Below are 144,179 nucleotides of genomic sequence, written 5' to 3' on the forward strand. Positions count from 1 at the left end.
TGATTATTTTCTGAACAGCTCGTTATTTCCAATCGAGGAGATATCATCCTCCTTTAAATATATTTGGGCAGCTTGAGAGCCAGTGTGAAAAAATAAATGCGTTATCCACCCATTATTCATTACACACTCCCATTTCTAAAAGATTTTAATCCGCCCAAGTCTGTTTGCAAGATTTAGAAAACATTTCCTAAATTTATAAAAAGATTTCATCAGAAATTTTCGCTGATTTTTGACAATTCCAAAAGGCGAATTAATAAAGTTCGCACTTTTCTACTATAATAAACCATTCAGCTTTTGCGACATAGATCATCAAAGATAAAGAATTTTTACACTTTTTTTCAACATTAGAATACAATTTCATTAACTAACAAACGTCCCCTATTCTTAGAATTGTGACAAAATTTAAAAAGATTCTCTGATTTTTCATGAGCAGATTTGAAGCTGCTTCGATTTCTCCAAATTCCGTGATTTTGCTGAAACCCACAACTACATTTGCGAATTCTTTTTTTCGAAGAGAAATACAGGAAATGCAAACTTAAGTTGCACATCGAGGTTTTCTGTGGTCTCAAAATTCAAGCCTAAAAATTTTTAGCTCTGGATTCATATATATCACAAAGCATGCATTGTCTCATTTTAACCTACCCTCTCCCTACAATTTGTATCTCTCATCTAAGCCAAAAAATTTTGCTTCCCATTTCTGTAAAATTTGACATTTCAACATAATTTTTAAATGCAACATTAAAAGGAATTTATTTATTTTCAGATCACAAAGCTATAAAAAAATCTAAAAGGAAACTCGAACAGTATGTCTTCCGAATAATCGCGCCAGAGTGGTTATTCCATGTTTGTAGTAAGCGCAGTAAGTGCAATGAGATGTGACTAATAAGTGGGGGACTAACGGCGTTTTAAATGAACAAAATAAATAAATAAATAAATAAAAGCATCTTTTATAATCAGTAAGATATAGATACAAACCAGTTGTATCACGAAAAGTTTATAGTAAACTACGCCAACATGGATTCAACTGTAAGGACTATCAGATTTTTGTCTTGTTACTCTTCCGATAGGTAGTTTATTCTCTTCTTTAAACCGTCATTCTCTGATACATCTTGGCAGATGTTATGGTCCTAAATACAAGAGAGTCAATCAACTGTCAGGAAACGGTTTACTTAGTTTAGGGTCACAAGCTGTCGCAAAAACTTACCTAGTTTAAGAAAAAGTAGGCGCATACAGTAAAAAAAAAGTTCAAAGTTCTGAGCTTGTTGCTTCGTAAAACCTGAGTTTTCTTAGCCGTAAAATAAGTTTTCTGCTGGCATTGTATAAAACCTTTCTCAAACTTTATTTTTCATTGAGAAAGTACAAAAATAATTACTTTAGATCTATAACCATGCACGAAAGATAGTGGGGCAAGCTTGCAACAAATTATATAAAATGTTTCTATACAAGGTTGACGCAATTGAGTTTGCAGCGGCGAACTCAGGTCTTAGGATTTTAGGTTATTTGGTTAGATAATAACTCCTAAAATGTGCTAATTGTTGCCGACATATTTTTTCTTAAATTCCTGGGCCTTTGTGGACTGTGACAGAAAGTTTTTGTACGACAATCGTGTTAGAAAGAGCGACTTGCGTATTAAAAAAGGCTGCTTACGTAACCTACGCATGTGCAAAAGTAGCACTTCGACGACAGGATGCTTTTTTCAAGTTCGTGAAATGGCCGAAAAAAGTACCGTTGTTTTTATATTTTGTTGTTGTTTTTCAGGAGGGGGTGGAGGTTAGCTATGCCCTTGTGGAAATTTTTTTTTAGATTTGCAGAAGCCTGTCGTCTACGAAACCTTCTAGTTCAAAAAGGTGTTTTATTAAAATATTTGTACCTCTCCACTGGCGGTTTTTATCAGTAAGCGGAACGTAGATAACACCCATGAGAACTTGCTTTTTAATCGAACCGTCTGCTTGCTTGTCATACTGTACCAACTCTTGGTTTCCACCTTCTGGTCCAACAGGTATAATCAAACGTCCTCCTCTTTTCAATTGGTCTATTAACTACAGAAAAATATTGTCAGCAAATATAAAGAGTATACTGTATCTTACTGAGACTGTATTAAGACAAACTTATTCTATATAAACGTAGATCAGGTGCGTGCGCTGAAAACAGTAAATGCTACTTCTTAAAACTTAAAAGAAAATTTGTATTAAAAATGGTTGCCTTTAACAGTTTAGAGTCCTATCACCATGGTAATGAATAGCAATTTAAGTTATTCCATTATCTACTAAATTAAATTACGCCAAAATTTTCTTTCGGCCAAAAGCTTTTCATCTTAAAGTGATACAAGTCTTGAGACTCTCTTATTTTTTTGCATTATAAAGCCTAAAAAGTTCTTTAGGCCATACAAAAATGAATATAAACTCCAGAATATTTTCAACTCATTGAAAATTTATGCCCAATAAAAACCTTTTGAGCATAATGGATTATCAACTAACGGAAACTTTTAGTTCGTCATCAATGTTTTGTAATAAGAGAGCAACAATCAGTTATTGATTCGGGAATCAATATTTTGTTACTTCAACGAATTTTTCTTTTGTGGAAAACCACAATGAAAAATACACATTGAACTAGATATTGAAGAACAGGAAAGAGATTTAAAAACATACAGCTTGTGGAAGAGTAGGGGCAGCTGCTCCTACGTGTATTGCGTCATATGGTGCACCTGGTTCATACCCTTGTCGACCATCACCAGCTAAAAGATAGACAGGATGTATAGATTAGAAAATTCACAAAAAGCATAATGCATCTTCTAAAGATCCACAGAGCCTGCCTCTATGTTCAGGACACATTTTCAAATGGTGGTCGCTTTGTTAATATAATTTGATTTTTAATTTTTCAGCGATTAGGCCAGGAATTAATTTTCGAGAGAATTAATTGTCGCAGAGCTGGTAAGTTCTAATATTTGGTTAGAATATAGTTCGCAAATTTAGCGAGAGAAAAAAATTGATGACTACTTACTATGAAGCTTCACGATACCACTGGATAACAGATCTTTATTCCCTTTCTCGACATTAGCTATTGATTCTTCAACAAGTTCTGGAATATGATCAATTCCATGAACCTTCCCTGTTAAACCAACCTACAGATCGCATAACAAAAAACAATCTTTTTGCACTAAAGCAATTTTACTTTTTACTGAAATAATTCGTTTAGATCGACCATGAGTTAAAACTGCTACACAGAATTTACCTTACGTCACAAAAAACGCTGTTGCAGACCTCGCAGACACTACTAAAGACTGGCCAGGAAGATATATTCAAGGTGAATCCAAGAAGATTTGAGATGGAGAAATCTAACTACATTGCTAACGCCTTGGTTTGGGTTTTAATTCCCAGAAAAGTTGTCTGGAATTTTAAAAAATAGCAAAAATCATTTATTAAAAAATCTACGGTGCAATGCCAAAAATAATAGCGCAAAGTACATACCAATTTTTTAAAAATTAAAGGTTGATCCACAAATTTCAAGGAAGCTCAAGGAGATTTAAAAAGCAATTCAAATTCCAGGTAAATTTCAGGAGATTTTAAAAAGGCCGGTTAATTTGTTGCCAATACATTAATAGTATAGTTAATAGTTTTAAACATACCAACAAAAACGACTAAACAAATAACAAATAATTAACGTTTTTTGAGAAACCACTTTACCATATAACCCATACAAGCAGTAAGGTAACCGCTACCAGAACCAACATCCAACGCAGACATTCCTTCTTGTAGATGATTTTCCAAATGCTGCAGAGCATGAACATGCTAAAGACATTTGCAGTATTTCATTGGTAGTACTGACAGTGACATAACCACGAAAAATTTCAGATGTCTATCAACACCTCTTGAGACATAAATTGCTGGCACTCACTATTTAACAACAACAGCAATGATGAACACAATGAGAATCTTTTTGGCAAGAGCTTTAATTTAAACATCAAGAAATTGTAAAAAAAATGTAAGTAAAACTAAAAAAAACTGATAAAGTTAAAAAACTCAAAACTCTTACCATATGTGGAGCACTGATAGTCACAGAGTAACCTAAAATTGAGAAAGCGTTGTTTATAAGGCCTAGGGAAGTTGATATCTGTTTTGCATACAAACATAATGCGTTTTATTCTGCTTGACATTGCAAACACGCTCGTACTGTAAAAAGTAAAAAATCAAAGGTCATAGTCAATTTTTTTTTGTTTTAAAATGAGGCAGAAAAATAGCTACTTTAAATAAAACAAGAACGTTGAATGCGCACCATAAACAACAATAACTAAAATAATAAATCCAAACAAACAATTCAACTTAAAAATATTGCTAAATTTGTTATGGAGGGATTTACAAACAGTGAAGTATGCTTGAAAGATGAAATGGAATGGGAAATGATGGAAAATAACGAAATTAGGTTCCTCTGAGTATCAAATCAAGAAGTAAGGTAAAAAAAACGGTAGGGGGGTCAACCAAAACCGTTAATCAACTTTCTTTGGCCAACAGCTTGAACAAGGTCATAGCTACGATTTAAGCTACGAGGAGTAGGAAGGAATGTGATCCAGCCCCTTGACTCCATAGGGATACATACTGTTTATAAAGACCAAAAAATTTTGATTCTTGAAAATCGGAAGTTTTCTCTGAAAATTTAAAAACACAAAAAATTGTACATAATAAATATATGAGCCACTCACCTATTGGCTGTGGTGAGTCCACAAATGGATTTCGATGACTATAATGTTCCCGATTTACTTTTCTCATTGCATCCTCCACTCTCTTTGATGTCAACACGTCGTACTCTAGGTAATATAGATAATAAGCCATGACTTAGGTGCTCGGGATTTAAGTTGCCAAAGAAAGCTTGAAAAAGGCTCATTCAGTACCTATATAACATGGCAATCATTTTCCCTTAACTGAAAAAGTCTCCAAACTTTAAACTGTTTAACAATATCAGTGCAATGCAGAGAACAAGAAACAAGAAACTGAATTGAACCTTCATGATTGTTTTTTTATTTTTCATATTATTTATTGAGCTGTAAACGAACTAACCAAATTTCTGCAATTAATAAATACAATAAATATGCAAATCCCAACTTACTCCTCAATTGATTAATCAAGTCATTGTTGTCTCTTCCATGGGAACGCCAAGCCATTGTTCGAATGAAAACACAAAAAGCAAAGTAACTCTGGACTGCTTTCATGGAATAAATAATATAATTTATTCACTAAATGTCCATGTATATATATTTGACATTGTTAATATAAACTGAGGAATAACATTTTCTCATGTGCAATAATTACACCAGTGCTTTTAAGTTGATAGGGTAAAGAAAAAATCAAGCAAAAAATCATTTTATATCCGATTTTCAATCCTTCCCGAAGGTGTGGCAAAAGGAAGGTAATTTTTTATAAATTTCGGAACTGGACTTTTTATAATCCTTAAGATTAACTATAACACAAACCAATGTAACCACATATACATTTTTACACCCTAATGTTCCCAGTTTTTATTTGATAACTGTCATGAAAACAATTTTTCAGGTTGTTTTAACAACTTTTTGGCGCGGTCTCAAAAAAAATTTTAATTTTTAGCATTGTTTTAACTCTGTATTGCTTCAAAAGATAATATCATAAAGAGTAAATTATAAAATTAACCTTCAGTAAACAAAATTTACATGATAGTCACCAGTGAGAATACGTGTTCTTGGAATAACGATGGCATCATAACAACTGGCTGACGTCAGCAAACACACTAATCAATTTCTTTTATGGCAAGTTTCATTAATATGGCTTGAAAAACTCAAAAGTTGTATGAGGTGATTAAATCCATGGTACCAAGAATCCCAAAATAAATAAGGTAAAACGATAACATTTTAGCCTTGTTGGACATTTTAGCAGTTCTATAAAAAAAAGTGATTAAGTGGTGGAATACAGCACAGCCCACCCTACCCCCACCACACCCCCTAACAGAGTATCATTTCACAATAAATAGGGTTATATAATGTTCTTTGCTTCCATATTTAAAAGTAAATTACAAACTTAAATTTTTTTTTGATATTTTGTCTTAGTTCCAAAAATATCCCTTTGTTTGTTTGTTATTAACAGCATAATTGTAGATTATTCGAAACAGAACATTCATTTTTTCCTGTTAGCAATGTAATTTACAGTGTTGGCAGTGAAAGACAACTTAAATACACACTCGGATGGATGGACTAAAAAATCAAAAAAAAATTAAATCAGTACATAAATTTTCGTTTACATTTTTAACTAATTTTTGTACAATTTTATAAATTTGGAAGCATAATATATTAATGATTTATGTTACTCATATATCAAAACTGACTAAATAGGTACTAATGAACATATTTAATAAGATTTCTAAAAAGAATATAATATATAAACATAATTAATTAGGTTAAAAATTCAAGATTATAAATATTGCATAAATTATATGGTAAATAATTTATGCACATAAAAATGGTTAATGTTATTTCATTCAATATCACCCAGTATGAAAAATACAAATGTGAAAATATACAAAGATATTAAATATTTTTAGAAAATGCTGTCATATTTTTTTACATATCTCAGAGGTTTTCTTATTTTATTTTTTCTGAATATAATTAAAATGACCAGGTCAACTTTCCTATGAATAGCAAAATCAAAGGAATAATAAAAATTTAATGAGCAAAATAACACAAGAAAATTGAATAACATCTTTTTGCTAAAAAACATAAGTGCATCCCGAGTAAATTTATTTGCTTCAGTAGATATAATATTTTTTATAGAATGCTGATTGCTAAATATTGGGCTGGTTAAATCTTTTGGTAGCGAAGTTAAATATTATGCTAACAACTGCGATTTTTTTTTATTTATAAGCTATAAAATCACCCGCTTATACATATGCTATATGTCTCACTAAAATTGGGCTTGGTCATCAAAAAAGTTGTTGTTGACACTTGTAGTGAATTTCAAAGTTATCACTTGCACTATGCTTTGCCAAAAAAAAATAATAAAAAGTCAATAAATTTACACTTTAGTTAACAGCTAATTGATGGCTCCTTTGTATCAACAGCTGTACCTCGGATATTCTTGTCTCTATAATAAGTTTATGTATAAAAAACAAAAACATGTATTATATATAGGGACTTTTATTTAAAACATTACCATAGGAACAAATTATTACACAATTGTATTTTGTTTTTTAACACAGAATATTTATATAGGTAAAATAGTATAATCTCTATGTTATACTGTATATGAATAGGAAGGAATAAAGTCTACTTACAACTCTTGCATCCTGATCAACAGCTCCTTTATAAATTCCTGTAAAAATGTCAAACTTGATAAGAACTTTGATTTTAAAAAAATCAAAAGAAAAAAAAACAAATACTAACAATATAATCAATATATTAGTTAGCAATACCATCTAGTATAAAACCTTATATATTTTAATACTTTTAGCCTAAAGTCCTGCAAGATGTGTTTTCAAAAATGAATTAACGCAAAATAATTGAAGTCAATCAATTTGCAAAAATAAATCCTCATGAAATCCACAAAATTTCACAAACCACAAGCTTTGTGAAAATTTACATAATATGATAGCTTTATGTTACCATATTTACTATTATTTCCAGCAGCAGGTAAGGTTGGGTTTACTAGAGAGGCAGGTTTTTTTCTTACCAAAGCATAGAAATTTGGTTAATATTATTTCATTATTTCCGACAAAACATAAATCCGCAATTTTTTAAGTCACAGACTTCTGATGTGTGAAAAGCAAAAAGCACATACAAATTTAAGACAAATATGCTCCATGCAATAAAAAAACAACTTTTACATCCTTAACATTCAAAATTTAGGCCCATAGTGAAGTATATATGGTACAAACTCAACAGAAATTACAGCAATGCTGCATGCAGATTAACGGAGGGACAGGATTATTTTTTCAAACTATATATACATATATACCAAAAATGCGAGTTTTTTAAAGAGAGGGTAATAGTATAGATGCAGGAAAAACAGAGTAAATACGTATATAATAGAGTGAATACATTTTTTATGTAATAAAATTAACATACTTCTACTGGGTTTTTTGCATCCTTTAATAGCTTCTAAAGAAAGAAAAACAAGCCTGCACTATAACTGATTTAACTTACATATATAGTAAGGACATAAAGCAAGCCCATATTAGTTTAATACCTGCAGCATATTTGTACATGTTTCATTATCTTCTTGTTCTAACAGGATGTCAATGTCAATCTCTACATCATATGATTCATCATCCTAAACACATTGATATGTTATATTATTTCAGATCACCCTCTAAAAAAAGTTTCCTTTTCAATGATGGCAAAAAATATATATTGGAGACTGCAGTCATTTTTAGGCACCTTAAGCATCATAATGTTTTTTAAATCTATCAAAAAGCTCGAAGTCTAAATATTGACATATTTTATCGTCAGAGTATTTAAAGTAAAAATGACTTTGCTGGTTTCCAGTGCAGGAATGTTATAAAGATCAGGCAAAAAGAAAATTATTTGCATACCTACTGTAGCTATATCTATTAAGGTTTGCAGATTTTTGTACATGCAAACATATTCTTGAATGTATGAAAAAAGCAGCATATGGGCTGAAATGGCTATTATTGAAAGAAATTCATACATATTCTTTGGAAGCACAACATCTGAAACACACTGAAATTAATTTATTTTATGTATGCTCTTTTTCAAAAGAACATTTGCCAATCTTGATAACCAAATATATTTTTTTAAATTAATTTTTTATGGTCTGATTTTTATAATTTATCTTTACAGGAATAAGTGCACATGCCGATTGTTTAAAACAAAACTACATATCAAGTGCAAAAATATCTATAACTAAGCTTACTTTACAGTGAAAAAGTCTTCGTAACTCAGAGTCAATCCATCCTTCCAGGGAAATCCTTTTGTTTAAAGCTGTGCGGTTATATTTTCCAGTAAACTGATATTTTGCTTTGTTGGATGCTGTATGTGTTGGACTAGATGTATCAGCATTGAATCGTAGAATTTTTCCTTGAGAATTTTCTGCCTCGCTCATTTTTTTTATTGTTTTATATTTCAAAGCATGAATTGGTCCTAAATCATTACACTAAAACATAAAAGCATATGTAAAATTAGTTGGCTAGCTAATTTGACCAATATATACATAAATATTGACCAACAAACTGGCTTTAATGTTTAGAGGTAAACCTTGGTTGTCTAAAACGCAGTTATAACTAAGGCAGAAGGAAGTCACATATAAGTTTCCTGTTGAATGCCTGCATAGTATTGAAACATTGCTTTAAAATATTCATTATATATATACATATATATGCATTTTATAAAAATTCATTATTTTGTAAAAAAATCGAAACCTGGAGGAAACAGCATGCAATAAAGTGTTCTGTCTTGCATTATTTATGCAAAATACTAACACTCGAATAGTACCTGCTTAATCATACCACCACTGACCCTGAACATCTTTATACATCTGCCATTTTACTGATGACTTTGGCCTGTGCATCATGAACCAAAGAATAATCTTGTTCCTATAGGAATTATTGCCTTGTAAAAAAAGAGAGTGCTGGATTCCAATGAGTCATATTATAATTGTAAACTTGTTGATTTAAAACTTGATATATAATATAATAAAAATGTAAAATAGTTATATTTTTTATCTTATATATATATACTTTTTTATTGTTAATTATGTGTGCATGTTTTCTAACTTAAAACATTAAATAGTGTTATATTAAAAGTTTAGCATTTGTTACTTGGGGTTAAAGATGTACAGGTGTGTCTGTACTGACTCCCAGTATGAGATTAACCTGGTTCACTAGTCTTGTTTGGCATCCAACATTATTAGTTTTACTGATGTGATGGTGGCCTAACAACACTACACTGACTAAATCAAAACAATAGACTATAACTTAAGACCGTAGCTTTATAACAACAAGCATGGTGGGTATAAATAAGGAGTGGAACACAATAAACCTCTTGCTCTTGAACGGTTCACACATTTATTTGAAGCCGGCGTGACATATGGTATGCACATGCACTTATTAATCTGATATTATTTCTGTTTAGTTCGTGTGGTTTGGTTAGCTAAAGTATATATCTTCCTAGATTTAACCATATCAAATCTGATGTTTTATAGTTAGATTGGCTGAAACTTGGATCTACCTTGGTTCACATATATATATTTAAAATAGTCAACCAATACATTAAACTTGACAGAAATTTTGACGTTTGGGATACGTTGTTTTGCTTGTTAGCTATATGCAGATTATTTATTGTAACCAATGTTGGCTGTGGATTCTGAATACAAGAACTACAAGATATTTATGACAGGCGAGCTTAATTGAAACTGGTATATGTATAGCAGGAGCATTTCTTGATTGTGGTAAACAAATATGGTGGAATAAAATAATCCAAATCACAGAAGAATCCATTTTGTGTATGAATAGCTAGAGCAAGAAGCAGCAGACAAAAAGGGGCCTTGCTTTACCTATCTCTTATATCTTATTGCCTGCCTATAAAACCAAATGTGGTTAGATAATTAAATAATTAGATAACTCAAAACCTAAAAGATATTTTCATGCATGAAATAATAAAGTAGCTAGAACTAGCTAGATAAAGCTCCCTGCTAGAAAGCTTTAGTAGCTTAGCTCTATTCAAACTAGCAACATTATTTTGACCTTAAAATTTGTTTCAAGCTAAATAGTATATATGCATATAGCTAGACGAAGATAAAAAATGCGAATTCTGCAACAACGAAATAAAAATATCTTCATGCATAAAACAACGTATCCAATCCAAAACCACAGGACGTTTGTTTATTTTCTTTTTCTAATATTCTCGATTAATTTTTCAGCTAATCGAGGCGGTTATGGAAGGAAAGGGGGTCGAGTAAGAGGGGCGGAGTGTTTAAGGGGTAGGCTACACGTACTCAGATTTGCCAAATTCTGATAAAATTTTGTGTTCAAATGTAAGTTTAAGTTGAAATAAAACTTTGCTTCAATTAGATTCAAAGAGTTAACTGCGTTTAAAAGAGTTAAACCCTTTTACAGTTTTGAATAAATTATCAGGGATGACTCACAATTCAAAAAGTGTATGCAGTAACGTATCCGACGTTTATAGATTTCCATTTGACTGCATTTTCTTTAATAGCGCGAAAAACTTACAAGCTTTTTTGTTAATGCATGCGCACTTAGACTAAAACTTATAACACTTATTCTACCTTTCTTTTAAAACTAAAACAAGCTCAAGACTGGACAAAAAACATTGAGATATTGCTTGACTTTGCGAAGACAATTTAATACCTTCCACATCAATGACTTTTGAAATTACCCAAACTAGAGTTTCTTAATTTTGTTTCATTGAAAAATTTAGCAATTTTTCCACTCTAGAGAGATCAGTTCCAAGGTTAATTTCAGTTGGGACCTTGAAATGATGTCCGTTATATAGAGGTGTCCGGTATAAAGTGTCCGTTTTATCCGTTCCCAAGTAAAGTGCTCGTTGTGGAGAGGTGTCCACTGCAAAGGATGTCCACTATAAGGTGGTTCACTGTACTCACACACATGCGCTCCATTATTTCATGTGTACAGTGTCTATGCCTGGTATTGTAATTGACCATTTGTTGATAAAAAGATACAAACATATGGTTGAAACACTTTACATGGAACTGAGGAATTTTGACTTCCTATACTGGGAGTTTAAATAAAAAGACAACCTCTGAAATGTTTTTTAAAATTAATCTTGCTGAACAAATTATGGAAACAATCTTCCTGAAAAACATAAAAATAACTACTTCTTCGGTGAACATTTGTATTTTGCACTGTCAGAAATCAGAAGTCCTGATATCCGTAATGTACAAGTACGAGTAATACAAGTAAAGTTTACAACGAGAACATCGACGTGATGTCATTGCACAAAGAATATTACTTTTATTGTAATCGCCTCCTACTCTAGGATAACAACCACCGTATTCTGTAATAGCCAAACTAATAGCTCTGATGCTTTTTTCGGTTGGGAAAGCTTTTAAGATTGTTTTTCAATGACGACGTAAGAAATTACTAACATAATTCCTTATTTAATAATGTTTAGACAGATTAATAAATATTAAACTATCGTTGATAGTTGCATCATTCTTTATCTCCAAGGTTTATTTTGGGAGATGTTTCATGCTTTTGAATTGATTGGGGCTTCTTGCTTTCGTCGAGGTCGACATAATATAAAAAAGAAAGAAAACAGCTGTTAAGTACGTCTTATTTATAAAGTTAACGATAACAGCTTGTTGTGAGAGGGAAAGAACAGTATTGAACCATTGAATTTATATTAGACGCGCTTTTAACAGCGCATGCGCGAAATTTACGCACTGATTGCAGCGCAAAATCCGAAAAGAACCCTTGTTTCCCGAAATCTTCGAAATCGGGAAACATCGCTTGCTGATGGAGTTTGGCATTGATAACACTATCATTCCGTACTTGAATAGTTGCACTGTGTAAATTTAGCGTCATCCTAAAATTGCTTCCTTGACATGTTATGCATTGTTTTTGAGAAATGTAAGAAAGGCTTACCTAGAAATAAATATTATTTCGCCTCGGTATTTACTTATTGTCAACTCCTTCTGCTTAGTGTACAGCCCTTCAACCCTGTGTGAGAAAGGAAAACTATGACATGTGACAGCAAATACAACATATTTGTACTTTGCAAGTTGAATATAACATAATGCTCTCATATTGCATGATAATCGCAAAATGTTGTAGTAGATTATTTGCTCGTTAAGCGATTATGGCTATGCTTTACATGGATTTTGTTCTACCTGGATTTTTTTCTTAACTTATATAGATTTTTGTAAAATTGGTGGATCCTAAACCCTGTTTCATATAACTTCAAAATGCCTTTAACAAGAGCCATTTCAATAAAATAATTTAACCCCAAATCTATATTATAATACCCGTATACGTCCGTCCGTCCGTCCGTCCGTCCGTCCGTCCGTCCGTCCGTCCGTCTGTCTGTCACGCAAAATGGTAGCTAAGCTGCGCAGGTAGCGAGACGCACGCAATGCGGTATAAAAAGGACGGGCGAACTCTTGGATTTTCCCACGGACTAACGACTAGTTTTAACGACAAATTTGACAAGTTTGGAGTTTGAATTATCTATAATCTGGCCCACCTGCCTTTTTCAAGACATTTGTTAGAACTGTAAATTTTTTTAAAAATTTTAAAAAAGGCCTTTCTTTTTTTAAAATTCCTGAAATTTTATTTTAAATTAACAGACGCAACCCCAGCGTTCAATGGTATTGCGTCCCATTCTAACCGTCCCAATTTCTTATATCGCATAGTCTCTTATATTGCGAATATCACAAAAAATAAAGAGCTCTTTATCAACTGAGATTTGGTTAATGTCTTCGTGCATCTTGTAAATATTTCCTATTAATCATTGGATACAAAGTCGTTCCTTGATCCTGATATTTTTTGCATTCATTACTTCGGCACCTCAGTTTTTAGCCAATGAAATTGTTTTTCTCTTTAGATCAAAAGATATTGGACGACAAGACATGCGCAGATGAATAATTGTAGCACTTGATAAAGAGATTACTTTAGATAGATTTGATTGTTTGTAAAAAAATATGAAGAAAGTAAAGTTATATATAGGTCAGTTCTTTAATACTTCACATTCGTGAAATGTGCAATGATAACAAATGACCTATATATAAGCTATCCCGATAAAATATCTACATGCATCACTAACATATTGCAGCACGTAGTATAGTGGGTTCATCTGCGGCTCCCAGTTCTGGGTACCGTGTAAGTTGAAATACAAGGTGCTACAAGACGAATTTAAAAACAGAAAAACTTAATTGTGTTGAAAACGCAAGAAAAGATTGCGCATCTTATGTCAATTATGATCAAAAAGAAATTTGCTGAATGTTCCATGATGAAATTGCACACACTTATAACTGCCTGATTTAAGTTTTTCAAACGACTAACTAACTAACTAGCTAGCTAGCTAGCTAGCTAACTAACTAACTAACTAACTAACTAACTAACTTACTAACTAACTAACTAACTAACTAACTAACTAACTAACTAACTAACTAACTTTTCTACAAAGTGGCGAATTTGTTACCCAAAAACATTTCTCTGCCATGTCTTGTGTCTCCCAAAAATGCAGTGTAACTTGAACACACACAGTTCTGGAATTGGAGAGGCATTAGCGGCGGCATCCTGCGGCATACCCGTAACGGCTATGAAAATTCTAGGAAGTTGGTCTAGCGACTGTTATCGCAAATTTATTCACTTAAGTGACAATGTTTTAAAAAACTTGTGTAGTAACATTGCTGATGTTAATAAAAGTCACTATGCTATGGGATGTGTTGGCTCTGTAGTGTAATATATTGGGTGTAATTTGTTGGAACATCTCATTTGTCTTGACTCTCCTTCGCCAGCTGTTTAGGAAAGTAATCTGTAGATACAAGTCATTATAGTCATGGTAACGTACCTGACTCTCAGTTCATCACAATCAGCAGCACTATTATAGAAAACATGCGCCTTACCCTCAGGGCATGTCGATTCGCTGACGCTCAGAGCATGTCGATACGCGTAAGGCTCACAGCATCTGAATTGTCTCATACACCTGACTCTTAGGGTATGAATGAAAGTACCAGTAATTAGCATGTGCCTGACGCTCAAGGAATGTTGATGTGCCTGACGCTCAAGACATCTCATCTGTCCCAAATGCATGATGCTCAAAATATGAATTATATTTGGGTGCATGTGTGTGAAGGAGGCAGTGGAAGCAGAACATGTTGTATCGATTTTTTCTAATTCCAATACATTGTTTTAGATCAATTTTATGTCATTACTCAGGAACCCAAACCAATTAAATGGAGTGCAACTGCAAGTTGTGCTTAGGTTAATTGTGGTGACAGGGAGGATAATAAGCACTGTGGTCAGTATACATTTGGTTTACCGTGGCTATTGATAATGCCCAGTAGAGCCTTGTGGAGGTGGTTTCTAGCTATATACAAGGTCTTAAAAGTTACAAGGACTATCAGTCCCACTTGCCTGCAGAAGACATGAACCATACTCAGGTCTTCAGGAATAATTTGCATTACGCAGATGTATCTTGAGCTGAACATTTACATTTCGCAGCAAATTTCAAAATGTTTTAACGATCACCTGCCTGTTGCTTCTTGATTTGTAAAAATGTTCTTGATTTGTAAAAATGTTCGTGTTCGTGTTTTTGTATAACACGGGATGGTTTCTGGATAACTAGGTGGTATTCTGTATTTTGCAGACCAGAATTTATGAAAATTAACTCCGTTCGATAATTCGAAAGTCACTTTTTCAAAAAACTACTTGTACCAAATTTGCTTCTTGCGTTATAGAGTTATGGTTTGGTAAGTGTCAAAAACTCTAAATTATCTTTTTTGCTGATGTCAGCAATTCTGTGTTACGTTTTTTAACTAAATGGAATCATTGGAAAGAGAAAGTGTTTTGAAAAAGTATGGCTTTATCTATCACGATTGGTCGTTGAGTCAATGTCTTACTTGGCCAGGATAGTTTTCTGAATTTAATTTTTTTTTTCCAAAATTTCCTTGAACACTCTGAAATTTCCGAAATGTATAACACATTTAGAACAAGGTCAAGTATGAGAAACAAGAAACACACATATACGGATATATGATCATAAAAAATAATTTATTTTACAATAAAAATATATAAAATTACTTAAAATATACAAATAAATAGAGTTTATTTTCAGCATGTACAAAGATGGAACTGTAAAGATTTATTGACAATTGATTGATTTATTTACTTTTGTCTTGCCCTAATTTCCAGCTCTCTTCTTTGATGAAGCTCCTAAGAGTGGAAGCTTTGCAAACTTGACATATAAAGTGTGGATTGTTGCAATTTTTCGGTTTGTGTCCACAGTGAATATGTGTTATGATGGGCATAAACCTAACAGTTAAGAAAAGGAAAAGTTACAACGGATTACATTTGCTTCCTTGTTGATTCTTGCTTAAGATAATGCTCGTTTTTTAAGTTTTTTGCTACAACCCGTAGTAATTTTCAGAGATGCTTTGATGAAATGTCAAATATTAACATTTACTGTATGGCATCTAAATTTTATATTCAGATCCTCCTATCTCAGGAACAAAACTAGGAAAAACAATTGGCTGGGGAAACAATTAGTGGAATAACCTAAGAAATCTGTAGCGAGAAGTACCTTTTGAACCCGATTTACTGACCGCTTTAGATGTCAAACGCATCCATGCCTTGGCTTACAAATCAGCTTCACTGAACCAAACCTTCGTCGGTCAAATTTTAATCAACGCCTTTTTCGTCACCTCTTCATAATTTAGTAATTTAAGGACGACGGAATTTGGTATTTCTAGTATCTTATTAGGAAAAAAGGAACAGTTCATTCTCTTCCCCTGAGCTCCTTGAGATTGGAAACCTCGAAAGTGGATTTATCTCAAAGAGCTCTGTGGTCGAGAATGGGAACAGCTCTTTATATACCTCATATCGGATGCTTGCGCAATCTGCGAAATCTTTTTGCAGTAAACTTGCAACTTCTTTAATTGTTGCTCCATTATAAGTATGCGATTTTTATCATTGATTTCACTGAATCGAGGATGATCTTGCAAGCCATTTAAAGCTTTGTCAGAAAGTTGCTTCAAGCATTTATCTTTAAGAAGCGGCAAGTCGTACTCTTGTGCTATAATGAGTTGATCAATCGTGGGTACTTTTCGAAGTAAGTACGCTTCACACAGGTCTTTGATTTTCTTTATTTGGTATTCTCTGGATAAGTTTAACAAGCTTTCAACATCGGTGTTTTCTGAAATTAAAATAAAAACATTGAATCTCGGGCCTTGCGACTGTTTTAAATAATTAAATGTATCTTATCAATTTGTTTGGAACGCTTTCACTAATTAACTAACTAGTGACTAACTAACAAAAATTAGTACAGCTTTGTACTGTTTTTTTTACATGCGAGGCTACGCTCGCTCGCTGTGACAAAATGGTAAACACTTTTACAAAAAAAAAATGTTCATTCAAAGTCTACGCTTATGATATTCTGACGGGACTGCCGTCATAAAAGAGTCCTGGGGACGAGGTTGATGTGCTTCTAAGCCAAAACTCGCTCTATTGACAAGTTCCCTATCGCAGGAGGGATTTGATGGTGCATATAAGGATCACAGTAATTCGGTTAACGGTTTAAGACTAAAAATTGAAAGCAAGAATAATCATCAACCAGAACGACACAACACCTTGTCCCTAGGGCATTTTGTATCTTCTGACAGTGGACGGCGATACGTCTCGCCGTACCGGTTATAGAAAAGAGAAAACAGACGCTGGGGACGAGTGCGAACTAGTGGAAAACCTGAATGAGTTCTATAACAGCTAAAATATTATTTATGTGTTTTATGTTATAAAATTACTACCGTTGATGAAATAATTTTTTGCGGTTATTTTGCACAAGCTTAAAGCGCTAAGCAAAAAATATTAAAGTTTACCATTGCCCAGGGTAGTTTCGGGTAATGGCCAAAATCTAAGGCTCCGAAAAGTACAGGACCCTAAACATTTAGCAAGCGCATGGATAAATATTAAAACTCAGCAACTATGATAGCTAACTATTATTAGAAAATCTAGCAAGAGAAGGATGAAACAGCGCCCCTTGATTGAACAGAGTTAGACAACCTCATGACAAGAATTGCTTTATAAACCATTGTTGGGCCTGTTAAAAAGGTAAGGGGGGGGGGTCGTTTTCGATTTTGAGAAAAGTGTCAGATCTGCAAAAAAGAGACTTTACATGAAAGTGGTACCTGTAATTTGATGACCAAAAGGATAAATGAAGTTGAGCAGCTGTTGAATATCTGCAGAGCTTTTGTCAGGAAACGTTATACTTGTTTGGTGTTTCTCGATGAAGTGGTCCGATTCTAACATCACTTGAAACACAGGTGAGCAGTGAGACAAGATGGAACGGTGAACATAAAATTTCCTTCCTTCTACCTGCAAAACCAAATCTGCGGACTGAGTGAAATCCCAAAATTGTCTGTTGGTTTTGTACGGTGAACGAAATACACTCATGTTTCTAAAACAAAAAACAAATATGGGGTAATTCACGTTTGTTACTGCGGTTTCTTGTGACACTTTCTTCCCATTTAAATGTTTTTATAGCTACAAAAAAGTTTATCCCCTCACCAATTTTATTGAGAATTCACTGCTGCTGCAACTTTCTCAGCACTCAAGATGACGCGAACCACTTACAAAACGTGGAAAGTAAATTTATCGGTTAACCTTCGTCCCTCGGGTAAAATTTTACTTTTTATTTTACTTAGTGGTAATTTTGGGATTACTGAACCGTATCTTAAGGCTGGTTTCCATCAGCGCTTTCATATGCAGCTTCCAGCGTTTGGGTGTCCACGCTTAAGATGTTTGATTTCTATCATCTAAAAAAATGACGGCGTTTTCTGATTTTATTTATTGCTTAAAAAAATTTCTGCTATAAAAGTGTTGGGAAATGACTCGTCTCAACTTCCAAAGTCTCTAAAATACATGCGCCATAGCCGGAAAATGCACATGCACGGAACACTAAGTTGCACGAAAATGGTTGGTCAAAAAATGGTGTTACAAAATTAAGAACGTAAATAAACTTTGTGGCATCTCAGAGCAACGACGTCCAGAAACAGCTGACAAGCTGTTCTGTTGGAACATAAAGGTGCAGAAATAAGCCTACAACTTCAAGACACTCCTAACCGACAATCTAGGACTGTGTAAACTGGGATATTGGTCTTTTGCAACACAAATCTTATTCTGTCACAGTTTTTGTCCCCCCGAAACAGTTTTAGAAGGCCCCGATGTCGTGCTCAATCAACACTGTTCGTGGGGAAAGGGGGGATTAATAGGGGGGGAGGCCGTAATTATTTTAAATCCCATTTACACTGTCCGAGATAGCCATTTCCAACTGTGTAAAGAAAAAGGGGGATGAGAAGACTTTTTTCTTCTTCTCACTTAAATTGTAGTTGGGCGTGTCGTTTTCTCTAACTCTTGGGTGTCTTGGGGTCTGACAATTTTGCTTTCATCAACAAAAAGCTTCTTTGATGTTGTATCTTTTTTCGCCCGCCATTTCTAAACTAGCTAAGGCGAGCACGAAATTTGCATCTCATTATCTTTGGAATTTCAAAAATGCTCAGTATAACTGGGCATTTTTGTATCAAGTGACCATCCTGTTCCAGGGTCATTGTTGCCCACTCCGTAATAGCGACTTAAACCACAAGACCCTTGGGACGAGGTTGTTTCCGAAGTGCTATGGTTTTCACGGTACATTTTGCTGCATTTCGCTGATTTTGTTGCTCTCGATTCCTTTGTTTTCTGCTTAAAACATTTGACTTCGGCTGCCGCCAAAGTGTGGACTTTTGGACCCTCTTAAAACAAAAGAATTATGGTGTCAAGAACAATCCCGCCGAAGTTAGGACTTTTGGACTCCCTTAAAACAAAAGAATTTGTGACGTCAAGAAGAATCTCGCCGAAGTCGTCGAAATTTACGGTAAAAGAATGATTGATATTACGGGATGGGTGCCAGGAAAAAATTTAATCTTCCTATTGCTTCTGACTTGCGGTAGCCGGTCTGTTTGATGGGTTCGGCCAACTTCGGCGAGCTGCAATTCCGAAGTTTCCTTCCAGTTCTACATGTCTACTAAAAGGAATCGTTTTGTATTGACTTGTAGCAAGTAAATGGAAGTTTTGAATATATGATTGCGGAATGAAAATTGAGCAATGGTGCAAAAACGGAACATTACTGGAAAACATTTATTCTCTGTGCCGCTTGTGATTGCAGAAGGAAACAGTTTCGCAGAAAAGCAGGTTTTCACTTAACAAAAAATCATAGCTTCAACTCAATGACTTCGCTTTCAGGTACATCTGTTTACTTTTAATTCCATTGATCTTAGAGAAAGATACACAATTGCTTATCATTTCTGTGTCAGCAAGTGTGAACATAAAACTGTTTCTAGTTTTACTTTCAACAAGTTTGAAAAAGCGGAGCGAGTTTAGAATACTCCCTGCAATATTTAAGAATTCTAAACAACGCGACCAACGCGTGCTATGTATTGTTAACATGGAATTCCTGCAAAAGTAACCAACGTGACGAACGCGTGCTATGTATTGTGACGATGGAATTCCTACAAAAGTAAACTACGTGACCAACTCGTGCTGTGTATTGCAACCATGGAATTCCTACAAAAGTAAACTACGTGACCAACGCGTGCTATGTATTGTGACGATATGGAATTTTTACAAAAGTAAACTACGTGACCAACGCGTGCTATGTATTGTGAAGATAGAATTTTTACAATAGTAACCAACGTGACTAACGCATGCTATGTATTGTGACGGTGAAGTTCCTACAAAAGTAACCAACGTGACGAACGCGTGCTATGTATTGCCACCATGGAATTCCTACAAAAGTAACCAACGTGACCATGGCGTGCTATGTTTTGTGACGGTGGAATTCCTACAAAAGCAACCAACGTGACCATGGCGTGCTATGTTTTGTGACGGTGGAATTCCTACAAAAGCAACCAACGTGACCATGGCGTGCTATGTATTGTGACGGTGGAATTCCTACAAAAGCAACCAACGTGACCAACACGTGCTATGTATTGCAACCATGGAATTCCTACAAAAGTAAACTACGCGACCAACGCGTGCTATGTTTTGTGACGGTGGAATTCCTACAAAAGTAACCAACGTGACCAACGCTTTATATTCGTATCGGGAATTGCTACAAAGGTACCCTAACCCTAACAGACGTGATTGCAATGCATTTCTTTTATGCGCGACTTACGTAGGTTCATTTTATTGTAAAGTTAACATTAGAGGTGGTATTCTTAAGTCATGCCGAAATAATTTTGTGTCGAATTCAAAAGAGCTTTGTGTTGTCTTGGGTTTCATTTTTAGTTAATAACAAGACATTTTATAACAGCACAAACCGAATAGCTGGCCAGCTGGTTATTTTTTGTAGCTGGTAAATGTGTAAGGTATAACAATTTGTTGACTTCATAATAACTTTGTATGTCAACTTTTGTAGATTCAAAACTTCTGGCAGTAGACACTTTACAAACGATTTTTTCACATGCCACAAGGCCAATAAAGGAGGAAGACTTTGACAAGACTAGGTGATGTTTTGGTTTAAAATCTCTGGCATCATATCAAAAGAATTCCTGGAAATAGTGCTAATTACATACATTTGGAAGAAGATGGGCATAGAAATGTGTAATAATGTAGTTAACGTTAATAACGAATAATGTAGTTTCTTGAATAATTTTGTTTTGTTAAAAAATTTCAAGTATTTATAGTAATTATCGCATTTATGCGATAATTACTATAACTTGACAGCTACAAGGTATTTTCAGCTACAAGGTATTTTCAAGTTTGATTCCACATTCTAAAGGTTTGTGCCAGAAACGCTTGCTGAAAAAAAAAGAAGTCTTTTTCTTGTTATTAGGCTAATAGGGCTAAATATTTTATGATTGAATGTTGTGCTGAATTAGTGTTCATTCTTTCGTTTTTGTAGGTTGTTGTGTTGTAAACTTGTTTCTATTTTTACTTAAAAACTAACTTTCAAGTAGCTGTCTTTACCTATAGAAAATCCTGACATAATCTTGTCATTTTTAATTTATTGTATTTATCTGTTGTTGTTTATGTTGTTGTTGCTATGATCTAATAAAACAAACAAAGCCTATTCACATAAGTATTTTTGTGTTGTTGTTTTTTGCTTATTTTTCTCTCAGGCCTCCTTTTTCATGTTATTAAATGTTTTGAATGGATTAAATGTCAAATGCATTACTTAATTATAAGAATTTTGTACGTCTTTTTACTGAAACTAGTTTCCGAGATCTTATAGCCTCAAGATTAGCTATTATATTCACCCATAACCTGCAAAAACGAAGTTTACCTTTTGCAAAAATTATTAGAAGAGAATGGTGTTTACTTTCAGAGTGTTTGGTAATAATGTTACTTTCAGAGTGTTTGGTAATAATGTAGCAATGTAAAAACTTTCTATTTGGATATGTTGTCATCTAATCTTAAACAAAATGATTTTTCGCAATGTTGCAATGTAAAATCCAATTTTTTTTCTTCATTGAATGACTTTTTTTTGGAAAATACTGTTTTCGTCATACGGCAACTCACATCAAATTTAGCAATGCAACAAGCCAGGGATTGCACTAAGATAAAGAAAATTTTTAGTTTTTCTTTACGAAGAATTAACAACATATAAATTCAACACAAATTACAAAATAATTTATTCTTACAAAATAACTATTTCTAAAAAATTCTTGTATTAACAACATCTGAGTGCAAAAAAAAAAGAATAGAAAATAAAATCGAACTAAAAATTTATTATTGAAGGGAAGAACAATGTAAAGGAACAAATATATTTGTAAGTATGAGTTGGGGAGGGTACGACCAGTTTTAATTAAATTCATTAAAAATGTTGAAATTTTACTAGAATTTTTAAATACGTTTTAAAATGCATCTTTGTGCTTATTGCTAGTCTTGTTAATAAAAATCTACCTTGAAAAGAAACGAATAAATTTATAGGTATGAGTTGGGGAGGGTACGACCAGTTTTAATTAAATTCATTAAAAATGTTGAAATTTTACTAGAATTTTTAAATACGTTTTAAAATGCATCTTTGTGCTTATTGCTAGTCTTGTTAATAAAAATCTACCTTGAAAAGAAACGAATAAATTTATAGGTATGAGTTGGGGAGGGTACGACCAGTTTTAATTAAATTCATTAAAAATGTTAAAATTTTACCTTAAAATTCCCTAAACTGATGATTCCCTAAAATGACTGATTTTACGCCTCTTATTTATAAACCCATTAAAAAAATCATTTCTAATAAACGCCCCTTTTAAACAACCCCAAAATTTATCAGCTAAATAAGATAAACGCCCAAATTTATCACCTAAACAAGATAAACGCCCATTCATTGTTACTTGTGACACAGAAGAACTACAATGGTTTTTCTACTTCTTAAAATATTTTTTTATCGCAATTTCGTATTATTGTACCTCCAAAGTAGATATCCAGAGACGCCCAATTTTAGCGCCTAGTTTTTTTGAGGATCATTTACATTATCAAATTTTTTCCTCCGATTATTCACCTATTTTGGAAAAGCGAATTTCAAGTTTATTTTCAGAGTTTTCTTACCTTTTCCTAGAAGTAAGCTGGTTTGAAACAAACAGAAATTTCATTGAGAAAAAAACTTTACAATTCCCATGTTTAAAAAAAAAAACAAGTTAACCAAAACATATGCAGAAAAATTATTTAAAATTGTTTCCAACTTTCAAGGACCTTTTTTAATAAGCATATTCAATTTCCAGGTGTTTCCAGTTGCGGTGACTCCCCTGACTTGAGAAAATATAGACTGCACGTGACAATGCATGAAAAAGTACGATAGACTCTGTAAGCAAAATTTATAACAACAAAATGCTATAAAAATATTAAAGATTAGATAATGCGTTAACAAAACTGAATTGTTCAAGACATTTGAACTAATAAATTAAACCTTCTATACATAAAATTGCATATTATCCTGAACGATGTCGAAATTCCTCACAGAAGTAAGCTGAAGCATAGAGATATAGTCCATTCAAGTGCAGAGATGGAGAGCGTTGAAATTTTGACTATGGTGCACTTTCCTCTTTGGCTAACGAACGGCTTTTTCTCTAAAAACAAACATGTGAATAAGACCGTGGACATTCTTTACACCTAAGGCGGAGAAAAATTTTAAAAGAACTTCTAAGCAAAACATGAATTTTCTTAGTGAACGAAAATATTTTCTGATCGTTGCAAAAGATATAGAGGTGATGGTTATTGGTTTTGCAGTTACTAAGGGACGATTCACAAATCAAAAATTGAACGTTTAACGCCAGTTAGGGTCGGAGCGGGTAAATCGGTTGACGATTGATTTATTTGTCTACGCGTCGTAAAGCGTATAATCGACTGTGCGCTTAATTTGAGAGATCGATGATCTCGATTACTACATCTTTTTTATTCTGACGATCAGGGCAGGGTGGGCGTCAACTCTAAACTTCGGGTTGACGTCCAATATAAGCTTTTGGGTCATTTCTAAAACAACTGAAAAACCATTTTCAGGCTTTAAATTATAGAAAAAGTAACAAAGCCCTAAAGCATTTCTGAAACTCCTTGCAATGTGTACAAAACCGTGCATGGACCAGATGTTTTGTGAATGCTACATGAAGGTATGTGCATGCTGGGTACGACATAAACAAAAAAAACAAACGTGACGGCTTACTTGTATGTGCGTTAGTTGGTTTTCTAAATATATACCTTTGGAGCCTGTAGAACAAAATAAAACTCCATCAACTAACCCAGCCGAAACCAACCATTAATAACGACGGTATAAAATCCATCGGTTAAAAATGACGATTTTTTTGTTAGGTAACGAAAATTTTTTTACCGACAAAATTAGTGACCGACGAATATTACTGGCAGACGAACATTTTTATCCGACGAATTTAATCCTCAAAGAAGGAAATCAAAACTTATTAAGTTATATCCGAGTTCTGGTTCTGAAAAAAAATGACTAGCCTTCATACCGAAGAAAAACGGCGAAATCTTTTTCGGAATATATTGTTATTATCTTCTTCCACGACATGATGCAACGTCAGTTTCATTTTGCCGCCTAAACGAAAAAAATAAACAAAATAAAAATAGCATACGTATACAAACTCAATGATTTATACTTTCTACTGCAGGCCTTTTATAAGAATACGAGAGGTAGATTTTTGCAGTGAAAATATTATTGCAAATTTCAAAGCAGTGGTTCGGAATACAGCACAGGCGTGTTTACCAAGTGATGTTACGAAAGCTACATGTCCCGTAAAAATGAGAAATGAAAAACTGTTAGACCGTGGAAAGATGTGTTCGTCTTTCAGTAAAAAATTTACTTTGTGGAAGGTCCGTATAAAGCTACGATTTTGAATATACAGTATAGGTATATTATTATAAATCTGTTTCGTAAAAAACACACTATAATGGCTTGATGAAGTGCATGGTACTAGACTGGTCGCTTCTTAAGGGGATGGGGAGGGGGCTTTTTATTTTTCCTACTAAACTTGATTAAGTGTTAAGTCGCAGTATTCAGGAGGGAAGGGCGTATTTTAAATTTTGAGCCAAGAACAGGCGTAAATTCCTGCTCCAGGCACCTCTTCAAGTGTTTACTCGAGGTTAATAGTATGTGATTTTGACACAGTATATCATTTGGCATAATGACAAAATTTTTAAAAAGTCAGCGAATTTTAAAAAGATCAAGTAAGTCATTAAAAATGGCCTGGTAATAAATTTTATTGCAGACCATTTTGAAAACATGTAACATGTGACATTGCCAAAATGTCAATTTTTATTGGCAAATGATTCTAAACCAATTCGTCCTTCCTGAGCTTAATTCATATCATTTAAAGTAACGAACATTCTCCAGAATAGTATTTTTAACAACTGTTTATGATTTCGTAGAAATTCGTCATACCGTTATCCAATTCAACAACCCTTGTCACTGGGTTTTGTCCTAAAAATAAAAATAATAAGCGTCAAGATAGTTACGTGGGTCTGCTATTCTAATGTGCTGAAAAGATGTCATGATTTTGTCGTATAGGTTTCAAATTTATAATACGTTGGAACAGTGTAGTAAACTATTATCTTTTCGTCAACCTTTTTTGTCAACTTTTTGATTTACGGGGACAGGATTTCCTTAGTTCGACGACGAGAAAAAACTGATAAATGCTAATTTAAACTATGCTAGGCATTCATTTTTAGTTATCCATGAAGTTCGTCCCTGATTTATGCAAACATAAACGGTGATGTGAACGTGGAATCACACATACCTCTGAAGAAGTTTCGTAGTAACATAGAACGTGAATCAATCACATCTTTTCCTTTCTTATCGCTTTTGACTTCCAACACTAAGTACAAACACGGGGAAACACCGACGTCGCTTTTCGTCTGCAAAGAAAAATGGTGACACAAATTGCAAAGATTAATCACTAATGCGATTTTAATACCACCGACTTGCAAACATCGCTAAGGTAACGATGGCAACGCTGATGTAACGATGGCAACGCCGACGTAAACAATAACATCTCTGATACAACACAGCTGACGAAACGACAACACAACGACATTACAAAGCTTTACTGTAAACACAACAAACCTGAAAAGATTCGTCGACGATTATTTTTTTCCCAACTTTTAAATTTGTAGTTCGACATAACATTCGATCGCTTCGATTCAATATGCTTCTCCTTGCTGGTTGCTCAAATTTTGCATGCCTAAAAAAGGTAATAAAGAAGTTTAAACAGATCCTACATTAACAGGGAATGGTGCTTTGAGTTTCAACGGTGGTGGTGGTGAGGGAAGGGCAATTTTCAATTGTTTATGATAGATTTGGTTCGAATCAAGCATTACAGAAACCGCCCTTAGATAACACCTTATTTTAAATCAGCATTGTAATTCATACAACGTTTTTTCGAGGAAGGTACAGAAATGTAGTGTGGTGTTATCGAATAACCACAGAAAGTTTTTACAGAAAAATAAAGAATTATACCGATCTAATTTTACTTTGACGTATACTTCATCAATGTCTAAAAAATAGAAAGTAAAATTTCTGTTGAGAATGAAATACGGATGTACTATGATAAATATTCACCTATAAGTAAAATTTTTGTTTATAACATCAATTAAAAATAACCACAATAAAAATAATATGAATGTTTAATAAGACTGACTCTTGTGATCATTATAAATATATGAGACTTTGAGTAGAAACCTAAATTTTGGAAAAATGATTTTAGTCCTCAACTCGAGCACTTTCTGTAATAAATACAAATCTGTCATTCTTGAGAATTGCAACTTATTTATGATTATATGCTATTTTATACTTAGATTATATGATATTTTATACTTAGAATTTATGATATTTTATACTTAGATTATATGATATTTTATACTTAGATTATATGATATTTTATACTTAGATTATATGATATTTTATACTTAGATTATATGATATTTTATACTTAGATTATATGCTATTTTATACTTAGATTATATGATATTTTATACTTAGATTGTATGATATTTTATACTTAGATTGTATGATATTTTATACTTGGATTAGATGATATTATATACTTAGATTACATGCTATTTTATACTTAGATTGTATGATATTTTATACTTGGATTATATGATATTATATACTTAGATTATATGCTATTTTATACTTAGATTATATGCTATTTTATACTTAGATTGTATGATATTTTATACTTAGATTATATGATATTTTATACTTAGATTATATGCTATTTTATACTTAGATTATATGATATTTTATACTTAGATTATATGGTATTTTATACTTAGATTATATGCTATTTTATACTTAGATTATATGATATTTTATACTTAGATTATATGATATTTTATACTTAGATTATATGCTATTTTATACTTAGATTATATGATATTTTATACTTAGATTATATGGTATTTTATACTTAGATTATATGATATTTTATACTTAGATTATATGATATTTTATACTTAGATTATATGATATTTTATACTTAGATTATATGCTATTTTATACTTAGATTATATGATATTTTATACTTAGATTGTATGATATTTTATACTTAGATTGTATGATATTTTATACTTGGATTAGATGATATTATATACTTAGATTACATGCTATTTTATACTTAGATTGTATGATATTTTATACTTGGATTATATGATATTATATACTTAGATTATATGCTATTTTATACTTAGATTATATGCTATTTTATACTTAGATTGTATGATATTTTATACTTAGATTATATGATATTTTATACTTAGATTATATGCTATTTTATACTTAGATTATATGATATTTTATACTTAGATTATATGGTATTTTATACTTAGATTATATGATATTTTATACTTAGATTATATGATATTTTATACTTAGATTGTATGATATTTTATACTTAGATTATATGCTATTTTATACTTAGATTATATGATATTTTATACTTAGATTGTATGATATTTTATACTTAGATTGTATGATATTTTATACTTGGATTAGATGATATTATATACTTAGATTACATGCTATTTTATACTTAGATTGTATGATATTTTATACTTGGATTATATGATATTATATACTTAGATTATATGCTATTTTATACTTAGATTATATGCTATTTTATACTTAGATTGTATGATATTTTATACTTAGATTATATGATATTTTATACTTAGATTATATGCTATTTTATACTTAGATTATATGATATTTTATACTTAGATTATATGGTATTTTATACTTAGATTATATGATATTTTATACTTAGATTATATGATATTTTATACTTAGATTGTATGATATTTTATACTTAGATTATATGATATTTTATACTTAGATTATATGATATTTTATACTTAGATTATATGCTATTTTATACTTAGATTATATGATATTTTATACTTAGATTATATGATATTTTATACTTAGATTATATGCTATTTTATACTTAGATTATATGCTATTTTATACTTAGATTATATGATATTTTATACTTAGATTATATGCTATTTTATACTTAGATTATATGATATTTTATACTTAGATTATATGGTATTTTATACTTAGATTATATGATATTTTATACTTAGATTATATGATATTTTATACTTAGATTATATGCTATTTTATACTTAGATTATATGCTATTTTATGCTTCAGAGCTAATCGAAGATAACAATTTCCAACACAAATTTAGAATTATGGAGAAAAAGGTGACTCTCTAAGCGGTGAAGCCAACTCAAAATTAACAACAGGGAACCTGGATAAAAATATCAATCAGTTTTTATATCGAAAAATAAAACAATAATAAACTTGGTTAGAAATTTCATGATATTTTATGATTTTGACCTAGTATCTGGAACCGTTATCCTTTTTTAAAATTGTATATAGATAGAGAATCTTAGAAAATATTTGCTTGTTTTTGCGAGATTAAAACTGCTTGTCCAGTCGGTTCGCACAAACAAATAATACACGCTAAAAGCAAGTAAAGCGGATCCAGTTCTTTACTGTGAGAATATGCTCAGAATCTCTTCATCAATGAAATAAAAAGAATGAGAAAATACCTTCGTGTACGTACAAGCCAGTTACTTCAATGATTTTTCCATTGATTCCAAAATATTTGGACGGTTCACCAGAGAAGTCTACATGATCATCTGCTTGTTCCGTACTTACTGAAAAATAAGTTGCATACAAAGTATAAGTACCCCAGAGCACCGATTACCTCCCCCACATACTTTTTTATTTACAAACCCAAAATGATATTTTTTTTCACCCATCCTGTAGGCTATTAATAATCCTCCATACATTTTTTAATTTTCCATTTCTCCGTTACTCGAGAGATTGTGTAGACAGAATCAGACAGAATAATTTATCCTGAGCTAAAGCAAAATCTTGGAGCCAATAAGTTATTGTTGCAACAAGAACTAAACCAGACCATAACAAATTAAATATCGCTTCACCTGCCAATTCTTCGTTTTCTTCGCTTAGTGAAGCTAAATCTACGGATTTTGATTTTTGCGGCGGTTGATATTCCGGCGATAGTGATGCATGATCGACTTGCATTGACTGTGTTTTCAACAACTTGTTTCTATTTCCGACACTTGATTTTTTATTTCTTTTGTCAATAGTGTCAACAGGACTTTCATTTAGGACCAAATATTCTTAAAAAAAATAAAAAATAAACATGATTAAAATACATTTATACATTTTTTAACCTTAATAATTTTTCGGGAGCCATCTTTGCAAAGGGTGGCTACATATTTAAAAATTTATAATTTTAGGAGATTCAAAGAATCTTAGAAAGTAGAAAAAACTAAAAAGTGGAAAAATAATAAGCAAGCCTTTCCTTGTTCGAATAACAGAGAGGCTGTTGATTTCAAATAGAGGTAATACGTATCATTTATCAGTTCTATTACAAGATAATGCTCAATTTTCTGTAAGATAAAACGGAACAGCAAAAACTTAATTTTTAAAGGAAAATGGAGTCGGTATAAACAGTGTTAGGAGATTTGAGGCTAATCATTTTAAGATTTGAAAATGCGCACAAGATTTTTTATAGATACCAAAACAATTTCATAATGCTTACACATACCTTCGCTATTATCACTACCATAAGAAAATGAATTGACCAGCTCTCCACCCTCTGTAACAACTTGTAAACCTTGGCTCTTATCCTGCAACAACAACAAAAAACAACGGTAACCACAGAAAACACACAAGTTTCGTCCCTAACCGCAGAGCTAAAGTTATTCAAAATACAACAGTGACATAAAAAGGACACAAGTGACTGAAGATGACCTTTGCTTGACATTAGACGGCACGTAATGTATTATATTATATTCTTGTAATGATTTTAAAGGCTAAATTTACTTTTTCTGTTCTGGTACACGTTTTCTGTTAAAGTTGTAATTCAAAGACCAAATACAGATACCTCATCTGGTAGGACAGTTTTAAAAGCCAACTGCAATTCACCAGACTTGGCTTGTTCCAAATCAAACCAATGCTTGTCGGTAAGCCCACCTTCACCAAGACTGATCAAGTCATCAAAATGAAATCTAACCACGCCCATTTTCTCTTGACGAAAAGGATCCTTGTCCCAGACCTCGATGGATATTCGCTGATGTTTCTGTGGCATGGCTAAAGTGACTTGCTCGTTCCAGACAGGGTTTAAAGTTCGATATACTATTTTCGTTTTATATTTTTCTTGTTTCGCATCTCCAACACGCACGATAACAAATGGATCGCTCCTTCCTGTAAGCAGAAATGTAAAGATAACTATTAAAACCTTATTTGTATTCAGTTTTAATGAAGAAAATGTCTGTTCAAGGACATTCAATAACAGTGCTTATCGCAGTGACGTCACTATACATGTGCTAAGAACAGGTCAATTTTATGTCCAACTGTTTCCCAAATCTTTGTCCTTTTTAAGTCTTTTTAAGCCACTGTTAGGCATGCTTCCCTTAAACACAAGGACAAAAGAAAAGTCAAAATCATGGCAAATGTAAGAAGCACCTAAAAATGATAGAACAATTTGATTTAACGGAGAGCAACGTAATTAACTGGGTGTTTGCCGTTTTCCCCAGTGAAATGATTGATAAAGGGACCTGATTGAAATAGTTTTGAACTTCCGCGTAATAATTGTGATAAACTGCAAACACAAATAAACATCTTTGTCAAATTTGGGACAGAGACAGCAAAATAGACTAATAGTTCTTCGCTATATTCAACCTATGCCTTGGTAATTTTTGATTTTCCTGATTGAGGAAAAAAAAGTGATTTCTCTTAAGCTAAAGAAAAATGCCAGCAAATGAAACTAGAGTTTGATATTCCCTTACCATTCAAATCGCAGGCAACAAGATTTCTTGCACGAAGAATGCAGATAGTCAGGCTTCCTCTTTCTACAAAAAAATACAATGGAGGAAAGGTATGACTGCAAAAAAATAACATGTTTCCAACATATCCTTTCTTTATAAGTCTCGGCAATTACCTGATTGTAATATAGCCTCCATGGTTACCGAATCTATCTTGTTTCGTTTCTAAACAAAAAACACAGAATAGCAATAATAAAGTACAGAATCGAGCGCAAGGGTGCATGTCCCAGGTGTTCTATTCATTGGCAAGGAACACTATTTACACTGACGATGTGTATAAAAACCTGTATTTGGACAATCTTAACAGCCAAACAAAGAAAATGTAGAATTTTATCAAGAAATACATTGAATACAAAATTAATAATGTGTCAAACATTTTACCTGGTGCAGTGGTTCTCCTTCATTCATACCTTGGTTTATGGTCGGTCGCACTAAATTAAAATAAAAAATGATTTAAACATTAATGAAAATTGCCACTAATATGGAAATTTTGCATCAACATTTTTCATTTTTTGAATCATAGATTTCCACTCGTAATAATTTTAGAAGTAATATTTTCTAGGCAATAGCAGCTGCTCTAACAGCTTGTTCTATTAAGACAAATCTTTTCAGTAGTAAATTAGTCACTTAACAAAGGTCAGAATAAAAGAAAAACAGATCCAATCAATTTACTTTTTTCAAAACGTGAATTTCAAAACGAAAACATGACATACCAGATGCTTTAATTGACGAGATTGGTCTGAAGATCACTGACACAACTATTTTGCCCACTTTTTTCAAGCATTCTTGTCTCCCTTTCTTCAAATCACCTTTAAATTTGAAAAATAGATCCAATTCTTTTTTAAATGTACACCAATCCGGCTAAAAAATTGAAAGTCTGGAAATTTGCACTAAATTTCTAACACAGTTAACATGTACACCAATCTGGCTAAAAAATTGAAAGTCTGGAAATTTGCACTAAATTTCTAATACGGTTAACAGTATATATAACACTAGGTGAAATGATATCCTACCTTGGATAAGGGAAAATTACAGGAGCCCATAAAATCATCATTATCATCAGCCAATAGTACATTGGGTAAAACCATTGGATTTCTGTCATGGACAATGAATGATAATGTTGTCTGGAATATTAAAATAATTATTAACAATGTCCCAGAAAAAGTTGTGGTGTAAAGACATACGCCATAACCAAAACTGGTAAATAATTTTCTTTTTAGCATTTTAAGTATCTTTAGAAGCTTACTTGGGTGTAATCCAGTGTAAAAAATTCAATCATGGTATCCCACTCTGGATTCAAACTTTCCTCAACTACTTGTCCAACTTGAACCTAAAACAAACAAAATTGATATATGCAATTTTTAGACAATAAATTTACCCGCAGGCCATCACCAAAAAAGGTAAATAAATAGTTAATTCTAAATGGCTGATAAAAAGTGCAAAATACGCACGATTTATGAATATGGTCTAATAATTGTAATGTAGGCCAAGCACAGTCAACATTTTCAAAGCAAGAAGAGTGTCAAAAAATGATTTAACAAAACATTATGCATCTTATGTATAGCAAAAATGATAAATAACTTACCAGTTCTTTGTTTGAAAATATCATCACATATGGATCACTTGTACCGCTACTATCCATTGGGATTAAATTAATACCTTTGTGCACACGGACATATAACATACCACATACTAATAAAATGAAAATACAATCAAGATTAAGAAACCACCAGTAAGAATTGAGCCTTAGACTTACAATAAACCATTGACAATACACTAAGTTTAACACAGATAACATAAGCCTTATTGTATACATAACTTTGTAGCTATGTTCACATAGAATTAGTAAAAGTTATCCCAGGGGACGAATACACCCACTACTTCCATTAAGTCTGAAGATTTTCACTTTTATTTGCAAGCACTATACAAACCACACATACACTCATCTGGTTCTTCTTGTGCGTTTTTCTCAAGGTATTGTGCATGAAATGTTTCTTCATCTGTTTCATTTGAAACATCGAGTAAAGGAAGTTCTGAATAGTTCAACAACAATTGCAAGGTGGATCCTTCAATATTGTCATCTTGCAGGTCCAACTTTCTAAAAAATCACAGTGAATAAAAAGTGAGAACATTTTACGATACAGTCTAAAAGCAACTGTCATGCAGGTTGGGTTTTTCACTTACTGTTCACTGTTTTGTTCTAGATTCATTCGGACTAGTGGTAAAACATATTCCACCACGGTATAATTTGGACCAAATCGTCTTTTACCTTTGATTTTAATTCGCAACTAAAATTGAAGGTTCTTAAATTAAGAAGTTAATAATGCCAATGTCTTTATACTCAGATAACAGTGATAAAGAAAAGGCCTGTAGGTAAATAAAATGAGTAATTCCAATTTCAAATAATTTGTGCAAAAAAATTGCCTACCGCAGAATATTATCAACAATTAAAATCAGAGCAGAGAGATATATATCCAAAACAAATTTCGCAGATAGTCAGGTGCTTTAAATGCAAGAGCTCTGAACAGTGTATAATTTTCATACGCATCATTGCTAACCTTATCAAACTGAAGACTTCGAACAACTAATGATACTTGTTCTTGCCAAAGCACATCTGAAGTTATTTCTTTCGTTCGAATCTTTTGTTTATCAAGTGTCACAGTACACCACTGCTCATCAGCTATTTATAAAAAAAGCAATACAAATATAAAACTTGATAAAATTTAGGTTAATCTATCTTAGCTGGTATGTAATCTAGAATACCCAGCTGTTTTAAACCTCAATTTTATTTTACATCTACAAAAAACTGTTGAAGTGAAATGCTGTTTACAACCACTTCAGCAAACTGTTTCATGTCCGCAATTTATAATTTGTTTCATAAATGCATGCTTCCATAAACGAACAACAGGTAAATTTCTAAAACAAGGCTTTGTAAATCAAAGTTATATCTGGCATAAAAAAATCACGTTGGCAACAAAATTTTGAATATCCAGGTAAAAAAGAGGCTGAATATCCTAGCTCTAGAATTTTTAATTTAATTGAAGTTTTTAATTTAAGTGTTGTTATCCCCGACTAACTCAAGACTACCTGAGATCAACACTGAAAACATCTATTTGGGGGGGCAAACCAGTTTGTGGCCAATAAATTTTTAACACCAACATCTCCTTTTATTGAAAAAGCATAACCCTATACATTATTTTGATCAGGGTTTTTAAAGCTCTGTACAGTAGAGATATCTTTTTTTATATATGGATACTCACAAGTAGCTTTTCCATGCATTCCTCCCTTTAATGTTATTGTCAAAACACCAGCAGCTAAAGATAAAAGTTTCATGTTGGTTATGTGACCTCACATTTTTCCACTACGATGGGGAATCCTCACAGAGTAACAAACTTTCCTATGTTTGTTAACTTTTTAAGCCCATGCAGACCCTTTATCACATCAAAGTATATGATTAAGACTTTTGAATTAAAAATTATATAGTTATATAAATTATTTAAAAACATTCTAACATACCATATCCACTTTGCCTTCCCATCAACTCAGGGTCATTGCATAGAGGAACAGTGACGTGACCAGGATCAACAAGACCTAGAAAAAGAATTATCAAATAGTAATTAATTCAAATACTTATAATAACTAATACAACATACATTCTCCATTAAATAAGAGAGTGTGTCACGCCAGGGTGTTCAGAAAAAAGAGTTGACAACTTAATCAAAGTAATAATAATAAGACATCTTCGTGCTTGAAAAACAAATAATTTGCCAAATGGAATTAACAGCAAGAACAGCTATATTAAACCACAACATCTGCACAATGTTGATAAAAACTTTGAAATTCATTAAAAATTATATTTCAGTTAAACATGCAAGTAAATCTGAGATATAGTTTGACATAACAATTTATTTAATTTGATGCTTTAGTTGTCAGCTATATGACTAGGCTTTAAAAATAACGTTTTTCCTTAACTATCCTCTAATGCAAAACATGATACGAAAAAGTAAGAAAAAGTAAGAAAAAGTAAAGCACTCACAGACAACATCGAAAATCGTTTGGCAAGAAGATAAAAAAATTTGTCTGCAAGGATTGAGAAAAGTAAATGTGCCTTAAGTGAATAAAAAGGAATCTACAGTAGTTTCTACAGTACTAAGAAGAAATTCATAGAAAGTTACCGACATTAATGTGCGAAAACAACATGATTCATTAGTTCTGGATTAATTAACCATTAAAAATAACTCTATAAAATAAACTAAATGCATTTTTTCAGCTCTTTTATTATGAAGTTAATTTCCGGTTAAAAGGTAATCATAAATACATATAAATAAGTAAGTATCGTAAACTTACTTATTTTTAAAGAATCATTAACAAGTTCTGCAATCCATTCACGAATGAGAGGAAACTCCATCAACTGAATTTTTTTTAACAAACGAATCTCAAAATCAACTTTTGGTCTAAATAAAATATATTTTGTGAATTATATTAAATTATCAATTAAAAAAAACAAATTATGTCACGATTTGGATTATCCGATTACAATTTGCAAGTCACTTAAATGTTTTTTGCAGAGTGAACCTACTTGTACTAAACATAAAATTTCAGAATGTAAGATAATACACCACTATTGCAGATTCTTTGTAAAAACAAACAATTTTATAACAACATGGGGCAATGTTTGAGCTGTGTAGAAGAGCTCTATGTGACCACGTTTAAACTTAGTTAAAAGATATTCGCAACAATTAAGCCTTTGCTCATTCTTCTAGCTTTAGAAGAAGAAAAAGTAGAAATTTTTGGTTTTATATTTGCAGATAACTTTTAACATTTCCTTTAAATGAAATACTTACGGACTTAAAAAGCTGATTGAAAATGCTGCCAAATGTGGGAATGGTATATTTTGATTAAACATGAGGACAAGTTGTATCTGTCCACGAATCTTAAACTTCTCAATCACAACATCAGTGTCCCCCCTAAGAAAAAAAGAGGATTAACCGATATGAATTTTTGTCATTGCTAGGTTAGGATTACTGGAACATGAAAAAAAAATTAAAAAGGTTTTTATAATTTTGAAGTTTCTTAGACCTAGCAGAATTCGGCAGATGGGGTAAAGCTTCAGAACTAAAAACTGTGTAGCTTTAGCAGAATTAAAGTATTTTTTTTTTATGTTTCTCATGTATATTCTTCATTTTAAAAATATTGTAAAAGTGCAAATGCAAACTTAAAATTACAAGGGGCTCATCTGAACCTACAACAACAGTTGTTAAATGCTTTCCAACTGAAATTAGAAAGGCTGCTTTCAAAATACATACATTCTACTATTTAGCTTTAGCTGAATGATCATCTGTGACTCTGGAGCATCGAGGCCCATATCAGCTTCTAGTACAACTTGATACTTTGGCCTGACAGGAAGGTCTTTTGGTGGATTACGATAAGTCACTTCAGATGCTAGGAGCTTTCTTAAATCATCTGACATGTCAAAGACGCGTAGGTATTTCAGATAAGGTGTACGATGACCCAATGTGAACTTGGCAAGTTCAATGTTATCTATAATGAAATTGAAAAACATTTTTTTTTTATTTACAAGTTACAAACAGAAATAAATTATTGAAAAGGAACCGAGAATGGTTTTTCTTATCTCTTTTTAAAAACAGCTTTTAATTATTTCAGTGCAGGTTGTTGTTTTTAGCTTGATTTATTTGATTGTTCAGTCTGTTATTTTGCCTGTCTATGTACACATGTTCATTGTTCTTGACACTATTAGAACATCACGTCAGGTTGAAACTTGTCTATACATGTACCTACCTCCCTGATTAAAAAATCTAGAAATAGATTTCTTGAATTTCAACTATGGCATATATATAACAATTATTACCTATAATCTTTGGCTTGCAAGATTCTAATACTGGATCTAACGAACGCTTTAAAATGTCATTAATAGTCTGATCGCTAAAGTACCACCTAAATATAAATCGATAAAGCGAAAAGTTTAGTTTAGGTTAAAAAATATTTAACATAAAAAAATTTGTTAAACTATATACAGAAAAAAACTTTACCATCGATTCAAAAGATAGTTTAGCCATTCAACTGTTTCAGATTGATTTAAAGCTCTTCTCCGATGCTCTCTCATTTCGTGTTCATTGAAAAACCAATCATGAATGCGATTTGTTTTTATTTTCCATACCCATAAGGCATAACCACAGAGAACGATTGGCACAAGACATGATGTTTGAAAGTAGCCTAATACATACGAAATCACAATAAGAATGCATATGGTTACTGTCAACCTGTAGAGCTCTTTTTCTGCATACTTTTTAACAATTTTATCATCAACATCAATTGTTTTCTCTTCCTCTGTGTTCATAGATTTCTTTGTTTTCGTATCCATGTTTTATAGAAATTGTTTTTTACCAGGTTTGTGTCATAGACAATTAACTGTATAAGCATCGCGCTTTTGGCAATTTTGGATAGGATTCATCAGGAGTTGTAAGAAAATAGAAATACACTTCCAGCATCCAAATAATATGCTCTTTTTGCTTTCTTAGCCTAAAGAAAAGCATAAATTATGAATCTCCTTGTTCAACTTTGTTACCAATGTTTGTTACCATCACTAAAAATAAAGCATATAAAGTATTGTATATATATATATATATATATATAGTTCCAAAACTTCGTAGCAACACAAGATTGCAAAGTATTTTCATAAAAATTACGACACGTTTTATTTTTAACATGTTTCGACTTTACCAAAGTCATCTTCAGAATATTATACAAAAGTTGATACATACACTCTTTATACAAAAATTTTTTCGAAAGTTATTTAAATATTTCCCAAAAGTACAATTTTATATGAATTATACACAAGCTAATCCATGTTGACAAAATAATATTAGATAAACTAACAAAAGTTAGTTAAATAAAATTTATATACACAATTTGTTTAAGACAATTAAATATTTCCCAAAAGTACAATTTTTTAATTTTATTAAATGAATTTACACATGCTAAATCAATATCTAAGTAACAAAAACGATATTGAACAAGCGGCTAATACAAAACATAAAATTAAACGGATAAATTGATGATGCAATGCTTAACTTGTTTATTGAGGTCTGGTTTCAACCAAGAAATATGCATACCCTCTTTGAGTTTCCTCTGCCAATCCGTGTCTGCATGATCCAAAATAGAAAAACAATTTTTGTTACATAGTAATTTACAGTTAAGATTTGACTGCATATGCTTAAATATTTGTGAGTTTTTATCAGTTTTCAAATGTTCTTTAACTCTACTAGAAATGTGTCTGGTGGTTTCACCCACATAGCTAGCATTACAACTAGCACAAACAAATTTATACACAAGTCCAGATTTAAAAGATTCAGGAACTCGGTCCTTGCAAGAAAAATAATCTTTAATTTTACACGACTTAAAAACGAGGCACACATTGATTTCTTTACACATCTTATTGACAAGTTGATTGACTTTTTCTTTGGCAGTATTAGAGTACTTGCCAATAAAAGGCAATTTAAAATACCTTTTTTCTAATACATTAGTTGTCTCTGTACTGACAGCTGTAGAAAAATTCTTATCAAGGTAATTTGAAATATGGCGGTTTACTAGTTTTGTAGGAAAAAAGTTTTTTCTCAAAATTTCAGTCAGAGCCTTAATATTAATGTCAAAGTGTTTCCAACTGTTGTTAATTTTGAAAGTCCTGTCAATTTTATTTAACTAACTTTTGTTAGTTTATCTAATATTATTTTGTCAACATGGATTAGCTTGTGTATAATTCATATAAAATTGTACTTTTGGGAAATATTTAAATAACTTTCGAAAAAATTTTTGTATAAAGAGTGTATGTATCAACTTTTGTATAATATTCTGAAGATGACTTTGGTAAAGTCGAAACATGTTAAAAATAAAACGTGTCGTAATTTTTATGAAAATATATATATAGATATTTAAAGCATAAAATAAAGGTAATGTGTAATATATTCATAACTTTATAAAAATTTTAAGCATTTGACGCAAGCTAATTCTACTAAAAGAAACAAAAATAAATTTCGAAATTGCACACGACACAACAATTCTGCAATATCCTCATAGCCATTCATTAATTTTCAAGCAATTAAGACAGGTCTACTCATTCAGGAAGTAAAAATTTAGTTAAGGTCAATTGCAATTAATTAAAGAAATTTAAGTAAAACCACTATACAAGAGAGTTTAAACTTTCCTGTTTTAATGTGAATACAATACTTTTAAAGAGAGTTAGTTGCAAAAAAAAAACAATAATTGTGCTTGTACTGACAAGTAAAACCAAATAACATGTAAAAACATAAGTTAATAATGTCATAAGATCTTTGGATATGAAAAGCTTAGTTAAGAATAAAAAAGTGTTCTCTTTTGTAAAAAATGTTGTTGTTTTTTCATAAAGGCATTCTGTTTCATTTCAGGTTTTCTATGAAAACAAAATATGAAACTGTAGTATTGCTCACACATAAAAAAAGATAAAAATATTTCATTCTAGAAGTAGTTATAAATTAACATACATGTAATGAATAAGCTGACTTAAAAATATAAAAACTGTAAAATAAATCAATTTTAAATTTTTTTTTACTAAAAGTTTGTTTTCATGCCATTGTGTACTGTTAAAAACAACACACACAGCAACGTCCATCACAGCATATCTAACTGGTGCAACTTGTTTCATCCGTACCACATCTTTATACTTGCATTTCTTCTTCTGAAACTTTCTGATACATTGATCTGATACAACAAGAGTGTGAATTACTTAACATTGTTTCAATGACCCATTCATAAAGGCTAAATGCATTATTATACAATCTATGTCATTGAGCTTATTATACATAATAAATTATTTTAAGAAGAATCTATCTGCAAAGATACAAGTAAAAATATTTCACAAAGAAGGAACAGATAGCCCACAAACAAAGATTTCAATTATGATATTATTTTTATGGTAAATAAAAAGAGGAAGAAATAAACTCTAACGTACATTTGACCCACTTAGGAAGAAAAATAAATTCTAGACAAGAGATTATTAAGCAAAAACACACAAATACACTAACACTAATTGTTATTTGTATATAACTGTAAAACCTCCTCCTTTGTGTTCTTTTAAGAAACAATTTTTTTATAACCAAACCTTAAATGGAAGAAAAATTGGCTCCAGACATGGTAAATTTAACAAGTTCAGACAGTTACGAGTTTTAATTATTTATTTAAACAAAATTGTTTCTATGAATCTTGAATTGACCTGCATCACAGGCTTATACATTTAAAATTTATTGTTTATTGTGTGTTTCACACTATGATTTTTTATATATTCCACATGTTTTAATTAGTTTATTCTAAACAAAGATGATAGGTTGTAACTCTCAATGTGTTGACTATATCTTGCAGTAAAGTGAACTCCACCTTTTATTATATTTTCACTATCATGTTTTATCTTCCTAAATCCCTTTTTATATTATATTTACTTCGATTATGTAAGTAAATTTTAAACGTTTGAAGAAAGAATTAAAACACAATTAAATCTTGGCTATACAAGTCAAAATGGTTCAAACTCAGTCCTACCTAGAAATGAAAAAAAATTTTTTTAGCAGAATTACAGATCAAAACAATTGCAATAACATAAAATTCTTAAATTATATTTAATAAAAACTACACTCCATTTGCAAAAAAAGTTATAAAGACGTTCTCATATTCCCATTAAATAGGCGTTCCTTTGAAGGGTAAAAATGGCCCTACTATCAAAGACCGAAGCTATCAATGGCCTAAGCTATCAATGGTCTAAGTTATGTGGAAAACATCCAACTTTAGAAAGGCCCAACAGGGCTAGGATTTTGCTAACCAAATAGTTATCCTTAACATGCTTAGATATATCACAATGGCAATTTTTGCAAGCCCTTATTTATGTGGTGGAACTTTGCTGGGAAAATGGTCTCTTGATTTTTGTTGGGAAAATGGTCCTTTGATTCAGTAAAATTTTAGAGAAAATCAGATTTACATTTCAGATTGCCTATTATTAAATATGAGATCATTGCATATACCATAACTTCTGTGATACATTGTAGAAATCTGCAGAAAATGCAATTACCTTTGCCTGTCACAGACATATGCACTCGGAAATAAATTATTATATTAGATAGAGTGTAAATTTTAGAAGAGATAAGGTAAAAACCCTAATAAAAATAAACTATATAATGCAAAACAAAGATAAAAATATGTATTTTTTGTGTTCATTGATAGTATAATAGTGATAACATCAAAATTGCTTCTGTTCAGATTAAGAAAGAATGAAAATGCTTGGATGCAACTAAAATTAAGTTCAACAAAGTGAATCTCAAAAAATTTAAGCACCCCTTAATGCAAGCTAATGCTTTAGCTGCATATGTGTGTCTATAACATCATAAAAAAAGACAAAATGTTTTTGTTTTGTTTTCTTTCACCAACACACTCAGAACAAAAAAGAATACATCACACAGATTTTAATATACAAATAATCTAAGATACACATGTAATAATTGTTATTTTAATGAAGGTTTCCATGCTTCAATTTTTGGTTTTGTTGTTGAATAAGGTACATAAGCATCTTTAGAGCCAGATAAATTCCTCTCATGGTCTAGAAAAAACTTCCTTGGAGTTGGTGGGTGTGTTGAGGGTGGCTGATCTGTAGAGTGTTGCATCCAACGATGCCATTCAGGAGGAATCTGGGAACCATCATATTCCATTCTTCCCTCATATGGAAAAACAACAAATCTGTTTCTTCCAACAATATAGCTATCATTTTCATAGTATTTATTTCCATATTTGTCCTCTCCAACTAGAGTGCCTACCCTTACATTACATTCTCGTAGCAAACGACGAAATGCATTTGAGTATCCACCAACATGCTTCAACACATTTTGCTGCTCTCTTATCCACTGTACAAGTTTAGACATTGTATCTTTAATAACAAGAGAAGGAAGTTATATAAGAGATGCAATGTGTTATTAAATGTACACACAGTACCTACAACCCATTTCAAGATTTTAGGTAGGCGTGTAATGAATCGCACATCTCGTGTGTGGTGTGCATGCAATGTTAAACAAATAAAATTTCAAGATGCAAAAGTAAGAACAAAACAGGGCTATTGTTTGGACGTGAGGAGCACATACGCAAAGTAAGTTCCATTAAGTTCACGACTAGGAATTTAAATCCATGTACCAAAAATAACTAGTGAAGTCATTGATTAAACTTTGTAAATACTTGTGAAATAAACAATATTTTATTGTAAATTAAAGCATGGAAAGTTCAACAGCAGCTCATAAGGATATTATTACAATGCTAAGAACGCTAAACGATGGATCCTTACTTACTTACTTAAAATAATATTCCGTTATTGTCAAAAAAAATTTTTTATTTCTTAATTCCATCTGTGTGAAACGCAGTATGGTTTTATCTGAGCTCTCGATCTCATCGTACGATTTTGATTTCTTTTCAGTCCCGTAAAGTTGGATTTCAATTTGGCCGGGGCATCCACGCGATCCGCCAACTAAATTTTGTTAGCTGCACAGGGTAATGTTGGCTGTTTCCTGTGTTTTTATTTAAACCGTTGTGATAAAGTTTTATGAAAAGTGGTATTACCTCTATCACTCAGGTGTGACACGGTTTACCTGTAATAAACGTTCAACCTGGTGTTAACAACGGGCTGTTTTGTGTATATTTTATTTAAGCTGTGATAAGTTTTTTTATGAAAAGGCCATTACGCCTATAGACATGTGTGGCACAGTTTAGCTGTAGTAAATGCTCAGTCCAGTGTCATGAATAATTTGATATTTACTAAAACTTATTATGCAAAATAAAATAATATTGACTCCTTTTTTTGCTATGACGGGGTAACAACAGGTTGTAAAATGTGCTAAAAGGGTATTAAGCATAAACCGTGTGCAACTCCGTTTATTGTACCAAGAGCTCAGTGCAGTGTTAACGACAGGCAGTTTCCTGTGTTTCTGTTTAACCAAAGTTGCGTTAAAGCTTTCCAAAAAGGTTATTACACCTATATGGATGTGCAACATTGTTTATTTAAACTAAGCGCTCAGCCTGAAGTAAAATTCATTATTGAATTTTAATGGGGAACATTCTTTGAAAAATAAAAAAGAATGGTGGACTGTTTGTGCTGTGACGGGGTATCAATGAGTTGTAAACTGTGTTTTTATTTCAGCTTAAGTTATATTTTAAAAAATACATTAACACTAAATGAATGTGTGACACTGGTTGAGGTTCTTATTAGGCGCTGCACTGGGTGTTAAATTTTGTTAAATTTGTTTATTAGGTGCAAATGGTAACTTTGAAAAATTGGACAATCAGATAAGCTGGCCTGTCCATGATATTTCTATGTAGATTTTTATAGTTGTTCCTTTTTGACTATTGTTATTAGGCCTACACAATACAAGGGAGAGAATAACATATCTCTGGCTATGTGCTTTAAAAAGTTTGACGTTCATCATTTTTGTTATATAATTGTACTAATATTTTTTTATTCTATAATGTTTTCATTGTTAATAAACAATAAACTATTTTTAGCCTATGTTTAAAAATTATTACTCCCACAATATAATGATATTGAAATCGTCAGTGGCCCCCAGCGCAAAGAAGTAATTGCTGCCTAAAAGTAAAGTGATTTTTCTGGGCATGCCACTAAAAATATTCGTTATTATTATTATTATTATTATTATTATTATTATTATTATTATTATTATTATTATTATTATTATTATTATTATTATTATTATTATTATTATTATTATTATTATTATTATTATTATTATTATTATTATTATTATTATTATTATTATTATTATTATTATTATTATTATTATTATTATTATTATTATTATTATTATGATTATTATTACCTGCAACTGATGTACTTGGACCCACACACTACCGTCTACTACGAAAGTTTATAGTCCATGAGAAGTCGCAGAGAAATATTTATGGATAGGCTATGTTGTTTTATTTTATTACATGGGGCATGCATGTGAGTTTGAGTGTCAACACTGCTCATTTCAAGAACAGAAGATCGCCAAAAAGCGGGAAAAATTCTATATTTGTTGCAATGCAAAAGATGAAAGAAAAGCTTGTTCAGACGAAGCCAAATGGAAGCTAACGGGGGAGGGGGAGACGAAATGTAGACATTATTTATGTGTGTTTTTGCTGAAGAACAAAGACAATGAACTAACTATACCTATATAAGAATACGATAGGGATCATTTAGGGTAGTGTGCTTGAGTCACTTCTAGTTGTGTGTTTAGTTCCTCACAACAACAAAAATGCAGTCCTAGTATGGGCAGAAATTTTAGAGATTTCTGTATAATTAGCTATTCCCCGATGCAGGTTAAAATGCCTTACAAGGAACCTGAGGTGTGATGTTGAACTTGCATTATAGAGCTTAAAAAGTGGACTAACAAGTCTTAAATTTTCTAAAAATCTTTATTCGTTCTTAAGGTATTCATATTTAAAGTATTTCAGTTTTAATTATAATTAATTACTAGTTGGTAGCCCGCAGAAAAATCCACGGGCTAACCCATCCTTTTTATACCGCATTAAATGTGTCTCGCTACTTGCTGTATATACTATTTTGAATGACAGACAGACGAATACAGGTATTATAATATAGATTTTAAAAAGCTATTTTTGTTCTCAAGATATTGACATTGCAATCTCACAATATAAGGGTCAGTCAGGTGACTCCAACACAATATATTTGCGACATCTGCCAAAATTCTCTTCTAATAATTATATGGAATTCCATGTTTCCCGTCATATATAATTGTTGCTGATAAATCCAAATATGCCACTCAAATTCCTCAAAAGTTCTTTCTCTCTTTAAAAATTTGATGATGTTAACCTTGATCCAAGAGAATAGCATAAACAGTTATAGGCTCAACCTACAAACGAAAGATCCTGTGGTCCAGGCATCAGATGCACCGAACCATGTTTCTTGATTAGAGGTAGTTTGTTGTATAGTTTGAATCAGCTATAAAGTATCTATGCAGATTTAACCTTAGCCTAATCAGTTGTTCTGCAGTCAGATTGGCTGAAACTAGCATTCACTTTGGTTGACATGTATTTGAAATAATTAACAAAAACATTTAGCTTGACAAACATTATGTCACACAGAATTCATTGTTTTGTTTGCCAATTATTGTTTTGTTAGGCCAATTATTTATTGTAATCAATGCTGGCTGTGCATTCCAAATACCAGAACATATATACTCATTCTCTGGGTCGGAATGTCTTTCCATTGAGAAAAAAACAGGGACATTTCATGATCGAACTCTCACAAAAGAAGCTTGGATTTAAACAAGAACTACAAGTACCTAAATTAAACTAAAGCTAAACAGGTATATAAAAACTCTCTGAAACCTCCACAATGTCAGGTTTAGAGTTAGATTGGATAAAAGAAAACATCCCCTTTTAAATGAAGAGGCAACCAGGGGTGAATTGTGCATTCCCTCAAATTATAATGGCTACCATGAAAAATACCAACCTGTAATTGGTTTAAAAGTATCATGTACTATTTGTCAACCCGGAAAATGACGAATAAGCTTGGTTTGAGCTGGTATATTATAGCACAAGCATCACTTAATTGTAGTAAACAAATATGACAGAACAAAAAATCCCTAGAACACAGGATTGTTTGTAAGTTGAGCCTAACTCAAAACTGCTTATGATCCCTTCCAGAAAAAATTGACGGGTATTTTCCTCAAAATTAGTAAGGTTAACAACATTAAATATAAATCACTACTACTGCGCACCAGATAGCCACAAAAACCTGCAAAGTTCCATAAACTTTTGTAAACATTGCTGGCAACAAGTAATCTAATAATTAGCTTATAGCTAGCTAGCTAGCTAGCTAGCTAGCTATACACAACATCTTCAGATGACAGGGAGTGAAGCTATTTGTTCCAAAATTCAAAATATAGACTGTGGCTAAACATTAGGAAACATAAAGCAGATAAAAAAATAAAACTTTGAGGAAGAGAGGAGGATAGGTTAAATTGTGCTACTTCTGTCGCCATTATTGTTTTAATTTTTTATAAATACAGGACCCAGGACCCCAAAAAACATTTCTAGTCTATTTATATGGCGTAAATAAAACGCATTGCTTATAGATACTAATAGGTTTATGCGATTCACCTAGATTGGATGTGTGCAATTTAAAAGTATTAATATCGTTAAAGGAGTCATAAACACTTATGGGTATTTGCGCTAAAGGACAACGTTACACCCACAATTCTTTTAGAACACATTACATTTGCACGTGTTAGTTAAATTTATTAGGAATTCCAGAGCAAAGAAAGATAGCAATAAAATCGCAGACCAATCTCGTTCCTCAGGATGTTTGCTTCTGGGATTCACATTAAAAGTTCTAAGTTAATCGCAAAAACAAAAATAATTAACAGAGAGTTAATCATGTATAACGTAAAAAAATTATTTGAAATTCCTTCACACTGTCTACAGTGTGCTTGGTGCAACCTCGATCCCAGGGCTCTTTGTCTGTTTTTATAACGGGTCTCACCGCCCCGTTATAAAAGAGACAAAGAGACCTGGTATCAAAGTTGTGCTGGGTATACAACTTTTAAAGAAGTGAAAAACACTACTATTTTTGTGTTTTCAACGCAAAAACTTCATCTCCATTTATCGCAAATAGCTCTCAGTAGAAGAATGGCAAACTATTCGAGCAACCGTCCTAAAATCTACAAAATGCGACTTTGGCATAAGAAATATTGAATATATACGGCAAAAATAGCATCGATAGGAGTATATATGTTTTGCAAAGGTGATTTAAAGAATTCATTATATCAAAGCAATGACAAAAGTGCTCAAATGTTCCGTTTTTTTCACGAAAAATTTACAGGCTTGTATTAAACACTTCTTTTCCATTTTCTGCCTTAAAACTGGATTATCATTTGCAAATTTTCTGTATCGAAACCTAATTTATAAGACCTATGAAACTTGGATTTTTCCAAAGAAAAAAGAACCTTATTAAGAACGTACTGCATTCTCTGGTAGATTATTAAAAAAAATAATGAGAGTCTAAAATTAATATGTAACATTCTTTCTTCTATTTTACTGTTATGTTAGTAACTTTAACATATGAATTTCTTTTAATCCTTAATCTGACATTTATATTTCCCTATCTTTGGAAAGAACACAAAGAACACAGGTTGAAAAAGCTTTATAAATGAGCACATCCATCATCAGTAAAAAACGTATAGAGTGATTTAATGTATGCAAAAATTTTAGTAATCTAGCCTCCCCTAAACTTTATTTGTCATATTTCCCTAAGATTAGTCACCTATAGGAAAGTAGGTAGTATGTTGTAGAAGCGTGTATAGTGGGGGAGAGAGTATAGTCAATTGTTGGCAGCAGTCTGGTATTATTTTTGTTCTTTTCCAACCTCGTCCCCAAGGTATTTTTTTCTTTTTGATTAATTTGATCGCTCCGTAATAACGGCTCAGGAGCGACAAGGCTCTAAGTATGGGGTTAGTTCTTTTCCTGGTTTTAAGAGTAGCGTTTAGCAGATGTTGAAACTTATAAACTCTATTCTGCAGTTTATAATTTAATGAGAAAAATATTATCTTAATAAGACAATATTATCTTCCCGGGCTTATCGTGCCTATCTCACAATCCGGTAATTTTAAAAGGGTTTGAAAGTTTTTAATGGATTTTTATTGAGACAAAAACTAGGAATTTTCAAAATTTGACAAATGAACGTTTACATTTAGGGTCTGAAATACCCCCAATTCCCGTCACCGCAAGGCCGAAACACCGACATGCAATCTAAGTATAAGCTTTTTCTCTGATAAGAATATGCTTTATAAGAATATCAGGCTGGGATTTCAGTTTAAAAACAATAAGCCTATTGCTAAGAACAATACTGAAATAAGAATATTGATCAGTTTGGTTATAATATTGATATGCTTATAAAAGTGTGTATCAATTAACTCAATGATTCAAGAACTAAATACTCGAGTTTCAGACCTTTTAAATTTATTGCGAAGTAAATAAACGTCTAATTCGTCATCTAAATAACAAAGTTTATATTCTGTGAATTAACAATTCATTCTTTTATAATTAATTCGTTAGTAGGGTATCTATAGCAACCATTTTCAACTTTAAAAATGGTAGCAGATAATAACAGATCTTTTTTATGAATGTAAACATTAATTTCTCTTGGAGCAATTAAAACGTAATGAAAGTAAAGTAGAAGTTGCCATGGGGGAAATAAATGTTAGTAAAATGGTAGCGCTGTGGCAAAACAACATGTTTGTTATCTGTTATGTGAAAGTAGGTAAGGTAGAGAAAAGTTGCCAAAAGTTTCAGTTCTAGAGATATTGTGGCTACCAACGATAAAGCCGCGTTCATTGTTTAAGTGTATAGTTAATAAAACCTTAAGCAAACACTTCTAAATTCAACCAGTGGTTGCGCAAAGTGTCTCTTCCACAAATTTATTAGCAAAGCACATATAGTAAAAATGGGATGTGGAGCAAGTCGGGTGAAATGTCCGAAGTGTGAAAAATTTGAATCAAAAGACGGAGAAAGTTTGTTAAATCACGTCGAAAAAGAACATACTATAATATGTAGCACTTGTGGACTCAAAGGATTCTCGTCAATGGATGCGCTGTCGAACCATTTCCAAAAATTACACATCGGTATTGACGATTCTTATGAAGACGGAGATATAAATACGGATGTCGTCGACGTAGTTAATGGTTCTTATAATGAAGCATCAATAATGTGCCCTAAATGCAACGATGTTAGTTTTAATGATGGTGAAACGTTTTTGGAACATTTGCAAACTAGCCATGAGCTTGCATTACATTCTGTTTGCGAAATTGCTAACAACAACAATAACAACAACAACAACAACAACAACATGTCGGCACCGAAACTTAATAAAAACTTAAAAGTCGGCGACAAAATTCTTGCTATGTGGTCTCGGTCGAAGTGGCAATATTTTCACGCTACAATAGTCAGATGCATTCCAAGTGAATTGAAATATGAGATTGACTGGGATGATGGAGATACCACAGGTGTGTGTAAATCTTTGTGTATTTTTTTCGTTAAGTAAAAACATAAGAAGAGGGGGTCGATTTAAATAATCACACGTACGTCCAAGGATAATGTCTATTAGGCGCTTGGACTCATCTTTTTTCTTAAAACTGTCTGTGCAAAATAAAAATCGGATTCCTGTTACTTTCTAATCGTAATGGTGCACAACCTCGCACCCAGAGATTCTTGCTTTTTTAATATCGAGGCCTTTTCAGGCCGGGATTTGTGGGGCTCTAAAAAGCCGGGGGCGGGGGCTTAAAAAAACCTTGTTTCCAAAAGCGATGGAGAAAAGTTAAAATAAAATTGGGTAACATTATCCAGAATGTCTAGAATGACGTCATCATAAGTTACTATGACAACAACCGTGGTTTTACACGAAAATATTTATATCATATTTTAATCCAGAAGCTAAGTAAGTATGATGAAAAGTCACCCCATTTCAACCCCTGATACAGTATGCTTCCGCAGTTGTTACATCATATTATTAAATTTTCTTTCGTAGGTCGCATTGTAGACTATTATAACGTAGCCGTTGATAAAGTCCCAGATGTAAAAAATGTGGGCATTGGAAGTATCATTCTGTTCCCACAAGGACAATACCAAGCGAGCGGCACTCAATTAACCGGCGGTAAGAGATGGCACCAGGGAAAGATAACCAACATATACAAACGAGACAACACAACGTACTATGATGGCGTACATACGAAAGGTACCGAAGATGGAAAATGGGTGACGCATAAAGGATTTTCAAAACATTTTACAAGATACCAACTAGAGGATTTCCGAGTGGGTCCAAATGTTTTTGATATAATAGAAGACACGAGTGATGCTACTAAAACTGAAGATATTGATATCTATTTTTCATTTTCTGGTAGCGACGGCGGATTTACGAAGGTTGATAGCAATATTTGCGATCCGGCTGATATTGTTGCTGATTTGAAAGTAAAAGGGTTGAATGTAGTGAATGGTTCTAAGGATAATAAAAATGAGGAGTTGAAAGTAAAACTGCAGAAAATGAAAAATTCTAAGGTTTTTGTAGCGTGCATTACAGACGAGTACGCTTTAAACGATGATTGTCGAATGGAGTTTCAATATGCTAAATCAACGTTGAAAAAACCGGTTGTGCCTTTAGTTTTCGGCGACGGAATGGAATGGATGATGACCGTAGTAGGTAGAGAGTCAGTTTTTTGTTAATAATACGTGCACTGTTTTTTTACTGCTTATGTGAATTGTTTATGGTCTTAAGAAAGAACTGAGCTTTTAGTAATGAAAAGCTTATTTGGGTTTTTTTTAAATGCCATACAAGTTTAGTGTCTCACTTCTCCAATTGCTTACAAAATAAACAAAGAAATCCATAATGGCTGCAGAAACCAAGTTGTCAATGAAACAACTTTTTTCATTGTTATTATAAAACTTCTTTATATAAAGTTTTTACATTCCTACAAACCTCCTCTCCGCGGTATTCAATCTGTTCAAAATAAAACCACTGCTGAGTAATTTATTGCTGCTTGCAGACGGAATCGTGGGTTTACCACAGATTAAGAACTAGTTTAACTTTAATGCTCCTTGCTGTTTTTAAACTGGTACCGAAGAATTGTGTTTAAATGATGATAAATTGGAACCATGTTTTTAATCCATTCTTTTTTGTAACCTATCAACATTTCAATTCTTACTACTAGTGTTTATCCTGTAAAAAAACAGCGGGTATTCACAACAACTGGGTTCGATGTTGAGGTATTCATTCACCCGCTGTATATATATGACTATGTATAGGACTACTTCGTGCAGTTTTAGCAAAGAGTGGCGTTTTAGCACAATCTCGTCCCCAGGGACTATTTTGCGCCAGAATGCATACTAGAAAGCAACAAAGCAGCTCTGGAGACGAGGTTGTGATTTATCAGTCATTTCAGACAGGGAACGTGTATTAGTATAACAGATTATACTTTTTATAACTATGATTATTCTTTAGGTATGTTGTTGGCAGGAGAACTGTACATACATTTTAAGGACAAGAGTGTTCAAAAGCTAAAATTTGAGGAAATGCTAAAGTCACTGTCACAGCATATATCGAAAAATATTGATTCGACTGTTGACGAAGACGAAAAGCATTCAAATCTGCCCCCGGGTATGTACTTCATAACATAATGATTAGCTGAAGTTTATATATGAAATCACATAGGGTTCTTTTTAATATCGAAACGGCGAATTGTTTAGTTAATTTTAAAAAATGACGTAATTCTCCATTAGTATTCCGCCAACAAATTTTAACTCGCTGGTAAAAGCCGGAAATGCAAACATTGCGCAATAATATAACTGCGCATGTGCATTTGCTGAATTTTGTTGCGTCTTGCTTTTATGGAAATTCGCTTCTAGAGTGAAATGAATTGATTATATAAATTTATCTGCTATTATCTTCCCCAGGGGTTCTTGCCTCTTTTAGTATTCAGACCGGCGGCAAGGTAAGCGCTGGCGGCTTTAACATCAGGCAACAAAGCCTGTAGACGAGGATGCTATTATTTGCTTGATATATACAAGATAAAGGTATATGCGCGGAAGTGGCTTAATTTGTGTATATAAGTGTACCTTGCTGGACATATTTTGTGATTTAGTGAAAAATGTTTTACGCTTTGAGGGATTTATTTTTTGCGAGCACGCCAGAAATATATTTGCAGATTCGTATTTTTGCAAATTCGAGGCCTTCAATATTTCTGATATGTCTAATTTTTCAACCTCGACTTCCGGGATCTTTGTCTCGTTTTTATAACGGGAAGGCGAGACGGAATAGACCTTAAAGCCTGATTATATAAGGCGAGTTGGCTCGGTGTTGAATCGCCGCGTGCTAAGCATGATAAAATTAAACAGCTCCGCATAATGGCAGATTGCTACTAAAAAAGATTTGAAATTATATGAGGTGAGTCAACCTGCCTAGGCGGACTGGCTCGTTTTTTTAACCCGGAACGGGTTGATTAGGCGCGTTGACTTGGTTCATATAATATCACTTTGCCGAGCCAGGGCCGGGTTAAAAAGAAGAGCATGCGCATTGTGATTTAAAACAGAAAAAGCACGATAATGGCGAGCGAAGCAGCAGACAAGAAGCTTAAGTGGACTTCAGAACTTGTGGAGCAGCTTACGCGGATTTTCTTGTTTGTGCTGTAAACGTTTTAAAAGTTCGTCTTGTTAAAAAATATGTCAATGACAAATACAGAACACCTTGGATTTGGAATAACAAACTATTGGCGGCCCAAATACTTAATGGTAACTTCCCTTGTTTGTTTACATCTTGCATCCGCCATCTTCAAAAAAATACGCACATTTTTTTTTTAACCCGGCAGCAGTGTAGGCTTGACCCGGGTTTTTCAAACGGGCTGGCCCGCCAACCGGGTCAACACCTAGCCAACTCGCCTCATATAATCAGGCTTTTAAATAAAAAAAATTTTCTTGACGTCCCTTATATTAAAAAGAGAAAAAAAAGAAACCCTAGGATCGAGGTTGCTAATTTTTATTAATTTGTTTTATATTTTTGCATAGGTGACGTTTTTATATCATACTGCTGGTCAAATTCGTACCTAGCCCAGCAAAACAAACAAATAAATACATTCTCAGGTACAGAATTTTCAGATCCGAGGTTGATATCATCTCATCTAAATGAAGAAGGTATAGTCACGTGGCTTGATATTGAACGCTTAAAATCAGCGGACAAAAATGCAGGTCTATTTGAACAACTGACAAAAGCCTTAAGAGAGGCTAAAGTTTTCGTGCCGTTTATTAGTGACGAATACGCGAAAAGCGCGAATTGTAGGATGGAATTGCAATTTTCTTTGAAATATCTTGGCAAAAGAGTTATTCCAGTTGTTGTTGGGAAAGGAAGTATGTGGAAAGAAACAGCAGTTGGAATGCTTCTGGAATCGAACGATGTGAAAATCATAAACTTGCAAAATGAGGATAATGAAACAAGCTTCAGGATAAAATTAAAAGAAATAATCAAAGCAATAAAGAAGAATTTAAATGTCAAAACAAGTCCAAGAAAACAAAAGCTTTCTCGCGCTCCGACAATGGGTGATCATGTTATATGCCATCACGTTAATTATTGCTATTACACTGCTACTGTGATCGGTTATAATATCTCCACGATGGAGTACACTGTCAACTGGGATGATGGAGATCCTTCAGGAAGAGTACAAATGTATAATCAAGTAAGCTAAGATATTATCTCCCAACTTCGACCACAGGCCTTTTTTCTCCTTTCGTCCCGTTATAAAAAAAATAAAAAAACCGTGTGGTCAAGGTTGCTTATTTCTTTTGTCAAACTCCTTCTCAGATCCCAAAGATATTTATCTTTGCGAATCTGATGTCAAAGCTGATCTTATTTTTTTGCAAAGTTGCAGTTTTCTGGAGAAGCATTTGCAAGGAATAAAGCTTCTGTTCATACTTCGCAGTATTTATTTTTGCATGTTGGGTCACAAAGAGAAACCTTTGTGTATATACTGCCCAAAATCGCAAAGATAAACCTAGGATAACATCAGCAAAATTAACCCCTGTTGATACATCAATTTTGGATTTTTTAACAACCTTATTCCTAAAGCCCTTTATTGCTTATTTGGAGCCTAAGAGCATAATGGTAAAAGTTTAATCGAGATCATTTCCATCGCCTGCTCTTTTTTCTTTATTAGGACAGCGCCGATGTCAAAATACATTCAAGATGCCCTGGGGACAAGGTTGTGCAACATATTTTTAATATAATTTTTATAATACCTTTTTTCAATTTTAGGTGGCACTAGATGTTGTACCAGATCCAGATGACGTGGGAGTTGACTCAATTATATTCTTTCCGCAAGGTTCTTATGGTGCAACCGTTGGCAACAATGATGGGGGTATCCGTTACCATGAAGGGATTATCACCAAGGTGACCAAAACAGCAAATGATATATTATTTAACGGACATCACACACGTGGCGTAGAAGATGGTAAGTCCTGTAGGTATAGAGGATACGAATATGAATTTTTAAATATTAGCATTCAAGAAATCAGAATAGCGCCATCTGCATTAGACGCCGTTACAAGATAGTTGGAATTTTGTGAGAAATAACGACAATAAAGATCCTACAAAACAAGTCAACTACATGGTGGATGCCATAAAGAGAGAAAATGGATCGAAGCTGTCTTATTAGAATAGGAAAATATTTTTTCAAACATAGCTATAGGAAACTTGGGACAAATCCGTTCATGCAAAGAGAACCCTATAAAACAAAGAAAAATCCAATGCAGAATTTTAAAGCTCATATGGATTGCGGTATTCCAAACCATTCGCTCTGCTCAAAAGATTATGACATGTGCTATGAACTGTGTGTATTCTAAAATTGTAGTGGTAGATACTTATTACAAGTCATATTAGGTAACTTGTAGTTTGCATCTTATGAATATTAATATAACCAATTAACAGAATATACACAATCTATATACACAAGAAATCCATTTTGCTATCATATTTGTTTTCCATTGTAGTATGTGTTCAATGCTTAAGACTTTATTTTAATACACACACTGCGCAAGTTTATTTGTTTTTGTTTCATATCTTTTAAAAAAAGTTTTTTACCTTTAGTGAAGATCTAGTCTCTCATCTTCAAGAACAGCTTGGTCATTATGAAAATAAAATAGATTTTTTATATGAACAGGTGTGATCTATATAGTACTTCTTCATACATCGTTCCTTAAAAATTTAAAGCAGGGTAAAAATTTTTTCTAAGGTAACCCCAATCAAAATGGCGTCTCCTAGATGAACATTTATTGCTCTCTTAACTGTCAAAACCAAATCGTTGACAGTGTTTAGTTATCTGCACACATTTTTTATTAGTTATTTAGCTGGGGGATAGGGATTTGTGTCTGGGGGATAGGTCTTTCCTTTTGGTGTCGGACGGCCTATAGAGACGAAAATTATTAAAATAAATCACGACGCCCAGGCACTTCAAGATTTTCGCCATGAAGTTTTATCATTTCTATGACAATTGCATAAAACACAAGCAAATAAATTAAATAATAAATATATTTTCTAAAAGAGTTTAAAAATTTACTACACAATAGCACTCTGAGTACTCCTTCAATTAAGATAACAGAGTTTCTTGGCTCAGCCAGGATGTTTCTTACCTTAAGGGAGATTTTCTGAACATTTGTGGAGTCAGACCTCTTTACTCTTAAAATTCATTTCAGCAAGATCTCTGACAATCTATTTGCGATTTAGTAGTGACTACCTATAATCACAGCCTTATGTTAATAACTGTGTTTTTTATAAAAAAAAAAGACGTGCATTATTAGCATTTATAAAGCAGACAAATCCGTTAACATAAATTTTATTCAAAAAGTCGCCTAAATTCACTTAGATACTCGGATTCTCCCTTCCTTAGGGTTAGAACCAATCTCGTTCCCAGGACTTTTTGTCTCTCATCAGCGTTGCGCTTATTGATAGGTCTGACTTCGTCTGATATCCAAAAAGAGACAACGTGTCCTGGGATCGTGGTTGGGCTAAAAATTTATTGGGGGAGTGGGGATAACTTACAAATACCCAATCTTATAATATGAATATTTCACAAAATTGTAAGTTAAGAAAAATTCTTATAATCCAAGATTTGTGAGTTCTGTTGGCTACTCGCTACAACAAAAAACTTTAACCTGACAAGTCTAGGTTGAATTAGTTTCACTTTTGTTTCATTGGATTGGTTGAAAATGAAACGATGGCAATTACCATGGCCTATGTTTAGCCTAGGTAACACTAATTTTGCGGTGTTCGGGTTCCCATTGTCCTCCTTCTTTTCATTTATCGTCCATAGGCACATTTAGTTGCGCAACGGAAAGTTTTATACGGAACTAAACGAAAATGAAAATTTTCTGTGGAAAAAAATCTTGTACGAAAAAAAAAGCATAAAAATAAAAGTGAGTAAATAAGAATAAACAGACTTGGCTTCCTTGGGGATGTGCAAGCGTTGATTTTGACTTTAAGTCAAAGTGCGCGTATGTTTTATTTGCCTAGAAAATTCCCTAAGATGAAAGTCCTTAATCCGCCCCTGTTGACAACTATATACTCCAAAAGACGCAATAAAAATAACGATAGTAGCTAATAATTAAATGAAACAAAAAGCATCCAGTCCAGGATGCGTGAAAGGCGAATTTTATCTAGCTATTAATTGATGATTTTAAAACTTTGACGGCCAATACTTTTTCAAGCATTCCCGAATGCTGCTACTACCAATCTTATTCTATCCTCTAGCACCAACTGAAGAAAAATGAAATTAAATAGCTCTGGAGTACGAGGATAAATGAAATTTTCCCTGATATATGTAGTATCAAGGATATATCATCTTGATATAATCAGGGAGGTTTGTACAATAGATGGAAACATGTGGTGATTCGGGCTCCATCTCGATTTGGTTCTTCTTTGTCTTCAACTGCTATAACTGAACTGCAAGAATACAGGTTTTGATGGCAATTTGTGAGATTTGAACTATTTATTTTCTTCAATTAGGATGGTTAAGCGAATTTTAATTTTGGATGCGCCATTTAAATGACAAATCCGCGAAATTTATCTAAATTATTTATTTATTTATTTAAAAAAAAAAACGAAATTGAAAAAATACATTTTGAGGATAAAACTTTTTACACTTTCAAATAGGTAGAAAATACTAAAAAATAAGAACAAGTTCTGTCGGAGCATGCCTAATCAGAAGAAAACCTCTCTGGAAGCATTTTTTATGGTTGCGACTAGAAGTTTCAAGATATGCCTATATAAGCAAACCGGAAAATCAACATTAGCCAAGATACTTTAGTTAAATTTTTACGTCATGGCAAGTCCAACGTAGCCTTGTTAACTAAGCTTTCTTCCAGGATATCATATTCAGGTTTTAACCGAAAGCTTAGACGCAAACAAATGTCAGAGCAAATCCCTAAAATTTAAATCCACCTCATAGAACCCCGAATTACAATCAATCGATCAGCACAAAATTGGCGTGACCACGTCTTACCCTCTTAAACAATTCAAGAATTCAATATATTTATGCGGGTGAGCGAGGCCATTTCCGCTCTAAACAAATGATTTCCTGATAGTGAGCAAAGAATAATAGCATTAACCAATCAGGAAGTGCGGTCAGTTTTCTGGCCGCAAAAAAATCGTTTGAGAAACTCAGCATAATTTTTCTAACCTTTAACTATTCTGATTTTCTGTTGGTAAGAAAAAATTATGTTTTTGGCTAAGTCGAACGTGTCTTCGGTGGCTAATCTAATATTAGTAACAGGTGTTTGCAACTGTTTAGCGTGAATTCGACATTATATAAGTTAAATTACATGATGGTTAATACGATGGACCCTCTGGCTCACGTTTCTTCTTAAAAAAAACACTTCTCTTTTTTTCTCTGCAATCTTCTCTTCTGTTCGAAACACTTCTCTTCCAAAGTGAAAAAAAAACACATCTCTTTCAAATATATTGATTAGGCTAGATTTATGATAACTCACGTTCTTAAATAAATAACCACCCTCGTCCCCAGGAATTTTTGCCTTTTTAAAATATAAAGAGATGACGGCGAAAATTCCTGGGGTAAATGACATCCGGTCCCCAGACAAGAAAAAGATCAAGTGTTCTTACTAATTAGTGAATCTCCAAAAATTTTATGTGTAGTGGACTATTCACCTTAGATAAAAATGTGGTATTGCATTGGAGACATTTTTTTTCAATACACACTTTTTTTCTAGGAATAAATTGCTGGTCATTATTCTATTTTTTTATTGCTCTATACAAAATAACTTTTGTTTTTAACCTAAAATTAACATTCATTATAAAGAAAAAGCATGTGATTTGCTTGGTGGACATTACCATGATTTTGAGGACTATGGACAGCCATTTAATTTATTTTGTCATTTATTGTGTGTCTATTAATATAAATTCGGCCACTGATCTGATTTGATTCGTGATATTATTTTATTTATGTTCATTTTAAAAGACCTGCTACAATAAGCTGTTGGGAAATAGAGCACGTGTTAACAAAGTATAGTTCTTGCGAAAAGTGACAAAAGTAAATGTCAGGAAGTTTCGCGGATTGAAAAAACCGCTAAATTTTTGCATTTCGCGGGAAAAAACTTTCGCGGGTGGCCTATTTTCAGATATTTCCCGGGAAAAAAGTTTCGCGGAGAGAGAGAAAAATCAAGACAACTCTTTGATTTATATATCCATTTTTTTTCTTCATTTTTTAATCAATTTTTACAAGTTCTTTTTTTTTCTTCTTGTCGTTTGTTTCTTGAGACATTTCGTTATTTCTAGCGACAGGATTAAAAAATTACAAATTTATTTTTATAGAAAAATTTCGCAGGAAAAAGCTTTTGCGGTTGAACCATTTTGAAATATTTCGCGGGAAAAAACTTTTGCAAAAAGGCCGCAAAACCGCGAAACTTTCCTCTCGCAAAAATTGCGGACCAGATTTTAAATTTGGTTGCGAAGAGAAAGTTTGGAGCCACATGCAGAGAAGTGTTAAGTGCAAAAGAGAAGTGTCAAAAAGCAGAAAAGGAGTGTGAGAATACGGAAGAGGACTGGGCATCGTAGCTTATGAGTTAGTTTTCAAGAGAGGGTAACTATACGGAAACTTGAGTGATTTTTGTAACTTATCTACTGAAGTCACCCTCATATTTTAGATTAGTTAAAATTAGTAGTTAATCTATTCGTTCAACTTAATTAGAATAGCTGACGTTATAATAACAAATCTGAAAGTAAATAATGAAGTATACCGAAATCACACATGGAGCAGTTAATTTATGACGCAGAGACTTTAAACAACTATTTAGTTTTACCTAATCAAAACTAATCTCAGTGGGACTTCGGCTGTTATTAAAAAATCATATACAAGCATTTTTTCACCTGTAGTCTTATTAACGTCCGCAGACCAAAATCATAACAGGGTCTGGGAACTAAGTTGGAAGGCATCACGATTCACCGTTTTGAGTTATTTAATTATAACGGGAATTGAAAAACAACATAAAAGGACAAAATAAGGTATAGAAATCAGATATAATCTATTTTTTACAATGCAAAGATAACAGCACGATGCTAAATACTTTATGAAAACGATTTTTACTTCAATATATCCCTTTGACAACGAGTTTATTGAAGCCATACCATTGCATTTATGAATTCTCATGGGAGCCTATTATGATGAAAACATCAGCCATCGAATACGTGAAAGAAATGTTTTATTTATAAGTTTTCTGTATTGAAATGTGCAGGCTATGAGTAGCGTTCAAAACATCTGGCGGTTCAAAAACAAGCAGAGGAGAGCAAGATAAAAGTTTATAAATAAAGTTTCTCGTTTTTAATTTAATTTATTTCAAGAGACATTTAAACACGTATTATATTTAGGACGCAAATAAATTGACAGAGAAATGGATTCGATGACTCAACGCGATCGCGATTTATTGGAGGAATCGTTTAGCCTTTACGACACTGTTGGCGATTCTAAAATCGACATAGGAATTTTGGGTGAAGCACTTCGAGGACTCGGTTTAAACCCTACAGAGGGAGATGTACAAAAAATCGTAAAAGAATTAGATTCTACTGGTTCACGACGTGTCAGTTTCGAAGAGTTTTTACCAATGTACCTGTCGTTATCAGCGAAAGCTAGCGACCGACACAAGAAAAATGTAACCGATTTTATTGAGTGCTTTCGTGTTTTTGACAAGGAACAGAATGGCACGGTATCAGCGGGAGAGTTACAACATGTCATGACCACTTTAGGCGAGCCGCTTACTCCAGCCCAAGTTGATTTGCTCACAAGTGGAATTGAAGATAAAAATGGCATGGTTAACATTGAAGAATTTGTTGCCATCGTGATGCAGGGTTGAATCTTCATCGTGGATGATTCGTAAATAGTGTAGATATTGTCAATTTCGTACGGTTTTAGTTTTTTTTTGTGTGTATTTTTTAATTTATAGCTAGCTACAATAGCTATTGTACGTGTTTTAGCTGCATACGCTGTTCAACTTGTCCTTTTATTGTTCTAAAATGTTCTATCCAAATTTCACTTCCTGTGTGTGTTGTTAGATAATACTGAAGGCTTAAAGTCATACATCACAACAACCTGATAAAGTTTTCAAACTTCCTGTTCGCGCTCACAACGCTTTTAAGGAACAATATTGTAAATATTCGAGGATAAGCCTAACCAGCCGTTAGCCCTATCTGCGGTTAAACTCACTCTGCACTGGTAGGCAAGGGGCGGAGGGATCAAACTTCAAAATTCTCACAATCTTTCGGGGGTGCCGGTAAAAAATTACAGAAACGTCGTATGGGGCGCGGATAATATTTTTTTCGTACGTAGACACAGGGTTTTTGTTTTTCATTTATTTTATTTATCTAACTTTTAGTTGTAGAGTAATGTCAATCGAGGGTTCTTGTCTTTTTTTACATTTGGGACCGTCGGCTAAGAAACTTGTTAGCTTTCAAGTAAGCGCTAGCGGCGTTAATATTAAGCAAGAGGGAACAAGTTCTGATTGTTGTCTATCGTTATCAACAGAAAGAGCAAAGTGTATTGCAAGTGAAAGCAACATTTGTTGCATCAACCTTTAATGCAGTTGCAAGATACCTTGGCTATGGTACCACAAAAAATCCAATATGCACATGGCAAAATGCTGAAAGCAGAATATTATTATTATGTACAAACGGAAGCGTAATATTTCTAAAATTTTCCTGTTTTAACATAGAAAAACAGAACAACAAAGACTGTGACCTATGTGCCTTCGTCCCGAGGCTCTTCAAGTTTTCTAACCACACACAAAACAAGTTGCATCCTCCCTGAAGTTCAATGTTTTGCGGAAAAGCAAGACTGCATATAATAAGATCCGTTAATTACGTAATGCCAGTTAATAATTTTCTAACTTTTAGCAAACTAATTGCATCTACCTAAGTTTGCGCCATGACATATGACATTCTTCCTTAACCGTGAACATGACAAGTGAGAACGGAAGTGAGGGCTTTTACAAAAGACATTGTTTTGATTTTTCCTGAAAAAAACAATTAGAGAGTGCCACTAAACCTAACCTCCTGAAAATGGTAGCTCAAGATGTCATTGCATTCTATGTCATGAAGAAATATATTACAGATTCAATAAATACCAAACAATGTTAGATGGCAGTGCAAAACGAAAGTCGCGTATCAAACATGGTGAAAAAAAGAATGGATTAATACAGTTTATCCATCCAAATAAACAACTTGATTTATTCTTAGACTTCTTGTGTCATAAATTTCTTACAATGCAACTCATTTCAACTCTTTTACAAACATTATTCTTTCTCTTGTTAGGCTGGTTAACTAACCTTTGTCTGAGGCTACTAAAATTGAGTTCAACACCGTATTATTCCGATTTCCGATGGTAAGTGTAATCTGGGAACTCATGGCCTAAAAAACTCCGCTCTAACCATTTTATTGGAATGAAGTCGTCACATGAACAGGATAAAATGCATTTAATTGTAGTATTGGTCGCTATGCAAGGTTAAAGCCCGTAACTATGGATACACGCCCCAAATAGAACAACTGGTCTTGCCATTCTCGTATCGCAAAATATTATTCTGGTCTTGGATAAATTTAGGTACATTGCAGTATGGGTACATTTTATCAATTTGAGCACCTTAATAAAGTTATTCCACATTGTAAGGATGTAACAAGCAACAACGGATCACATAAGAAAAATGATGTTTCCTCATTCATTTTCTGTTGTAATTCCCTTTATTCGTAATGAAAGATGAGAAAGGTATAAATACCAATGTAATGTTCTCAAGTTAAACATATGTTTTTGTCATTAGAATAATTTACAACGTTGAAAATCTATTTTTTTACACAGTAGAAATAAATAACATTTGATATGAAAATCTAATATACTCTAACTATATGATAACTGAATAATTTGATTTTCAGAACCTTTTTTTGTAGATCTACAAACCTTGTAGATCTACAAACCTAAGTATAGATCTTCTATTTGGAGTTAGAAAATCAACTTTGTCAGATTTTCGACAGGGGCTTCAAGAAAGAAAGTGGAATAACATTTATATCGCAACCATGTAAACTCCTTGGGCAACTTTGATCCCATTTTTGCCTGGTCCACAAGATATTGAACCGAAAAGAGACCTGGGAAATAAATGTGAAATAGTACTACTACCTCATAAATAAAATGCTACATATATTATTATATACATTTAAATAGTAACCCGATGGTATATTTAAGAGGACCTACTAAGAATAGTTATAGAGTATTGAAGTGACCAGATCATTTTTTTCATATTTCACATATTTTAATGACACAAAAACGTAAAGCCTGGTAACAAGGTTGGCGTGTCAAAATAATTTAAATATGCGTAAAAATAAATTAATTGTATAAATTAAAATTTGTCTATTATTTTTATATATATATATAATTATAATAATCCTTTAAAGAAATTTTTTATGTACGAATCTGAATCGAGCTCCCCAATAACTCTTTCTAACGTGAAAAATTTTGGAAAAAATTAAAAGAGAGAATTTTGAAACAAAGCGCATATATAATACGGCTAAGAGGCCGTTTACACGAAACCAAAGTGAAATTAAGGCGAAGTATAATTGGACACCGCAGTAAAAAGTACGACTGTGTTTACATGTTTCACTTCTGGTTGCATTTAATTTCGGTTACCCGTGAGTGCCGAATTTTTTTGTGACTTTCAAGCATGCGCACTGAAGGAAAACCGCTTTTCACTCCTGGATAGTGCTAACATGGACCTCGCACTGGTTTAAAATTTCACTTGGCTCAATATAAAAAGTAATGTCACAATAAACTATAGTGACCTAGTAGGCGAGGTTTCTACTTCCATATTGTGTTGTTGTCTCTGCTCCTCCTCTTCTTCCATTTGTTCTAACCTCCTCTGGTTTCGCGTTCTAGATCGACTACATCGTAACGTCCCGCCACGCCTTTTGGGCGCGCGAGGAGAACGGCCCGCGCGTGGCGATTTGGATTTTGTTATTTGTCCAATCGTGTCGTTTGACGAAGTGAGCTTGCAAGGATTTGAGGTCGTACCTGCTCCACAGTCGCAAAAGAATCTAAATAAACAATAAACTTTGATTTATTCTGTGGAAAAATATTAAATCTACAAAGAACAATTGAAAGAAGAATAGGTTTTTTATAAGCACCAATTTTTAGACGCAAACTATTCAAAAAACAAAACAACAAAAAAGAAATATGAGCCTTGGCTAAAGTTGCGTATAAAAAAGTTGATGTACAGCCGTTTGCAGCAAATTTTTCATTTCTTAAGGGCTTTTAGAATTATTGTATAAATTCTTGTATAAATACTTTTTAATAAGCCACAGGTTAATTTTTTACTAGTGCCACGTTGAAATATAATATTTAAATAAAGTTTTGAAAACTAACCAAACAACAATAAAAAAAAAAAACGGCAGACGAATCTTAAAGCATGACAGACGAATCTTAAAAGCTGACAAACCTGTCATGTCGGACAAATTCAACGTCGTGGCCTCCATGACAATTCTTGATGCAGTTTACACAAATGGCGAAATTTTCGGTTGAGGAACACGTTATACATCGATAGAAATCATGCATAGGATAGCACACACTCCCAGAGACTTGATACAAACATTTGCCAGCTTCAATCGCCTCGCTAAGTGCTCTTTTGTTGTCATGGCAATTATTGTCTAAAAAAATAAACATAAAAATACTTTCAAATGGTGCGGATTTGGCGAAATCGTACGCGAAATATGGGAGAAGCTACTCATATATGTATAAATTCCAGATTTTTTTATTTCCAAATCTACTGGATTACTAAGCGATTGTATGTATCTACCCGTACGACCCTAAAGTTTCATTGTGCCGGTACGACTTTACGCTAAAAGAAGCCTTATTTGCAGGCTGCGGTAATGGAAGAGTGAAATCATAAGTTTGGAATTGCTTTAATTTCATCCATATAAAAAAGATATTGAATAGTAAATTATGGTGAGATTATTCTATTATTACTTTACTCAGAGTGCGTTTAAAACAACCTCATTGTTATTCTTAAACACGTTTTAACTTTTGCAGTAATAACACCAGCAGAAAATGTGAAGCAAGCTGCAGATTTGTATAAAAAAAAGTAAAAATGAATGTTTGTAAATAAAGTAACAGGACACGTGTTTGGTACCTATTCATAACACTTTTATGTAGTCGATGTAACAATAAATATTTAAAGTTATTATTAAAAAGGGTTATTTTTTACGCCTAACAACACATGGCGGTGAACAACAAAGAAATAAAAACCAGTTTGTTATTACAAGTTACAATCACTCTCTCTACGTGTCTTTACATTCATTCTTACTATTCTATACACACTGGCATATTGCTTCATATTTTCTGGTGGTGGTATTGTTGATAAAGTTAAAGGGTGTTTAAGAATAACCACGAGGTTATTTTTAAATACAGTTTAAAACAAACGGGTGCCGAAAATGATCAAGTGAAATTATCACAAGATATATATTACCCATGCATGGCAGCGGGTTATTTATTTGCAGTGTGATTTTAAATTTTAACCAATAATCAAGATTTGCTAAAATCAATTCCAATAGCAGTTTAAAAAGAACTCTTCACTTTCAGAATAATTTCAAAAAAATGAGATAACATTTTTTAATTATAGTATTTGAAATAATGTAAACCAATTAACTCGAAATAGCGTGGCAGCCGCAACATTTGCCCATGTTGTTATACTCTGATGGCTAGCCAGCCATTTCTAACCATCAAAACAACAATACGTATCATAATTTAAAAGAAAACGAAACTTATTTAAGGCTTGGTGGTGTCAACCGTATGCCATGTCGACCGCAAAATCTGCCCACACTTTGAAGTACAATAAAAAAAGTTTTAGTAAGCCGCAGAATTAGGTACCAAAATGGCCCTATGTCCCAGCTTTTACTCATAATTATGTGATATGAACGACAGTGTAAACCACATTTTGGTACTAAGCGATTTCACAATTAAGTGTTTAATTTTTGAACGCGACCACAAATATATCCATCTTTACTAATTTTTTTGTCAAAGTTGCGGCAAATTAAAGAAAAATGGTACGGTTTATTCGCCTCTGTTAAGGAAATTTTTATAACTCACCTAACATCTTGGGATTAACACCAGTGGCAAGACATATCCCATCAAAACGATTGTTGAACACTTCATTGCGTTCGAAGATGCCTCCTATAAAGAACATTAAGAATTAAATTTGAATAAACATGTTAAACTTTATAAAAAGAGGTGTCGACAACCAAAAGACAACATTTTATTGGGCGACATAATAACTTATTTTATTAAAAACAATGGCAAATTTGGACAATCACTGCCAAAATTTTAAACAAATAAAACGAAAAAATGACAAATAATAGTATAACTGACATAAAAAAATAAATGCTTTAAAAATAAACAATCTACCCCGTATAATCTTACACAGGTAAGCAATGACTAAACAATTTTTTTGGCCATATTTCCTAAGCACCTAAACAATGTTTGGGATGGAGTGTAAAAATAATTTTTTTATAAAATGGGTGTAACATAAAGCAGAAGAAACATTGCACATCCTTACCTGCTCCGTTCGTTATTTCGATGCCAGCAGCTCCTCCTTCAAAGATACGATTTCTCCGAAGCACCGGCACACTTGAAGTACTTATTAAAACACCTGTGAGTGAGTTTCTAAATATATCATTTTCCTCTAGTAAACCTTTTCCATTGTTAAAAATACACACTCCTCCTTCGTGTCCATCGTGGATTTTATTACGTCGCAATATTGGATTACTTTCAGTTTTAATCCATACACCAGCCATAGCGTTATCAAATATTTCGTTGTCCTCCAATATACCTTGTCCACCATTATAAATTAAAACACCGCCATTCTTACCGCCCCAAATCTTGTTTTGGCGTATGACAGGATTACTGCCACTTCTGGAAAATGAAATTAAAAAAAATAGTCTTTAGACTTGTGTTCGAATCGAACACAAGTGCACAAAATTAGTTGTGCGCAAATTTAAGATTGTTGTGTCTTTTAAGTGCAAAAAACCCTTTATGTAAAATAAAAGATTATATTAACATTTTAATTCAAAATTGAGCGATACATTGTGTTCACGAAGTTCCTTTTTTGTAATTATCGTTAAGAAGTTCGCAAAAATCAAGCGTGCGCTCAATCTCAGAGCGCGAAAATTAAATGAACGCTAAAAAAAGATGCGCGAAAATTTCATGAATTAAGCTATTCCAGATATTTCAACGCGGACGTACATCAATCAGCTGTAAGGTTCAGTTAAGAAAGATGTTCTACATGAATGCACACACTGCATTCCACCCTATAGAAATCAACAAGGTTGTCAACAAATCTAAACTACATACCTTATTTGAATTCCTGAATATTTATGGTTGTAAATTTCATTATTCTCCAGGGTACCACAACCTTTATCATAAAAATACACTCCGACCTATACAGTATAAAGAAGAAATAATATCTTTATTAAAACTAACTTCAATAGTATATCATATACAAGTCATTTGAGTTACAATGGAAACAGTGGAGATTGACTAATGGTACGGTTACTTTTTTGACGGTTAGTCGCTAATGGTTAGTCAACTAAAAATAATTTTATGAAATATAATTGTACCTGTTTTCCACTGTGTATGCGATTGTGTCTTAAAATTGGCGCACTTCCTGTGGTTATCCATATCCCAGCTAGAGTGTTTGCATAGATTTCATTATCTTCAATAAGTCCCATTCCACCTTCATGAATGTATATGCCACCATGTAAACCATGATGGATTCTATTCTTACGAACAATTGGATTACTGTTTGAACGAATTTGTATGCCAGCCAAAGCATTGCCGTGAATGTCGTTGTTTTCAACTAAACCACGACCGTCACCGAATACGTAAATTCCACCTTGTTGGCCATGATATATTTCGTTATCTCTATAAAAGGAAAACATAATGCTTGTAAGGCAAGAAAAATACACTATCGGGGCACAGCTAAGAAAAATATGCTGACTTGCGGAATATCGCCCGGGTGTGTAAATGCGAATCTCCACGGGACGATTTTTACGACGATCGTCATCAATACTCGAATTTGGTCGCAATTTTCGCCACGACGAAAAGTTAAATTGGTTTCTACTTTTCATCACAAAAATCGTCCCGAATATCGTCCAGTGAAGATTCAGCTTAAAGGCCGTCTTAACTTAATGAAATGTAGTAAGTTTAATCAAAACCAATAGTTTTACTAACTTGGGTATCAAGGAACAGACTTACTTAATTGTTGGGTTACTTCCCGATGTAACCCACACACCAGCAAAAGTGTTAGTATGAATTCGATTGCACATAAATTCCCCTCGTCCATCGTCGTGGACATAGATACCACCGGTAAAGCCATGATGGATGTGACATCGAACAACAGTTGGGTTCGCTCCAGAACGAACTTCGATTCCTGCAATTCTATTACTATGGACATCATTTTCTTCGTAATAACCCTAAATATAGATACCAAGACATTTTAAATTGAGTTAGGACGAACAGCAGCAAATGACATTGACAAGTAACAACAATAAAAAAAAAAACATTCAGATAAACACTGCTTACCATTCCGCCATCAAAGATAAAAAATCCTGCATCTTTCCCATGATGAACTTCATTTCTTTTCATAATTGGATTTGCTCCCGACTTCACCCAGATACCAGCTAGTCTATTCGCACATATGTCATTGTCTTCATAGGTACCTTGGGCACCTTCGCTGATAAACAAACCCACATTTTCACATTCAGTTATTTTACAGCGCAAAATTTTTGGCGAACTTCCAGCACCATGAATGTGCACTGCCGCAGCACCTAAAGTAACCAGTGAATAATTTAGAACTCCCATTTTTTTGACATATTCAAGTAATTATTTTATAATCTAACGCATCTTACAGCTGCTTTTTGATGTGATGTGACAATCTTGAATAGTTGGTGAGCTATCATTACAAATTTCGATACAGTTACATCTTGCTGAAGTATTTGGCTCAGTTCGTTGTATAGAGAACCTTACAAAGGCAATATGACTTTTCGAACCACCTTGAGAAAATTTCATTATTGTTTCATTGGTATGTGTGAGATGAACTTCATGTTTACCACCTGGTACTCCTAAAAAAATAATAATATTACTTCACACTTTTGACAAGATATGATTTGTAACTTTACACAAGGACAACAAGAAAGCTACGTTTACCTGCACCAAGTAAGGTAACGGGTTTATTAATTTCCAAACTTTCCTTGTAAGTTCCTGAATGAATGATAACAAGCCCACTTGAATTGTCCACAGCTTCTTGTATGGTTTGATAACACTGTAAAGGAAACACTTATTGGATCACCCATTAACCGAAAACATGCAAATATTCCTATTTCCACAGGCCTCGAAGCTACCGAGTACTACTACTTTCTAATAAACTGTACCTTTCGTCCTAAATTTTGCAAGCAAAGTACCAGCCTTTCATCTTGACAAACATGTTCAGCTTTATTGAGAAGAGGATAGTATTTTCTCCAAGAAATCTCTGGCCTACCAGGGCCACTAATTATATTAACTAGTTCATATAAATTATTTGTAGGGGATTTTTGTAAAGGATATTCAAGTTGATATGATAAGTGATATAACCTCTTCCTAAGAATAAAAAAATAAATATTTTTACAAAAAAAATATATTGGAAGGAAGAAGCATGATAAAAATATGTTGCAAAACACAAAATCTGGTGCAGGGCCTATACATGGTGATGCATATTTTTAATTTAAGCTTTAACATTTGTCTTCTTAAAGAATTTTAATAATTTACTGTATAAAAACTTTGGTTAACTTCTACATACCATAATGATTCATCGCGACACAATTCTTGGAAACGTTTACATGTGCATGCCAGATGAGCAAGATCTTTAGCAGCAGAAAATGAACAAATTTTTAATAGCACTTCATCTGGTATAAGTCTTTGCATATAGCCAGTTGAATCCTTGGGTTTAACCAAAGACTTTGACTGTGTAATTGAATCTGAAAATAAATTAAGTATCTAGCTATATATTTAAAATAGTAAAAAAAAATTGACCAAAAAATAATAAACTAAATTCTTACAAAAGATTATTGGATGATTCATCTTACAAAATACACACAACTCAAATAATCAATTTTTTTAAAGTTCCCACCATTTTGAAACATTTTTAGCACCATCATCATTTGAGCCATGATTACATTCAGAAGTTAGTATGTTGTATACAGGTATGACACCCAGTGTTGTATGCAGAATACAGGTCCTGTTTCACATACACAACTGTTCCTTCACTTTGTGTATTGTAGAAAACATACAGTATGAAATTTTTATAAAACGTATGAAGAAAAATTCTTCTTTTTCCTCATTCTTCTAAGCATAAATAAATAAATAGTCAAACTGAAGACTAGTATAAAAAACTATATACTTATTTTAAATGTATAATATAAAATCAAGTTGCTTTGTAGATGTTTACCAACAGCCATATGTTTCAGGTAGAAATAGAACTTTTTGACACTTTCATCTGTATAAAAACTGTTTTGAATAACAGGGAAAAGAATATCACAAGAGAACAGCATAAAGAAATAAAATGCTGTAAAATTTTAAAACCATTTAAATTTTCAAATTCATAATATCATTGTGATTTTAGTATTAGCCCACACTATAGAAACAATGTGAAGCTTCAAAAAGTGAAATTATTTTATTTTTAATTTCACAGCAATATTGTTTTCTTAGCTTAGTCTCAATATGCCTAACAAGAATTTATTTCATAAGCTGAAACAAATAACATCCTTAACATATATAAACTTTCATGCAATTTATTTGTGCTTTCTTCAAGTATAACACCAAACTAGCTAATAACTAGTTTTTGTAATATATAAACCTTCAAGAATTATTTTAAGTATAATTTAGGGCTAAGGATATGTTTAAATTATCTCGAAAAAAAATTCAATGTTCAACTATATACGTAAGTATTTTGTTATATCCTAAAAATATTTATTCCTTTGTCCCTGAAAAAAAAGCCTCTCTGGGTTTTATTTACATCTATCCTATTATTTTGCAGATCACATTGATTTTTACATATAATGACTCTCCTTGTATTTTGTTGCTGTAGTCAAGAAAAAAGCGAACAAAAGATTGATGAAATAAATTACTTACTTCTGCTTAATCTGCCCTTTTTCATATCGAAGGCCAATTTATATAAATAATTGCCAATCCCTTATCCCCTTTATCATGAGCTTTTTATGCAAGCATTTCACAAAGAACTTTTATATATAAAAAAGTTTGAAGTTTAAATTTATTCACAAAATATTTCCTTGGTTAAAGAACTAATTGGTGTTCATTGATCTCCAGCACCATAACTCATATTGGGCATGCTTTTCAATAAGCAGGTAAGAAAATTCACTGAACTTAATGCCATAGACTTATATAGGCTAGATGTTTAGTTAACAATCACAGCCTTGTGTTAGATCACATAGAAAAAAAAGCAATTAAGTCAATCATTCAACTGTAAAAATGCATTTCATATCTGAAGCATAACACTAAAAAGGTATACCAATTTGAGTAGAGAAACACATATGTCACCTGCATAAAGTTTTTTACATGCAACATACAAGGTGTTTGAATAAAAGGTTTATATCTTTAAGGACGGTTTATTTTCGACAGACTTACTATATTCACTTTGTTTCTTGTGGCTTTTATATTCTATTTCAAAATACAAATTACTAAAATATGAACTAACCTATATTTGACGTATTATTTTTCACATTACATGGTGGTTTACTGTAAAGCTTATTACAGTTAACAGCAAGGACCTAAATGAGTAGAAGTGTTGTACAAAAACAATATAAGTATTAAAAAGTATTAAATACAAATAGAAGTGTTTACTGACCTCTTGTGTCTTTAAAAGTGTAAATGAGAAGCAATGTGCTGTAGTAAATGATGAAGTTGATGCTTCTTTAGAAAAAAATTTGCTAGCAGGTGAAGTTGACTCTACACATACTTCCATGTCCATTTCTAGGAGTAATCACAGAAAGAAAATAAATTAATGAAGATCGTAATAACAGTTTTTAGATGTTGAACGATATTTCATATAAACATTGTCATGACAGTACTGTGAAGAAGTGTGATGACAAAAAGCCAATATAGTTTCATCGTAGTTCAGAAGCTAATAATATTATAATATAATAAAATTTTTGAACAACAGTTATTTGCCATGGATTCTCTTGGATGAGTTTTCACATGATACTGTTTAAGGCAATCAAGGGTCAGTATACAGATTATTTGTTATTGCAGCTGCAATTATGACCTGGGGTAAGCATGTCGTAAGCATGCTGTTTATATAGTAAATCCTTCTTAAATTCAAGACTGGATGATTCAAAAATATCTTATACTGTATATAATACTGTTTATTCTTTACCAATTGGCTACATTTTAAAGTGCATTTTCCTGTAATTTTCTTTTTAATTAATTTTTTAACTGTAAAGATTTGACCATGAAAAGTCCTTGTTTTACCCCATCTAGAACATCATGTGACTATGTGTCTGCAAGAATTAGAAATAAAAAATATCCAAATCATTTTTGATAAATCTCTTTCCAAGTATAATCGTTATTTGATCCAAACCAGGTAAAAGTATTATGTCACCAGTTGGCAAAAATTTCTTGTCGTAGTCCCACCTTAGCGCCCAAAGTATTTGCATCAAGTCATTGGTTTTATATTTAACTTTTTAGTTGCTTATTTCTTACAGGGAACCCGAGGTATAAAATGATGTTGAACTTATATATAGAGCTTAAAAAATTGATTAACAAGTCTTTAAAAATTTTTTAAAAAGCTCTTTTCGTTATCAAGATATTTACATTTAAAGAATTTCAGATTTAATTATGGTGCATAAATTATAACGTCATATTTAAGTAATAGCAAACTTTGACATTTTCTGTCATTAGAAATTTTAGACCTGTTAAGAAATGTGCATTCAAACTTATTAATGAATACATAATATATGGGTGAATTGACTGACATAAAAATTTTTTTTGCCAAAGTGACACTCGTTTGCGTCTCACATCCAACATCATTTTATACCTCAGGTTTCCTTTAACTTAAACTTGGTCAGCAGTCACGTAATCAGTTGCTCAAACAAGTCCAATAAAAAAATCTTACACATAACAAGCAATTGCACTTAAAATACTGAACGAGAAGTCTTTTTCATTGTTAAAACAAATTAATGACACTAAAGGCACATTTCACATTTCATGTGGCGTAGTAGTTTAAATTTTTGTGTGTATTAAGTATTTTTGGTAAATTTAGAACGGTTGCAAATTCATGCCATAAAAAATTACATTGCACAGAGAATTAAAGAAGTGCATTAAAAAATTCCATATGATAAAAAATATCACTTTCATTGCAGGAAGTTTTGTTACTCTTAGGAAAATATTGCTGGTTTATTGCTCTAAGTACAAAGTTAACTTCAGACATAGGCAAATGTGCCATAACATAAAAGGTGCAGTAGATTTAGACTAGATCGAGTAGCCCAGCCAACCCGCTATCAGGAATAGGGTGCTGATAAACCGTAAACGCCTGCATATACAGGGGCAAGTTAAGGTGCCTTTTTGAATTAAATTGGTGGTTGTCCTCTGAAACCGCCCTCACTATCCCGAATTTGCCTGGAGCATTCCCGAAAAGCAATTTGTTGTGCCATACCATGCGGACAGTTGGAAAAAGGCACTTGAAGAAAAAGGAGTAAAAAAAGTTATATATACATAAGTTTTTTATAAGTACATTGTATCAAAGTTATTTTAAGAACTTCACTACAACATGGGAAGTTTATTTTAATTTTTTACCTGTGAGGAATCTTTGAGTGATTTTTGTGGTGAATCTCTAAGTGTTTTATTGGAGCCATCTTTATTTTTGTTGCTTGTTATAACTATCGACTAAAGCTAGCAAACTATCAAGTTAAATATTACCTTTTTCAGGGATTGATCTGGGTCTATGCTGGTTTTTCAGTAATGTAATGCTTACACTTTTTATGGTGTATGACCTTATCAGCCCTCCGTACTTTCACATAAATTCTGCAAGGTCAAATTATACCCTCCACTCTAATTTGACGGTCAATAATATAGGCTGTAACTACAATAGGAACGCACTTCTTTAATTCAGAATTTAGCTTCAGTAATTCAGAATTTAGCTCAGCATTCTCAATGGCAAAAGATAAAAAAAGGTAAAAAATAATAAAAATAGTTTTTTAAAACAGCAATTTTGGTCTCAATTAGCCATAATATTTAGTGATTTTTCACATGGTCATTAAAAATTGTGGTGATGTTTTTACAACCAAAACAGCATTCTTGAGTGCTGCAACGTGTTTTCAAACGAATTATTTACAAATATAATTGACGACGAAAACTTATTATGTTGAAACAAACACAAACTAAGCATGAATACAAAATATTATATATTTGATATATATACATGGTCAGCTCATATAAAGACACCCATTCCATACTTAAATACTTAATTCATGCCTATCTCTAGTTAGGTATTGTTGTAAAAAATACGTAGCTAAATTGTAACAAGCTAGCTAGGTAGATATGTAACCTCAGACAGCTTTGTTTGGTTTGGCATTTGGTGCAGCCACAAATTATTAAAACTTTGAAATAAAATAAAAAATAAACCATGTACCATCACTTTTAAAACGATTTCTTTCCACTAAGTCTTTTATTTGACATGCTGTTAAATCAACGATATTTCTTCGATCCCACATTTCATAGTAATATAAAAAAAATACTGCTTTTTGAAGTATGGCCAAACTGGTTGTTTTTGTTTATACTTCGCTTCTCAGCTGTCCTGTTCGATTACGATAGACCATCTTTGTTTACAAATGTTATGATCTTTTGACCAATCATATTCATTTGCATAATTTACTATTTGATCAGCAAACCAATCAAAACAATGAAATTAGTTTGGTCACGGCTATTGAGCAGGATCTAAAGAAACAAACACCTGAGCACATTGACAACAAAATATCGCAAGTACTTTTATTATGACGACAACACGCTGCTATAATAATTTCAATCGACCACGCGCGCACCTGAATTCGGCTACCTAATTTACAAAAAAATAATTCTATGCCCTGTCCACGCGCCAATTTTTCCCTTTAATTGTCATAAAATGTCACCAGGTTACGGTACCTGTCTATTAAGAATTAGAAAGGAACCAGACACATTGTTTTTCATTTAAAAATATAACGAAAACCAGTATACTTGACACCATATTCACAAGAAAGAGATAATACACTTTGTTTTGAGCCTCAGGAGTGGTTATTTACAACAAGACAAAAAATGATCTGAGAGACGAAAAGTATAAAGCGGCAGGAGCGTCAAAAACAATCCGTGCCACTTTGAACCGACGCTTAACTTTTTGCCCGTGACACAAAAAATCCCTGGAAACCAAAATTTATCCATGATTCCGTAGTTTTTCGAATGTTGGAAGTAGCATAGTAAGGCCATGGCTTAATTAAAAGTAATCATCATAAAATTTTGGGCACGTCCTTACCTATAATATATTGGTTTTCTCAGCAGTAACTTTTATGAAAACACTTCGAGTAATGTTTTATTGGTATTTTTATTAGTTTTAACGATACTTGGTCATTATGTTTTCACAACTGGTCTGTAAAATACAAATTTTAACACGTGATAATCTTTCAGAAAAATTTTGGACACATCTTTTATTTACTATATTGGTTTTCTAAGCAGCAATTTTTTTGAAAACGCATTGGTATTTTTGTGAGTTTAACCATATTTGGTCAGTTCCATAATGGAAGAGTTGTGACGTCATATTTTAATTATTAAAAATGATGATAAAAAATATAAGTGTTTATTAAATTTAAAGTTATTCCTAATTTTAAAACAAAAGATATAAGAATTTCAGTTCAGGCGATTTTGTCGTTAAAACGGGCTTATTTTACCCTGTGTATTGTGCCATTTTGTTTCCGCTTTTCCTGCAGAATAATATTTTCGCAAGATTCAAAGAGTAAATTTACGATAACTAGTTTTGTACAAATTCCAGCGCATTAGATTTGGCAAAATTAGTGCCTCATTAGGTCCATGCAAATAATTACAAATCTGATCATTTTATCATCAAATTACCTACGCCAAATTAAGTTTGATAATTTGATTCAAAGCAAACTTTCTTTTAAAATTTTATTTTTCACTCAAACTAAGATAACCACGGGTTGTCTTTTCTGCCCTATCCCCTGATAAAATTTCTGTCAGTCTATTTTTAGCCTAGAAATCTCAGAAAATCACATGTGAAAAAAAAGGAGCTCTGCCAAATTAAATTCACAACAAATTTAATTTTTTTTCCTCCATCGCAAAATTAAATTCACACTAAAAAAAACATTTTACCCTATCGCAAAATCAAATCCGCGCCAAAAATTGTACGAATGAGCCTGAGGAGCATCATCAACTATGATTTTATAAGATGAGATGGAAATCTTTAGAACTAAATACCTCAAAAACAAAGAAATTTTTTAAAAAAGAATTATCAACTTTTTATCCTCTGTAGCATAAAAATCATTTTTCGTTGTCAAAGCAAGGTCAGTGCAATAAATAAACGGCGTAACGTACGGAAAAACAAGTTATTGTTACCAAAATTTATTCCACCCAATAAGTTACAACTGGTCTAATAAAAATATTTTTATATACATTTTTCAGCTATTAATAAAAATTCATTAAAAAAAAGAATGTTAGTTTTGTTTTTTGGTACAGATATGGTCAATAATTTGAAGTTATACACGGCTTTAAGCAACTTTTTTAAATCTCACCCAAGTCTGAAGATAGAAATTATCCGGGAGATAAAACACTCCGTAATGTGCACAGGTTAACCAAAAGCACCAACTATTATGTCCAGCTTCTTCATCAAGTGAAAAAACAACTCTGGTTTACCTAGGTTTTTTCGTTGCAGCATGGAGCAAAATCATTCTACACATCGGAACGAAACAATTTCGTTTTGTAAAACAGATGGGTTTGGTTTGGTATGAACAGACACCAGATCTGGTATATCATTTTGGAACGATCCCTATCCGCAACAAGTAAACGTGGTTGGTAAAATGTTGCTTATAGTCAAATGTTAAGATATACATTACATTACAATACAATGTTTTCTTTCTCTTTTCTGTTTACAAGTATTCCTAATGCATTATTAGAAATTACACCCGTCTTCATGCACATCATCAGCTAAAAAAGTAAGCAATTCTTAACACGTACGGGTGTTATAATTTACATGGGCATTACTGTTTAAGTGTTAACGATCTGATAGTTACACTATATACGTTGTGTTTTAAAGAGTAGGGGGAATGAATCTGCGTTCTTAACAATAGAGGAATCCAGGACAGGGGGTATAAAAAATCGATCATGTTATTTTGGCGGGTATATACTTCGCCGTCCTGATTTTAGATTTGCGGGAGTTCAGAAATTTGGTTTTGGAAGGGCATTAGGTGTGTTGGCCACAAATTAAAAGACATACGTGTAAAAATTCATTAAATTCTATCGTTGAGCTTGCATCTAGATCAATTTCTTTTAGGATTCTTTCTACTTCCGTGTCTGATACTTTGGTTTTACCAAGACGTTTGAGTATCGTCGACAATTCTGATCGTGTAATATGTCCTATGTAAAACACATGAAAAGAATTTCAAGTTAACGTTGCACAGAGACAAATTCGAACAAAGGGCAATTAAAGTAACTTGTATGTATAGAAATTGTATAGGATAAAAACTTTGGTAAGATTTTTTGTCAAATTCGAAGAGTATCATTTCGCGACAGTTAATATTCGCGACAAAAAAGATCACTCAAGTCATGGCCAAGAATGGCCCATATAGCAGTTATTTTATACTTTGATATTAAATAAATACCACGAATATCGCGAAACATAATTTCTGGAATTTTCCCATTGGCGAAGAGTTTCTACACTTAAGGTGTATAACAACCATTCGTTAACATACCGTTTAGCTTAAAGGATAAAAAAAAGAGAAGCAAATGTTAAGACAACCCTGACCAAATTTTTCTTAACATTGTCAAAGAAGTCGAGAAAGGTCCAGACATATTGTGTACATTTGATATTTGCTTTCCTGATATGTAAACTACAAATATATTGAAAGTAGTTTATATGAAAAAAGTTTCACCTTTTTTCCTAGAATCAAAGTCCTGAAACACTTTAGCATATTTCTCCATGTCTTCTTTATCTACGTTATAGACAGCAGTTTGAGCTGGATGGTGGTTAGAAGCCATGGTTAACAAAAATTCGTTCGCTTCTTCTATTTCTTTCTAAAAAAAATAGCTAAAATCTATCGAGAGCTACTCATTTTTCGTTTAACCTAATGGTTACTTTGGTGTTTTTGATGCTTACGTTATTGCTGACTGTCATAATCTAAATCAATAACAGAATCTGTTCCACAGAAAGGAGAGGGTGGGGTCCCACCCACTACCCCTTCCTTCCCTACCCCACCCTTTCCTATTTTTCACCAAATAAATACTTTGCGATGAGAAAAAGAGAATTTTGCTCACGATTTAACATTAACAGACGTACCTTTCTTCTTTTGTTATCCCACTTGAGTTCATCACCCATTATCTGCACAATAGTGGGAAGGATGCTCTCAGCTGCTTTCGTGTCCAAAAAAGCAACACGTAAACGCCTAGCAATCATATCAGTCGCGGTACAAGCGTATTCCTAGCAAGTAAATTAAAAAAGTAAAAACAATGTACATGAAGCGTACATACAGCGGTCGGATGCAGACAATACTCCAACTGGGTATTGTCTCTTAGTGGATTTTAAATTCCATGGAAAATGTAAAAATTTTCTCAGAGAATTCTTTCTAACTCGTTAATATCATAAATTAAAGTAGCTGAGCTACCTTTCGTTGACTAGCATTGGCAAACACACAATCCATTTAGCAAATTTCGAAAAAGGTTAGGAGTTCAAATAACCTAAAAAGGAATCCGAGGTATAAAATGATGTCTTGGTTTGCAATAAAAATTTCTTGGTACACATATAGATCCTACATGTTTACTCACAAAATTTGATTGTAAACCGACATGCAGAACCCAAGTTATGGGATCATCAGCAAAAAAATAAGAAGCCTGGGGCGAGCAAACGAGTCTCACTTTGACAAAAAAATTTATGTTAATTAATTCACCTTTACAATATCAATGCATTGATGAAGTTTGAATGTCTATCCCTTATCAGGTCGAAAATTACTGAGGACAGAAAATGTCAAAATTTGCTATCACTTAAATGACATAATAATTTTGCACCATATTTAAATCTGAAATTAAGATTGAAAATGTGAATATCTTAAGAACGAAAAGGGTATTTTACAAAATTTAAAAAGACTTTGAGCTCTATAATATAAGTCCAACATCATTTTATATCTCGGATTCCCTTTAAGCTATGCACGCTGTACAATATTACAAACATTCAAATACATACCCGTCGAACACTATGCAGAACTTCTGCTTCTATGTAAGGATGATCGTCACATAATTTCCTACCAATCACAGGCCAGCGATTTCCAGTTAAGGCAGCGACTCTTGCCACTTGTGGCGCATTCATGCCATATGCATGCGACAAATGAATCGCAACCTAAAAAGAGAATCTAGATGAGTTGGAGTTATCTTTTTCACGATCTACATACTTTATGATCTTAAAAGCGTTAATTGCAGCCTCCTAAATTTCCCACGACGGCATTGCTGGGCATTGTTGGGCGTAATGCAAACAATCTGCTTTTATCAGGTTAGTTATTTTAAATGGTGACCACCACTTTTTTATGGTTAACACACTGATTGGATGTGAGCATAAAACAATTCATTACTGATACTTTTAAAGATGAAACTTTCTAACTGTTTCATAGTTCTTGCAGTCATCAAAATTTAGAAAACATTTAGAAGATTTGGCATTTCCAATTAATTTTACCTCAGGATCGAATCCATAATCTTGGACCAGTCGCAAATAATACGTCGGTGTCCAGCCTTCGGCACCTTCGAGTAAAGCACCATCAGTGGCGCTTTCTCCACTTGGATTTAAATTACAAGCTTTCACTGCGGTATCAACCGTGTCTTGAGCCATTGATCGGTAAGTTGTCCATTTACCACCGGCAATTGTTACTAATTTGCTGTCACTCACATTGATCATATGATTACGAGATATTGACTGTGTATCAGCAGATGATGGATCTACAACTAAAGGTCGGATACCACTCCAAGCTGACAAAACGTCACCACGACGAACTGAAGTGAATGAAAGAAACGCTGCTTAAACGCGGTGGACGGAAGTAAAGAAACGCTAATTTTAAATTTATTTCACACGAAAATAAAAAAATGACTGAATGAAAAGTTGTCATAACATCTGAAAGCAACTAACAATAGGGTTATCGAGTTTCACGAAAATTGAGTTTTACCATTATCGAACTTTTAAGTTTATTAAGATTTAAGGTTATAGACTTTTAGGTTTATCGTGTTTTAAGTATGGAATTTTTAGGTGTATCGAGTTTTAAAGATCATCAAATTTCTAAACTTATCGAGTTTTTGAGTTTTTAATTTTATCGCGATCTAAGGTGATCGAAATTTAAGGTGATTGAGTTTACGTGGAAGCTTACGAAGCAACAACAATTTTATACCTTGTATATCAGGATTGACATATCGTTTGACTTCATTCAAAATGAACTGTATTTCTTCTTCAGACGGTTCTGGATTATACGTGACGTCACATTTTTTGTCAGTGGTTCCAACAATGGTTTTACCTTCCCATGGCAAAAAAAATATAACACGCCCATCGCTTGTTGATGGGTCAAGCAATCCCATGTCTTTTGGGCTAAATAAAATATATTTGCAATACACATAAAACGAAATCTTCAGCGACTTTTAAGATTATTATGCGATTTTTAAGTGTTATAAATTACCCAGGAATGAACGTTACGTTTGTATAATCGCTCACCCTTTTACCATAAGCTTTCAATGAGCACCCATTAATCAATCAGGGAGTCGACTTAAGCGCTTACTTCAAAAGCGCCAAACAAAAACACGTTATTTTCAAATATTATGTCACAACATAGCATTTTGTTAGTGTTTGTAATGACTCATTAATTGTTGTCTTATTTAATAACAATGACGTTTTTCAAGCTACACCGGGCTCATGGTATAATCTGACGATGTCGAAGGCGTTTGTATGTTTTGTGTTTTCTATTATTATAGTCGGTGGCCCGTAGAAAAATCGCCTGTCCTTTTTATACCGCATTACGCGCGTCTCGTTACTTGAGATAACAATTTTAGTGACAGATAGACGTATGGGTATTATAATATAGACTCTTACGTTATAACTATTAATTTGTTACCATTTGTGTTACTTTTAATCTCGGAAGTTGTTGTTAAGCACTCAGAGACAAAATAAGAAGCCAGTTAGAGTCCCTGGTACATTGATCGAAAATTTCATAAGTGCACAGGGCGATTAATTACTGTTAAGTTATATTTAACTTTTTATTCTTGCTTAACTAACTTATTACACCGAAAATAATTAGTGAACTTAATAAGCGGGATTAATTATGATACATGAAATTAACAAAAAATTATAAATTTCGCTATTTAGGTGTGTGGTAATTAACACTAATTTTAAAAAACAAATATTTAAACCGCATTATATAACGCGAATTTTTAGCCATTAAAAAATTCCTTTTCTTAAGATTAAATTAATTTATTCATTGAAATAGAGCTATGCCGTATCCATTTGTTCAAGGTGGATTAGAAATCCCAATTAGGGTCACAGTAACCTGGAGTGACCCTGAAAAACTGTCAATTTTAGCTGACTGGGAATATGTAGATGACTCTAAAAAAATCTTGCAAATGTTAGGGATGGAAAAAGACGAGGATGACGAAAATGACGATGAAGAAGATGAGATTGAAGATGTGGAATTTTTATCTTAATATACTTGAAGTATCACTTGTAAGGACTTTTGTTAGAAATAAGAAAAGAACACTCCATCTCTCTGTTTTATATTTTTTTGACCACTTTCTAGATTAAAAAAATGATCTTGAAATCATATATTTTTGAAAGGTATTTTGCAAAATATACATATAAAAAAGATGCGTTGGAACATACAAATGTTTTTTTTTAACGCGAACCATTAATTAACGGAGAACAAATATATGTAGGTATTAAATTAACATGCTTTTAACTAACTCGAAATTTTCAAATTAGCGTCAATTAGTTGACTAGTTATTTTCGTGTGATAAGGTATGATGTTAAAAATTAAGTTCTTCCAATGACATCCTCTTGTTATTCCCTTTCAGAATTTACATTTCTCAGGGTCAAAAAAAAGAAGTACTAGCTAACAAAAACTGTCACCACTCAAACGATGGTTGACCAAGACTTACCAATAGTAATCTGGTAAGACAACATGCACACCAGAAGCAGGCTGACAAATATTCATCGATTCTTTGTTATCTAATTTTCTGATAGCGTCGGTGAAAGGTCCAGTAGCGTTCACAACACATTTTGCTTTCACATCCCATTCCTCACCAGTAAGCGTATCTCGTATATGCGCACCACAAACCGTTTCTGTATGATCTACATAAGCAAAAGGTAAAACAACCTAGCAATTTCTAAAGAGCTAGGTAATTATTCATTTTTTGGAACGATATTAAAACCAACATCCTGTAACTCTTCTTTAGGCTATTTTTAAAAGTGACAATTTTGGCTTTTTTTAAAAACTGATTAAAACCGATGGTCTTATAACAACTGCAGTTTAGCAAAAGATAAGATCTAAAGTTTCACTGCTTTTTTACTAAAAACATACATTGACTAAACTTTTAAGATTAATTAAAAATTAACTTAAGCAAAATCATACTGTTATCATCTTTCTTGAATAGTAATCTTGTTACTTCAACATGATTGACGCAAGTTGCACCTTTTCGAATTGCAGTCATTGCAATCGCTAAATTCATTCTTGAATCATCTTGTTGACCTAAAAAAAACCCACAAACAGTGATTGCTTTTCTACAGTTGCAACAGTACATAATGTTATATATTAATTCCCTTGCGTGAGTAAAACTGTGAGTCCACGACACGGAAATCACGGGTCACTTTCTTATGACGTGGCTGTACGCTAAAATTTAACTAAAAAGATTAGGGATGTACTTCATAGAAATCGAACATAAACATACAAAAAACTCTATGTTAGCATATATATATAGGTATCGCTACATATGAAACGGTATTAGATATTCACAAAGCATACGGACTGTTAAATGAAGTTCTAAATGAAGTTCCTAGCATAAAACGGAAATTGTGTTTACGAAAAAGATGGCTGTTCTTTTTGAGTATTCTCTACTCTTTCATTCAAAATAAATCTTCAAAAAAACATTTGAAGAAGAGCATGGTTTTATAAATTAATCATAGCAAGGTTCTGTAAGGTTTTTTCATGTTTTATTTTCAGTTTTGATTATATTATTGTTGCCAGACATGTTTTATAGCTAGCATCATAAAAAGCCAACCACCACCAACAACTAGCTAGCTAGCTAGGAATATATATATATATATATGTAGCCATGTTCTTTATACCTAGCTAAGTCTCCAGTTTATATTTAAGTGACTAGCTATTAGCTGCTGTAGCTAGCTAATGCTAGCTTTAAACTAAAGATTCCCAGTATATATATTCCCACAAAACACATCAAACGTTATTAACCCTGAAAATTTTATACATTTTCCTGGGTTTTTTTTGGTTTGCGAAGTTCTTTTCCTCCAAATATTCTGAAAATAAAGTTCAGAAATTACTTATTTTTAAAATGTAAATTTAATTTGTTTCAAATTGTGGGCAAAAACCTTAATCAGCATGCTAAAAGAACTGACTTTTCTTAATTTAAAATTACTAAACACAACCATTTTCTTACATTTAGTGTAAACTTTTGCGCGTATGGCTTATATTTAATACACCAAAAGAGCTACTTTGTTGATTTCAATTTTATACTCTTTGTAAGCTATTTTTTTCTTCTTTTTGACATTTCTGTTTTACCACTCAATTTTTACATTTTATAAGTTATTTGGAACAGAATGGTATGAAATAGACCAAAATACCTGATCTTAGTTGTTTTTAATTTACAGGCTGTGTCTGTGAAACTTTAAGGGGAACATTTGGTGGAAGACAATGGCATGACATATACTGATAGAACTGATTTGTGTTGTGTTAGATGTTATATCTGAACCTTTTTGACATTTTATGTTAATTTTGCGAGGAAGGACCATATATATATACACAGAAGAAGAATTCAATTTTACACCTTGCAAGCTTTGTTTTTTTATATTTTGTATAAATTTTTACTGGGGAGGACTCCGTGCAATATATCGAAATGACTGATCCTTCTCGATTTAAATTTGATGTGTTCTAAATCGTATATAGTTTTGGAAATTTTGTGTAAGATTTAATGGGTAAGGGCTAGATGCAATATGTCAAAAAAACTTTTTTTGTTGAATCAGAAGCACTCCCTACAACCATTCTTTTTTTTACAGTTTGTGAAGCTTTTGTGAGGAAAGAGTGTATGCAATATTATCGAAATAACTGATTTTTGTTGCAAACTGTTTTTCTTTGGCATTTTGGATTAAAATATTGTTTTAGAGGGCATATGCAGTAGATATATGTACTGAAATAGTTAAATTTTGCAAACTTTGATTTTGTCGTTACCTCTCATTTTCTACATTTTGATTAAACTTTTGTGGGAGACCGTCGGTATGCGAAGGACCAAAATAAGAGATTTTAGTATTATTTAGAATTTGTATTTTGTGTTGCAAAATTGGTGCAAAAATTGACATAAAATGAACTTATATACAGATTGATTGCTGTTGTTTAACATGACTCATTATGACTTATATATATATTTTATGAAAATTTGTGACAGAATACTATGTGAGATTTGAAATTTTGTTTACTTTATTGATGGTAAAACAGCATGCAAATTGCTAAAAGGACTTTATTAATTTTAGATTTAAAAACCGTTATTTTGTTGGCATTTTGTCTAAAGTTTGGTGAGGAAGGACTGTATGCAATATATCAAATAATGTTTTATTGCATTATAATTTGTCCTTGCAAATCCCTTTTTTTACACCTTAGATAAAAAATTCTGTCAGAGGCACAATTTATTGTTTATTTTTCACATTGTGTGTCAACCTTTGGCAGGGTTTGCAATAAACTAACTGATTTTAACATATACAATGAGAGAGATTTGTGTTTGACATTGATCAGCTTTTTTGTATATATGTGGCGTTTTGAGTGATTTAAATTTTATGGGTGAGATGTATGTTGAAATGCTTTTGGAAACTTCTTTCCGAATAATTTTCGCATTTGTCAGATGGTCAGAGCAAGTAATTTTAGTAGATTTAGATTTTAAATGTCACATAAATACTGCAGTTGTTGAAAACCTTTAATTGTTTTGGTCATTTATATAATAATGCAGATGTAAGATGCGCACTGCTGTATTGTTTGTTTTTTGATGGACATATATCTGCTACATAAATTAAATGGAATACAGTGGATTCTTCCACCGGAAACAGCTAGTATATGTATTAAATAAATTAAATTGTATGAATTAAATTTTGTAGTCTTCGTTTTTAAAATATTTTTTCACTAATTATTAAAACTAATTTATTAAATTCACACGGAATAAAATTATAATAATTTGTTAATTTCATTTAAAAAGCAGTAATAGAACAGGCAACAGTATACAAAAAAAAAATTAGAAAAAGAAACAAGTTATCGTCTACTGATTGTGTTCTTACTTGTTATATGAAAAAAAGAGCACTTTGTGGTGAAAATTTACAATTCGAATTTTTTTATTAGTGGAACTTTTTCCTAGCAAAAACTCTTCAATTACAATATTAGTCATGGAATTAGTGCTTCAAAGCATAAAGTGATAGCTTTTATCACTCACCGTCATAATAAATTATAGCCCCACACAGATTTTCTGATTTTAACATTGGAAAACTTTCAAGAGCTTTTCTTTTTCCCATAAAGTAACTGCTTTTGACCTGCTGTCTTCCCGCTACAAGATCATACATTTTTATACCAACCCAAAAGTAAGGAACTTGCCACCACCTACACAGATGTTAAATAAAAACAAATATAAAAATACCACGAATAACAGATGGGCTTGTTGCTCGTTGTTCCAAAAAAGTCTTCAAAAAATGCTGACTTCTACATTTTTTATGGCAGCAAAAAACTGTTGGCAAGAAATTGTGAAAACTGAATTCACATAGCCAAAGTATTAAATCCCAGCAACAATTTTTTTTTCTGCCTTTTATTAACTTTACTTGTACGCTAATTAAATCTCTATATACAATAGAGATTTAATTAGCATACACCACATAAAGAACATCAATGAACACAAAAGACCTTTCAATGTTATGTAGACAGGTGGAGAATAAAACGACATTCGTTTTGACGCATTTAGGGTGTCAACACCTAACTATTTTGGCTCACGGGAATAAACCTTTTGACCTGGAATTAAAAGAAAGCCTTCTCATTATGCGTGATATAAACATTTTTAAAACATACGTTCTATGACGCTACTGTTTTTCGACATAACATAACTTGCAATTAATACTTTCACGCTTTATTGAAGGTCATACTATATAACTTTCAAATTGTAATCATTAGTTATTCTTGATAATGGGTGTTGACAGCCGAAAGGCATCAATAATCTATGTTAAAAAGTTAATATAGATTGTTGATCACAATTTGCTATTCATATGGTTTCAGTTAATAAATTCATCTCTGAAACAGTTACACCAACACAGAAATAAATGCCTACTTGTATACTGGCAACATGATTGGAAGAGGGGTTGCTATGTGTGGTGCGATAGCCAGTAAATTTGCTCTCTCGTGTAAAGCTTCTTTCACCATACGGTACTAAACAAAAGTGATATGATAAAGTTTTAGAACAATCCTTACAATGATAAAGATTCTTGTCTTCAGAGCAAAATTTGCAGGACATAATCTTCCACAAAAAATTCGGCCAGGACATTGTGAGGATATAGTAACATTCCATAGCCAGTCTTTAGTATAAGTAAAATATCTAAGGCCAGAAAAATTATCAACACTAATATAAACTTGATTTTCATTTTTCGTATTCAAATAAATATTTTTGTGAAGAAATAAGCATATTTATGTAAAGACTTTTATTAAAAATGACTGAGATTTGTATTAAAGCTTACTTGTTCTCTGTCCAGTTTCATGATTGCTTTTTGCAAGTATCTTACTCCGCCATGAATGAGTTTTGTGCTTCGGCTACTTGTGCCTGCTGAGTAATCATATTTCTCAACTAACGCTGTTTTTAAACCTATGGTATTAAATTATCTCAAATACAATAAGTTACTGTAACTCAACCAGCCAGTCCAAAGGCATGAAATACGTTTAGGCCAGTGGGAGTTTAAATATTTTTTTTCGGAGAGATCAAAAACTGCCTTGTTGAAAATTAATGACAATGCACTTTAAAAATGTAGTTATGCAAGTGCCTTGAAATTTCAGTTAACCATCAAAACAATTTCAGTTTTGTAAATTATTATTACTAACAAAAGAAACGTTTCCATTATCTCTACAGATTTAACAAGGAATAAAAACAGTGTAACAACCAGTGTTCACAGAATGACCAGAGAACCACCAGTTAACAACGAGTTAAACAGCAATCTACCCAGAATGACTAGAGGGTGATCATAGAACCAACAGTATAGCAGCAGAACAGGCAGCCTAATTAATCACTATTAGAGAAAAAGCAATGGGGAGAAATTGGCAAAAATAAAAATCATTTCTAAAAGATTCACATTGTCCAAGAGCAAGGTTTCTAAATGTAAAGTAAAGGGAAATAAAATGTAGGAAAGCCAATTTTTCACAGAAGCTAAAAGACACAAAATAGTTATTAAATTACTGTGTTTATATGCATACTGCTGGTTTTCTGGTCGTGCAGTATACACTGCAGTCATTTTTTCTTCTGTTGGGTTAATAAAAGAAGTGAACAAAATCAAAAGTTTTATTTCTCATTTGCAATGATATTAATCAGGGTTAAAAACACAATACAACAATGGAGGCCGAACTATACTTAGAACCAACTTTATGTCACTAAAAAAATATAATTATAGAAAATCATACTTAAAAAGAGCAACAAAAGCTGCTTAAGTTGAAGTAAAATAATAAAAAGAACAAAATGTTTTAAAAAGAACTATGAACTTTGCTAATAAAAAACAACATACCTCGTGAACATGCATCCAGAGCTACACCACACCCTGTAGCACCACCACCAATGACAAGGACATCATACTCTGTTTCTCTATCTTTTAATGATGTTAACAGATCTGACCTAAATTTAAAGACCTAAAATAACTGCAATATACAATATAAATAAAAATAAAAACATATTTTCATGATGTTTGTCACAATACCTTGATGGTAGAGGGGTTTGATATGGGTTTATTGATACATCAGGAGATGCTTTGACATGCTGTAGTTGACCCTGAAAAATTTGATTTTACAGAGCACCAATATACACATGTAAAACATTGTGCGAAGAAATATTAGCTCAAAAAACAAGCCATTACTTAAAAAATCTACCTGGTCTAATAAATATGATTTGACTGTCCAAGCACTGATTACACAAATTCCCAAACCAATACCTTTAGCAGCAACTCGATTCATTGTTTATTGTTTTAATATACACTAACAAAAATCAGGAGAAAATAACTGGGTGCTAAACTATAACAAAAAATTTATTTGCTAACTCTTTCTTTAACTTTGAGGATGGTGAAGAGGGATTTTATATAATATGCATTAGACACAACTGAATTCAAAATAAAAACAAAGCAAAGATATTAGGTAAAAACAAAACAGGTGGAAATCCCAAAAAACCATTAAAATTGCACCTAAAATAAGAGCAGTAACACCTGTCCAAGTATAATTCACTACTTCATCTCAACAGACAATCAAGGATGCACAAAATGACAATGTGGGTAAATAAGATATGCCCACATGGCCACATGGAATTTTCAAAGTAGTGCAAAATTTAGATGTACGAAAAAATTCATAAAGAAAATAATAACATGGAAAAGGTTATGTAGGAATTTGGGCTATCTAGTTTAAATGGAAAAAATAAATTTGGTAGCCCACTAATTCTCAAGTATTTGCTATTGCAATGAAGACCTATTATTGATGGTAACTTCAAAATTAGCTTGTTTTTTGGAAATAGAAGTGTCATATGGGGTTGGTAACAATCGTGAGACTTACATATTAAATTTTAAGTAAATAGAGCAAGATGTTTTCTATTTGATGCCAAAACCCTAAAAAACCTCGTTTTGGCACTTTCAAAAAATGTCACACTATTTTTGAAACTGATCTCAGGCATTGCTTCTATTGTGCAAAGATTAAAACACTGGTGAAAAGAATCATGTGTATTGATAAACAGTTCAGGATATAAAGTACCGCCTGAATGTAACTTTACATGTACGTAAGTTTTAGGAAGTCATGTAACGATCTTATGTCTACAAAAAGAACCTTCATATATCTTTTGTTTATACACGAACTTAATTGCTTTCTATTGCATCGTTGTGCACCAGTCATAATAATAAGATTTGATGAATTCTTTTTTTGTCACATGTAACATGCATGTTATTTTTTAAAAGTGGTAAAGATTGAGAAGGTGATTGAAATATATTAATTTAGAAAACTGAACGAACATAACTAATTAAATCATTAAATTGATTTTGTGTTTTTGAAATCCAATGGTCTTACTATTTAAAAAAAATATAAACTAATGCTGCTACTTTTTAAAACTTGGTAATATTTCTTTATCATCGAAACATACTTTTTATCATGCAAAACTTTTAAAAGTTCTTCTTATAAAAGGTAACGCTTAACAATACAAATGGAAAAACCCTACGTTCAGGACTTTTCTGTTCATGATAAGATTTAAAAAACAAATTAAATTTCGTTCTTAAACTTTTAAAATACAATCTAATAAAGCATTTCCATCACTACTTTTTGTTTAGAATGCAATCTTAAAAAGGTTTTCTGTCGCCATTCCTTATTCTTAAATTTTTAAAACGTGATGAAAAAAAGCATTTCTGTCACTACTTTTCGTTTTTACACTTTTACAATGCGATCTAATGAAGCTTTTCTATCACTGTTCTTCGTCCTTAAATTTTTAAACAAGACTTAATTGTCTTGGTAACTCAGTAAAAACACACTCATTAAGAGAGAATACTGTATTATGACACAATTTTTTGCAAATAAAATCATTCTCATGGAACGCAATTTGTAAATTTATCCCTAAAAATTAGCGTCGGCAAAATAATTAAATTCGATTTTTAGTAATTTAAGTCATTGTCACTAACTAAAATCACTCAGGCTACTGAAATACTGTGGTACCATTTGATTCGTAATAATAATTGAAAAAAATTGTAACAAAAAGATGTCCAGAAGTTCTTTCTCCCACACAACACAATAAGTCAAGCCGGCAATATTTTGGATTGAAATATTTCGGGAAATATTAATATACCAAGTAATTCAAGTTTTTATATTTTTCTTTTATGTGTTTTTATCTATTAATTTCTTATATTATGAGTATAACCTTTGGACTGAATAGCTGATTTTGTATGACTTAACGAAAAATGTTGGATTTTTTTTAATGTTTGGTATCCCTTTTTTCCCTGGTGTACTTCTGGAATGGCAAAGCAATTATATAGTTTTAGCGTATTTCCCTTTTCACGTAATGGTTGTTAGACACCTTATATTATTTTTGGACATTTTCCATTTTCATTTTATAATTTTTTTTGTTGTACATTTTTAGACGTTTTGTTTCAGCGGTTCTAAACATAGAAAAATGCAGATTGTGAGCAACCTCGATCCCAGGGATTTTTTCTCTTTTTGCCATCCTGTTATAAGAGACAGGGAGGGGTTGAGGATAAAATGTGTGTTTTGAAAATTCAAATTACTATGTTGTATGTTTTTGTTTGGTATCCCTTGCATCGGTTTAATGAGAGATTTAATGGATTTTTTCTTTTTCACGGGAATTCAGATAACTGTTAATTTCTTATATTTTGTTTAAAACTTTGAAAGTGTTGCTGTATCCTAGTATTTCTTATTTATTAATAAAATAATTAGTGTCTAGGCAAAAAATTTAATATATATATGTTATTGCCACTTAAAACATAGCTATGTAATGTTAGGAATTGCAACTTTTCTTTTCAAAATATTTTACTTGGACGTTGATATTCTGCCGGTGCCAGTGGAATAAGTGAGGGTATTTATTCCGCCGACACTAACCAACTACTGATATTAGCCTGCCATTACTATATAGAATAAATCTGCCGGCATTAATAGCGAAAACACGATAAATACACCAAAAAGGTATTATTTTCCAAAAAGTAAATATTGTACATAATTGTGGCATAAATACAAAAAAACTTAAAACATTTATTCCTATCAGGATCATTTGACTCTTGCACAATATCCATAAAACTTACGTCATGTGCCATTTTTCCTAACAGTGGCCGCCAATGACAAAACCACCTTTCTTGTTCTTTTTTTTTCCATACAACTGCATTTTCCACTCAAACGTGGAAAGCTTGGTAGCATTTTGCTCTTGAGCTTGAACTTCATGGAAATCAATTTCCCGCTTGAGAGAAAAGATGTTCAGAATAAAATGGCTGCTGAAACAGAAAAAACCTTTGGCTACAGGTACTTAGCCGTTTTTTGACACGCCTGTATTCGAAACAGAGCCTCGATGGTGGCCCGCCCCAGCAACATGTAACTGAATTATCCTCAAAAAATGCAGACACCAGCAATGCCTCTGGTGAGGAAAATCCTTTGCTTCACAAATCTACCTTTAAAAGTTCAGAATAAACGAGTCGTGTTCAAACGCAAAAATAAAACTTTTGGCAATTTAAAAAAGGACTCATTGGATTTTGTCTGCACAGAAATTAGAAGCCAAGTACAGGCTAACCAAGTAAATAACTTGAATTTACTGGAACAAACCATGTGATTAAGGAACCATTATTTCATGCCATCTTTGTTTTCCTTGCGCTCTTGTGTTTGGATTGCTGGCTCTTTGGACCCATTTCTTGTTCAAGATGACGCGAATGCTACTTTGGGTGTTTTGGACCCAGTGCTGTTTTGGATAAAATCAAGCCTTTGGAGTATGTTTACTAAGAACTACTCCCACTATCCTTAAATTCGTCATTTGTCCCAGACACAGAGGGTAATTACGATCTTAATGTCGAACTATAGACAGCGTCCCACGACTTTCCTTAAGTAGGAATGTCTCGGATAGATCTAAGATTAAGGACTTCGCCTTTTTGTGCCTGGAATGAAGCAACTATCTGTTTTGCCTCCTTTATTTTTATCCACATCATGCCACACAGCTGGTCACCTATCAAACTCTAGTCACCCAGTTTGCTAACAATGACGTCTTCTCTGCTGTGTGTGCCTTTGACTAACTGCATATACTGCAGTTAGCTAACATTTCTTTGCGCCAATGAGACCAACTTATGATTTTCTTGTTACCCAACACTGAAGAGGGGCTCCCTTGTTACCTAAGTCGTATGCTTTTTCCAACCCTGTATCGACACATCTTCGTATGCATGTTTCAATTGTGGTCAGCGAGGACATTTTGCCACCAATTGCACTAGGCTTCCCAGTTTAGGTGGTTGTGGCCAGAGTCTCGGAGTGCTTTTCCAGTTTCCTCCAGACAGCACTTCTAGCAGGTCAGATTTCCATCCACTTCAGGGTTTGTTGGCGGTTTAATAAAGGTATGACCTGCTCCAATAGATACGTGACCTGCTCCAATAGATGCCCTTTTCCACACCTGTTCCCGTTGTTTAAAAAACCATCCGGCACACTATTGCTCATTTAGGCTCTCTAAGCCAAGTGCCCTATAATTTTTCCCTATTCAAACCTTTTTTTATGACATGCCTAAGCTCTGGGACATTCGATCCATATTAATTTAAAAAGTGATTTGTGTTATTTACTGTAGTCATAATTGCTAGACTAGGTCCTGTGGTTACGTACACACTTTGTGTTGTAATATGGATTTTATATATGTCAAATATTTGACCTTGTGTTTATTTTGGCTGTAATAACTATCATAAATTAGTTTGTATGTGTATCTAGGCTTCTTTGCATGTATGTATATCGTTGACGCATATAAGCTGGTACTCCTGATGACTAACTTTTTCATACAAAATACCCACACTAATTTGGGGAAATATGGAGATGTTGAGATTCCTATGTCAGCCATAAAAAATTTGGACAGATGCGTGTGTGAGGTGTGTGTTATTATTGCTTGATATTATTATCACTTATTATCATTACAGTGAGGCACACCCTTTTATAAATCCTGATATTATTATTATTATTATTATTATGTGGTAACACACGCTAGGCCAATACTGGGCCAGCTTGTGCATACCACCTTTAGCTCCTGATTATTGATAACGCATGTTTATTGGGTGCAGAAGACACCATATGCGATTATCTGTTTATAGTGAAGTGAAAGTGTACCTTCATGATTGAAGAAGAAAGAAAAATAAATATCCTTTATGCATGAAAATAAATGAAATAAGCAAATAATTTACAAAGTAAATAATAATGAAGTTAACAATTACTAGTAATAGATAAATGAATGTATTAGTAGTGTAATGTACCTCGTGAATGGAAGAAATGAGAATGTAATTCCTGCATAAAGAGATATGGGTAATTCCTTTGAAACCATCCACAATATATGATCAATGAGGACATTATTGTGAGGAGCAACCATTACATGCATACTCCTGGGTAATTATCCTCTTTGCTTTGGGCAAACATTTTGGTGTGATTACCTTGTTATGATTGTGGGCAGCATCCCGATCCATTCTCCAAATTTATAGTCCTTAAAATTAGAATTTTTTTACGTCGGCAGTTTTATTGCCAACGTAAAAAAATTCTAATGAGAAAATATTTTTTGTAGTAAAATTTTTCAGCTGGCAATAACTTTCGTCATTCACTTTTCATTAGGGCTAGACCTCTCATAAATTCGATGCATTGATCTCCTAAGACGATGACAAATGGGAATAGATTACAAGTCTTATTGACATCCCTGCCTACCTTTCGTTGGGTTAATAGTTCACTGCCAACTGGCTTTTTATATTTCAAGGTGAACTCATTAGGTTAGGGCAAGGTTGTATATGTATATAAGGCTCTATATCGCAGAAGTTGCCGGTGTCATGCTTCAAAAAAATGTACAAGAGACTTAATTGTTAGAGTCTTCGCAGAACAACTCTTGTAACAAAACCGAGACCCTGGTAATGCAAATGCAAACCGGGTTATCCACATTGAAGCCAGGTATGAAAAAAATGATGTGGCTTCAATGTGGTTTATTTCTGGCTTTATAATTTTTGAAAATATATAAACTGGCTTCAAATTAGATTCTTCTGGCTTCAAAAGATTGAAAAATGTATGAACTGGCTTCAAGGTGGATTCTTAAGGTTTTAAGAATCTTTAGGAATAATAAAATTTAAAAGGACAACCTTCTGAATATTCATAGCCTTGGAGGTGTAAAAGTAGCACCATCATCTTGAGTGGGACGAGGTTGATTTTCCTCCCCAAATCACGTTCTTGTGGATTTTGTTTAATTAAATCTCCTGTTATATTTATTTATCATATATGCATGTTGAACATCCTATTTATGGCGCCGTAGATTAGTGGTTATGTTCTGCCCAGATTGCGAAAACGACCTGTTTACAACCGGGACAGCCGGATTATGTACGCACGGTCCGATTATGTTTTTTTGCACTGTTATGTCGTGGTGACCGGATTATGAACGCTGATATAAATAGCTGGGAGACAGGCTGTGATTGGCATTTTCTTCAAGCTTTTGTAAATTAAACATTCTCTGGAAGATAGAACACCCCTAAAAACTAGACATGGCGAAACAAAAAAGTGTCGACGTAATTCTTAGTATAAACTACCCTTGTAGTAAATACATTTCAACATAATATACTTTGAAGCAACTAAATTTCACGGAACCTAAATTATTCTTTTTGCGGGAATTAATTTTGGTGAAAAGTTATTAAACTTGCGAATCCCAAAATTTAGTATTTGCCACGAATGATATAAAAGCAGTCAGCCCCAATTATATTTGTTTTATTTAAGTCCTATAATTGTCGAATAATATTTGACTGTCATACATAAGTCGGCCTGCCCCAATTATGTTCGTTCTATAATAAGTGAGAAATAATATTACACTGTCGTATATAAACTGCCCTGATTATGTTCCTTTTATAAGTGCCAAATAATATTTTTTGAGTAATAAGCCGGCCTGCCCGATTATGTTGCCCTGATTATGTATTTTCTGCCCTGTTCTTAACCGGGGCAAGCTGCCGTACTTAATCAGGCCAATGTTCATTATCCGGGCAGAACAGTTATAGCTCTCATACTACTTTGTGCAGGAGACCGCGGTTCGATTCCTAATGACGGCAATTTATCATGGAAGAGTGAATGTTACCATAGCCCCGGGTTAACCCAAGCCATGTGAGGGAAATTGGGGAGATGGCACACATGTGGACCGTTGTCTAGTAGAGCGCGAGCCCTAATCGGGTCTGCGTAGCTCCAAAAGAGCATCAAATACTCTAGGACTCTCCGTCTAAGCCATGGCCCCTCCTGGAAATAATAGCCATGTAAAATATGCACATCTATCTATCTATCTATTACACATGACGTATCGGGAAAAATACATTCCAGGAGATTTAACCCCACTTCCTTTTTTATTTTAATTCTGAAAACGCTGATGTCATTTTATCAATGGTGGTTAGTGAGCGAGTTGGCAAAAAAAATTTTTTTTCTTTGTGACTAACAATAGATATACTTCAGTCTTCTCTGGTTGATTAAAGAGGGCATAGCAAAGCAAATTTGTTTGTTCGTAGGTCGTAAGGTGAGAACCACTCTCCACACATACATTAACATGCACGTTGAACAAAATTAAGTAGATTAATCTTTAAATATGATATATAAAAACTCATGATATTTCTTATTTTATGCACATTAATCATTATTTGTTTAAACATAATAAAAATAGAAAACAAATAGAGGTGCAATATATAACCGTAATCAACTAATTAGTGGTGAAATACTATATACTCATTTAATAGCATGTTTTATACATAATGACATTAACAAAACATTAGAAGCTTTTGTGTAAAAGATGTTCAAAAGATTAAGATAAACGTTCTCACAATCAATAAAACATAACATTTAAAATATTTTGGTGGTTCTTGGGGTTTCCCTTTCATGTTATTATGAGAAGAGAGATGTTTTTATTTTTTTAAAGACGTTTTTAAGCGAACGTTATTCATTGCGAAGGATGAAATTTATACAGGTTTCAGTTGAAGTGTTTATACGTAATGACAAGAATAAAGAAAGAAGCGAGCAAAAAACAAGATAGAATTCGTCGTATTCCCGATCAAAAGAGAATTGTCAACAATAAAAATATTAAAATAAATGACATCAATTTAAAGAAGTTTTTAGATACTGTAAAAGAAGATTTACAGCAAGATTGTACAATACAAAAAGACTGCGACGCAACTGTAAGTATGGACACTACTAAAAACATTGTGGTAATTTATATTCGAGTCCTCGATTTTTGTCCTTAAATTTATGTAACAAAGTTTTCTCTCAATATTTACATAAAAATATACATGCGGAAAATAACATATAGCGTCATGTTACATGACAATGTGATTACTAAAAAAAACAAATACTTCGTATTGACTTGCCAGTTCGTTTTTAATGATTCAAAGGAAACCCCCTTATTACTAAATATTACGAAGCAATATTTGTTTTTGGATTTTGTGACTTACATAAAAAAGTAGCGTAGGTGGGGGCAAAACGTTTGCAAACAAAAAAATATCTCATTTCTATACCTACATGGTACAGTATATAAAAGGGATTATACTTTAAAAGCCCTCTTATCACTGCACCCAATGTTTGGGGTAGAGTTCTATTTTTATTTCTTTTGTTTCTTATTTTAATTTATAAAGATGTGCGCTAGATTTTCTGGCATACACAAAGTAGGGATTTCACACGAGCTCGTTAAAACACAACTGTGTTCAGATATGATGGTGTAAAAGGAACAGTTATTGAACATTTAAAGAACTCCTATGTTATATGCTTTTGGTAATAAAATTTTAATTATACAGTATCGCACCCTATTCTTTATTGTGCAACGAACTCGTGATTAACATCTGAGTTAAACCATACAGTTCCTCTCGATGCTAACAGCTTCTTTCAATCCTAGGGCGTCTGGAAGTAGTCTTATAAAAATTTGAGAATTGTAAATGCACAGAAACCGTTTAACTAAGACATCCCACTATTCGCATACCGAGTACTATTGATCTCTATTTTTATATCCGTAGTATGTCTCGACTAAAAATAATTTATCTCGCAGTAAATATTCCCTAAAATATTTAACCAGAAAGCAATATAATTGACTAGAATCTTAAACATGAACCGAGAATTCCAATTTTAACAAATGTAAGGTCAAGACCATAAGGAAATTATTTTTCTGCGAGAAATTGCTGCAAAATAAAATCTCATTATCGTATAAACTAATTTTCCCGAAGTTAGCAAATAATTTATTTTTCAATTTATGTCGTTTTCCATAAGCTTATATGCAGGAGACAGCATTAAATAAAGATGGCTGAAGGTAAAACTCACATTTATATGTAGAAGAATAAAATTGGTGTAATTTTTGTTCCAACTAGGTACTTTCAAATCTTTTCAATTTTATTGAAACGAAAAATGTTTGAGAGTTAAATGACCCCTCGTCAAAGCTCTTTGACACCGACAGATTAACTTAGTCAGCAACCCTTAACCCTGTTAAAAATAGCCTCAACAGTCTATGGGCACAAGAAGCAAATCGAATTTTTAATTCGATTAACCTGTATATTACGCCTTCTGTTTCTCTGGTTAATTTGTTGCATATGAAAAGCAGGAGAAAACAAGGCAAACTTTTCTTTCGTTTCTGTCTTATAAATGCTAGAAATCGTTGTGTATGCTTGGAGGAATGGCAAACTGTGCAATGTCCCAGTTTGAAATAAAGTGGGGTTTGTAATGTTTACAATGCTCTAACAAATGGAAAGTACAAGTTGTATTCCAAACTAGAATAATGTAAAACAACCCAAGATAAGAAGAAGCTCCAGGGGCAAGATTATGCTTATTTCTAATTTATATGACATATAAAGTGTTTCGGTATAAAGAACACGTGCACTAAGAACTTTGATTTTTAAATCGACCAATTGAGGCAAAATAGTTTTACACACACATCTTAGCAACTTAGAAACAATTTTGTTTTCAGGGATTTTTTACGCCTTTTATGCGACTAGCGCGCAAAGGCGATGAAGAAGTTGCTGCGTTTTTATTAAATACTTTGCTTATCGAGTTTAAATTTCCCTTAACCCTATTCGGTCCGGGGGGGGGCGGATTCCGCCCCCCCCTGACGGTTTTTTTTTAATAACTCCTGATTGCTTTCTTATATGGCTATGATACTTACTGAGTTTCAACATTTATCTATAAGACACCTGCATGCTAAATTTTTAGGTCCCATACCTTTCGGAGGCTTTGATATTGGCCATTACTTGAAACTACCCCTAAAATCTCTATGAAGTCCTTATAATGGGGAAAATATAATAACTCCTGTTAGGATTATCCTTATAACTTGAAACTTGCAACACAACTTTGTTTCATCAAGAAGAATCATTTTGAATAATTTTGACACGTGACTAATCCGATTTCCCGATTTTGTCGGATTTTACCCGAAAATCGGAAAAAAAACGGATTTTCGGACAATTTTTGGCAATTTTTTATCCGATCCATGTAAAAACCGGAAGATATGTTAAAAAAATTTTATTTAGCTTTCAGAAACTTCAAACAGAATGTAAAAATTCGCTCTAGAACAAAAGTAATTATATTTTAAGCCGATAGTGGCATGTTAACAATTTTCAAGCTTCTGATGACGTCACAGAAAATGTGCTGACGCAAGCAAAAATTTATTGCCGCTATTTTGTTCCTTTTATGACGTACTATGAGTGTGCCAAGTTTGATTCAATTTGAACAATCCTATGAAAGGTTATTGAGGGGGGGCGGAATCCGCCCCCCCCCCTCCCCCCCGGTCATAGTGTGTTCTAAAAACCCCGGACCGAATAGGGTTAAAAGATTTCTTTAAAAAAATTAAATTATCAAAGAGAGGCGTAAATAATTCCTTTCCGGGGCCTTACTTCCTTAAATTCCTGTTATACGGGTCGGGGTCAGTTATCTACATCCTATTCTATAATGGCAGACAAGAACATGATGCAGCGAACGAATGCGATTTACTGACCCCGAATGCTGTGCGCTGTTGAACAACACAACAGAAGTGAGAATGGAAGTAAGATATTAAACATTGAAACACTTTACTTTTATTAAGAATTATGCGCAGTTTTTTAATGTTAGGTTTCTTATTCATTGTTTAAGAAACAACAATTTTGATGACAGGCACAACCACATATTAGAGACTATATCACGCCAAATAATTATTAGGACAGTAGCTTTAGTTAGGAAAACTTTATGAATACTCAACAATTGACGCAACTCAGCAGAATAACGGGTTTATTTTTATTAAACTCTAGAAAAGTGCTAATAGATGAATTCCATTGTTTATATTTTCAGCAGTAGCTAAGGCGTAGTCACAAATATTTGGTGTTAGACTCAGTCAGAGAGAAAACAGCAATTGGGTTATGTAACCTTAATTAGGCTATCATCTCTTAACTAAGCCATGCTGATAGCCTAATTAGGATATGAAATCATATTTTTAACTGTTGCAAAAGAAATGCGCACATTCGCGTCCATATTACTAGTTGCTTTGATTCTCTACCAATGACTGGGCCTAACTCATCAAAATGTCAACAAAAAATAACGACTGGTCGACGAAATATTTACATTTAATAAAATTCCTGTGAAAATGACTTAATTAGGATACTAAATAGCCTAATAAGAATGTCGAACAAAATGTGGTTTTCAAAATGTCACTAGTGGATGTTGTGGGAAAGAATCTCCTAGTTAGGCCATGATAAGATAATTAGACTATATGCAAAATATTTTGCCGACTTTGGTCAATATCTTTTAGTTCCGTCATACAAATGCGACAATTTTTTCAGTATCAAAGTTTGGAGATTTGGCTGCACACAGAAACAAGAAGCCCAGCGGCTTAAAGATTTCTGCCATTAGCAATAATCTGAACTTTGAAAAGGACTGAGTAATATGGGGGAGCAAAATCTTTCAATATTCTAAAATTTTGAAATCGTGATTGCAGCGATGGATTGTGAATAACATTAAAAATATTAAACAATAGATGTGTATAGCTAATCTTGTGTCTTTGTTTTTGTTTTTTTATATTTAAAAATTCTTTTACATCTTGTATTTTTATTAGAAATTAGATTTTCGAAATAAGGTGACTCCAACCTAATTCTTGTTCTACGCGCGAAGCAGATAGTAGTTTACGGTCTGTCGGTCAGCGAAATAAAAATAATTTTATTGAAAATGTATAAAACCCTAACAACAAAAAAATAAAAAAACAACAACGGAGGAGGGTGTTACGACAAGCATATTTTTCTATGTATGTTTTGCTTGTATTAACGAATGTTAAATTAACGAATGTCCGATTTAATGAAAGTTCATGGAAAAATAAGAATGTATGGTCGGAACAACAACAACAAAATAATAATAAAATAACGGAGGAGAATGGTACAGCAACTGTTTTCTATGTATTTTTGCATAACGCACACAGTTTATATTTTTTAGTTGCGAAGGAGAAATAATAATAATTTATCTCACTAAAAAAATGTAACTAGTACTCAAGGTGAAAAGATAAAAATGCTTGCATGTTAAAAAAACTTGTTTTCAAAAGTTATGCAGCAATTTTTTTTTGTGTTGTTTTGAAAGCGTACAACAAGAATTATTCTTGTGCTGTTTCGAAAGTTATACAGAATCTACCTGCGTTGTTTTGAAAGATATACAGCAGATTATACTTAGGCTGTTTCGAAATTTATACATCATCATCATCATAATTCTCGGCTTAACGTTCGTTTTCCATGCTAGCATGGGTTGGACGGGGTATATTAATGACCCAGGAACTATCAAGTCTCTACACTTTCTTACCAAATTATCTCCCTCCATTCTTTCCAAGTGCCCCAGCCAATTCAATCTTCTTATCTGGATAACATCTTCAATTCTACGGATACTTAGCCTGCTTCTTAGCTCATCTGAACTCTTTCTGTCTCTCAGACTGGCGTTACACATCCACCTAACCATTCTCATACCATTCTTTTCTAAACGGTTAAGATCTTCCTGCTTCACTGCCCATGTCTCACTACCGTTCAACATACAACCTTCCTTTTAACTCAATTCACAAGACGCTAGTCAACAAAGGAAGTAATTCTCTGAACTTTTTCCAAGCAGAACCTATCCTGAAAGTAACACTTCTTCCAACACCCCCTTCGTTGCCCAACATATCACCTAAGTAACAGAAGTTCTCAACTAACTCTAACGAGCCACTGTTGTACATCATTGAAGCTGGAAATACTTCAATCTCTGTAATCTCACCTTTGCAACGCTTGCATACAAACTGAATGTCAGCTCTTAACCTTCCACCAATACTACTGCACTTCTTATGTACCCAATGCTTGCATGTCTGACAAAAAATTAAGTTACTGCTAACCCCTTTCCTTGGCTGCAATACTACCAATCGTGACTTTAGACTTTGCTGTGTTCACCCTTAGACCTTTCTCTTCTAGTCCTTTCTTCCACTTCTCAAACTTTTCAACTAATTCTTCCATCGACTCTGCTATGAGAACCAAATCATCTGCTTACAATAACTCCCATGGACAACCTGTTCTGAACTCTATCGACAGCGCTTCTAAGACTAGAACAAAACAAAGGACTAAGAACAGAACCCTGATGTACACCAACATTTACACTAAATTCATCGCTAAGTGAATTGTTTGACACAAATTCTAGCATTGCTGTACATAGACTGTACCATCGTCACTAGCCACTTATCCACACCTAATTTTCTCATAGCCCACCAAATAACTTTACGTGACACTCTATCAAAAGTTTTCTCTAAATCTACAAAGGCAGAATAGAGATTCTTTCCTTTTCCTAAATACTTTTCCTGAAGCTGTCTGAGTAAAAATATTGCATCTGTAGTGCCACGCCCTGGAACAAAACCAAATTGCATCTTATCTATATCAATTCTTTCTCTAAGTAACTTATCAATCACTCTTTCAATAACTTTCATTACTTGATCAACCAACTTCAAACCTCTATAGTTACCCCTTTCCAATGCATCACCCTTGCCCTTGAAACAATTCACTATTACACTCGACTGCCTCTCACTCGGAATAGCACTATCCTTTATAATCTGGTTAGCAAGACTTGTAATAAGCTCAACTCCAATAAATCCAGAGGGTTTTACCATCTCTGCAACAATACCTGATATTCCTGCAGCCTTGCCAATCTTCAATTTCCTAATAGCCTCCACTACCCATTCTGTCTTGATCTGCATAGCTGGCACTTCTACAACATCATCATCAGACAAATTATCCTCGTCCCAATCAAACTCAGTGTTAAGCAACCTCTGATAATGATTCTTCCAAGCTACCCTTTTCTCCTCCTCTGTGCTAGCCAAAACACCTTCATCATTACGTATACACTTCTCACCTACAACATCTTGATTAGTCTTCTTCATTTGCTTTGCTATCTTGAATACCTCATTACGCTGGTCTTCTCTTCTTAACACATCTGCAAATCTGTTTCTCTCTGCTTCTGATTTTGCCTTATACACTTCTGTACGAGCATAGTTTAGCAATAAACATTGTTTAAAAACAATACTCTGTGCGAGAAAAAATTAAACGCAAAAGCCATTGAATTTTTATTTTTTTAACAACGAAAGTAATTATAGTAACGCGATTTTAATCTCGATGTATTTAAAAAACACAAGCTCTTTTAAAATACAACAAATCCAATGATCTAAATATTTAAAAAAAAACTAATGCTACTTTTAAAACTTCTAGTAATATTTCTTTATCGTCGAAATATATTTTTTAACATGCGAAACTTTTAAAAGTTCTTTTTTTAAAAAGCAACGTTTAGCAACGCAAACGAAAAAACCCTACGTTCGGGACTTTTCCCTTCGCAATAAGATTTCGAAAACAAATTAAATTTTAATACCGAAGAAAGAAAAAATCTAAAAATATAACTTTTGACGTTTTATAGTATCACGCTACATTTTATTGTTAAAAAACATTGTCTTTGTTTTTTCTGGCGCGCAACAGCTCTATCTCTTAAAAGATTTAAGCAAAGCATCTCGCTGTCTATTTAGTTTTCGCGCAAATCTTTTATTTTATAAAACTATCAAACAATGGCTCGCCATGTCACATTGATAGAGTTGATAACATTTTAAATACTTAAAACACTATATAACAAAGCTTTCTTATCGACGTTCTTCCTTCTTTAACTTTCTAAAAAATCATTTCTATCGCCCGTCTTCGTTATTAAACTTTTAAAATGTGATATAACGAAGCTTTTCTATCGCCGTTCTTCGTTCTTAAACTTTTAAAATGCGATCTAAAAAACATTTCTATCGCTGTTTTTCGTTTTTAAACTTTTAAAAAGCGATCTAAAAAAACATTTCTATCGCAGCTTTTTGTTTTTAAACTTTTATAATGCAATCTAAAAAAACATTTCTATCGTCGTTTTTTGTTTTTAAACTTTTAAAATGCGATCTTAAAAAACTTTCTATCGCCGTTCTTCGTTCTTAAATTTTTAAAATGCGAGCTAATACAGCTTTTCTATCACCGTTCTTAGTTCTTAAATTTTTAAAATGTGATCTAAAAAAGAAAGATTAACGCTAGCTGTGTACCCTAGATTGTTATGCATAAGTTTAAAAAAATATAACACAAAGGAAGTATAATTACCCTAAATCTCCAAATAAACGCCCCCCATCTTTTAAACGCCTTTCTCTAATAAATGCCCCCCTTAAAATCCGAAATATTTTATAAACGCCCCCCTCTTTTAAACGCCCCCCTCTATTAAACGCCCCCTCCCTCGAGAGGGGCGTTTTATAGAAGCACTTTTAATAAACCCCTTAATAAATCCCTACTGGCAAACGGGTCAACCCCTTTTATGTAATAGCTTATAGATGATACAAGAGAAGGAAGAGAAACCAATTAATGATGAGAATTTTTTTTTTTAAGAAATTACAGGATACTTCTGGTATAAAGACTTTTTTTGGTTAATAGGTTCCAAGGTTTTGTGTCCTTTCGTTGATGTAGCTGCTCGTCTAACACACATGAAATCCGTTTGAATTTGGTGAAACAATACAGTACCCAACCTTGTTCTGTCGGTGCATCAGTTTTGGAAGATCAAACTAAGGTGGTAAATAATACTGATGCTAATGAAATTAACCCATTCGAACCTACCGATTCTGACATCGAGGATGCGAATGATCCTGGTAATCTTCTAGATGAAGATGAAGAAGAAGATGATTTTTTAACTGTTGTGTAAAAGAAATATAACTAAAATTAAATAAACGCCTCCCTCTTTTAAACGCCTCCCTCTAATAAATGCCCCCCCCCCTCAAAACTCGGAAAATTAAATAAACGCCCTGGGCGTTTATTTGGAGATTTACGGTATATTTAAACATCTACGATCATTGTTGAATACACTCTTATTTTTAAAATAGTTCTATTATGAAAAAGTGTTAATGGCCTCAATAGCTTCGAGAATGATATCGAGACGGATGCAATTTGAAAGTAAAAGACGTCTCTCGCGGATCGAGAATACCATCGTGAAGCGCGATGTTAAACAACCTTTTCCCAGTACTGTATGCTGGGAAACACACTATTCCCCCGATATAACTTTCACGTCCTTCACCACTTTCTTGTCTGACTTTCTAACCAGGAAGTAATCTATCTGTGTCTTACAGCCACCTGACTCATATGTTATCGGCCTACTCTGTCTCTTACTGAATAATGTGTTACAAACCACCATGTCCTTTGCCATTCCAAACTCAAGAAATCTCTCCCCTTCCTTATTTCTGCTCTTAAATCCATAGCCTCCATGCACACCTCTATAACCTTCAAATGACTTCCCAACATGATCATTAAAGTCGCTGCCCACCATGACAAGTTCAGTGTCTCCAAACTTTGATGTGACTGCTATTAACTCATCATAAAACTTATCTTTGTCTTCCTCACTGAGTCCACACTGTGGAGCATAAACTGACATCAAGAAGCCCTGGGGGCTCTAAGAATTTCCACTTGCTATTAAAACATTTGATGACAACCTGCTAATTCGTTGTGTTATCGTGCCAAGCATTCAAAGAGTTTTGGTGCATGAAGCTCTGGAGATAAAGCATACAAGTGACATTATATCTTACAACAAACGCAAACAAAACGAAACATGTCAAAATAAACTCACATTTTAAAAGAAATTGCTAACATGGTTGAAAGTCTTGCGATTGAAACGTTTATAGTCTTAAACGACATTTATTTGACAAAAAATCAAAATTTTGATGTGACCATCATGTTCAGAATACTTTTTTATTAACTGTGCCAAATTTTGTCGAAAACAGATACTAATTTGGCCTGAAACGTCATTTAGATGACTTCCCAGTACTTAGAGAGTTTGGGTACAAATTTTAAATCTGACGTTGCAATTGACCATTTGGGACAGGGTTAGTTAGTCAGTCATACTAATACTATCCTCCTCTCAGAAGAACGTGAAATCAGAGGGTCGATTTTTTCTTAAAAAATGCTCCGAAAGAAAAAAACGACGGTTTTAAAGAATTTCCTATACGCCTTCGGGGCGCGGAAATTCAAAAAGTGACAATCATATTACCTATCAAAAACTTTATCACTATAATACGACTATTAACACGCATAACATCTATTACTTGTTCTACCCACTTCTCTGCATCGAATATGCCAACTCCTCCATATCCATCACTACTACCAATCCAAAAAAGCTTGTACCTTGCCCTCCTACCTTCCGCAAATCTCACTGAAGCTTCTCTCCACCTGACTTTCTGAACACAACACATATCAACAGATCTATGTTCTAACATTTCAACTACTTTGTCTGCTCTACCTCTCAGAGTACCAACATTTACACTAGCCATCCTCAACCTAGTGTTATCTGCCTTGTGATGTGATAGCTGGGTAACGGTCTGACGATGCTCACACCTGACATATATCCTACCGTGCGCAACACCTTCACTCCTTAGAGTTCCAGCCCCGTTTACGCAGTTTGTCTGATCAAGTTTTGGCATTGTTTTACAGCTGGATGCCCTTCCTAGCACCAACCGTTCACAGACCGCACTGGGTGTTTTTTAAAGTCACGCCATCACTATGTGGCATTTCATGGGACTTCCGACTACCAACTTTTAGCCATTTTATTCTGATATTCGCAAAAAGTTTCCATATTTAAAATAATTATTGTATAATTTATGCTTGTTGCGTAGTAACATAATTAGTATGTAATATAAACTTCATCAATTTCTTCCAATACCAGTGCGTAACTAGGCCATGTTTGTTTACAAACTAATGTATTCGTATAATTTTTGCAAATAACAACGGAATAATTATTTTATTTTCGAACTATCCATTTTCAAAATGGGGAACTAATGTGGTGGTGTTTGTGGCCAGATGTCAGTTCTTATTTTCATAATTCGTTACGAAAGGTAACTTTTCTTTTATAACACACTTGTCACGATTTTATAGCTATAATGCATTATCTTTCACCAAAAATGTTCAGCCTCAACAAATCCTTTTTAAATTAAAATTCATGAATAATTAATTAGTTCTGCTGAATATAGCTTTAGTCTATATGCTTGCAAAATTGTACAGAAGGAAATGACGTAATTATTAAAGGGAAACGTTAATAACATCAAAGATGGCGTATTATAAGACAGTCTTTTATGCTACACTGCACAAGCTTTAACTTTTGATAGTATATAATTTTTAAAATAAAGTATTGTTCATTGGATAATAAAACAATTTGTTGCACTGTTAGGATTCTTATTGCCTTAAAACTCATTTTAGCCTTGTTCTCAGAAAAAAATGTATCAAAACGAGGATTTAGGCTTTAGCCTGGATAAGTTTCAGGTGTCTGACCTAGCTGCGCTGTCTCTATCTATCTTTCTATCTCTTTATCTATCTCCTCAGGCAATTTTAAAGATTCCACCTTCGCTGAGGGAAATCAATAAGATGCGGAAAGCGCGTTATATAATGTTAATTTTTTTGCTTTTAAAAAATTTTTATGGCCTAAAGGATAGAGGCAAGTTAGGTTAGGAATTCCTCTCCTAATTTGGTAAATAACCTAATTAGTTGATATCCTAATTTGCTGTTTTCCCTGACTGGGAGTCACCCGACCGACCTATTTTTTGATCAAAATTTTTGATTTACTCAGTCAGAAAAGCTAGAACGACAAAAAAATATTATATACATGCTTGTCTCCCCACAGACATTACCCACCATTATTATTGTGCTTTGCTTTAAAATGCAAAAAAGGGTCCGTAGAACTAGTTCAAAACGGCGCGCAGAAAATCCATTTAAACGAAGTGCCCAAGTTATTATTAAATATTGGCAGTGTAATGGCGCGCGGTGATCTCTGAATAGTTGATACAATTTTTTGAATTTTTAAGTTACCATTCACCGACCGACTGACTCTTTTTTTCTTAAATGACTCTGTGACTTCCGCCTAAGCACTTTCAGCATTTGCATGGCAGTAAAAAAGATAAGGGCACTACTAGCAGTTACGCTTAAAGGATCCTGTGGTACTTTTACAAGTTGGACTTGCATGAGAAATGCTAAATGATATATTCGCTTTTTGTTAAAACTTCATGTAACTCCAGATTTAGCTTTTAAAATATTTTTTTTTTGTCGCTTGACCGCTATCTTGGTTATCTTCGACCTTTTTCTTCGTTAAAAATTTTCATTCTAGCTCCAATTACAGCTAATTTCATTGGCTAACCAAAGACGCGTACTACAATCAAGACTATATATTTTTTTGTTTTTTGCCTTTTTCGAAGTGAAAAATATGAACATCCATAAAAAAGGGAAACTGCAACAGTCGATGATCTATTTCATGCTTCTGCAATATTTTTACCAAAGCGAAATCCTATAACTTCTAATACTTTGGCAATTGCTGAGTGTATAAGCGAAATTCAAAAGCTATGACTGGTTCACCAGATCCTTGGTTTGTAGGTTGAGCCTAACTGGCTAGCTGAAGCAAAGTCCATTTGTCACACAAAGGCATTCTTTAGAAGTCTGGATTAAAAGGGGAAAACTAACTTAAAACTCAAGTCTAACTCAAACGAAGTTTCCTTAAGGATACTTTAAGGGGAATTAAACATGATTTGTTTAATATGCTAAATTACAGGCACTTTTCAGGCTTCAATTTCAATAAATTAATACAAAGTTTTTTGACACTTAACTATATAAAATTATATCAAAGAATATTCTTTATTGCTAAAATAGCAATTTTTTTTACATAAATTAGTTTAAACTTAGGAAGATGTATGTACGCTTGACAACTGGAATTATTAGGCATTTTTATAACTTGACATGAAATATCATACTGAACAGGTTTTATCCAGATTGTAATTATATTTCTTTTACTATTTTTAGGTTGAAGAAGAAAAGCAAGGTAAATATATGTACAAACTAATATGTCTATTATATATCATTTGAATGTCACCCAGGCATATGCAAAATATTTTTTAGATATTTCCATTTGCATGGATTTTTTAGTTTTCGTTCAGCTAAAGTTTTTTTTAAAAAAAAAGGGTGCACTAGTTGGTTTCTTTCATGTTTTCACGTTCTTACTTGTTACCTGGTGTAAAAAAGTACATCTTAGAATCGTAAAGTTTTATGAGAGTTTATTCTGGGTAAAAGTTATTGTCTGTTCAATAAGGGTTTAACGGTGTTTCATTCGTTTTTGATAAAAGAATAATTAATCATTATTTAGAAGTTAAAATGACAAGGTTTTTCATGTCCACGTCAGAGAAAAAAGTTTTCACCTAAGCGAATATTTGAGATTTGACATCAGGAAAACATGGAGTAGCTTTTTCATGCTTATTTATTTTATCCAAAATTGTTATTGATATTATTTTATATCCACTAGGAATGATTTTTATTCATATTAAGGTGGCAGTAACCCTTAAAAATCGAAATTTTTTTTTTACATAATTAGTTACGAAAGGTTATTTTCAGACTATGGTATGGATATATACTATATCCATATTTTTTCTGTTATAACACACTTAAAGAGAAACGTTAATAACAACAAAGATGGTGCATTATGTAGAAATTTAAGACGAGCTTTAACTTTCAATACCATTTTTGTTTTACTTTAAGATTTTCAGACATGCTTGGTGAATCATGCAGCCATGATACAGTGTGTGGAAATCTTTTTATTTGGAATATTTTTCTTTTAACAGCGTTTGATGCAGCAGGAGATGCTAACAAAGAATCTTTTGAAAAAAACAAAAGGCTATTGTTAAAAAATAAGAATGAACAAAAAAAATCTGCACACCGTTTTAACAGGATTAACCCGAGGTTCATTTAAAAACAGAAGCTGATGAAAAATAACGATATTGTAAAAAGTTGAAGCTCGTAGAAGCTGATTCTTTTCTTGTTTTTGCTACATTTTTAAAAAGAAATTTCTGCTGACTCAGCAATTTTTGTGTTAAGTTAAAATCATTTTATTTTGTATTAAGGCCTATATTTCTACGAAATAGTAAAAAAAATAGTAAAAATAAAACACTGAGTAAATAATTCAGTTATTTGGACAGCTAAAAAAGGGTTACTGCCACCTTAAAGATCTACTTGAGTTCTTTCATATGATACATCTTTACCATGCTGAATTGTATTGATGTTGACCAGAACAAAAATCTTATTACTAAATTTCTTTTGTTTAAGTTCTTATTTGTTGATGTCATTTTATAATCAAAAACAAAATCAACCTTCAAAGTAGATTTTTTTTTACCAAAAAAAAAAAAAATTATTTTAAACATTTTTGATAAAAAAAAATACCTGTGAAATCTGGAAAATGAATTTATGTACATATTATGTTCAAAATTTAAAATCAAAAGATCTCTGCAAGCATTCTAAATTTATGGAAAAAAAAAAATAAAAAATCCTATGCAGAAAAAGACATTATCTACATAGTTTTGTATTGTATTTTTAGAAGCATTGGCAGTGGAGAAATCTACAACTGATGATAATAATGTGAAGGATGAGGAAGAAAAAGCCGAAACAAAGGTGTTATTAGATGAGGATGCTGCTCAACAAACATCTGAGGATGCAACAAAAGAAACATCTGAAAACAATGATTTAACTCAGCACAGTGAATTAGATGAAAAAAGTGTCAAAGACACTGCTGATGGCTCTGAAACAAAAGATGAGGAAGTGTGGAAAGGTATTGAACTTGTTGGGCTGTCTCCCAAAAGCCAGAAAGTCAAAGAGAAAGAAGGAAATGCTATTGAGCAGGTGAATGATTCAAAAACTGAAAACGATAATGTATTAGAGGAGGCTCCTGAGACTGAATCGGTGAAGAACGAGAGGGTGAAAGTGAAAGGTGTTGATATAAAAGATAAAATTGTCAGTGATGTTATTAAGGATTTAAAAACTGCTGATGAAGCTGGCGAAACCACTGAAGATGGGTATAAATCTGGTGATGAAAGGGAATCATTATCTGAATCTGACCGTGAAGATTCTGATGCTGTGGAGGGAAGGCTACGAAGACAAGAACCTAAGGTTTGTAAATCTTTTAAAATTATTTTCAATGTTATACTGCTCTACTGAAAAGCTAGTAGAATTAATTTCAAAATTAACATAAATTTTAGCTAAGTACAAATCATATATAAATTTATTTTTAAGTATATATCTCTAGCCACAGAGACACTAAGTTTAGAAAAATAAATCCATGAATAGTAATATTACCAGTATTGTTATGGTTTTAATAACAATAAAAGGTATTGCACATCTGCTGATAGGGTGCAAATGATAGGTCATTTTGGTCTGCACCCTACGTTACTTATACTCTAAAACTAAAATGAATTTAAGGTAGCTTAACATCACAGATTGAAAAACATAGCAATGTAATGCATTTTTGTTAGGCTCTTATTACTTTGTGAATGGCTATATTTATGAAACTTTGCAACACAATTACAAAACATTAGGATGAAAGAAAATTCGTTGCCCAAGCCACCTGACTTCTTCCATTATCTGGTTGTAAAACTTGCTATGTACTGATTTCTATCTATTATAATCAGCAGTGACAATGGAACTGCTATGCCAATAATTTTGTTGGCTTAGACCAGTCAAACAATAAAACGATAAAAGAATATATTTGTTCTAGGCGATAAGGCGATTGATTAGATCTTTCTTTTTAGGATAATGCTGAAAGTGAAGGGGAAGGTGGTGATGCGCCTGTTGGAGCTGAGGACAATATTGATCGAAATTTTAGTCAAGAATCAGGTGAGTTATGCTCCGTCAAAAGAAACTGCACTCTAACTTTACAATTATCTGTTCATTGGCAATGCTGCCATATCATTTTTAACGTCCGTCTCCCAACCTGGAGTAATTCAGTTTTCAAATGCTTTTTAGAAGAAATTAATGATTAGTTTACACTTCATACTGGAAAATACTTTACTAATCACATCAACACTACGGAGGTCTATGACTGCAATTGTTTATAAATTCTGGGGCAAACATATATTTTTCAAAATTGTAAAGTATTATAGTAAAGGATGCAGTCTTTATTAGAATAGCAAAAGCATGGTCTAGGATAAAATGGCAATTCACAGACCACATTGCCCTTTAATTTCCAGAAGTATACTAGAGTTCGCATAAATAAATTTTTTTTCTGATTACTTCAGACTTTTTGGGGAGATCCACAGATTTGTCCCACAGATTAGATCTTTATTGTGGAGGATCTTGTTTTAAATTCCTACTAAAAGAACTAAAAAAATAAAAAAGAAACACACCCTAAGGCCACTTTTTATTGTCCGTGGTGCACAAGCTAGCTACAAAATTTAAACAGTTGTGTGGTTAGTTAAAAGTTACTTTGCTTTTAGTTTTACTTTAATGAATTGATTTATTTATATTATGAATCTATGTTCCTATACTTTTAAGAGATAATTGCAGCTGTTTTAAAGTAGAACTAATTTGTCTGCTTTAGCACATAAAGTTTGTGCATAGCAGATAAAAAAATATTGTATAGGTTTTATTTAAGTATGCACAGGCTTTGGCGTTGTGTACACACATACACGTAAAGTCAGGCCTAATGATTTAGCTGGAAAGCAAGTTACATGTCGTAATAGGTTTTGTATCCCTTTTTAAGTGATACTGATGTTTGTGAACAGTTTCTGTCGATTCTATTCTTTTCAAAAATTCTTAGAAGCCCCAGGGACATCTTGTTTTCATATTTCCAAAAATTTATTTTTAACTAAATACATCATAATTGTATTCACTTTTTCTTGTTTTATTGTGTTTTTTATCGTGGCAGTGTCTCTGCTTATATATCCGAAAGAAAACAGATCCTTATCATAACATTTGTATTTAGGAGGCTATTCAGATGACGAACACGAAAGTGGATCGGATATAGTCATTGAGAGTGAAGAAGATGAAGCAGAGGAAGATGTAAGACCTATTTCATTTATATTTTTTATGTTTTTGTTTATTCATCCATTACTTCATTAACAATATGTCCAGTCTTGGGAGAAATCTGTGAATTAACTTTTTTATTAGCATGTAAGCTACTTATTTATCTTTAAATGTGCCTGTTTGAGCTAAAAACGTCTCAAAGTCAGTAAAACGTTTTTTACTAGATTTATTACCTTTAGAAAGAGGAAGCGGTTAAAAGTCCTGCTTTTGTTCCAAGAAGAACTGGATTTTGGGACCATGATGATAGATTTGCAGACATGTCAGTTGAAGAAACAAGGTCAGTAAAAATCTTTTTAGTCCTTTTGCGTGTCGCTATAAAGCACCAAAGCATGGTAGTAGGGGGAGGGGCAGGGTACGCCGCTGTGTTCCTACATGGGGAAAAGGGCTCGGTTAAATACCCAAAATTAAAGGTCAAAGAAATAGCTATTCAACAGTAGTTAAATAACTGCATGCAAAGCAATCCTGAAATCGAAGCAACGATTTCCCATGTTTAAAATTTGCCTTGAAATTGTCGAAAATTTTTAGGCATCGAAGGTTTAATAATATCGATTCTACGTATGTGTAGAATTATTGGATCCCTATATATTTTAACTATTCGCATAAATGATTCATCATAGAGAACCACAAGGCGGCCGCAAGTTGTGGGACAAAAGTGAGGTTGCTAAATGGCGTAATGATAAATACGTGGAGTCTGAACAGGGACCAAAAGAAGAATGGGAAGTGAGTGTATGATTGACATTTCATTTCTGTTCTTTGTTGGTCATTAATTTTTGTAACTTCACGAGAACCTCTTTTTTATTTTTTATTTGTCAAATAGACTTTTAATTAGAACCTAGTTCATATGAATATGGCCAACATCGTAAGAATATTCTGGCGTTAAAGTAACTTCAAAGTAACTAATTATATAGAGTTTCGTTTTCAAGTTAACATTCACATTTGGTTTTCTTTTTATGGCTTCAATTTGAATTTGATTCACAGTAATAAAGTTGTAAATTGAAAAGGAATATAAACACGCCAGACATTGATATTTCTTGACCACATACTGTGTAGTTTGGTTCTTCATTTTCAACTCTTTTTCAGCGAGTTCGTCAAGGCGAAGAAAGAGAACAAAGACGATCTGGTGATCGCGGAAGACGCGAAAGAAATTTCAATGATTTTTTACAGGATGCGAGTCGTTCAGGTAATCAAGGCAGGGGAGGACGTGGTAATAGAGGTCGAGGAAATCGTGGACGCGGCGATCGAGGTCGTAGCGATCGGGGGCGACGGCAATATCAAGATGACAGATATGAGAATAAAAGAGATGCATCTCCTGGGGAAGACTGGGAATCACCGGAGAAAAGCAAAGCAAGATCTGATAGTCCAAAGCGCGACCACAGCGAAACGTCAATGAATTGGCAGCAGAAACAAAGTTATCGAAACGAACGAAGAGAACAGAATCGGAATAAACAATCGGGCAAGAACAGGTATGAAGAAAGTTATCAGCAAGGCTATCCCTACAGAGATAATCAAGACAGGAGTAGGATTGATGATAGACAATATAGAGAAGAAGGAAGGAGTAGAACTAATAGAGAAGTGGAAGAAAACCGCAGAAAAGGAGGAGAAGAAGAAGAAGAGGAGTATGATGAAGCCAGTAGGGAACGGATGTTAAGGGAGGAAAGGCGTAACATAAGAAATCGAGATTCGGAACGCAGGGATGAGAGGCAAAATGGTAGAAGAGAGCGTGACTGGGATGAAAATAAAAGATCCCCAAAAGAGAAGAAGCAAATAGAGGATACTAGGAATAACAGAATAGTTGACAGAAAAGACCGTGAACATGAAAATGTGTAAGTTTTAATTTTTCATAGTGTGGTCATATTCTTCTAATTGTACCAAGTATTTGTATGTTTTTCATTTTTAAGTGACGAGGGAGGTAAAAGAAGGGCAGGTAAAGGACGTGGTCGTGGTCGTGGCCGAGGCGTGATTGATGACAAATTCAAAGACAAAAGGTCTGATAACGTTGGAAGAGATAAGAGCAATAGGGAGAAAAGGATTGAAAATCTTCCACCAAGACTTCGTGATAAGGAAAGAGAAAAAATGGAACATCATGAGAAGTCTAAAGATAAACATCGTCAGGATAGGGATGATCATGATAAAGATGTGTACCAAGGTTTGTGTTGCTCGCATGTTCATTTGTTTGTGTGTTTTTTGTGTGAGTATCCACTCTGTTAGAAATGTCAGAAATTGTCAGGAATTACAGAAATTTATCTCCACTAAGTCCCTATATTGCAAATGCTTTTTATTTTAATGTCAGTTTTTATCTTGAGCTTGTATTTCATCTTTTATTTTTATTTTATCAAATTTTATTGCAGCGGCTCGGAATTCCTTTAATCATAATCAACTCGGTTTTTTTTTAATTTAATTAAATAAAACACTCAAAAAAATTCTTTAACTTGCTTTTAGGTACATTCCATTCTTTTCGTTTAGTATAATATTTATATACACAGTTCGTTATATTTTAGTATATAGTTAGGTTGAATGAGAGTGAAACCTGAACGTAAGAAGTAAAAAAAGAAAATAAGTTGCTATCAAATTCCATAAAATTAACAAAACAAAAGTAAAGAAGAAATTTTGAAAATTTCCGGATTTTTAGCTAAAGAGTGTCAAGAATGTCACGAAAACTGTCAGGAAAGGCAATGTCAACTTTTAAATGGACACCCTGTTTGTTCGTACGTTAAGTGGGCACCCTTCTTGTTCGTATGTTGTTCTCTCGCTTGTTCGTACTTTTATTGTTTGGTTTTTTTCAGACGCTGAAGAACCTCAGTCGCCAGATGATGGAGGTAAGAGCCATACATTTGTCAAACTTTAAGTTAGCTGAAGCGTTGTAATACGATAAACTGCTACAATATTATAAAGGCAAAATCTGTTGTGATTCTACGCGGGTTGGCTGTATATACGATGGCATAACTTTTGGCAGAGGTAGACATTGGGCGAAAATAGAAAAAGTCATAGCGAAACGTTCTGAGCTTTTAACCAATGGATAGTTGTCAGAGAAAATAATAATAATGGTTTGAACATCTTTCAAACGGCTCCAAAAGTTTCAAACCCAATGTGCACCATTACAAAGTTAGTCCAAGGGTGGGGTCCTTTGAGAAATTAATAGAGCTCCCATGTTGTTTTTTTTTTACGAATCGATAAAAAGAAAGAGCTACTTTGTATGAGACTAAAGCTGTAAAAGAGAATAAACAAAAGTTTACTTCCACACTAGCTTCACAAGTTTGCACTCAGTTGTGCTTATAAATTTCCTGGTGTTTGCATCAGTGACATGGGTGAACTTATACTTGTGTGAACTTATGTGACCGTTTAATATATAATTCTACGTAAGATGGAAGGAAGGATAGTAAAAATTTGTGCAGCGCAGACCTAAATTAAAATCGTTTATGTACGAGAATTGTTTTTGTACTAATATAACCAACCATGTTTTTTAAAGCTCCACGAGATAAACCGAAGCGATATTCTTCGCAACGACAGAAAACAGGAGCATCATTGTTGGACATTCCAGGTCAAATACCGGAAGATGAAGAAAGTAGAACGCAATATTACAACCAACTAGGTAGGACTTTTGTTTCAACAATTCCAACTGAGATATACTACTTTGCGTTTTTATTTTTATTATTTCATAGAGTTGTATTCTAGTTTTAATTTCAAGTAAAACGTAAATTAATTTTGTTTGCAGGTCTAATCCAACAAACGATGTTCAACACGCAGCAGCTCACTGCACTACAATCGCAACAACAGGGTAGGTGTCATTTTAGGGGTGCGGGTTAATGTGTTGGAGGGGTGTGATTCTTGTTTTTTGAATGCTTTGTTGCATTTTTTTGCAGTTGATTTTTTATTTTTTATCTCGATTTGATATATCTGTCGCGAATTAATTTACTAGAACAGCAAACCGCGAAGGAGTATTTCGTGTTAGTCTACATTAAAAGTTGCAAAAACAATTTGGAACTTTTCATCTTCGAAAGGCGGAGCCGCGAAGGACCAGTGTTAGAGAGAGCTCTGTCAATTTAATAAGGGAATTAAAAAATTAAAAAAAAAAATAGAAAGAAAAAAGTGGACCAATAAATAGAAAAATATATTTTTTCAAGTGTTTATATACCAAGTATATAATCTATTTTTCTTCCCTCTAGCAGAGAATCTTAAAAAGAAAACGAATGTTCTCGACGTTCTGAACATTTGTTGTCAGAATAAGATATTTGCAGAACAACGTTTTTTGGCATAGCGTACCATAAAGCCTAAAATTGAAAGTTATCCTAAGACCGTTTAAAAATTAACAGTTTGAAATTCCTTTAAGAAATCAATTTTTGCAAGGAGAACTCATTTTCTTAAAGTTGCAAGTTCTAAAAATGTTAGCGAAATTTGCAAAAACTCTAATATAATTTCCTTCAGGTAATGGATGTGAAGCATCGAGATGTGTAATAGTTCCAAAGGGTCTTGATTTTTCAGCTTTTTCCATTTCAGGACTAATGTCCAACAAAAATATTGCGTCGCTAGAGCAACAAATCTTACACCTGCAAGGTCAACTACAACAACAACTCAACTTGCGCTCTCAACCACAAGCTGTTCCAAACATGATGCAGGCGCATCCCAACATTCAAATGCAAATGGTTCAACCTATCGTACAAGGCGTGGATCAACAGGGCCAAGGTAAGCTTGATTTATTATCAAGAAGATAAGAAACCAAAATTAAATCAGTATTGTAGAAATGTGTACCCGCATAGCAGTATTTCTATTTTCTTTATTGCGCGTGATTAAATAGTGTTTGCTTAAACCTTAGTTTACAGCGGAGACTCAATGTACAACAACATGAATCAACCTATGATGGCCAACACTTCAGCGGAAGGAATGCCGATGCCGAATCCGCAAATTAATCCGTTAATTCTTAATCAAATAATGGCCGCTGCAGCAGTTCAGCAACATCCTGTTCCAGGCGGCGGTCTGTTTGTCGCTCCTCCGCAGACGTCGCACCAGCAGCAGCATCAGCAAACGCAAATTAACGACGCAGAACAGCAACAACAACTTCGGAAGTCCCGACCAGCAGCTATTCCAATTAAACCTCCTCCTGGTATGTTTTGTTGTCGTTTAGTTTTATTAAAAGCATATTAACTGGCATGTCCAGTTAATATGCATGTATTTAATATTATTTGTAAACATTGTCATTTACTGTACTTCTTTTTTTAGGGCTTTGATTCAGCAACATAAATACCGACAATACACGAAAAAGAAACTGAGTGGAAGTAACCACTACAATCAAAAATGCATTTGACGGGTTAAATTAACTAACCGAAAGGTTTTCTTCAATGCTCCAGTAGTTTTAAGATAAGCAGTCAGGTTTGAAACCTCGCATAAGAGTTATTATGAACTGATAGTTGCTTGTAATGTAGCAAAGTTTGTGGTGAAAATTGTGTTCAGAACACTTGGAAGGGATTTTCAGCTGAATACAACTTGTGCAAACGTCTCATTTAATGATTTGCATAGGGCCTTGGAACTTTGCTAGTTTTGGCTAAAGTCAGGGAGTTCTAATACTTAATCTTGCTTGAATAGGACACGCAAATAATCAGCAAAAATCGTCTTATATATAAAGCAAAAATTAAAGGGAAGCAGGGAAGTTTTTTATGGGAGAATTTTCTACGAAGTTTCTTTTGTTAGAACTGAAAAACTAATTATATAACCAGTGTGTAACTTAAGATTTCTTAAAAGTGTTAAAAAATAAAAATGTCATGCTTTTTAAGTGATCTACAAATGTCGATGACAGGGGGAGAGGTATTTTGTTGGATGTATCGTTTTATTATGCTTCTTGTAAGATTTATGGGTGAAGTTTGTTGTTTTTCTTGCGTAGTTGCACTTGCATAAGAGGAAAGAAACTTCGAGTACATTTAGTTGCATTTTGTGTTTTCTATAACGAGGGTACGCATGTGACGAATGACACTTATTTTGCGTTTTTTGCAGCATGAGAACGCATCTCATATAAATTTCACTAGATATAGACGCACCACAATTTGGTTGTAGTTTAATTTTAATTTATTGAGGCTTTTCAAGAAAAAATTTCTCCATTTATTGTATTAAAGTTTTGTAATCATTTAGGTGATAACGAATTATAACTGAGCTATTTTTATGATTTTTATTCTTAAAAAAAAATAACCACTGGATAAACCTTCCAGCGTCTGGCATTGGAAACTTGCACAACTCCATAGAGAATGTGAAACAAGAGCGGTTAATGATGACATGTGTTAATATATGGCGAAGAGGATCTCAGCGCGCTGATGTCAGTGGCGTGGATGCTCGGTTAACCCTATTCAGTCCAGGCAGGGGCGGATCTAGCGTACGTCAGAACCGGCAAGCGACTGACATCTTTTCAAACCTTAGAAATGTAGATAAGTGAAAAATAAAACAAAACGCCGGTCAACCAGCAACCGATATTACGGCATTTTGTTCGGCCCCGGACCTGACGCGCGTGTGGCGTTCGAATTTACGTGGTCTGTGTACTAGGTTGTGGATGGCGTATATTTGTCTTCTGCCTTTCGCCGTTTCTGCCGATGTAAGTCAAAAAGCGACTGGAATTCGTATATTTTTTGTTGATTTGATTGGTCAAAACGGTTGATTTGGCTGTTCTGATTGGTTGTTGGGTTTTGACTGACATTCCTAATTTTAAGGTCAGCCGAAAGTAGTATTACTTCTGCGCGAGTATAAAATTGTGTAAACATAGAAGAACCGATACCGGTTGTGTTATCTTGCGGACCCGTCAGTGGCCAAGAACTCTCCCACCCTTGATTAAGGTTATATGTTCGCCCTTGATTTTATTCTTTTTGTTCAAACATGGCTGCCGAGAGCATGTTTGAGCTGGTCCGTCTAGCTATGCAAAAGAATGATTTGTGTTATATACAAGATATATATTTGAAATATTGTGATAAAATAAGGAATCTTCCTTCGTTCTCAAACGAAGATATATTGAACTCAATCAATAACAACAACATATTGAGAAATTTTAATGCTGAAGTTTATCTTCCAAAGATTTTACGAAAAGACCTTAACAAGTGTGCAGTAGCCTTGTGGTAAGGGTGTTAAGTTTTTACTTGTTTTTTGTGTCATAGCTAGCTCTATTAGGTAACCATGGATATTTTTTTAATCGTTTAATTATTCAGCTGGCTCCATTGCTCTTTTATTTAAAGTAGCTAGCAGCTGTCTGCACGTCACACGGTGATTATGGGAACAATAAAAGATCATTAAATTTATACAATAGATCTTGTCAGCTAATATTTTGATAAGAAGATTTGCTAAATTAAACCAAACTCAAATGTAAAAACAAACTTCAGTCGCTCTCCATCACAGTGCTTGCTAGCCTTTGATTTGTTAAATAAAAGTTTAAAGATGGGAGCTATATAGCTATAGCTTTGACAAAGCTCTTGATCAAGACTTATGTTTTATTTAGCTCTGAAAGTACTGGAAATTGCTTGTACAGTTCTGCTTCCATCCTGCTTGTTGGTGACAATTCGTTGGTTGAGGATCTCAGAATTTTAACGTCATTAGAGTTGTTTCTGTGTTCTGAATATTACAGTAGGCACCCTGTTTTGTTGTCGTTATTTGAAGAACACAAAGGTAAGGTATTTAAATCTGTTGATAGCATTTTGCGAATGGTAACATCTTTTGAAGCTCTTGATGCTTCAGGTTCTTCGTGCTCTAATAAGTTGGTAAAAAATGAAGCCATTGGTAACTGTAAAAATCAAAAGTGGTGTAGCTTACTTTGCATATTTGCTTTGTCGTCAGTGTCATTGGCCAACATTAATACATATTTTCCGGATTGTGGTGACTCAAGGGATAAAATTTTATTTAATTGTATAATCAGTCCAAGAAATCCCACTCCTTCTTTAAGGACATTGAAATTTCTATTTTGTTTACAAAGTTTTAATGTTGACTCAAGTATCACCTTTAAGCCTAATCATTTTGTTCCCATAATTTTTGTGCCTAACGGTACAAAGCGAAAGTTACCGCACATCACAAAAAAAGAAAAAATGTCTTGTGTGCCTACCAAAAAAATTTCAGTTCAGTCAAAGCTCAGTTTTTGGACTGATAAATGTAGTGACACTTTAATTTTTCCAAAAGTTATGCCATTAATAAATGTTCATAAACCTGTTGTGTCAAATCCTTTAACCATCACACCAAGTTTAGACAGCAATAGTCTCATTTTTGAATCATCACATACAATTTGTCATCCACCTGTCCAATCCCATGTTGCAACAACAAGCATTGTCACACAACAGATTTCACAATCAACTGTAATTTCAGAAGCTTGTGCAGTTACAAAAATGCCCTTTCCTACACCATCACCTTGTAGTAACATGCCAGACAGTTTATTACCTGTGAATAGATTTGATGTGTCATTGTACCGTGAAAAAATGAGAACTTTGAAAAATGACACTTCAGCAATTCAAGACCTCATTAAAAACGTTTTTAAACCAAATAACAATTATGTGTTCCCAAAAACTAAAAGATGCTTTCGTTTTGAATGGTTAAACAAATTTCCTTGGTTGTGTTATTCACCAGCAGTTGATGGTGCATATTGTCTTCCGTGTGTTTTATTTGGAGAGAAATTTCCAACCAAAACCAACAAAATTAAAAAACTGTTTTCTGAGTCATTCAGATATTGGCCAGATGCCAATGCTCATTTCCTCAAGCATAATTCTAGCACTGGACTTCATGCTGATACATCAGCTGTATTTACTAGCTTTATAAGTAATTATTTTGGTAAGTCCCAACCAATTGACATTCTTGTTGATAGTAACAGGAGAAAAAAAATTGCTGAAAATAGAAAAAAGCTTGTCCCTATTGTTCAAGCAATAATCTATTCTGGTAGGCAGGGCCAGGCATTAAGAGGTCATCGAGATGACACCCAGTATCATGGTGAAGTAGGGGAGTTTTCTTGTGGAAGGGTGGGGAATTTTGTGGAATTGTTGAATTTTAGGGTGCAAGGTGGAGACACTATTCTTGCTGAGCATTTGAAAAACAGCCCTAAAAATGCAACCTATATCTCCAAAACAACACAAAATGAGTTAATAAGTTGTTGTGGTGAATTTATTTTGGATAAATTAGTTTCTGAGATAAAAAACAATGTGTTTTATTCTATTCTTGCTGATGAAGCCTCTGATTCATCTCACAAAGAGCAAATGTCTTTAGTCCTGCGTTTTGTGGATGATTCATTTAACATTAGAGAGGAATTCATCCAGTTTATCCATTGTGATGAAGGACTTTCTGGTAAAGACTTACAGTCTGTTTTATGCAAGTGTTTAGAACATTTGAAGTTGGACATAAAAGATTGTAGGGGTCAAGCATATGACGGTGCAGGTGCTGTGGCTGGTTATAAAAATGGTCTCTCTGCACGCATTCTTAGTCTTAACAGAAAGGCCATCTATGTTCACTGTAACAGCCACCGTCTAAATTTATCTGTGGGAAAATCTTGTACTGTGAGCTTAGTTTCACATGTTATGACTAAAATTAAACACATTACTTATTTTTTTAAATTTTCTGAAAAGCGACATCAAGCTCTTTTGGATAACATTAAAAAATATTGTCCATTAGCTACTGTCACTAAACTTACAGATGTTTGTCGCACTAGATGGGTTGAAAGAATAACTGGTTTAGATACTTTTCAGGAGCTATATATTGCAATTTATGTTACCCTGGAAGAAATGAAGTTAAATTTAGAGATGAAATACAACCATGATACTTCAAAACAAGCAGTTGGTTTTTTTCATCAAATAGCCAACTTTGAATTTGTTGTCACTCTTGTAATTACAAGAAGTATTTTTGATGTCACTCTGCCTGTGACACAACTGCTTCAAAATAAATCTATAGATATAATGGACTCAATAGATTTAATAAAAACTTTACAAAATGTTTTAAGACAGACAAGAAACAACGTCGACCATTTTCATGACTTATGGTACAAGGAAACTCTTTCTCTGTGTGCAAAGGTTGGTATAGAGGAGGAAAAAAAGAGGACTGTTGGAAGACAAACTAATAGGGATAATCATCCTTTCACCTGTATGTCTGACTTCTACAAAAAAGCTGTTACTAACCCTCTCTTAGACCACCTTAACAGTGAAATGAAGTCTAGATTTGAACCTATTGCACTTAGTGTATATAACGGCTTATGTATTGTCCCTGCTAAAATGATAAACCTTCTTTCCAATGGTAAGGTTAATTGGAAAGAAAAAATTACATCTTTTTCCTCTTTTTATGAAGATGATCTTCCTAATGCATTAGCTTTAAGTGGCGAATTAGAACTATGGGAAAGGTACTGGGTAGATTTCAAAGGTACCAGGCCTGAAACAATTGCCCAAACTTTAAAGTCGATTGATTTAAAAGTATTCGTAAATTTAAATGTGGCACTGCGTATCTTAGCCACTATACCTGTCACAACATGTGAGTGTGAGCGCTCTTTTTCATCCATGAGAAAATTAAAAAGCTATACTCGCACAACTATGGTCTCTGACAGACTTAATGGACTTGCTCTCATGTACATACATAATGAAATAGTGCCGGATGTGCATCAAGTCATAAATAAGTTTGCTAAAGACAAAAGACGTCTTGAACTTATATAATAAATTTGAAATAAATAATTAGATACAAATAAAATACTTACCTTATGTAATTACTTTACTATACACTTTAACTATATATACTTTTCTACCCCACCCCTGCTACTTCTTTTTCCTTTCTACAGGTTCAGCTTGCTCTGGCTGATAGCACCTGTTCTAGGAGTCTCCTGTCAGGAGCTTTATGGCAACTTTTAACTACCTATTACGTTATTTTATTTCGTTTTATATCACTTCCACGCACTTTACCCCCGGGTTTAGCTTGCTCCTGCTAATAGTACCCGGTTTATTGGAGCGCTAGCTGACTGTACTTGTCTGGCACACTAAATAATATATAATGTTATTGAATGTTGCCTAGGCAAGCTGATGAGCCCTGATATTGGGCGAAACAGTCTGATAATATATAATTCCTACCGTTGTTTTTATTATCCCCTAACTTTATACAACAAATACATTTTTCCAAAATTAACGCAAAAGAGTGGTTTTACACGTTAAAGAGTAAGAGGAGATTGGACTTTAATTTAGCCTGTTAACGCTTTAGAATGCCGTAAAAAGCAAAAACTTCCGGGGCTTCGCCCCGTACCCCATTTGGGGGGCTTACAGCGCCCCCCAAAACCCCCAGCTGTTTTGGCGCGCAGCGGTTTGCTACGCAAACGGCTGCGCTTTTTTGCTTCGCAAAATTTGTGACTGACATAAAATAAATTCTATATCCGCCCCTGCCAGGAGTTTTGGAACATATTGTGTCCAAAAACTTTTTATATGCTTTCCTAAATTGAATTAGACGGCACAGAAAAAAATTGGTGGCAATAAATTTTTTACTTATGTTAACACTTTTTCTGTGACTTCATCAGAAGATTGAAGTTCATCAAAAATACCGCTCTGTTTCTAAACATAATTCTAAATAATAATTATAATAATAATTCATAATTCTAAACATAATTTAAATAAATTAAATCAATCAATCAATCAATAATGTTATTAGAAGTTTATTTTCTATTTTTTGGTTATAAGGATTTCATAAAATTTTATCAGGGTGTATTTGAAGTTTGTGTCTTTTTGTAGCTTTAAAGGTACTGTCTGATTAAAAAACAATATCTTTTCTTTTGTTTTATTAAGTATCAAAAATAACGAAGATTGCACTCTTAAACAACAAAGATTTATCCAATACTTAGCACCATCGTTTGTTTGTTTTAATCTTGCTGCACTAGCCTACCATCTTCACGAACTTTCGAACGCGGCAAAAGGACTGGGTCAATTCATTATTCAGCACATTTTTGCTTGTGACGTAGTTACCTGGCTTCTTATTAGGCGAACCCCCCGACTTGCGCATCGAACGACTAAATGTTTATTTATATTTTTTTTCCTTTGTTTAAAAAAGTTCTTCATGAAGATAGCAATGAATGAAAATAATTCGCAGGTTCTAGGATTTCAATTCGAGCCGGAAAGAACAGCGAATGATGAGCTAGTTCCGACTTTTCAAGACGTAGACGAACCTAATATTGGAAACCTTGTTGCTCCTACTCCTAAATGTGAGAGGATGCCCTCTGAAGTGTAGAATGTTTTTGCTGTCACGAGACAGACTCTCAGTCTTTTTCAGGAATATTTGAGTAGGTGTGCGATGATTCGCAAGTGTAAATCAAGTAACGCGTGCGATGTAAAACGCACGTGCAAAGAATGTTACGCCTGCGATACGGGCTCCGAGGTTATTTTTGTTGCGCATTCATTTTGCGGTAGAAAAGTGGGGGACGTTTTAAATCGTGAACCCCAAACACGATGATCGAGCGTGTACTGGTATAGCGACTCTCTCAATCTTAACTTCCTTTTCTACATGTCCGAAATAGTATGCATGACTATACTGTCATTTTTATATTTATTGTTTATTTTTCACAAGCAAATAGGCAAAAATATGCTTTGTTTTCAAATTAAAAAAAATCTTTATCCACGTGGCTTAAATAAAACTTCAAAATTTATTCAAAAAGTTCAGCTACACTTTAACAAAATTTTTACAGAAAAAAATTTATACCGCCCGTGGGTTTCGGTTTTACAGGCATAAAGAAAAAATCCATTAAATTCGGACCTGCTATGGTTTCCAATTATTTTGTCAAATGAAGAAATTATCTACAATTAAATCCATGATAAAATGTCTATTCCGCCTGTAAGTGCAGTTTTGCAGACTTGCTTCATCCGTGCTCCGTCGGCGTTCACCTCCGCATTAGTTAAGAACCGCATGGCTGGATTTCTTGTGTAAGACCTGGTTACCAACGACGAAGGGGCCAGGCAAAAGAGATTTATGTCTACGTAGTTCTTTTAACTAAGTCAGGAGTCGGTGAATTAGCTAGGATGGTCAGGTTGGCTATGAATAGGCTTGCTCGTGGATTAAAAGGACCAGGACTATTCAATAATTTCTGAGATCTATGGATTTTATAGGTTGATTTTGAAAACTCAATATTTATTTTTCAGGCGTGCGATTAATCACACGCCTGAAACGATTTAGCCGTGTGCCAAGGCGTGCGCGTGCGATCGCACGCCTCTCCTGAAAAAGACTGGACTCTATTAAATATTTTCAATTACATGGTATAAAAGTTTCTACTCCTTCATGAGTAATTCTTAGATGCGAGTGTGATTGAGTAATATTGTAATATTTTTCAGATAAAAAATGTATTACGGAACACGAAGAATTCCGAGCGGTGGTTTTATTGAAGAGTACGCTGTGAACATCTTTGGTGGCACTCCATGACAGAGAGTTTCGAACGACCACCTAGTTACCAGCCCCCACTCACCTCCTTAACATCCTTTTCTTTCCTCCGTTCAGATATTTCTCTGACTTTTGGTTTTTCCTTATACGGAAGATTTTTTTTTGGATCCTTGAGCAGCGAAAAAAAATTTTTATCCTGTTTTTTTCGACTGTTGTTAGTGCAATTCACAACAGCGCACCACGACATTATTCTGCCTCTCAACCTTACTGAATGTGCGATCTGAGTCTAATCTCTCTGTGGCGGGACATCTAGTGAAGAGGAAACTAATTTTTAATTATTGATTGGTTGTCTTTAGAGTAGCTGAAACAACTATGCAACCCTAAGGCTAAAGTCATATTGAACTTCAAGTTTTATTAGCGAAAGCTTCTTACTTAGGTTCGTAGAGAATTAGCACAGTGTGTGTTTACCTTAAGGTCTAGACACATCTCTCGCTTTCGATTTTTTAATTCCATATGAATAATTCATAAAAAGCGTTCTTTCACAATTCAGGGGGTAAAATTACCAAAATTTTTAAACATATAATAAAATATCAGCCCTGGCCCACGTTTTATCTATTTTGGTCAGTTCGGCGCGCTCCAGGTAAATACGTCACACGCGACATATTATTTCAGCCTCGCTTTAGTGCCTATCATCCGCCATCCATATAAACAATCGAAGTGAGAGACCGCATGCTTTTTTGTAAACAAGAATGAGATGTTGTTCAGTTGGTGTTAGGAAAGAAAACAAATAATTATTTAATTATTTTATAGAAATTAGTTTCAAATAAGAATTTTTTGTCAAAATTTTAGTTGATTTTTAATCGGACAGTACCTTTAAGGTGGCAGTAACCCGTTTAAAAATAATAATTTTTTTTTTATAATTAGTTGCTTAATGTTATTTTTGGACAATATATTCAATTTTTTTTGTTAGGCCACACTTGTCACTAGTTCATAGCTGTAATACTAATATCTTTAAAAAATCCTCTTTAAACTAAAACATCGTGAATAAGTAATGAATTCTACCAAATTCAGTTTCGGAGCTTGTGACATCATACAGAAAGAAATGACGTAATTATTAAAAAAGAAAACCGTTATTAATCGAAAGATGGTGCATAAAGTAAAAACAGGATGCAGTGGCTGCATAAACTCTCTCGCATGTCGATGTCAATTACACATTCCTGCAATAATATCTTTCTAATTTATTAACGGGGTCATTTCAAAAAACCTAAAAATTGATTTACAGCTGTTCTTGACGTGAGGGATGTGATGCATGGCTAGGATCAACCTCGCTCCCAGGGCCTGTAGCGTTTTTTGATATGAGGCCCTGGGATCGAGGTTGGGCTAGGATATTTACTGACTTTTTATTCTTATCTATTACACACCTGCATGTAAATTTTTTAGGTCCCATACCTCTCAAAGCCTCTTAGCCATTTCTCGAAAAAACTGCGTAAAAATTCTTATAAAATCCTTATAACAGGGAAATTCATTAAAATTTGCGTAGAAAAAGCTCGTTGATGACGTTGCAATTGACCGTTTTGGGACATAGTTAGTCAGTTAGGAGTTGAAAACCAATACTATCCTCGCGGGCAAGATAGCAATAAACTCCGATCTTCATAACGCCTCACCCCAAGAGCTCTAACTTCTAATAGCATTTCCGTTTCTCTTTAAAATGTTAACACGAGCTACTTTGTAAATCATACAGCTTTTAAAACGTGTGCAGATTTTTTTTGATTTTGAATTAATTGTTTTGGCAGCGGCTTGGTCGAGGTTGACAGCATGATATGCTAATGAGACTTTTTTTAAAACAAGCAAAAGGCTATTGTTGGGGAAATATAAAAACAAAAAAGTTCTCCGCACACACTTTTAATATGACCAAATCAAGGTTGTTTTAAAAACGGAAGTCAATGAAAAATAATGAAGTTGTAAAAAGTTGGACCTCGGAAAACCTAATTTTCTTCTTCTTTATTTCACATCGTATAGATAACAGACGGACTGAAACATCCATCCATTTGAAGGACTAAAAAATAGTTACTGCCACCTTAAATGTAGAATAGCCCTGGGGGGGGGAGGACTGGGAAGGTTGGAATGCGGTGGATACATAAATTAGTTGCTAAAATTTGATTCTTTTTACTTGTACTGCGGTAGTAGTAAGGAGTGAGGATAAGTACACCGACCTCCTTCCGCACCTTTACCCCCCCAAAACCCCGCTTTCACCATTTCCACCACCACCTCCACCCCAAAACAATTAAAAACTAAATCATATGCTGATATCAACACATAATAATATTAAATGTAAGATACATGACGTCATCAACGCATGCACAATAGCATATACTCATATTATACAGATGTGAGTAAGGGAAATTCCCCATTATTCAATCCTTGACCAAATCAAAAATTTTTCTAGTTGGAATAAAATGTAGCTATAATAAAGGGTCAGGGATAAATTTTCAGGAACACCAACTCTCCACGATGAGGTTCAACGGGTCACCATCGAAGATGAATACCAAGGAATTGAGGACCTCAAACACATGTTCGGGAAAGAATCTAAGCATGCCACCAATACTGATGTAATTGAGGATATCCATAATATTTTTGATGATGAAGCGGAAATGATAGAAGACGGAAACCGCATCAAAACATGGAGGTTCAACAAAAACCTTAACCCGCCATTGACAGATACCATTATGCGAACAATCACACCACACGTAGACATGCGTGTGAAGGTGGTATACAGTTTTAACTGTGATATTTACAGAGCCGGTGGAAATGTGGCCAATTACCACAAAACAAAGAGCTCCGGGTCACTCTCAAGCATGGCTGAAATCGAGGCTTTTATGGATGAATGCGAGATGAAGCGCCTGGATCTGGAAGATGCAGAATTTTGGACGAAAGCTTATTTACCACCCGACAGAACCATCGAGACCCCAGGAGCATATGAAGGCAAAATAGTATTCAAGCACGTACAAGTCAAGATAATCTCTACTAGAGAGCCCCTACTTGGATGTGGACCTTTGCCAGACTGGTTGCGCATCAAGAGGTGCATTTATAGTTTTGACAAGACAGACGAAAAAACGGACAGCCTATGCTTTTGGAGATGCTTGGCCGTTCATTACCGCGAGAATCGAAAGCAACGTGTAAAACATATTACGCAAGAGGCCCTCGAATTAGCACGCGAGTACTACGAGAATCCCATGCTAAAGAGGGAAGAGGTACGTGCCACGAGGCTCGTGGATTTGGAGGGTATTGCCAAAAAATTCGAGATTAACATAAGAGTCTTTGAACCAAAAACAAACAACGATAAGGCCCCATGGCGTCTCGTATATGGACAAGGCCAATACAAAAAGGGTTTGGATAAAATCAATATTGGTATGCTGCAGGGTCATTGTTTCTATATCAAGAAGATGGATGTATTGACGCAGCATTGGGAATGCGATCTTTGCACGCAAAGATTTACTAGATCGGAGAACCTCACACGACACAAGAATAACGAATGCGAAGGTATCAAGACCAAGATCATTTGCAAAGGTGATAGGGTTGAGCGCATGCAGAGTAGCTCTGAAAAGGTATTCAATCCCGATAAGGGTTTCAGTTACGCGGCATGCCAATGGATTGAAGCCATGTCAAAGCAAACAGGTAGGCATATACATCATGCTCTTTGTGTGCATGGGAGAGAACGTGTGATACGCGACGGTAGTAAGACAAAAACAGTTACCACGGCTGCAAATGGCATGGATGCCCATGTCAACCACAGCTAACCAACGCCGATAAAAATAATTTCAATCGTACCAAATTTAAAGAAGACTTGGATGGGAGTGTGAAAATCCTCCCAAGGTTAAGAGGGTATTTAAGAAAGAATTTCGAGGATATCCCCACTTCATCGTTTTTGATTTCGAGGCTCTCCTGGCACCATTGAAACAGCAGCAAACGTCTGATTTAACATATATCTCCGAGCATATACCTGTAAGTGTAGCCATCCACGATAGCTTACAAGAACATCCTACCTGCATTCATGATGAAGACCCAAAGCTGCTTGTGCAAAAATTTGTCGAGCAGCTAGAGCAGAGACAGATCCGGATTGTCCAAGAAGTCGAACTGATATATCCCAAGCCGGATGATTTCGATATGCTCCCGGAACTAAAAATACTTGGCAGGAATGGGTAAATCAAGTGACGGTGATAGGCTTTAACAGTGGCAAGTACGATATAAACCTGATAAAGCGGTATTTTGTCGAACGAATTGCGGATGATGATAATATCAAAGTGGCGAAAAAAGACAACGACTACATGTTTCTAACCACATCAAAATTCAAATTTATCGATATTAAAAATTTCCTCGCACCAAGCTTGAGTTATGAAAAATTGTGCAAGTCATTGGATTGCAATCTGAAAAAATTAGTGTTCCCATACGAGTGGCTAACAAGTTATAAGAGGCTGAACCATGTGGATCCAGTCGATCATGAGTCGTTTTGTAGCACACTCAGTGGTAAAAACACCCTATCACCCGAAGATTACCAGGCTTTCCGGGATGAGTTTTTTAAAAGAGAATGCGTCACGATGCTTGATTGGCTGGCCGATTATAATTTGGCGGATGTAATACCATTTATCGAGGCTGTAGACAAGACCCGCAATACATACTACGAGGATGAGATTGACATTCTAAAAGATGCAGTGAGCATTCCGGGTGTTTCGATGCGGTGTGTACTGAACAAGTCTCTGCAGTTGAACCCGGATATAAAGCTTTATGCCCCGGGTGATCCCTGTAAGCATAAATTTGAGGCTCGTTGCACCAAAGCCCGATGCGAGGATTGTAAACAGGTTCAAAAAGATTGTACATCTTGTACAAAGAACGAGGCGTATGAGCTCCTGCAAAATGGCATGGTGGGTGGCCCCGCAATAGTATTTTGCAGGTACCATGAGAGTGATGTGACGGGTATTCGGTCATATATTTATAACGAACCGAAAAAGTGCAAGACTATCCTGGGATATAACGTCAATATGCTCTACCCAAGCACACTGCTCCAAGACTTCCCTTGTGGGAAGGAGAAGCTGGTAAAAATGGTAGATCCTGCTGAAAAAATAGATGATCTGGTGTGATACATTCTTGATGGATCGCTCTTCGGGTTTGCGCAAGTTGATATTGAAGTCCCCACCGAGCTGCACGACAAATTTAGCGAAATGTCACCGTTATTTGTAGTCAAAGAGATACCCGATGAAGCCATTCCAGAGCACATGCGGGCGTATTTGACCAAGACCGGGCGAAAACGTATCCCTGGCACTAAAAAGCTGTTGGGAGTGATGAGAGCCGAGAAGATCCTGCTTTGTACGGACCTTTGTACGGCTTGCTATCAAATACTTAAATGCAAACGCGGTAAACCATTCGCGTGGTTCCCGGAAGAAATCGCGTATGCGCGTCGTCAAGCTGATAAGAACCCTGATAAACGTATTACGGGCGATACAGAAAAATTGAAAGGGAATAGCTTTTATGGGAAAATGATAGAGGATTTGGCGAGACATAACAATACCACATTTACAAAGGATGAAAAGGTAGTAGATGCCGCTATGAGGAGCCCTTACTTGAATGATCTTGAAGAAATTAGAGACGCGTACGAAGTAAGACGAAGTAAACAAAGCATTTCCATAAATAGAGCGTATCAGTGCGGAATTCTTGTATATCAATTGGCTAAGCTGTGCATGCTCGAATTTTATTATAATTTTCTCGACAAATACGTAGATCGACGAGTTTGAATATGTGTATATGGATACCGATAGTGCTTATTTTGCAATCTCTGGCGATAATCTACGTGATGTTGTTCATCCCGAATTAATCGAGCAGTATGATGAGGATGTTAAAAACTGGCTAATTACCGACAAGCAATCTAGCAGAACAGGAGGGTTATTTAAAGAAGAATTCATCGGATTGAGAATGAATGCTTTAACAGCCAAGTGTTATTTTATCGAAGGTAAAGATGGCACTAAGTTTTCGTGTAAAGGTATGTCCAAAAGGCAGAATGAAGTGACATGGTTGAGATATATGGGAGCACTGAAGGGAGAGTTGGATACCGCTAAAAATGTAGGCTTCCGCGTATATAACCAGGGTATGGTGACGTATCAGCAAAATAAGCTGGGGCTTTCGGCGTTCTATGATAAGAGTGTTGTACATGAGGATGGTGTTCATACAAAGCCGTTAGAATTATAAGTGATGACTCTTGTCTCAAAGTTTGTATATACCGATAGTATATACAACAAAAAAAATGGAGGATACTAAATGCTGTACAAGCTGCAAAAAACCTTTATCTTTTGATAATTTTAAGATCCAGCGGAATAGCGAATGGACAAAATGGTGCATCAAATGCCTCGACGGCATGAAGGCGACAAGGGAACGCAATAAATGCCACCATGGGAATCAGCATGGCCATTGTAAGGAATGCGATTTCACTGGATATATGCATCACCTCATTATAAATAGGATTCGCGATGCTCTAAACAGAGACACCGAGATAGCCTCCACCGAATACATAGGGTGCGGTATCTGCACATTCATTGGCAACATCCAAGATCAATTCAGAGACGGGATGTGCTGGGGAAACCGAGGGAAGTGGGAGTTCGATCACAAAATCCCTATTAAATATCAAGAAAATGGTGCCCCACCCAGTAGGGAGATACAGCTCGCGCAGCTACATTATACCAACATGCAGCCATTGTGGAAAAATGAAAACCAATCGAAAGGCTATCGATTCATATCAGAGTAATTTAGCGCTGTATCCAAAGGTGGTGTCTCACAACACCTTTATACACAAAGCTGCAAATAAATGGAGTTATTGTTACTGATATCGATACTCCTCCCATACGTAGTAATCATTGCTTGTTTCTATCGATACAGACGTCTAATAAACATGGCTCACGATTTATCGGAGATATTTGATGTTGTAGATACACCAGCAGAGGCCGTTGAACAAAAAAATAGACAAACGTCAAACATTGAAAGATATACGAAAGACCAAGCCACATTTACTGCCTAAAAAATGTAGCGAGGCATTTTTGGATAAAGCATCACCCGAGGCAATCGAGAAAATTTATAATGATTTTACTGAACATGACCTCTATGAGAAAGGAGAGAAGACTGCAAAGGCATTGTCAACTCACGCCCTTGGGCTATATAGCAAAGCTATCGGTAACCTTATACCACTTGATAGTCCCTTATCTCTTCGTCATGATTTAGAAAATGACCCCATAATGTGCGAATCCATGGCTGATCTAGGAATCCTCGTCTATACGGCTATCGGGAAATTTTTAGCGCCTTTTTTGGTAGCTGTCCATACGATTAATCACACAAAATTGTCTAAACAGGGTTCCCCCGATTCGGAGGAACTGGTGAATGATACAAGCTCTCCATCATAAAAAGAAGATTTTATAAGCCCTATGGCTTATAAAAAATGAGTGAACAGACTACCCAAGTAATTACCAAGAAAAACGAAGGACGTGTTGCTGCTGGTAAAAGACTTGCGGAATGGAATCGCAAGAACAAGGCCAACTTGAAGAAGAAAGTGGGTAAAAGTACTTCCCAAGAGAGTCAGTAACCTGCCACAGGTACCTCCAAGTCCATGGGAAGTGGTGTATATATTGGTGGAGGCCAATATCGCGATCGCATGTATTGGTGGTGTCATATATTTTATCCGTAAATCAGCGGTTACCCAGCAGCTTCCTGCAGTGGCTCAGCAACCAAACGTGAGGCAGGAGGCTAAGGCAGATATTGATATTTTTCTTATGCGCTAATATAATAAAGGATAAGCAGTAAAGAGTATCAGAAGGAAGTTGTTGATAGCCTGTGGGAGTCTGTCAGACTAGTATCATATACCATCGTAATAGCATTAGGTGCCAAAAAGGCGCTAGATGTTTCTAGACCAGGTGCAAAAATGGACATGGAGGATGGATTAAAGCTCGCCGGATATATGACGGGGGCTATCTTTTTTGATGATTATGCGATAAAACAGGGTTGGTACAAGCGTTCGATGATGCCACCTAAGTAAGCACATGCAAATTTCATGCATACCACATGGTATACATGAAGAATAAATAATATATATTGTCAAGGAATCTCATACGGCTATTTTTACAGGCCCTACCTCATGTGGAAAAACGCAGCGTGTTCTCGATCTTTTGGAGAATGAATACAAGGGTCAGTTTCATAATATCGTAGTTTTATGTCCTACTCTCCGGTGGAACACCACTTACTTGGAGAGATCCTCGCTTTGGAAAGATCCTTATGTATTTCTTATTGATTCAGGTGATAATTTGTTCGATTCGATAAGCAAATATTCAAACCTCCTTGCCGGTGAAGAGAGCTTGTTTATCATCGATGACATGATAACGGACGAGACTCTGGATAAGCGACGACAACCGCTATTGGAATTGGCTATTAGCGGGAGGCACAGGAAGCATTCATTATGGCTGTTGACGCAATCGTATACAGCAATCCCTAAAAACCTCAGGAGGCAGAAAAAAATGCTATTTACATGGTATCCCTGCGAGAGATCGGACCTCATACAGATCGATAATGAGAGCAACCTTATCGAGGATTGTGATACAATTAAAGCTCAACTAAAAAAGTCAAAACACGCGTGTTTGTATATTAGGTTAGAATACCCCAGATCCTGGAGTGTATTAGAATAAATATGTCATATATCAGAACATTGGAAAAACAGCTGAAGGCTTGTTATAATGAGATGAACAGAATACCCTATCTGGAGCGGAGTCTGGAAGCCCTTCAGGAGGAGCTTCGTGAATCACTATATAGGGAAAGGATCCACAGGAATATTAATTATTTTGTCATATGAACTGTCCTAATTATATGGACCCTGGTTGAGGTAATGTAAACAATAAGAATGTCCTCACTTGCGTTATTTAACATATTGCCCGCTGGAGCTATCGATACTCTATTCGATGATCAAAATCAGCTTCTTTTTAAACGTGCAGATCTTGGAAGGTTCTTGGGTATTGCTAATATTGCAGAGTCATATCGAGATATTCCAATCATTTTTACGTAATGAAATAGGGTTGGTTTCAAACCAACCCCTTGGCAAAGCAAAAAAATCCTCATGATGCTTTCATTACATTGGATAGTGGTTTAGAGACTTGTGCACGTTCCAGAAAACCAAAGGCCGTTGAGATTATAAGATGGCTTGCGGTAAAGGGTATCGAAAAATTACAAGAAACCATCGAAGAGCATCGTCAAGCCCTGGCAATGCTCACTGATGACCTGAAGGAGAGAGAACAACAGCTCTATCTTCGAACCTTAGAAAATGCGGAGCTTCGTGATCGGTATGTACCCACAGGTTATCCATATGACAATGTGATATGTATTATTGACAAGAACGATCCTAATGAATGTGGGAAAAAAGGCCAACATCCCCATTACATTATTCGTTGCCAACGCAGATCTTTAAATGATCAACTCCACAACCTACGGGAGATATATCCTAATATGATAGAAAGGATTCAATATGTGACGATCCCAACGCCGTACATACATGGAATAGGTTCAGGGATGATAATCTTGGAATTCTCCATTCATGCCGTATTCATTTCAGCTTACCCGATGACGCCACACGTGAGTTATTCGAAGGGTTGTATGATATCGATATGTCATAATGTTTTTTGTAGCTCATAAGAGCTACAAAAATCGAGAAATATTACCAATTTTTAACATGCTCGGGAGGTCTATCAATATTCTCGGGTACTAGCATGAGCTCCTCTGACACAAAACTCGTATCAGGTCCATCTGCCAAGTAGTATAGTAGACGGGCACCAGTTACGATACGATCCAGCCTGTACGTCTTTTTGCTCCACCACGCATCCGTTGCGCGTCTCCGAGCATCCTTGTATTCTTCCCCAGGTTGTAGCAGATACAAGTATAATCCATCGTCAGGCAAAGGCTTTTCCTCCGGGTGCTGCTCATTTTTTGCAAGTGGGACTTCATCGAGTTTAATGGCTTTTGAAGGTTTCATATCTATCATACCCGTCTTACTATTGTTCATAATTTTTACAATATCATATAAATGCCTGACCCAGGTGGTACTGGTTTCGTCAGTAACCAGTTCCTGCGCATCTTGAGGCTTGAAGAGTTTTTGTGCGAGTAACTTTGTTATAGGACTCCACGAACGCTGTGAATGTATGGTGGTATTTAGTAGTTGCCCGCTTGATCTCGACACCTTTGGCTTCCAACAGCTTGGTCACATCTGATTTGAATTCACTACCATTGTCGCACTGAAAGATGCTCGGATAACGCAAAAGTCCCGCTTTATAGATATCCTTCAGCATGTCGGCTACTTCACTAGCTTTCTTAGTACGTAGCGGTCTCGCCACTTTGTAGCGAGATGCCACATCTACGCCTGTGAGGATGTATTTATAAGTGTTTCCATACAGCTTGTCATGGGGCATGTACAAGAGGTCGAATTGATGCATTTCGTTCGGCCTCGTAATGGTGAAATGCGGGTAAATGATCTTTTTTGTGCCCTTGATATGTCGGAGCCAGAGCAACTGGCGACTCAGCCAATTTACTGCCTAAAAAATGTAGCGAGGCATTTTTGGATAAAGCATCACCCGAGGCTATCGAGAAAATTTATAATGATTTTACTGAACATGACCTCTATGAGAAAGGAGAGAAGACTGCAAAGGCATTGTCAACTCACGCCCTTGGGCTATATAGCAAAGCTATCGGTAACCTTATACCACTTGATAGTCCCTTATCTCTTCGTCATGATTTAGAAAATGACCCCATAATCCGCGAATCCATGGCTGATCTAGGAATCCTCGTCTATACGGCTATCGGGAAATTTTTAGCGCCTTTTTTGGTAGCTGTCCATACGATTAATCACACAAAATTGTCTAAACAGGGTTCCCCCGATTCGGAGGAACTGGTGAATGATACAAGCTCTCCATCATAAAAAGAAGATTTTATAAGCCCTATGGCTTATAAAAAATGAGTGAACAGACTACCCAAGTAATTACCAAGAAAAACGAAGGACGTGTTGCTGCTGGTAAGAGACTTGCGGAATGGAATCGCAAGAACAAGGCCAACTTGAAGCAGAAAGTGGGTAAAAGTACTTCTCAAGAGAGTCAGTAACCTGCCACAGGTACCTCCAAGTCCATGGGAAGTGGTGTATATATTGGTGGAGGCCAATATCGCGATCGCATGTATTGGTGGTGTCATAAATTTTATCCGTAAATCAGCGGTTACCCAGCAGCTTCCTGCAGTGGCTCAGCAACCAAACGTGAGGCAGGAGGCTAAGGCAGATATTGATATTTTTCTTATGCGCTAATATAATAAAGGATAAGTATCACAAGGAAGTTGTTGATAGCCTGTGGGAGTCTGTCAGACTAGTATCATATACCATCGTAATAGCATTAGGTGCCAAAAAGGCGCTAGGTGTTTCTAGACCAGGTGCAAAAATGGACATGGAGGATGGATTAAAGCTCGCCGGATATATGACGGGGGCTATCTTTTTTGATGATTATGCGATAAAACAGGGTTGGTACAAGCGTTCGATGATGCCACCTAAGTAAGCACATGCAAATTTCATGCATACCACGTGGTATACATGAAGAATAAATGATATATATTGTCAAGGAATCTCATACGGCTATTTTTACAGGCCCTACCTCATGTGGAAAAACGCAGCGTGTTCTCGATCTTTTGGAGAATGAATACAAGGGTCAGTTTCATAATATCGTAGTTTTATGTCCTACTCTCCGGTGGAACACCACTTACTTGGAGAGATCCTCGCTTTGGAAAGATCCTTATGTATTTCTTATTGATCCAGGTGATAATTTGTTCGATTTGATAAGCAAATTTTCAAACCTCCTTGCTGGTGAAGAGAGCTTGTTTATCATCGATGACATGATAACGGACGAGACTCTGGATAAGCGACGACAACCGCTATTGGAATTGGCTATTAGCGGCAGGCACAGGAAGCATTCATTATGGCTGTTAACGCAATCGTATACGGCAATCCCTAAAAACCTCAGGATGCAGAAAAAAATGCTATTTACATGGTATCCCTGCAAGAGATCGGACCTCATACAGATCGATAATGAGAGCAACCTTATCGAGGATTGTGATACAATTAAAGCTCAACTAAAAAAGTCAAAACATGCGTGTTTGTATATTAGGTTAGAATACCCCAGATCCTGGAGTGTATTAGAATAAATATGTCATATATCAGAACATTGGAAAAACAGATGAAGGCTTGTCATAATGAGATGGACAGAATACCCTATCTGGAGCGGAGTCTGGAAGCCCTTCAGGAGGAGCTTCGTGAATCACTATATAGGGAAAGGATCCACAGGAATATTAATTATTTTGTCATATGAACTGTCCTAATTATATGGACCCTGGTTGAGGTAATGTAAACAATAAGAATGTCCTCACTTGCGTTATTTAACATATTGCCCGCTGGAGCTATCGAAACTCTATTCAATGATCAAAATCAGCTTCTTTTTAAACGTGCAGATCTTGGAAGGTTCTTGGGTATTGCTAATATTGCAGAGTCATATCGAGATATGCCAATCATTTTTACGTAATGAAATAGGGTTGGTTTCAAACCAACCCCTTGGCAAAGCAAAAAATCCTCATAATGCTTTCATTACATTGGATAGTGCTTTGGAGATTTGTGCACGTTCCAGAAAACCAAAGGCCGTTGAGATTATAAGATGGCTTGCGGTAAAGTGTATCGGAAAATTACAAGAAACCATCGAAGAGCATCGTCAAGCCCTGGCAATGCTCACTGATGACCTGAACGAGAGAGAACAACAGCTCTGTATTCGAACCTTAGAAAATGCGGAGCTTCGTGATCGGTATGTACCCACAGGTTATCCATATGACAATGTGATATGTATTATTGACAAGAACGATCCTAATGAATGTGGGAAAAAAGGCCAACATCCCCATTACATTATTCGTTGCCAACGCAGATCTTTAAATGATCAACTCCGCAACCTACGGGAGATATATCCTAGTATGATAGAAAGGAATCCAATATGTGACGATCCCAACGCCGTACATACATGGAATAGGTTCAGGGATGATAATCTTGGAATTCTCCATTCATGCCGTATTCATTTCAGCTTACCCGATGACGCCACACGTGAGTTATTCGAAGGGTTGTATGATATCGATATGTCATAATGTTTTTTGTAGCTCATAAGAGCTACAAAAATCGAGAAATATTACCAATTTTTAACATGCTCGGGAGGTCTATCAATATTCTCGGGTACTAGCATGAGCTCCTCTGACACAAAACTCGTACCAGGTCCATCTGCCAAGTAGTATAGGAGACGGGCACCAGTTACGATACGATCCAGCCTGTACGTCTTTTTGCTCCACCTTGCATTCGTTGCGCGTCTCCGAGCATCCTTGTATTCTTCCCAGGTTGTAGCAGATACAAGTATAATCCATCGTCAGGCAAAGGCTTTTCCTCCGGGTGCTGCTCATTTTTTGCAAGTGGGACTTCATCGAGTTTAATGGCTTTTGAAGGTTTCATATCTATCATACCCGTCTTACTATTGTTCATAATTTTTACAATATCATATAGATGCCTGACCCAGGTGGTACTGGTTTCGTCAGTAACCAGTTCCTGCGCATCTTGAGGCTTGAAGAGTTTTTGTGCGAGTAACTTTGTTATAGGACTCCACGAACGCTGTGAACGTATGGTGGTATTTAGTAGTTGCCCGCTTGATCTCGACACCTTTGGCTTCCAACAGCTTGGTCACATCTGATTTGAATTCACTACCATTGTCGCACTGAAAGATGCTCGGATAACGCAAAGGTCCCGCTTTTTAGATATCCTTCAGCATGTCGGCTACTTCACTAGCTTTCTTAGTACGTAGCGGTCTCGCCACTTTGTAGCGAGATGCCACATCTACGCCTGTGAAGATGTATTTATAAGTGTTTCCATATGCATTTCGTTCGGCCTCGTAATGGTGAAATGCGGGTAAATGATCTTTTTCGTGCCCTTGATATGTCGGAGCCAGAGCAACTGGCGACTCAGCCAATGTATATCTTTCTTTTTGGAAAGACCAGAGTTTTCAACGAGTAATTTGATGGCTTTTCTTCCGATCCATAGATTTTCTGGTTGATAGTAAATTTTGCTTAGTTTTTCAGCTTCTTCTGGAGTAATAATATGCTTTGACATTTATTAGATGTCAAAAAACGATTACATATATTTATACGCCATATAACCGAGGAGGGCCAAGGAGCCTGAAACGAGCGTCAGCTCCCCTTGTTGTTCCTGTTTGGAGGGTGTGTAAAAATCGGAGAGCTTTGGAGCTTTCTCAATCGTTGCAATGTCTCATACCCTCGTCGAGCTCCTTTAAACTCTGACCTGCAGCACGCTGTTCTTCTCGTCTCCTATTGTACCAATCGATCTTCGCTTGTCTTTGCCTTACCCAGGCAGCCTGGGCTGCTTGAAGCTTTTTAACTGCCTCGTCATGACGTTTTCTTTCTTCCTCACCATGACCTGAAAGTTTGCTGAACAAAAAATTTGACCCGCTGAAGGCAAGGGAATAAATTATTGCTCCACCAGCCATAATCGCGAGAGTTGCCATCTTTATTCTATAGTTTATGAGCCATAAAATAATGCGTGATACTGAATATCTTAATATTCTACTGAATGAAAACGACCGTCGAGGATATTCAATTGGCCGTCCATAATCAAATAGACGTAGCAGCGGATGTCCCCCGTACCGTCGGCCTTCTTGGTCATATGCAGCGTATTCCCATCGCTAAGCCTTTGTAGGGGGCGCCCACTTCCGTGCAGAGTGTGATCAGGACTGCTACGAAAGTCAATGAACAAAGCGTACCTTTCAGTGAAAAACTGCCCAATGGTTACTATGAAATCGTGGGATCCCATGAGTTCAGCGACTTGTTCCATATGATCCTTAGGCACCATGGCATGTGAATAGAGCTGATTGGGCTCACCCTCTATGACGATACTGACCGACGATATGCCAGGATTATAGAATTTTTCATTGTTACCAGCATATGCCTTAACAACGGTAGGATACTGGAATAATAGGAGGACTCCCTTTAAGCTCTTGGCAGGGGTATCTAATTGTAGGTTGTAGGATGTGTCAGCCTTTTTCAGGGTCACCACTTTACTTCTGAGGATCCTTTCACATGGTAGAGCAAGCCTCAAATATCGCGACATCATGGCACCTGCCAATTCTTCGTTTGTCACTTTATCAAACTCTAAGCAGATATTGCTGATCTTGTAGGAGGAATCCGCGGCCTTTGCCGCTGTGCTTCCAGATGCCGCAGTGCCGGAGTCCTTTATCACGTCACCGTACGGTGCAAAATGGATGACAAACTGGAGTCGATCATGGATTCCAGCCTGGTAAAAGGGGAGCTGCCTCGTCAATTCAAAAAGCCTCCCAAGGGGAATGGCGAAAGTATTACCATACGCTGAGGCTATGACCTTCTCTTCATTATTTCCTATATGGTCCCTGGCCTTCACCTGGAGGGCTCTGATAGTCCCATCGTTAGGATTTATCCCCTCCAGGATCAGGGTGTTGTTGCGCTCAAATTTTGGCAGCCACAAATCCCTATACACTCCGAGGGTATTAAAATCTTGTATGTTTTGTATATCGTTAGCATTCAGCGTAATCCGTAAGCTCTGTACCAATGCTTTGCCGATATTGCTGGCGATGGTTCGTTTGCCATTAGTTCCATTCAGCTCCAGGTCGAACAGCAACTTGATTGAGCCGGGGAAAATTACGTCGTTCTCCCCCATGTTTGGTATGTCCACGTAGAGATCTTCATTCTGATTAATTGTGGATGTGATGTGCACGTGTGATACCTTCACCCTTTGTTTTTTCCCTTTCATGCCGAGCATAGTCTTGACTTCCTTGTATGGATTTCGCTTATTTCCGAATATGTTAGACATGTTTATTTATAGCAGTTTGGAGTTGAAATAAACTATGGATAATCCAGGATACGAAGGATTTACGCTAGAGGAAGATATCCAAGAACCTGAGGAGTTTAGTAGCGAGGGCGAAATTCTTAGACCTGAGGATATTCCTGGGTCCACCCCAACACCAGAAGAGCAGGGTCAATCGTCTAGCGGAGATATCACAACTTACGCAAGGGGAGAGTTGGTCAAATCGAAAATAAACGATCTTTATGATTTCCTAAGTGAGGAGCTCGGTCAACCACTCGCGAGACATTATGATGACTTTACAATAGAAAAAGAATGGTGAGCTAAGGAGTGTTGTTGAGATACGGAGAAGGTTGGGGATGAATCGCATGCGTGCCTTAGGTTTTGCCAATTATGTTACACCCAACAAGGGCAGTAAAGCAGCAGCCCAAAATCTCATGGATAATATTGATACCGTCGCGAATAACACGGGTGACATCGAAATGTTGCCGCTACTCGAGAACGTGCTCGATGACACGAGGATCCTCATGGAGGATACTTCCTTTACCGAAGCATTAGACGAACGCGAAAGACGGAGGCTTCATTTCTATGTTAGAACGCTCAGGGACGACGAATAATGTGAAAAGTAGGATGATCTACTACGATGACGAGCTTTCCAATGCAAATGACAAGATCAAGAGGCTTGAGGCGAAGAAGGCGTATCAGAGGAGCAGCAAAATATATGGGATGAGAACCTCGATAAGGCCAAGGAAGATCGTGAAAAGCTAAAGGATGATTGAAAGGCGATAATAGAAGAACATGGTCTCTGAAAGATCCATAGTCAGCTGAAGGCAATTAAGGAAACCCTTATAAAGATAGCTGGAGATGATATATCCCTACGTGAGAAGCATTCTTTTCGAAGAGCAGGGGATCACTATTGCTAGTATCGTATCAGCTATGGGTCTACTTTTATCCACCTTGGTCCTTGCACTCACGGGAGGCAGTGGGGCAGCAGGAGGTGCAGGAGGAAGTGGTGGTACCAAAGGTTTCGTGCAAAAACAGCTGAAGAGACTCGGGAAATTTTTAAAATATTTGGCAGGCAAAGCGGGGGCAGCTCTTCCTGGAATCATTGGCAGTATTGTGTCGTTCTTTTTTAGAGTTGCAGCGAGGATTGTCGAATATATAGCGAGACATCTGTACATGGCCATCGCGGGAGCTGTGGGTATCGTCGTTGCATACGTGGGGAACAGAAGGAGTGGGAAGAATAGATGAAAAGTCTAATTTGTTGATCAACAGATTAGACCTATTTCTTCATCCATATATACACAAGGATTAGTCCTACTCCTACCATAACCAGCGTAGCTTTGGTATCCTCGTGAACAGCAGCTTCTTTGGTATCAGGCGTGGTTTTCTTGATATGTTGCCTCGGAGGTGTGGTGAAGGATGTCTTGACAGCATGGCCCCTGGTATTCAGATTTCACTCTACGCCTACACCTATGTTGCGATTAGAACGTTGTTGTTATATCCCACAATCTTTCCAATGCGGAGGTCCATATTGGAGGGAAGCATGTAGACGCTTGGCATGACTGCAAAACGTACTGGAGTTTGTGCGTACTGTAACACCTTTTCAAACTCTGTTATGTCTTGACCTACGTTCTCGTCACGTTGAACCAGGGTCTCGATTTTCTGCAATAAGATTTGCCTGTCAGAACCGAGTAAGGATGCCTTGACACTCGCTTGAGATCCTAGCAATAAGACAACATAGACGCGTATACTTTCACTCAATTTTGTCAGGCACTCCGATGTCAGACCTTGGGAGGTTGGTATGATGAATTTGTCCCAATCCCCATCAACCTGCGGCCACCATCTACCGTTTGTTAACGACGACATGACAGCCTTAAACTTGTAAGGGCTATTAGGATCTGCATCATACTCACGACATACTCGAGCATACCCCGAGGTGGAGTAAGGATTCTTGTAAAGCCTCCTTCATATGGCATAGGTACCTTCATTCTCGCTAAAATACGTCTCATGTGTTAGTACACGTGAAATCTAAAGATCAAGTTAACGAGGAGTACGGAGCCACTCATGTGCTTGGCAGAGATCCCCAACGCCGTTGTCGCGCAATGACAAGCAAAATTCACCTGGATGTTCCAATAGTCCAAGGGTTGCCCCTCCCAATTTATACTCACGGGATCGTTCAACAGGTTAGTAGGGATTTTTATGGGGTATTTGGTGAACTGTGGGAATGCCACGGAAATGTGCTGAGTCGTAGACACGTAGAGGTCCTGATGCTCTAAGTTAGTTATACCGAGAGGCCACTCGCCTCTGTTGGACTTGTACTTTGCCTTTGAGTTATAAC

The 144,179-nt window shown here is 34.2% G+C and overlaps 11 protein-coding genes across 15 annotated transcripts; 4 read left to right on the forward strand and 7 right to left on the reverse strand.

Annotated features, from left to right (window-relative positions):
- Window positions 1-931: 931 nt before the first annotated feature.
- Window positions 932-5,937, reverse strand: LOC130641189 (protein-L-isoaspartate(D-aspartate) O-methyltransferase-like). The gene is made up of 8 exons (XM_057447882.1): window positions 5,101-5,937; window positions 4,697-4,801; window positions 4,033-4,064; window positions 3,684-3,788; window positions 3,001-3,121; window positions 2,649-2,734; window positions 1,871-2,039; window positions 932-1,127 (listed from the first exon to the last, which is right to left on the reverse strand). The coding sequence occupies exons 1-8, from the start codon at window positions 5,201-5,203 to the stop codon at window positions 1,120-1,122; spliced, it is 729 nt and encodes a 242-aa protein (XP_057303865.1). The 5' UTR covers window positions 5,204-5,937; the 3' UTR covers window positions 932-1,119.
- Window positions 5,938-6,242: 305 nt separating this feature from the next.
- Window positions 6,243-10,215, reverse strand: LOC130641190 (protein phosphatase 1 regulatory subunit 14C-like). The gene is made up of 6 exons (XM_057447883.1): window positions 9,467-10,215; window positions 8,889-9,128; window positions 8,202-8,285; window positions 8,081-8,113; window positions 7,291-7,328; window positions 6,243-7,100 (listed from the first exon to the last, which is right to left on the reverse strand). Exons 1-6 carry the CDS (start codon window positions 9,497-9,499, stop codon window positions 7,043-7,045), a joined length of 486 nt encoding a protein of 161 aa, XP_057303866.1. The 5' UTR covers window positions 9,500-10,215; the 3' UTR covers window positions 6,243-7,042.
- A 5,482-nt stretch (window positions 10,216-15,697) lies between these two features.
- On the reverse strand, window positions 15,698-18,344 carry LOC130640663 (kelch-like protein diablo). Its single transcript, XM_057447181.1, has 4 exons — window positions 18,235-18,344; window positions 17,856-18,124; window positions 16,549-16,867; window positions 15,698-15,987 (listed from the first exon to the last, which is right to left on the reverse strand). Exons 2-4 carry the CDS (start codon window positions 18,118-18,120, stop codon window positions 15,837-15,839), a joined length of 735 nt encoding a protein of 244 aa, XP_057303164.1. The 5' UTR covers window positions 18,121-18,124; window positions 18,235-18,344; the 3' UTR covers window positions 15,698-15,836.
- Window positions 18,345-22,324: 3,980 nt separating this feature from the next.
- On the reverse strand, window positions 22,325-38,142 carry LOC130641191 (uncharacterized). Of its 2 annotated transcripts, none has more exons than XM_057447884.1 (27): window positions 37,629-38,142; window positions 37,448-37,533; window positions 36,885-37,119; window positions 36,423-36,545; window positions 35,926-36,032; window positions 35,095-35,169; window positions 34,839-34,892; window positions 34,137-34,258; window positions 33,763-33,866; window positions 33,519-33,676; window positions 33,164-33,270; window positions 32,825-32,908; window positions 32,592-32,702; window positions 32,292-32,439; window positions 31,960-32,009; window positions 31,695-31,743; window positions 31,543-31,605; window positions 30,639-30,958; window positions 30,300-30,381; window positions 29,668-29,868; window positions 29,272-29,379; window positions 26,666-26,702; window positions 26,273-26,390; window positions 25,947-26,064; window positions 25,592-25,630; window positions 24,663-24,748; window positions 22,325-23,768 (listed from the first exon to the last, which is right to left on the reverse strand). In XM_057447884.1, exons 1-27 carry the CDS (start codon window positions 37,958-37,960, stop codon window positions 23,727-23,729), a joined length of 3,159 nt encoding a protein of 1,052 aa, XP_057303867.1. In that variant the 5' UTR covers window positions 37,961-38,142; the 3' UTR covers window positions 22,325-23,726. The 2 variants fall into 2 exon arrangements, with proteins under 2 accessions (XP_057303867.1, XP_057303868.1); XM_057447885.1 differs by lacking the exon at window positions 22,325-23,768 and adding an exon at window positions 24,359-24,402.
- Window positions 38,143-42,014: 3,872 nt separating this feature from the next.
- On the reverse strand, window positions 42,015-42,898 carry LOC130641192 (NADH dehydrogenase [ubiquinone] 1 alpha subcomplex subunit 12-like). The gene has a single exon (XM_057447886.1). The coding sequence runs from the start codon at window positions 42,528-42,530 to the stop codon at window positions 42,117-42,119; it is 414 nt and encodes a 137-aa protein (XP_057303869.1). The 5' UTR covers window positions 42,531-42,898; the 3' UTR covers window positions 42,015-42,116.
- A 5,877-nt stretch (window positions 42,899-48,775) lies between these two features.
- LOC130641194 (uncharacterized) lies at window positions 48,776-55,295 on the forward strand. The gene is made up of 5 exons (XM_057447887.1): window positions 48,776-49,673; window positions 50,195-50,863; window positions 51,662-51,817; window positions 53,221-53,885; window positions 54,461-55,295. The coding sequence occupies exons 1-5, from the start codon at window positions 49,115-49,117 to the stop codon at window positions 54,755-54,757; spliced, it is 2,346 nt and encodes a 781-aa protein (XP_057303870.1). The 5' UTR covers window positions 48,776-49,114; the 3' UTR covers window positions 54,758-55,295.
- A 4,522-nt stretch (window positions 55,296-59,817) lies between these two features.
- On the forward strand, window positions 59,818-60,705 carry LOC130641196 (myosin-2 essential light chain-like). Its single transcript, XM_057447892.1, has one exon. The coding sequence runs from the start codon at window positions 60,103-60,105 to the stop codon at window positions 60,559-60,561; it is 459 nt and encodes a 152-aa protein (XP_057303875.1). The 5' UTR covers window positions 59,818-60,102; the 3' UTR covers window positions 60,562-60,705.
- Window positions 60,706-63,201: 2,496 nt separating this feature from the next.
- LOC130641195 (F-box only protein 11-like) lies at window positions 63,202-74,875 on the reverse strand. Of its 3 annotated transcripts, XM_057447888.1 has the most exons (15): window positions 74,413-74,875; window positions 71,632-71,756; window positions 71,482-71,554; window positions 69,568-69,745; window positions 69,164-69,368; window positions 68,940-69,054; window positions 68,642-68,854; window positions 68,316-68,560; window positions 67,989-68,206; window positions 67,352-67,655; window positions 67,086-67,171; window positions 66,292-66,647; window positions 65,826-65,909; window positions 64,180-64,387; window positions 63,202-63,778 (listed from the first exon to the last, which is right to left on the reverse strand). In XM_057447888.1, the coding sequence occupies exons 1-15, from the start codon at window positions 74,492-74,494 to the stop codon at window positions 63,517-63,519; spliced, it is 2,754 nt and encodes a 917-aa protein (XP_057303871.1). In that variant the 5' UTR covers window positions 74,495-74,875; the 3' UTR covers window positions 63,202-63,516. The 3 variants fall into 3 exon arrangements, with proteins under 3 accessions (XP_057303871.1, XP_057303872.1, XP_057303874.1); XM_057447889.1 differs by lacking the exons at window positions 71,482-71,554; window positions 71,632-71,756; window positions 74,413-74,875 and adding an exon at window positions 70,899-71,399; XM_057447891.1 differs by lacking the exons at window positions 71,482-71,554; window positions 71,632-71,756; window positions 74,413-74,875 and adding an exon at window positions 69,827-70,112.
- Window positions 74,876-76,855: 1,980 nt separating this feature from the next.
- Window positions 76,856-94,337, reverse strand: LOC130641200 (glycerol-3-phosphate dehydrogenase, mitochondrial-like). Its single transcript, XM_057447897.1, has 16 exons — window positions 94,315-94,337; window positions 88,370-88,474; window positions 88,201-88,271; window positions 88,012-88,118; window positions 86,980-87,104; window positions 86,577-86,674; window positions 85,698-85,861; window positions 82,625-82,741; window positions 82,152-82,344; window positions 80,402-80,595; window positions 79,699-80,012; window positions 79,216-79,368; window positions 78,316-78,456; window positions 77,912-78,053; window positions 77,257-77,396; window positions 76,856-76,967 (listed from the first exon to the last, which is right to left on the reverse strand). The coding sequence occupies exons 2-16, from the start codon at window positions 88,451-88,453 to the stop codon at window positions 76,878-76,880; spliced, it is 2,133 nt and encodes a 710-aa protein (XP_057303880.1). The 5' UTR covers window positions 88,454-88,474; window positions 94,315-94,337; the 3' UTR covers window positions 76,856-76,877.
- Window positions 94,338-95,379: 1,042 nt separating this feature from the next.
- On the forward strand, window positions 95,380-118,690 carry LOC130641198 (golgin subfamily A member 6-like protein 25). 2 transcript variants are annotated; one of them, XM_057447894.1, is made up of 15 exons: window positions 95,380-96,369; window positions 108,508-108,526; window positions 110,069-110,637; window positions 111,276-111,360; window positions 112,448-112,524; window positions 112,728-112,825; window positions 113,166-113,268; window positions 113,629-114,371; window positions 114,447-114,694; window positions 115,332-115,364; window positions 116,015-116,137; window positions 116,261-116,323; window positions 117,043-117,228; window positions 117,359-117,646; window positions 117,763-118,690. In XM_057447894.1, the coding sequence occupies exons 1-15, from the start codon at window positions 96,187-96,189 to the stop codon at window positions 117,768-117,770; spliced, it is 2,826 nt and encodes a 941-aa protein (XP_057303877.1). In that variant the 5' UTR covers window positions 95,380-96,186; the 3' UTR covers window positions 117,771-118,690. The 2 variants fall into 2 exon arrangements, with proteins under 2 accessions (XP_057303877.1, XP_057303878.1); XM_057447895.1 differs by lacking the exon at window positions 95,380-96,369 and adding an exon at window positions 99,091-99,206.
- Window positions 118,691-119,344: 654 nt separating this feature from the next.
- Window positions 119,345-123,462, forward strand: LOC130641197 (52 kDa repressor of the inhibitor of the protein kinase-like). The gene is made up of 2 exons (XM_057447893.1): window positions 119,345-119,633; window positions 120,011-123,462. The coding sequence occupies exons 1-2, from the start codon at window positions 119,398-119,400 to the stop codon at window positions 123,177-123,179; spliced, it is 3,405 nt and encodes a 1,134-aa protein (XP_057303876.1). The 5' UTR covers window positions 119,345-119,397; the 3' UTR covers window positions 123,180-123,462.
- The last annotated feature ends 20,717 nt before the right edge of the window (window positions 123,463-144,179 follow it).

Source organism: Hydractinia symbiolongicarpus, chromosome 4, assembly GCF_029227915.1.
Source record: "Hydractinia symbiolongicarpus strain clone_291-10 chromosome 4, HSymV2.1, whole genome shotgun sequence".
NCBI classification, from domain to species: Eukaryota; Metazoa; Cnidaria; class Hydrozoa; order Anthoathecata; family Hydractiniidae; genus Hydractinia; species Hydractinia symbiolongicarpus.

Excerpts from the sequence above, each read along its gene's own strand:
- LOC130641195 (XM_057447888.1), bottom strand. The coding sequence starts at position 74,494 with ATGTGGGATCGAAGAAATATCGTTGATTTAACAGCATGTCAAATAAAA. Across the intron at positions 66,648-67,085 it reads TATTCAGGAATTCAAATAAG|AAGTGGCAGTAATCCTGTCA; the intron begins GTATGTAGTTTA and ends TTCATTTTCCAG. Across the intron at positions 65,910-66,291 it reads CGAAATAACGAACGGAGCAG|GAGGCATCTTCGAACGCAAT; the intron begins GTAAGGATGTGC and ends TGTTCTTTATAG.
- LOC130641191 (XM_057447884.1), bottom strand. The coding sequence starts at position 37,960 with ATGGATACGAAAACAAAGAAATCTATGAACACAGAGGAAGAGAAAACA. Across the intron at positions 32,909-33,163 it reads TATTTTCAAACAAAGAACTG|GTTCAAGTTGGACAAGTAGT; the intron begins GTAAGTTATTTA and ends TGTTTGTTTTAG. Across the intron at positions 32,440-32,591 it reads GTAATTTTCCCTTATCCAAG|CCGGATTGGTGTACATTTAA; the intron begins GTAGGATATCAT and ends TCAATTTTTTAG.
- LOC130641197 (XM_057447893.1), top strand. The coding sequence starts at position 119,398 with ATGGCTGCCGAGAGCATGTTTGAGCTGGTCCGTCTAGCTATGCAAAAG. Across the intron at positions 119,634-120,010 it reads AAGTGTGCAGTAGCCTTGTG|CTCTGAAAGTACTGGAAATT; the intron begins GTAAGGGTGTTA and ends TGTTTTATTTAG.
- LOC130641196 (XM_057447892.1), top strand. The coding sequence starts at position 60,103 with ATGGATTCGATGACTCAACGCGATCGCGATTTATTGGAGGAATCGTTT.
- LOC130641192 (XM_057447886.1), bottom strand. The coding sequence starts at position 42,530 with ATGTCTAAACTTGTACAGTGGATAAGAGAGCAGCAAAATGTGTTGAAG.
- LOC130641198 (XM_057447894.1), top strand. The coding sequence starts at position 96,187 with ATGACAAGAATAAAGAAAGAAGCGAGCAAAAAACAAGATAGAATTCGT. Across the intron at positions 114,372-114,446 it reads GACCGTGAACATGAAAATGT|TGACGAGGGAGGTAAAAGAA; the intron begins GTAAGTTTTAAT and ends TTCATTTTTAAG. Across the intron at positions 116,324-117,042 it reads ACTACAATCGCAACAACAGG|GACTAATGTCCAACAAAAAT; the intron begins GTAGGTGTCATT and ends TTTCCATTTCAG.
- LOC130641194 (XM_057447887.1), top strand. The coding sequence starts at position 49,115 with ATGGGATGTGGAGCAAGTCGGGTGAAATGTCCGAAGTGTGAAAAATTT. Across the intron at positions 50,864-51,661 it reads ATGGATGATGACCGTAGTAG|GTATGTTGTTGGCAGGAGAA; the intron begins GTAGAGAGTCAG and ends ATTATTCTTTAG. Across the intron at positions 51,818-53,220 it reads GCATTCAAATCTGCCCCCGG|GTGACGTTTTTATATCATAC; the intron begins GTATGTACTTCA and ends ATTTTTGCATAG.
- LOC130641200 (XM_057447897.1), bottom strand. The coding sequence starts at position 88,453 with ATGAATCGAGTTGCTGCTAAAGGTATTGGTTTGGGAATTTGTGTAATC. Across the intron at positions 80,013-80,401 it reads TGTCAATCCTGATATACAAG|TTCGTCGTGGTGACGTTTTG; the intron begins GTATAAAATTGT and ends CATTCACTTCAG. Across the intron at positions 78,457-79,215 it reads TTCTGCATAGTGTTCGACGG|GAATACGCTTGTACCGCGAC; the intron begins GTATGTATTTGA and ends TTTACTTGCTAG.
- LOC130641189 (XM_057447882.1), bottom strand. The coding sequence starts at position 5,203 with ATGAAAGCAGTCCAGAGTTACTTTGCTTTTTGTGTTTTCATTCGAACA. Across the intron at positions 3,789-4,032 it reads CTATCAGTGCTCCACATATG|CATGTTCATGCTCTGCAGCA; the intron begins GTAAGAGTTTTG and ends AAATGTCTTTAG. Across the intron at positions 2,735-3,000 it reads TGGTATCGTGAAGCTTCATA|CTGGTGATGGTCGACAAGGG; the intron begins GTAAGTAGTCAT and ends TCTATCTTTTAG.
- LOC130641190 (XM_057447883.1), bottom strand. The coding sequence starts at position 9,499 with ATGTTCAGGGTCAGTGGTGGTATGATTAAGCAG. Across the intron at positions 8,286-8,888 it reads GAAGACTTTTTCACTGTAAA|GATGATGAATCATATGATGT; the intron begins GTAAGCTTAGTT and ends CAATGTGTTTAG. Across the intron at positions 8,114-8,201 it reads CATGTACAAATATGCTGCAG|AAGCTATTAAAGGATGCAAA; the intron begins GTATTAAACTAA and ends TTCTTTCTTTAG.
- LOC130640663 (XM_057447181.1), bottom strand. The coding sequence starts at position 18,120 with ATGAGTGTATTTCGTTCACCGTACAAAACCAACAGACAATTTTGGGAT. Across the intron at positions 16,868-17,855 it reads TTTTGGTCATCAAATTACAG|AAAACACCGATGTTGAAAGC; the intron begins GTACCACTTTCA and ends TTTTAATTTCAG. Across the intron at positions 15,988-16,548 it reads GCGCAAGCATCCGATATGAG|GTTTATGCCCATCATAACAC; the intron begins GTATATAAAGAG and ends CTTAACTGTTAG.